We start from the raw sequence: 144,179 nt of genomic DNA on the forward strand, positions 1-144,179 counted from the left end.
GGACATTTAGATTGTTTTTTATTTTCTGCCATTACAGACACTTCTGCAATAAATATCCATGTACGTATCTCCTTGTAGAAGCAACTCTATGAGAGCTTCTCTAGGGCACAGTGGACTGTAGCACTCATGTCCTCACGCTAGTGTAGCACAGTGGTGTCCTTTAAATGGGTACAAGAGTGCCAGAATTTTCATCTCCTCTACTGGTGGGGCAGGTGGGTGGGACCCGAGTCCCCAGGAGCATCTGGGCTCTAGCTTTGAGTGGCCTCTTCCACTTAGCCAGTGTGTGTTATCTACCATTTATACATCTACTGTGGTGTCAAGCGCCATATGTAATGGGGCTTGCTTTACATAAACTAATTTACTCAGTGTTCATGATATCCCCATGAGAAAACAACTATTATTGTCCCCATTTTATACACAAAGAAGAAAGAAGTCAAAGCACAGAAAGCAGTTCAATAACTTGATTCCAGTGAACTATTCATAAGTGGCAGAAGCAGTGAATAATTTCTATGGGCCATTGAGTAAAGACCATGGTGTTTCTCTAGGTAGGTATCAGAGAGTCGGCTTGCTAGGTCTGGGGCTAAGCGTGCCTTCAGCTTTACTAGGTAATGTCACATTGCTCTTCAAAAGGGTTATACCAGCATTGCACAAGAATTTTTGGTGCCAATCTGATGAATGAGGACATGCAATGTCTCTGTTGTTTCCATCTGCTTTCCCCTTGATTTATTGTGAGGTTGAACATCTTTTCATAAGTTTTTTTGCTGTTCATATTTCTTATCCTGTTACTTGACTATTTATATCCTTTGCTCTTTCTCTTATTTTTTTCTTTTCTGATTTCTGGGAGTTCTTTATGTATTCCGGATACTAATCCTCTGTGATATATATTATAAATATATATATATATATATTTGCATATATCACTTCCCAGTCATCAAGAAAAAGTGATAAACTGGACTATAGTTCAAAGAATATATTAGAGACACTTTATTTTAATTTTACTTTTTTTTTAAACAAGAAGGAATACTTTTAAACCATGTTCTAATTCTAAGAAAATCTACACAGGCGTTTTATATTGGCTTAGTAAATTAGAATGACATCAGCATCAGACCTCAGACAAGTTAATGATTCATCTTCTCAAAATGGGTGAATATGACCAATTTTCTATGAAAAACATAAGAAATTGTATCTTGAAGCAAACAGCTTTCTATGGCATCCATGATTTCCTTTAACAAACATTTTTTTGGTCACAGGATTATAAGCTATCTGTCATTGGAACCACTGAAACAAATGTTTTGATATTATAGAAAATCTTTTTGCCTTCTTTAGTAAGAAGACTTAGAAACTTTATGATGACAAGACGCAAAGTAAGTGTAGATTTCATTCTTGTGGTAGTAGTATGTCTATATTCGAGATAACCTCCTCTTCTAGCTTCTAAACAAAAGGTGATTGTAACTCCATTGCTTTGTATTCTCAAAAATACTGACATCTTCTCAAGATTCCTGTTATGGATGACCAGGCTTCTGTGGTTTCAATTTAATTTTAACTTTTTATTTTGAAAATAATTTTAGACTTACCAAAAAGTTGCAAAAATAATGCAGATTATTTCCATAAGCTCTTCGCCCAATTTCCCCTAAGGTTACCGTTTTATATAACCAGAGTATGGTCACCGAAACAAAGAAATGAACATTGGTACAATACTTTTAACTAGATGACTTTATTTGGATTTACAGGTTTTTCCCTTAATGTCTCTTTCTGTTCCGGGATCCCATGCCTCATTGCATTTAGTTGTCCTGTCTCCTTAGCTGCCTCTGGTTTCTGAACTTTCTTGGTCTTCTCTTGTTTTTCATGAACTTCCTATGGAGTACTTGCCAGTTATCCTCTAGAATATCCCCCAATCTGGGTTTGTCTGGTGTTTTCCTCATGGTTATACTGGGGTTATGGATTTTTGGAAAGAACACCCCAGAATGAAGCGCCCAACTCCTCTTATGATATGAGGGGGTACATGATGTCCACATGATATCACTGGTGATATTAACCTTCAGGACTTGGGTAATGTCATGTTTGCCAAATTTCCCCACTGCAAAATTGCTATTTTCCCCTTTCCCCACTCTATTCTTTGGAAGTGGGTAACTAGGTCCAGCCTACCCTTGATGGGGAGGAGGTGGGGATTAAGCTTCACTTCCTGGAGCAAAGGTATCAACATATATTATCGGGAATTCTTGTGTAAGGAAGATTCCTCACTTCTCCCCTGTTTATTTATTCCATTATTTCTTTATGTCAGTATGGACTTATATATTTATTTTATTCTTGGGTCAATATTCCAATATTGCATTATTTTATGGTTCAGATTGTTCTAGCTTTGGCCATTGGGAGCTCTTTTGGGTTGGCTCCTGTGTCCCTTTGGCATGTCCCATCCTTTGGTTTTTTGACCATTTCTTTACTTTCTGGTTCTCCCATCCATCGGTAGATGTTGCCAGCAGCAGTTATTTCTGTAGCGTTCTAAGGGCGATTTTCTATTTCCCACTCAGTTTAATCAAGATAAACTAAAGATATTTAGGGCTTATGATTTTTTCTTTTACACAGGTTTTGATTCTTCTCCCTAATTTCAGAAATTGAATGTATTTCCCCAAGATCGAGGGCTATAAAGGAGACCTGAGCTTGAATTTCAGTTCCAACACTTCAGGCTATTTGATCTTGGGCTTCTCTGAACCTTGATTTCCTTTGTATCACAGGGATATAAATACCTACGTACAAAATTATCAGAAGATCTAAATGAATTATTGCCCCTAAAGTTCCTTGTATCAAGGAAGGCGGATATTATCGTTCTTGCTTCCACCAGCACTCTCATTCCCTCCACAGGCACCCAGCACCTGCTTCTAAAATGCAAATCTGATGATGATGTGGCCTTGCTTAGGCTTGTCCATTGCTGTCATTGGACATTGGCAGCAGTGGTTCCCAAGTGTGGCTTTTGATCAAAATCATATAAGGACCTTAAAAGATATATATTAGCTGAGTCTTACCGACTGAAACTCTGGTGGAATGTTTCAGCCTTTTTCTGTACTCTAGAGAGGTGAGGCCAGGGATCCACCACAGTAGATGTAAGTCTGGGGTTTCCCCGAAGGCTGAAAGCGGGTTCTCACTCAGTGATGACCGACAGTCCCTGCTCCCCACCATAAAATGGCAAGGTAGTGTCACAGCATGAGCTTAGGAGTCAGGCTAAGAGTTTCTAGATGTTCCACTTAGTATCCATGTGATCCTGCCTAGTCAGCTGCCCTTTATATAGGGAGTGTGTTCTTGGAGACCTTTTTCATTTAAAATGTGCACGGATAAAGACTACTTTCCTAGTAGGAATAAATGGATAATGGATAATGAATAATGAATAATTGTTGTATGCATTTTCTTTAATGCTACCTTTTACTCCTTTTCTCCTTTAACTCTAATACTTTGCAGAGTGCTCTGGCTTTTTTAAAATTGATACACATATATTGCAAAATGGTTAACACAAGGTTAGTTAACATCTCCATCACCCACATAATTACCTTTCTTTGTGGTGACATGTCAGATCTACTCTCTTAGCAACTTTCAAGAGTATAATACAGAATTGGGAACTGTAGTCACCATACTGTACATTAGCTCCCCAGAATTTATTTGTCTGTAACTGGAGGTTTGTGCCTTTGACCAACATCTCCTCAATTCCCCACTCTCCAGCCCCTAGCAACCACTATTCTACACTCTGCTTCTACGATTTTGGTTTTTTATATTCTATATATAAGTGAGAACATACAGTATTTGTCTTTCTCCATCTGACTTATTTTGCTTAGCATGATGCCCTCAAAGTCCATCAATGTTGTTGCAAATGGCAGGACTTCCTTTTTTTTATGGCTGAATAATATTCTAATGTATATATATATACACCACATTTTCTTTATCCTTTCATTCATCAACAGACACTGAGCTTGTTTGCATGTCTGACCTATTGTGAATAATGCCGCAGTGAACATGGGGGTGCATGTTCAAGATAGTGATTTCATTTCCTTCAGATACATACCATCAGTGGAATTGCTGGATCATATCGTAGTTCTATTTTTATTTTTTGAAGAAACACCATACCGTTTTGCATAGTGGCTGCACCAATTTATATTCCTACCAACAGTACACAAGGGTTCTGTTTTCTCCACATCCTCACCAACGCTTGTTATTTCTTGTCTTTTGGTAATAGCCATTCTAACAGGTCTGAGGTGATATCTCATTGTGGTTTTGATTGGCATTTCCCTGACCATCAGTGATGTGAAACATATTTTCATGTACCTGCTGGCCATTTGGATGTCTTCTTTGGAAAAATGTCTATTCAGGACCTTTGCCCATTAAAAAATCAAAGTATTTTTTTGCTGTTGAGTTGAGTTCCTTATATATTTTGGATATTAACCCCTTATCAGATAGATAGTTCACGAATATTTCCCCCCATTCGCAGGCTGCCTTTTCCCTTTGTTGATTGTTTCTTTTGCTGTGCAGAAGCTTTTTAGTTTTATGTAGTCCACTTGTTTATTTTTGCTTTTGTTTGCGCTTTTGGTGTCATATCTGAAAAATCATCTCCAAGACTGATGTCAAGAACACCTGTGTGTTCTTAGATTTAAATCTTTAACAGATTTCAAGTTAATTGTTGTGAAAGGTGTAAGATAGGGGTCTTATTTAATTCTTCTGTATGTGAAGATACAGTTTCCCCATCACCGTTAATTGAAGAGACTATCTTTTCCCCATGAGTTTCTTGGCTCCTTTGTCAAATATTAGTTGGCTGTATATGTGTAGGTTTATTTCTGGGTTCTCAATTCATCTGTTTTTATGCCAATACCATACTATTTATAGTATCATACTTTTGAAATCAGGAAGTGTGATGCCTCCAGCTTTGTTCTTCTTTCTCAGAATTGCTTTGGCTATTCAGCATCTCTTATGGTCCCATAAGAATTTTAGAGTTGTTTTTCTATTTCTGTGAAAAATGTCATTGGAATTTTGATAGAACTTGCATTGAATCTATAGACGGCTTTGAGTAGTATGGACATTTTAACAATATTAATTCTTCTGATCTATAAACACAGGATATCATACCATTTATTTGTGTCTTCTTCAATTTCTTTCATCAATGTCTTGTAATTTTCAATGTACAAATCTTTCACCTCTTTAGTTAAATTTATTCCTAAGTATTTTATTTTTGATGCTATTATAAATGGGATTGTTTTCTTTATTTCTTTTTCAAATAAGTCATTGTAGATGTATAGAAATGCAATTGGTTTTGTATATTAATTTTGTCTCCTGTAAATTTACTGAATTCATTTATTAGTTCTAACAGTTTTTTTTAAAACTTTTTTGGGGATTCTTTAGGATTTTCTATACATATAAATATCTGAGATCATATCATCTGCAAAACAGAGAACAATTTTACCTTTCTTTTCTGATTTGGGTGACTTTTATTTCTTTTTCTTGCCTTATTGCTCTGGCTAGGAATTCCAGGACTATGTTGAATAGGACTTGTGAGAGCGGGCACCCTTGTCTTGTTCCTGATCTTAGTGAGAAAGCTTTCTCTCTTTTACCATTGAGTATGACATTAGCTGTGCGTTTGTCGTATGTGGCCTTTATTATGTTAAGGTCATTCACTTCTCTTTTGGCTTTTTAGCTATGCCTCTTTGTATTATTTTTTAGTGGTTACTCTTGGCATTGCAATATACATTCTTATTACAATCTACTTAGAATTAATATTTGATCACTTTAGATTTTATTCTTTACATCTGACTTTTCCCACTTCATAAATGAAACAAATGTCACAGTGGTTTAATTCCATTTAAACATCATACCCCTGTCTTTAAGTTCCTGTTTTTTATACCTTTTAATTCTTTATAACTTATAATGCATAAATCCCATCAGAGTGTTATTATTTTTATTTTAAACAGTTGCTTTTTAAGGACATTAAGAAAAGAAAAATAAAGTCTTTTATGTTTACCCACATATTTACCATTTCTGATACTCATTATTCTCTTCTTGTAGATCTTACTTTCCATCTTGTATTATTTTCCTTCAACTTGAAGGACGTCCTTCAGTATTTCTTGTCGTACAGGTATGTTGGTGACTAATTGTCTCAGCTTTTGTTCATCTGAAAATGTCTTTATTTCATCTTAATTTTAGAAGACCATTTTCTTGGATCTAGAACATATTCTGTAGGATTTCAATCCTTTGAAATATATTAAGAGTCTAGTTCCAAGGCCTGACCAGAGAGAGGGCAGATGGGACACCTGCCATGGTCAGGGATTGGGGCAAGAACTTTGAGGAGCTAAGACTGATGATTTCTACAGAAGGTAAGTGTTGACATGGAGCAATAACGGCCAACATGGGCTGACAAAACTAGGATGTATTAACAGGACCAAGAGGAGCTGATGTTGGCCAACATGGGCTGACTTGGGTCACAACTTCTGAATCTCATTGATTCTATAGCTGGAAAGAACCTTAAAGCTTCTGTCACTTTTTAGAGGAGAAAACTGAAGCGTGGAAAGGAACTTTCTCAGAATCACACAATTGCATAATGCCAGAATCCAGGCTCTGAAATCACATCTTCTTTCTCCAAGCCTAGGAGTCTTTCCTTCTGTCTCACCTGCCTCTCCATGGAGGTAAGGCACCAGAGTGCTGATCGATCTGGGCAGCACATGCCTGAGAGCTCATGCTTGTCCCTAGCGAGGCCTGGAGCAGCTTTCAGGGCAAAGGTTGTTCCAAGTTCTGGAGGAAATTTTTCGTTCTGCATTATCTGGGTTAAACCCCTGGGGGCAATGACCTTATAGCACTGTCAACCCCTGGAGAATGAATGGCAAGGAACACGCTTAACTTTTAGACGCAGATAACCACCCCCAACTGAGGACATCCAGATAACGGACACACAAGATCTTGGACCACAAGAATTTGGACACTTAATATTAACCACATTTTCCAATCTGTGGCCTTTTCTTATTGCCTTTTAGCTTTTATTTCTAACCTTTTCTAAGCCACAAGCTACAAGACCAGGAGTCTGACTATAGGTAATACTGAAATTTCCTTGGTTTGAATTCCATCCCATATGTTTTTTTCTTTCTTCATATGTTAGTATATATATTGAAGATGCTTATTTACAATAATTTATTGACTCAAAACATTAGAGAAACTGTCTAAACATTATCATAAAACAATTCGATCATCATAAAATAATATGGTGCACATCAGCAATGCTCCCACCCAGACACATCACAGCACTAGCAGAGGAGCCTTGGGAATCTCTGGGGATCTGTGGACACTCTAGTTCAGAGGGGGTTAGTTAAGAGCTGCCCTCCTCAGCAGCTGGATAAGGCAGTCAGGGAGCCATATTTGGGGTTGTAGCCCCAGCTAGTGGCAGAGGAAAGTGGATGCCCATTTTATATTCTTCTTTAAAATCTGGAGTCCTTGACCTCTAACCCAGGTGAGCCAGGGGCCACCCCTGAGGCAAATCATGTGGACTTGTACCACTATGCCATCTCCACCGTCCAAAAACTCCAAAACTGCTTGGCGCTGACACAGCACCTCTAGCTGTGTCTGCTGCCTCTGCGGACCCTCGCTACAAGAGGACATTCTCCTTTTAGTTTGTGTGATCACTGCTGGGGCAGCCCATCCGCTTGTCAGCACCTTTTCCCTTTCTTTTCTCTCCTTCCTTCACCCCCCTCCTCCCTTTCCTTCCTTCCTTCCTTTCTTTCTCTCTTTTTCTCTTTCTTTCTTTCTTTCTTCCTTCCTTCCTTCCTTTCTTTCTTCCTTCCCTCATTCCCTTCTTCTTTCTTTCATTCATTTAGAATAACAATAATATTCCACAACTCAAAGAAGTAAGAATAACATTGTGTTTTCAAACTAACAAACTGACAATAAGCTCCTTCTTTTTCTTATTTTTTTAACTGTAGAAAGCATTACTTTTATTGGAAAAATGAAGTCTGAGTCTTGTCTAAGTCAGTTGAAGTGGGAATTTTAATTTGGCTAGGTTTCCTTTTTGGCAGCACAATTTAGAAAGTGACCAGTGATCTCATATAAGGGCTTGACACTAAATACAGCAGAACAGGCGAAGAAGAGAAGGCACAGGCAGAGGGCAGAGGTGAGAGAGGCATTTTAGAACTGATCAAGGTCAGGGTAGCTGGTGTCTGTCTGCCTCTTCAGTCCCTGTAAAGCTTTGCCCTGAGCCTTCAGGTCTCACCAGGATCTAAGCAACGTCATAATGTTATCACGCTTAAGATAGATGGCATTTGTTAGGCACTTGCTAGGAGCCATGCACGTTTTATAAGCCTTTACGTTTAATTTTCTGCCAAATGAGAGACCCACTCAGAGAACCTTGGGAGTCTGGACTTAATGCTCTGTCTCCTCGCACACCTGTGCCTTGCTGCACCAACTCACCTTCTGGCCAGGCTCCGATTCCCTCCTCTGCCTCGTCCTTCTTGTCGTGAAGGCTGCATGGTTATTTCCAGCTCTGCGTTTCCATCTCAAACTCTCGTCCTTCAGCTCTCTATTTCATTGCTGCCCTCTTGGGGCAATGCAGCCTCAGACAAATCTGCCTGTCATGACCCCCTGTTGTCTAACTCTGGAACTTTCTCTGTGGTTCTACAGCTCTACTGAGAACCACGTCCTCCCACAGATGCGTTTGGACACCAGCAACTTGAAAAATAAAACAATAAACGCCAGATATAGAAGCATATAAAAAAAAAGTCCGAGACAGACAAATAACTTGTTTTTAAATGCTATGGCCATGGAAGCATGGCTGAAAAGTTCACAAATATGACCAACTCGTTTTATTGCCCCTTGTTTATATACTGAGTTCAGAGGTTTGCAATACTAAATTGTAAGTGAAAAAGTCAGTAAGAGCGTTTAAATCGGGCAAAGACGTGGGATCATAGCAAATTAAAAGATTGCCTTTTTCCTTGCCTCCTCCCTTTGGTTAGCCCAACTGCGAAGTCAGTGTTGACTTCTGTCATCTTCTAAAATTCCACCTTTCTGTGGGTGCTTGTATTTCTGGAACATTCACTCAAAATAGTAAGGTTGCACTTTGTCCCCTGGTGTTAATTCTGGGTTGTTTGGGAACCCAGCTTCTCCAAAGGAGTCAGGCTCCGGACTTTCTAGTAAAGGGTGAGCATAGATGTTTTTAAAAGGGGGTGCTGTACCTTTAAATTCTGAAAGTGAACTTGGCTCAGCAAGGCCAGCAGTCAAGGTCCAGCCCCTAGAAGAGAGAATAGTTACAGATTCTCCATCCTCAGTCTTTGCAAGGGGACGGCTGTGCCAGCCGGGCTCGGGCAGGCTCCTGGCAGCATGGCAGCGAAGCCTGGGGCCCTCCTGCTGGTCCTCGCGCTCAGCCTGGCACAGCCAGCCTCGGCCCGCCGGAAGCTCCTGGTGTTCCTGCTGGATGGTTTTCGCTCGGACTACATCAGTGATGAGGCCCTGGAGTCCTTGCCTGGTTTCCAAGAGATCGTGAGCAGGGGAGTAAAAGTGGACTACTTGACCCCAGATTTTCCCAGTCTCTCTTATCCCAATTACTACACCCTAATGACTGGTGAGTACCGGTTCCTCTTCTGGGTGGGGAGGGGCGGGCTGGAGTCCAACAGGGAACAGTTAGCTCCTGGAATCGAGTCTCGTTTGGGTTTTCCTAGTCCTTTGGGACACCACAGATAGACAAGAAATCTGTGTTCTTGGCTGAGATTTTTCTTTTCACGGTTGTGTTGGTCTCCAAAAGTTATCCCAAGGACCTGTTTTGGATTCTCAGTGTGGAGAACAGAGAACTACGTGAACAGATGACTTACAAAAATGATGAGTTTTACAAGTAGAAATTCTAGCTAACTCCACGTTTTCTAAGTTCAAGTTTAAAAAGTCAACAGGTCTTCGTGTGTCCGTACCAAATTCCTTCTGTCCCTTTGCTCTGCAGTCATCTGTCCTCCTGGAGGCATTTTGGCTTGTTTATCAACGTGCTAGACTATGAGAGTTACACGTGGGGTTCCTGGATTACTTGGAGCGAGTTTCTAGGCCATATCCTGAAATATTATTACTTAGCAATGCCACTTGCGTCTTCTTTTGCTTTTTTGGGCCAGGTAAAATGACACAGAGAAGAAAAGAGTTGTTGTGTAATTCAGATTCCAATTTTTAACTTCTAGCATCTGTTAAAAAGAAAAAAAAGCCCCAGCTAACCCAGACTGTGCCTGGGTTTGAGAAAGCTGATTTTTCCCTGAAGATGACCTTCCTCTGGGATGGCCCGAACGCTAAATGTGATTCCACAAACTTGATCCTCTGTCTTTGCAATAGAACGTGCTTTCTGCTCACGCAGTTGGATTCCCAGCTTCGTTTGTTTGTCAGTTAACCTTTGTAAGGGCCAGCAAGAGGTTCTCAGAAAGAATTTAGCAAACCGTCCAGGGAGGCTGTTAAGAATGCACTGTTATTGCTGCTTATGCAGGACTTCTCTGTGCTCTCTGAACACAGGGAAAACTGTAAATTATGTTAACAGAAAGGGGATGAGAACTCTTGCATCTCGTTATGGATCTCTATAGATTGGCAAACTGAAGGAGTTTGAAAAGACAAATCGATGTCTCTGATTTCATGCATGGGTTCTGCACGCATGTGTACGTGAAAATTCCATACAATTCAAGGGGAAAGAGACTGGAGAATTAGAAATGAAGGCATGGAGAGAAAAAAATCCAGACTGCATACAAGCCAGGAATTTATTTGCTTATTTTTTTATTTCCCCCAACAGACAAACAGCCAGCGTCTCTAAGATAAAGAGGATGAACAAAAGTCCTCTCGTCCTCACTTGGCACACGTTCCCCCGTGGAGGGAAGCAGTTTGCAGGCTGCTGGGTCACACATAGCTGTTATTGTGTGTCACAGCCCGACTTCAGTTCTGTTCAGGGAGCTTCATACACGCAGACCACCCCCATTCCAGTTGTCTCTCAGCCTTGCTGGGAGACCCAATTCATAAACTGCCACGTGCGGTTTTCTCGATCTCAGTGGAAAATGAACAAAATCCATTTTAGAAAGTCAGACTCCAGTGAGGAAAAAGGGCCCATTACAATCTCCACAGAGAAAGCAAGCCAGTGACATGGTCCTTTGTCTGTCAGACCCACATTCCTGATATTGGCACCAGGAATAATTGGCACAAAGCCTCGGTCATGCAGGGACACACTTTTTCAGGCCATGGGTGTCTTCACTTGTCTTCATGACAGAAGAGCCCCTCCCACAGTGGGACAGTGCAGTTCCCATGAGAGTTTGACAAAGATCTCACCTTCACTTTCAAACTGAGCCTAGCCGAGGAAGCCATAAGTTGTCCATGTGTGTTCTGCGTATATATTTTTAGATGGTAGAATGTATTATCTGATTAGAAAGCCTGCTCAATACTTAAATTGGCTTTTCCAGTTTGGAAAAGCAATATCGTATACAGGATGTGTCTGGCAAGGCTCATGTTCGTGTGCAAATGTCTTTGGGTCTCATTTGTCTTGGACCCACTAAGTGAACGAAAGGGCTTGGCCCAGGCTGATAGGCTGGGAGATGCCAGGCCAAGAGGATGGTATGGTTTCCACCACCCCAGGACTGGCTCAGGGCTAAATTTAGACTGTTTCTCCCAATATCCATGCTTATTTTTCCACCTGATGTTGAAAAACTCCTCTTTTCTCATATCAGGAAGGATCTATCTGTTGGGATTTCTATTTAAACATATGGTTTGAGCATTTGAGCATTTTGTGAACCAACAAAAGAATCGTGCTTGATCCTTTTGGTACTAAAAGATATGCTGTTTTAGGGATCCTCAGAATTTGTAAGAGAGAGTATGGTCTCATTTCATTACGTGAATTATTGCCCATAAGACACAAAGCCCTTAGTGTCATTCTCTTTGCATAATAAGAAATGATGGCTTATTGGAAGGAACCCTGGCTTTGGAGCTGGAGGAACTTGCCTGGAGTCCTCGCAGAGTCAGGATGATGCTGGAAGACTCCAGATAAGCCATTGCACTGCTCTGAGCCTCAGTTTCCTCAGCTTCTGGATCCCACTCAGGCCAGGGTCTCAGGTGTTGCCAGATGCGGACATGAAAATAAGCGATGCATAGGGAATTTGACAAAATTAGGACTGGCATGTCTTGGGAAGCCTCCACATAAGATATTAAGCAAATGACTAAAACTCTCTAGAGAGGAGAACTCCTTGGGAAGCCAATGTGGATGGCGATGGGAAATAAACAATCACAAGATTTTAAGAAAGCTTGGAAATCATGTCGCCCACTGACATGAAGCCATGTGGCTGATTTCTTTTCTCCTTCAAAATATATTTGCATCAGGACAAATGTGAACAAAATCCCAGTAGTGATCAAGAAGATTCGTCAAACAATTGAGTGCTGGCGACACATAGAATCCTAAAACAGGGCCTTTCGCCCAGGGAGCCTCCATCCAGGTTGAGGAGGAGAAGCACATCGGGTACCTATAACATTCTAGAATGAATGACAAGGGCTGAATCGTATCCCTCCAAAATTTGTGTGTTGCAGTCCCAACCCAGAACCTCAGAATGTAGTTGCGTTTGAAGATATGGTCTTTAAAGAGGTGATTAAGTTAAAATGAGGCCCTTAGCCTGGGACCTTAATCCAACGTGACTGATGTCCTTTTATGAAGAAAAAGAGACACTAGGGATAAGCCTGCACTGAGCAAAGGGCACATGAGGGCACACCGAGAAGGCAGGATCCTCAAGGAGAGAAGTCTCACCAGAAACCAAATCTGCCAACATCATGATCTTGGATGTCCATCCTCCAGAACTGTGAGAAATAAATGTCTGCTGTTTGGCTCCCCGGTCTGTGGTACTTTATCATGGCAGCCCTAGCAAACTAAGATACTAAGGACCAATGGGTAGTTTCCTAATATGCTCCAGAAGACCAGAAGAGAGGAGAATTTTCTTCCAGTTGGTGTAGCGTGTGGAAGCATTTTGAAGGAGGTGGGCCCTGAGCTGGAATAAACAGCCACAAGCATGGCATATATTGTTCTGTCTCCCTTTATGCAGAGGCACTCTTTCTGAAGAGCTGTGTGTGAACCAACTTAAATTTTACTTGAAACATAACCAGTGTAACTGCTACTGGCTGCTTTTTGTTTTAATCTCTCTTACTGTGGCTGTTTTTGTAAAGTTATTCTCTCTTTGAGGTAAATTCACATTTGATTGAAGAAAAGTTTAACATAAAATCCGTGGAAGGAAAGCAGTGATCTGTTCAATCCGGATCATAGGTGAGAGAAAATGCCAGGTATATTTTGAGGCAGCCTAACTTAGCATCATTTTGCCGAGGTCAATGGCAGCATTTGTTTGTAATTCTTGAACCCTTCTGATGAAAAATTTGGGGAAAGTGGTCCAGAAACGTCCTGAGTAGCAGGGAAACCAGTCTAGCATTTAATGTTGACTGAACGTAGTCTTCCAAGAGACGAACATCTGCCGAAGTGAGTTTGCTGTGCAGTATGTGATGATCAGTTCCACATTTAGAAACTAGTAAAGTTCAAGGAGTGGTGCTTCACTCCAGGCACTGAAGAAGGTCAGCAGCAGGCTGAGATTGGAGAGGGGGCATCAGAGCCCAGTTCTCACATAGCAATTTGCGGGGCCCTGACCTGAGTCCTGGAACGCCCAGGAGGTTATGCCTGTGACCCCGGACCCAGGGAGAGCGGTCTCCCTAAGACCAGTCCAGTAGGCAGCGAGAGCCTGAATCAAGGTGCTCTATCAATCCTCGACCGGAATCAAAGCAAAACCAAGGATGTCCACCGCTTAGAATTAACAATGGTGCCAACGCAGTTCCTGTTGTCCTCCTAGGAGTCACGTGGGAAGCAGATTCATCCCAGATATCAAGGATCCGACACTCTGGAGCGAGAGATTGCAGGGGGAGGTACGCTTTCCCTGGTTTTTAAGAGAATAGCTGATTTAAATTAAAACCGGCTGTCCCTTGGACCAAAGGAAATCAGTGCAGAAAGCACTTGAGAAATCATGTTTTGAAAAAAACCCCACATGCTCAGTTTTCTGGAGAATTCGGGTTTCACTTGGGGGGCTGCCCAGCAGCCTCTGCACGCCCACAGCACAAGCAGCACGGACGCGGCCTCCAGGGCTCCCTCCCCTCCCCCGAGAGACACTGGCACGAGAGATGCGCCCCAGCCTGTTAGCCTCCTTAGATTCAGACACCTCCTCAGATATGTTATGTTGGATGCCCTCAACTTCTCCCCTCATTCTCTCTGGTACAAAACCCGATCGTGCTTTTGTTCTCCCCAGTAACCTCATAGGGGTCAAGGGTCAGTCCTCAGGCTTTGACTTTGTGCCCAGGAACAGCGTTTGGCACAGCCCATGCTCCTCTGTCCTCACAGCTCACTCGGGTTCCAGGACTCTGGCCTCTCTGGTTTCCTCTTATTTCACTGACTGCTTCTCAGTCCCTTTGGTTGGTTCCTCCTCATCTTTCTCACCTCCCTTTCTCTCACGGCCTGAGTCAGCTGTATTTTCAAGATGGATTGGAAGCTTCCACTTCTCCCACCTCCATCCCTGGCACTCTATTGCTTAGAGCTTCCTAACAGCGCCAGCTCCCTCCACCCTCTCTGGCCTGCAGTCTGTCTCCACGTATGAACCAGAGCAGTCCTTTTAAACACACATCTGATCGTGTCGCTCCTCTGTTCAAACCCTCCAGTAGATTCTGCTTTCACTCTGAGTAACATCTAAAGTTCTTACAGAACTGACCCCACACAGTCACCTAGCCCCATTCTGACCTCATTCCTGACCACTTCTCCCCTTCCTTCCTCACCTGTTCCACGCACGTGGCTCCCTCAGGACACTTGAACTTGCTGCTCCTTCTGGCTGGAATGCTTTTCCCCAGAAAGAACCAAGATTTGCTCTGCTTTTTTCAGATCTCTTCCTCAAAGTCTCTGTGGTGGCCTTCCCTGGCCACCCTAACTAAAAGAGCTTACATCACTCCATCACTCTCTAATCGCTCACTTCCCTTATTTTTCATCAAATTTTCACCAATTTGATTATTTATTCTGTCTTCTCCAAATAAAATTCTTTATAGCAAAAAGCCCTTGTAATAATGATTAAAACATTCAGAGTTTCAGAGAACTTGTTGATTATTATTTTGATGTTGGATATTCCTAAATTAATAAGGAGGAGAAAAAACCGAAATTATGCTTTTCTTTATGAAAGTGGTTAAGGGCCATTTAGGTGAGCTGATTACCACTCATGTCTAGAAGTGTGATATATCTCAAAATATGTCTATGAATTTTGTTTTAAATTTTGATTATAAGGTTGGAGGCATCAAGATGGTTGAAAGGACGGTCACCCAAAGTAGAGGATCCAGGCTTGGGGTGTTGGGAGGAAATTTAACGAGAACACTAGTCTTCAGCATAGCCCAAGAGAGAGCCTGGTTCTAGCCAAGACTGCCGAATCCAAGAAAGCAGAGGCGACAGCAAAGCGTAAACAGGGCAAAGGGCTCAGACCCATGTGAACAACTGTGAGAGGACAGTGAAGGCCAAGTTTTGTGTGGTCCTGGCTGTTGGGCCTAGGGCTGGGTCTGGCAACTTAAAGGGCTCGTGAGGCCATCCTCGCGTTCTCATTCTCCATCCCGGATTGCTTAAGTGGCCGGGCTGTGAACAGAGACATTATGAGAGATTCCTTAGGTATCTGAAGACACAAGATGGTGTTATGAGCTGAATTGTGTTCCCCCCGATTCATAAGTTGAAGTCCTAACCCCCCAATGCCTGAGAATATGACTATATTTGGAGATAGGGTCTTTAAAAAGGTAATTGAGTTAAAATAGAGTCATTAGAGTGGGCCCTGCTCCAACATGACTGGAGTCCTCATAAGAAGAGGAGATTAGAACACAGATGGGCACAGAGGGAAGACCATGTGAGGACATAGGGAAAAGACAGCCAAGGAGAGAGGCTTCCAAAAAGACCAACCCTAATGACACCTAGATTTTGGACTTCTAACCTCCAGAATTGTAAAAGATATATTTCTGTCATTTAAGCCATCTGGTCTGTGGTACTTTGTTATGACAGCTCTTGGAGACTAATACAGACACTGTGGTGACACTAGGCTGCCAATGGAAGAATGAAGGTTTTTTTCCGACAGACCACTTCCATCCCAAAACCTACTTGCTGAGAGTTTCTGCTAGTTTCTGCCCTGGAATTCAGGTAGTCATGGTGTGTTGGTGTTTTTAGGGCTGCTGTAACAAATTACCAAAACTGAGTGGCTTAAAACAGTAGAAATTTATTCCTTCACAGTTCTGCAGGCTAGTGATCTGCAATCAAGGTGTCAGCAGGGCCACGCTCTCTCTGACGCCTCTGGGGAAGGATCTGTTTGATAACTTTCTCTTAGTTTCTTATGTCGCCAGCAATCCTTGGTATTCCTTGGTTTGTAGATGCTTTGACGCATCACTTCAGTCTCTGCCTCCATTGCCACATGGTGTCCTCCCTGTGTGTCTACACATGTCTCTTCTCTTCTTATAAGGACATCCGTCATTTTGGATTAGTCCCATTCTAATGACCTCATCTTAACTTGATTATCTGTAAAGATCTTGTTTCCAAATAAGGTCACACTCACAGGTACTGAGGGATCAAACTTCAACAGATCTTTTTGGGGAGCACAATTCCACCCATAACACACGGTGTGGTGCAAAGAGCTATAGATTTATGCAGAAGATCTCATTTCATCTATTCTGTCCCTTTTTAACTTTCAGAATTTGAACAAGTTCTTTTGAGTTTTAATATTATTTGTCAGTAGAATGGAGAAATTAAAACTGACCCAATAAGCTTGTTGTGAGGACAAAATGAGAAAGTTTCTGTAAAAACCACCATTATAAAAACTGTACATATTACGTACTTTATCAGTAAGATTAGGTTACATTATGTTGCAGCAACAAGCTATGTCACAGGCTTACAACAGTGAAAGGTTATTTCTCCCTCATGTACGTGGACTTTCAGGATTAACTTTGCCCCATTTCCTCTTCGAGACCCAGGCTGAAAAAGCAACTTCTAAATGATATATGCTGCTCACATGGCAAAGGGAAAATGGCAGAACAATGCGATGATGCTTAGACGTTCTCAGAGGTGGCACAAGTCACATCTACTCACATTTCAGTGGCCAAAGCAAATCCTATTGCCAAGCTTGATGCCAATAGGTTAGGGAAGTATAATCCTCCCACAGAGGGGGACAGGAATTATCTGTAACATTAATGTAATGTTTCACAGACACTGAATGGATGTTAGTTGCATTTTACAAGAAATGTATGGGTCTTAATGAAAATGAATGGTATCGGGATAAGTGTCTGCAACTCATGAGAGGGCAGTATTATTGGGAGTTGTAATGGTCTTGAATATTTTCATGGAGAAGGTGGATCTAGAACTAAACATTGAAAGATGAGTGGAAAGATTTTAGTAGGAGATGAATTTTTAGCCAAATCTTAAAAAAAAAAGAACTCTATACAAACTGTGATATATGAGGGACACAGCACAAGCAAAGGCAGAGAAGCATTAACAAGATGGTGGAAGGGTGATAACCCATTCACCAGGTGTAGGCTGGAGGGTTAGAGAAAGAGGAATTTGTGGGGAAGAAAAGGCATGCAATTGATAGAAGGCTTTGAAAGCTAATCCAACAAGTGCCTCCTTTCCTCCTTTTCCACTGCAAACATCTGAGCATCTATCTCTATGATGGGCTGCAAGGGAAGAATTGAGTTTGAGGCAGAACTTACTGATTGGGTAATGAGTGAATATAAAAGAACTAAAAGGATGGAGCCTGAATCAATTCCAAGGCTACACGATACTCAGAAGTCTGGGTCTCCTATGAACAGAGATGGGAAAGTTAGGAGGGCTGTTTATTTGTGGAAGTAAATTTTCATCTGAATAGATTTCAGGTTGGAATGGGATATTCACCTAGAGTTGGATCTTTAGGGGATCAGAGACAATGTCTTAAAGGAGAGTTCTAGAAGCATGTAGAATAACCATGGGAGTAAAGGAGAGAAATTGCTCCTGTGGATCCCAATGGACCCCAGTAAATGCACTTCTTACCTGTCTGCTTGCCACACAGTTGATAGAGGATATTTCTCACAGATGCACAATTAAATCTATCTTTTCATCTGCATGAACTTTTGTCTGAAAATTGTCTCTACTTCCCAGGGACCCCTAACAACATCTTTCCACATTTCCATTTAAAACTACAGTCTGTGTAATGAGTCCTGATTGAGCTGCCTAGAGAGGCAAGCTGGGTGGGTGAGGCATTGGGCAACAGAAGCTGTGAAGAGCACTAACCGGCTCATGCCCTGAGAAAAAAGCGTGTTCCAAGAATTTACACAAGTAATCTTTCCTGGCACATCATTATTTAAGCTCCCATCAACAGACCTCTCTACACTGAAGTGTCACTTTTCAGAGAGTATGTTTCTCTTGGCTTCCATGGTGATGAGAGGCAGTTCTTGTTATATAGCGTTCAGCTGCTTGAAAGTCACTCCCTGAAGAAGGGAATGGTTAGGGTAGTGGGTAAAGCTTAAAAATGTGGTGAAAGCTTTTGATTATAATAACAGCAAACCCTTTTTCAGAAGGTTCACCCGCACAGAGCCAGTGCGGTCTCCAAAGCATGACTGATCTCCCCACCCCCGCCCACCTTGTTGATTGATAGGACCATATGCCTCCTGCCGAGGCTTCTGGGAGTTTGGTTAAACCATGCTGCTCTCAGTACCTGCTTCATCATGAATGCTTTGGCAGAAATGGGTAAAAGGACTTTTAAAATTAATTCAGAGGGAGCCTAAGTCAGCATGTTAACATTTATTTCAGAGACACTTTAAACAACACCTACTCATGTTTCAGAGTCCCCTTCTGTGAATAGGACCATTGTGTCCACAGTCTCCCAGGCGAAGACCTGGGGCAGGTTTGGGGCTCCTCTGGGTCCTTTTTGTAGCATTTGGCTCTGTTGGATATTGTGCTTGATCATAACCTACTCGTATCTTCAGCCCTTTCCATAGCAAGGAGAAAGGGTTCTACAGACAGGTCATGGCACCATGTGTGGGCAGGCTCTTCTGGACAAAGGGCTGCCTAGGCTGAAATCATTAACAGACTTTTGGTCAAGGATACTGCAGATACTTTACCTCCTTGATGACACAACTTCCCCCGGGTGCCAGCCTTTGAGAGCGAGTGCTTCTCAGTTGCCAGGTCTGAGGCAGGACAACAAGTGGGGTGGTTGTGAAAATGCATGTAAAAGTCTGCAGCAGAGCAGTGTGCTGTGGGCCATGAATGAGTTACCGGTGTGCCAGGAGGCCGGGTCCCCTGCCCAGTCACCTTGGCTGTGAGCAGCTTTGTTTTTCACCCCAGGTTGCCCAACCAATATGTCTGATGTGGGTCAGCTGGGCAGCACTGGTGGACCAGGGAGAGCGCAAGAGGGAGCCAGGAGGCCGGGTTTCTTCTCCTGACTCTGCCATGACCCACTGGGACATTGGAAAAGTCACATCCTCTTCCGAGTCCTGAGTTCTCCCTGCTTTAAAATGAGAGACCTGGGCAGATGGAGCCCTGGGTTAGCTGTGCACTTCATGAGTGGCAGATATTTGCTGAGAATGTTCTAGGCGCTCTGTTCTCGGTGCTAGGAATACAGTAGTGAGGTTCCAATAGGTTCTTAGGAGCTACGGTGGGGCGGAGGGAAAGGCTGCGGGAAGTGCTCTCGATGAGATTCTGCATCCATTCCCGTTATTCACAGCAACTACACCTTGACCTCTTCCATACAGCTGAAGAAAGTGGTCTGTAGTTAATCCCATTGGATGCTGATGTCCCTTGACAAGAACTCTGGCCTGAGGGAAGGAAAGGAGGTGGCAGATGGAGGTCCCTGTGTCTTTGGATGTAGTGAGTAAGACTCCCACAGAGTTTGCCTAAGGGCTCTCTGGGCCTTGAGCCTTTCTTCCAGATTCTGCACACAAATCAAATAAATTAGCACACCGGCTCTGTAGTGTGTCAAGCTTTCCCTGAAAAATTATCTGTATGGATAAGGATTTGGCTTTCTCAGGTGGACTTGAGAAAACATTTTGCTTTAATGGTTGAAGGCAAAAATCTTAAATAAACATAGGTGTTTGGGAGAAAATGTCAAATACTGGGCTTCTCAGTCACTCACCAGCAGACCAGAGGCCCACCACCTCCCTCCCCTGTGCCTGCAGCCCAGACTAATGAAAACATATAAAAGGTCTTTGCACCGGGTCCCCCCTCATGGGCCATGTGAATTCCCTCTCTGGGCTTCAGTGTTCTCATTTGTAAAGGATGTGGACCCTCTCTAGGGCACAGCCCTGGCCTGCAAGATGTTGCACCAAGAGTCTGCCAAAGAAGGAAGACGTGAGGCTAGGCCATGTGAGGGCAGGGAGACACTTCAGAGAAGTCACCGGGGTCTAGAGTCTTGGCTCCAGCAGCCCCTAGAAAATGCCACGGAGTCCTTTGCACTGAGATGTTCCCAGCAGGCAGGCCAGGTACTGTATATAAGTGACCAGTTATTTTATAAACTTTTCACACGTTCCCTTTGTCTCTGGTCACAAATGCTCCATGGTGGGGAGGCAGCCTCTCTTCCACCCTTTGTCCAGCCAGGCTCCACCAGGAGGCTGGAGGCAGTGAGCCTCCCATTCAGGGTCCTCAGGGCCCAGCCAAGGATTTCTGCCAATTGGAGGGAAAAGATACCTTTAAAGATACGTAAGAAACTAGGAACTGTGGTGACCTATTGGAGTAGCATGTGGACAGATAAGAGACAAAGATGGGAGAGAGATGTCTGGTTGCCTATCTTTCTGAACAATACAATTTATCTATTCAAAATATTAAATTAAAAAATATATCCATATCCAGTGGAACTTGCTCGTCTCGAGTCGAATGAGCAGAGATTTTAATTTAACGTTGATTAAGCACCCTGTTTTGGTTCAGGCTGCTGCAACAAAGTGCTACAGGCTGGGTGGCTTATTAACAGCAGAAATTGATGTCTCACGGTTCTGGAGGCTGGATGTCTGTGATCAAGTTGACAGCATGCTTGGGTTCTGGTGAGGTCTGTCTTCCAGGTTACAAATGACTGTCTTCTCCTCATATCCTCACTTGGCGGAAAGAGGATCAGAGAGCTCTCCAGGGTCCCTTTTATCAGGGCACTAATCTCATCATGAGGGTTCCCCATCATGACTTAATCACCCCCCCAAAAGCCCCGCCTCCTAACACCATCACACTGGGGATTAGATTTCAGCATGGGAATTTTGAGAGGATGCACACATTCAGTCCATTGCGCCTCCTTTGTGATTTAGGGAAATGTATTCACATTAAAAGAGTTTTTTAAAAAATGTTTCCCAGCCTCGTGTACATAAAGCAACATTTTACGGTTCGGTTCAGTTTTCTCAGTCTGTATTGTGGACTTGCAAACAACAACCAGCCAGGGCTCAGGAGCCCCATGGATAAGGCCTCTATCACCATCCTGTTTTGAACGCGACCACCTCATGGGAGCTATCACTGCCCCTCCAAGGAGCAGAACTAAAGGCAATCTATCAGTCCCCACATTGTGTCCAGCCTCTGAAGGGCCTCCATTCCCCAGGTAAGTCCCTCAAGCTTCCCCTGTAGGCCAAGCCAGTGCACACAGCAATCTACCCTGCTCTTGCTCTACGCTCAGGGGTGGTGGAATATAGACAATTTCTGCATCTGGGCCCAGTCCTTACTGAGAAGAGACACTCGATTCATGTTCGTTGGGCTTCCCTGGTTCGGTGCCAGTACCTGGACTTCTGTCCGACCTCAGGGTGGAAGCCTTCTGTTATCGATCTTTCTTCCAGGCTCGAGAGTTTTGTTGATGAACCTCACCTGCTGAGGTTCCGCTATTTTTCTCAGAAACCACTGGTGCATTCATATACCTGTTTTGATCTCACTGGATTCTCGATTCCATCCAGTCATACTCCACAGACCTCTAAGTTCCCTCCTTCATCTTCATGCTGGATGTGCTTCTCCTCACTGGGGCCCAAAGCAACACCATGGCCACAGTCAGCCTGTCATCCCAGCACTCGGGGCTGTCTCCGGTTTTGCTGGGCTCTGTGGGTGGATCTAATTCCAGGTTCCTCTTGCTCCAAGTCTGGCCCATTCCCCTGCAGCTTAGCCAGCTGGCCTCATCCCAAACCATGACGCCCCTCCCTGTATATTTCTGTGTGTGACTTTTATGGTTCATTTTAGCACGCATTTGTCCGAGTAAAAAATAACACTAAAACCATGTGAATGAGCTTGGGAATACGTAACAAAACCCACTAGATCCCAATCCAAAATTCCCCCCAAAGGCATTCAGAATTACAAAATGTAAAACGCAGAAGATGCCTTAGAAATGCTAGTGCATGTATTCGTCTCATCGTGCAGAACAGGAGACCAAGGCCTCGGGTTCAGATCCAGCAGTTAGTTAAGGGCAGAGCCTCACCAGGCACAGGCCTCCGAGTCCGGCCTGGGGTCTGGCCTCCCCAGATGAACAGGGATGGAAGCCCAGGCATCCTTTCCAACTCTTCCTACCTGTCAGCCACTTTGCCTGAGCTCTCATCTTTGCTCCGAGCATTCCACTCTTCCCTGCTTCCAAGCTTCTTTTCTCACCCTCATTAACATCCCCAGGGATGTGTAAGCTGAAGTGGAGATGAGATTCAAAGAAGCTTTTGGTGTAGATTTCATCAAAGATCTGGGCAGGGAGGAGATGGAACCACCTAGAAGCTTGGGAGTGGTGTTTGGATTCAGCTCAGCCATCATCCCTGCTTCCCGGTGCCATGGATGGTAAACGTGGGCTGCTATTCTTTAAACAACTTAAGTGATCTCACCAAGTTCTGATGGGACAGATAAGAAAACTATGTTCCACAGAATTCACTCTCTGACTGTGTCAACATGAATTTCAACATCTAGCTAAACATTAAAATAATCAAATGAAAACAAAAGTGACTTTATTTACCCAATTCCAAACCACCTGTTTGTTCTTGTGAACTGATTAGCCAGCTGGTTGGATGTCTTGAAAATTCACCTCAGGAGGCTCCCTCAGTGGACATCAGACTAATTTCTACCCTTCAAACAAGGGCATCCTCAGGGTTCTCCTGGCCAGTGGTGAAACCCCTGTTGTAATGGAATTTTGAAGAATGATCTCTTCACCTCTCCCTTGTCCACTCTCTGTTTTTGTTGGAGGCCTCTCTGGGAACTCTCAGTCCTTCCTTTTGCTCAGACAACTTACTACCTCTGAGAAGGCTCTACTCCCATCCTTCTGGGACCCTCCAAGGCTCTGATCCAGCCCAGGCCCCAGCTTCCCTCCACTCATCTTCTCTTTCAAGCCAAAGCACGATGTCCCTCCTCTCAAAGGTCTTGACCCACAGACAGTAACATTTCAGAGCTGGATGGTGCTTTGAGATCTTATCTTCAGGCCATTTGCTAACTCGTTGACTACTTACTGCCTAAACCGTAGAATTTGGTAATTACAACAACATATAACATTGAAGTTTATTCGTACAGGACATTCATATATGGACATTCTTCATGCAAGGGTATATCGAAGGGTTACTATGTGAGAGGTGCTGTTCTAAAGATGACTGGGACACGGCTTCTGTCTCGGATGAGCTTGCAATTAAGCTGGAGCCACTAAATATGTGTTGAAATAAATATAATCAGAGGACAGGACAGAATAGACACAGGGGATGCAGAGACCATTTCTGAGAGTACGGGTGAAGAGGGAAGGTTCCCGGAGGTGATGGTATTTGAGTAAAGCCTGAAGGATTTGGATGGGTTGAAAGCTGGAGGAAGGGCATTGAGGGCAGATGGCATCTCACAAGTCAAGGGGCAGAGGTGGGGATGATGAGGAGCGTTTGGAGACCAGAACAGGGCTTTGAGATGGTTACTCTGACATTCCTGAGCCGTGTGGGTTTGAGGGAGGCCATTCAAGTCTAAGGAGAATGAAGGATCCTGGGCGTCAGAGAGAAAAAATCTCAGGATCAGACAGGAATTCAAGCTAGTCTTAGAGTAAGATTAATGAATTAATCTGAGTGTAAAGTAGATTCAAGTTCACGAACTTGACTGTATCAGGAAGAGTGCGTTTCTTTATTTTCTTAAAAAAAATCCAAATCTATGGGTGAACCTAGAAAACATTCTAAGTCAAATAAGCCATACACAAAAGGACAACTATTGCACTATTCTACTTAGATGAGGTACCTAGAGGAGTCAAATTCAGAGACAGGAAGTAGAATGGTGGGTACTAGGGGCTGGTGGTAGTGGGGAGTTAGTGTTTAATGGGGCAGAGTCTCAGTTTGGGATAATAAGAAGTTTTGGGGATGGATGGTGGTGATGGTTGCACAACAATGTGAACGTACTTAATGCCACTGAACTGTACACTTAAAAATGGTTAAAAAGGTAAGTTTTATATTATGTATATTTGATCACAGTAAAAAAAAAAATAAACCTAAATCTGACTCTGAATTCCATCTCACTGGGCTCAGTGGAAATTCCATCTCAGTTGCTACGGGGTGGGTAGTGGGGTGACTTCTCTCCTTCCTCTAGGGTTGTGCAAAGGTCCTGGGTCATTTACAGTCCCAAAGCATTGGGGCAGCATCCCTGGTCATTGGTTCATCCTGGCTCCCACCAAACGCCCACGTGCTGATCCCTGTGGCCCCAGAGACCAGGTTCTGCTGCTTTGAACTGTAAAATTTTGCACTTTGATGCCAGCCCCACCTGTTTTATCTCTCAATGTCAGCGCTCCCCATGGAGTTCTGCCACCAAACAGTGCATCTTCTGCTCTCCCTGGACCAACTGACTTCTTCTCTCTCCTTGGTCTGGGGGAAAACTTTCCACTAGGACCAGCTTCATGGGCGTGTGACCTATGCGGTCACACCAGGCCCCTTGCTTATAAGGATCTTGTGTTTTCTTTCATGCTCTGCTGTTACCCTTGTGAAATTCTTAATACGTTATGGGCAAAGGATGCCACATTTTAATTTTTTACTAGGTTCTGGAAATTCTGTAGCCCATCCTGCCTTCCTCTCTTCCTTGCTTCTCTCAAAACCATATATGCCTTCCTTCCTCCCTCCCCTCCCCTTCAGAGACACGTTCACAATGTGTTCAAATGAGCTCAGCCTGAGATGATAAAAAGTCCCAAAGGGAGAATGTGTCCAGCAGGCAATATCAGCTGTTGTTTCAGAAACACAGACCTCTCCAAAGACAAAAGGGGCTGGGTATCTGCTGGAAACGTGACGGAGGGGAAGATACAGGAAGAGCACAGGCTAATTCATATTTCAACAAAATATCTCACTACAGTCTTTAAATCACTCGTTCATATTCTCATACTGGGGGCACTTGCAAGACCTCCAGGTGGTGATTTCTTTACCAGTCATGAAGGCCTGGAGGTACAGATTTCGGAATTGCCCTCATAGAGGTGGGATATTATGTGAGTAGATGAAGCCCCTGGGAGGATTATGGCAAGAGAAGAGAAAGAGGTCAAGATGAAACTTTGGGGGCACTTACTTATATTTAGGGAGCACGATATAGAAGAAGAGACACCAACGGAAACAAGGAACAAGTAAAGGCCGTTCATAGACCATTCTAGCAAAGACCTAAAATGAAAATCAGGAGTCAAACAGGGTCAAAGTAATCAAGGAAAGACAAAGTTTCCAATAGGAGATGGTCAGTATTATCAAACAGAAAAATTAAAGAAAAGAAGAAACAAAAAAGTCCTTAGGTTAGAGGATTTGCACAGAGCAGCAGGGTGTGGAGACCAGTAGGAAGATGAAAAGGAGAGGCCATGTTTTATAGGTAAATTCTGTATTTACTTACAATGGGGGGCTAGTATTTCCCTGTGTAGCTGGGAATCTGGAATCTAACTTAGTCTGGATGTGCTAATTAGGTCCTATATATGGATCTATATAGTTGTGATCTCAATTGATCTTCTAAAATTATTATTAACAGCTTTATTGATGTATAATTTACATGCCATAAAATGCATCCATTTTAAGCGTACAATTGAATGATTTTCAGAATATTTACAGAGGCATGCAACTATCACCAGTATAATTTTGGAATGTTTCCGTCACCCCAGAAAGAAACCTTATGCCCTGTAGTTGCTCCCCATTCCCACCTCCTGCTCCAGTTCATCCGTGTTGTCCAGTACCTCATTCCTTTTTATTGGCAAGAAGTATTCTATTGTACAGATAGACCACATTTTGTTTATCCATTCACTAGCTGATGAAAATCTGGGTTGTTTCTACTTTTCAGCTATTGTGAATAACGCTGCTGTGAACATCCAAGTACAAGTCTTTGTGGGGACAATTGTTGTCACTTGTCCTGGGTAGACACCTAGGACTGGAATTACAGTATCATACGGTAATTCTATACTTAACATTTTGAGAAACTGCCAGACTCTCTTTCAAAACGGCTGCACCGTTCTGCATTCCCCTGAGCAATGTATGAGGGTTCCCATTTCTCTACATCCTTGATAACACTTGTTATTGTCTTTTCTTATTACAGCCATTCTAGTCAGTGTGAAGTGGTATTTCATTGTGGTTTTGATTTGCATTTCCCTAATGACTAACGATGCTTAACATAATGTGCTTATTGGCCAGTTGATAATTCTTTGGAGAAACATCTAGTCAAATTCTATTATCCATTTTTAAAAATTGAGCTTTTTGTCTTTTTGTTATTAGCTGTAGAAGTTTTAAAAGATATTTTGGATATATGATTGGCAAATGTTTTCCTCCCAGGTGGTGGGTTGTCTCTTCTCTTTCTTGATGGAGTGTCTTGAAGTGCAAAAGTATTTAATGTTGATGAAGTCCTATTTGTTGATTTTTTCCTTTATCACTTGTACTTTTTGTGTCATATATAAGAAATAATTGCTGAACCCAACATCACGAAAATTTACTCCTGTGTTTTCTCCTAAGTGTTTTATACTTTCAGCTCTTAGATTTCAGTTTGTGATCCATTTTGAGTTAATTTTTGTGTATAGTATGAGGTTATTGCCCCAGCACAATTGGTTGAAAAGACTATTCCTTTCTCACTGAATTTTCTTGACACTTTCGTTGAAAATCAACTGACCATAAATGTTGGAGTTTATTTCTGGGCTCTCAGTTTTATTCTGTATGCTCATCCTTATGCCAGGACCACACTGTCAGGATGTCTTAGCTTTGTATTAAGTTTTGAAATTGGGATGTGTAATTCTTCCCGCTTTGTACCTCTTTTTGAAAATTGTTTTGGCTATTTTGAGTCACTTGTATTTCTGGATGAGTTTTAGGATGAGCTTGCCAACGTCTGAAAAAAAAAAAAATCCAGTTAAGATTTTGACAAGAATTGTGTTAACTTTATAGAACAATTAATTTAGGAAGCATTGCCATCTTACCAATATTAAGTTCCTGCTCCATAAACATGGGATATCTTTCCATTTATTCAGGTTCCAAATTCTTTCAGCAATGCTTTATAGTTTTCAGTGCACATGTCTTGCATTTCTTTTGTTAAATATTTCCAAGCATTTTATTCTTTTTGGTGTTGTTGTGAATGGAATTATTTTCTTAATTTCATTTTTGCAGTGTTTGAAAATACAATTGATGTTTGGATGTTGGTCTTATATCCAGCTATCTTGCCGAATTCGTTTATTAGCTCTAATAGTATTTTGTGGATTCCTCAGGATTCTCTGCATACAGAATATACAAGATCATGTTTCCTGCAAAAATACAGACGGGCACTTCTTCCTTTCTAATCTTGATACCTTCAATGGATTTTTACAACCACCTTGGGAGCTACATAAGGGCATTTTTGGCAGAAGAGAGAACTCAAGTCTAGAGAGGGTGAGCAGCTTGTCTGAGGTCACCTAGGTGGGGAGTAAATCAGGACCAGAACAGAGGACTTCTGCCTCCCCCCCCCCCCCCCCCCCCCCCGCCCATCCATCACTCAGCATTTTCACCACACCGCCTCTGGTTGGTTGAGACACAATCCAGGAAGACAATGGATGGCCTGTATCTCCGCAGCACTCCCATTGTCTTCCTTTGTTCTAAGCAGTCAGATTCAGTCAAGCAGGGAACAGAATGTACATTTCCCAGATGTCTACAGTATTTATATGTCCATCTATCTACAAGTGCTCAGTGCTAGGCACTTTCAAATGCTATCTCAATCAATCCTCATAAAACCCTGTAAGGTAGGCATAGTGATCCCCATTTTACTGATGAGGAAACCAAGGCCGTGAGATATTAAATTACCCGTTCAAGATCACAGACCCCAGGTTCTGATGGCAGAACCATCAGTACCAAATCCTGTGCTCTTCCCGCAACCTCCTGCTGCCTCTCCTTTCCTGCTTTCAGGGAAGTGGCTCCCAGGGCAGCACTGTCCTGTGTAACCATCTAAGCATCTATCCCTCAGACAGTGATCTGTGGTTGCGTTATGCACGTGGCATATACCCACACACACAGACACCTGTAGTGCATGGGTCACTGCTTTTCCAGGCTTCCTCCAGACTGGACAACCTCATGGGCGACTATGTTTTTAAACCCTCCTTTGTGAAGCTCAATGGACAATGCAAACAATAAGCGCTTCTGGGGGTGGGTGTAAAAGAGAGGATTCAACTCAAACACTCAGCTACTTTTCTCAAATGGCCGAGCCTGAACAGTTGTGGGGAATGGTTTAAACAAGCATCTTTTGATAAGCCACAGCTGGGATACTGACCCAGACCACCAAGATGCAGCTCTGGACTTGTCGCTTCTAATTACACTTGGTTCTGGGGGTCTGCGAGGGCATGGTGGTCCCAAGGAGGGTGGAGTCTGAGTTGCTCCACATCCCACTCAAGTGTTTCATGCTCCCTGACACTTAGTAGGAACTCAATAAATGCCTCTTTGTATTTGTTTTGAAGTTACCTGGAAACCGCTTTATCCTAAATACTCAGCCAGCTCCCTTTTAAGCTGTTCTCTTCCCCATCCCCCCAACGCCTCACAGTAAAGGAGTTGCTGTGGCCAGTCCATCAAGGGGGACATTTTCAGTCTTACAGCAGGTGGAAAAGTCCTACGGAAGTGGCAAGGATCATACATAGCTCTCCGATTCCCTTTGCCCTCTTCTCTCCACTGCCAGTCCACACCCAACCCAGGATAGATTCTAGGAACACAAAGCAGAAATGGGTATAATGAAGTATTTTGCAAACTCTGTCAAGTATTTTAAGAGGCAAGTTGACACCCAACTTAAAGCTCTTATGGTTTACCTTTTTGCTAAATTCCAAACTGGTGAGTAATCCAGAGCTCTGGTGGCTTAAAACAACTTCTTTTATATTCCCAAGAGCTTTCAGGTTTGGGAGTGCAAGCCATTTATAACTGAGAGTCTGGAAAAGTTCTCAGAAACAATAGTTCCCTCGGGCGACATGGTGTGAGGTAGAAGGTATCCTGTTTTAGCCGAGCTTCCACTTCCAGGTGGTTCCGTGGTCAGCGAGAGAGTATGAGTTTCTTAATAACATGAAATCAAAAGGCAATGCTTCTGCCAAAACAAGATTACCTTGCATTTTACTTAGCCGTATTTTATATTTTTTTCAGTTCATCGCTAAATCCAGCCACATCTCCCCTCACGTGAGTGCCCTTCCTCTCCAGGTTCATACTCTCATCCTGGGCTCTGGCCCGGTCACTCCTTCTCCGTCTCTTGAAGACATCTGTCGTGAGGAGAGCAATGGGCTAGAAGAAGACGACGTAGGTTCTAGCCCGGGCTGTGGCAGTATCTAAACTTTGTGGCCTCACAGTCTTTCTGGGTTCAAGTTTCTTTCCTGAAAAACTGCGGGGTTGAGGGCTCCAAGAGTTCATTCAAACACGATGGCAAGGTCCTCTTTCTTATCTACTGTCACGATCACCTCTGTCTGCTTCCCCCTAAACTTCCTGACCTTGGCTCACGTCAAGGGAAAGACAAGGATGTTATCTGATCTTGTGTCCCCTCTTCACTGCCATTGCTACCCAACCCAACTGGACCCGCAGCTTTGGTTAACGTTTGAAGGCACACACCCACACATTTGCTTTTCAAAGCCTGCGTTCAGTTTTCACACACATCCCTCACCCTGTTAAGACTCAGCATTATCATTTTAAAAACAGGGAAATGGCCTGACTTGAGGGAGGATTTTGGGGATTAGAAACCGAGGCCAGAAATTTCTATTTAAAATCACATCCTTCACTACCAATTTCTCTGAGGAGCAAAGTTTAATTCTTTGGGGGAAGTATCTAATGGGCTCCATCCCCCTCTGGTTTTGCTGGAGTAACCCCCACGTAGAGTCGTGGCAGTGACAGGAGTGCTGCTGAGGGATGAAATCCCTGGTGGAGCCATGAGGAACTATTTATTATATCAGCTCCAATCCACTTTCCCAGCGCAGGCCCGCTGGCCTGCTCAGCACGCAGAGCTGCTCGGTTCCAAGTCTTAACCCTTGAAACAGCCTGACAGGCTGAGTGGCCACCCAGGTGGGTCACAAATGGAAAATCCAGGAAATTAAGTTTTAAAAGAATGGCAAATCTGTTTTCTTGCTTCATCACCCTCTCTGTCATTTTGATTCTTCTCAATCTTTCTAGATCTATTTGGGTTCAAGCCCAAGTGTTAATAAGGCCAGAGGTTGACTTCTACAGGGGAATCAGTACATCTTCCATCACAGAAGGAAACAAATGGAATGTACAAATGGCCTTATCAACGGACCCAGGGGATTAACAATGAATCTCACAATTGTGGTTTGACGTCTTTATTTTCAAATGTCTTCGCCATTGAATTGGCAATACATTTTCCAGAATCTTTTCTCATCAAAATTGCTTCTCCTTAAAGCTAAATTGTTCTTAAATTTTCAGACCTCTGGAGCTACTTGGCATCAGTTTTCACATGTGGCTTCTTTTGAACTCTTTTTACATCTTACATGAGATACCCATCTGTGGTCCCATGCAGGGGATTCCTAGGGACCACCAGTAAACACAGACAGGCGAGGCCAAGATGCAGCTTCACGATGGATGCCTCTCGTCATGTGCCTATCGATGACACAGATAGAGCATGAGTTCCCAGATCTTCAGACAATACTGGGAGGAGTGCAAATGGCAGTTGGTGAAGAAACAGCCTTCTTTAGTTTGAAGCCATAATCTCGGGCAGCGCTTGATTTTGTTAAATAGACTTGGGTTGGTATTTTAGAAAATATTTGCTTTGGAAGTCTTGGAATTTACCCCACAGAAGCCAAGCTCTGTTAACGTTTTCATAAGGAGAGACCACTGGGAAAGCTTCGGGCACAATATAAACCAAGGCCTGACTTCTAGAATTGAAACATAAACACCAGAATGAAAACAAAGCCCGCTGGGCTTGTTCAACCCATGGGCCGTGTTACATTCTTTTCTGAGATAGACTTCTGCAAGGGCACTCTCCTTTAACATTAACTTAAGGGGACTTATGACAAGGTACTTCTGCTTCTAGAAATGATCTATTAGACTCTAGCATCCAGTTATCAATCTTTTATTTTTATTAAAGAATGTATACTCCATGACAGCGGGGACTTGTGTCCCTGGCTCCTGGAACAGTGCCTGACATTCCTTCTTTAGTAAATATTCTCAGAGCACCTGCTATGTGGTCATAATGGGTGTGTATCATTCATTTATTATTTATTTGAAAAGTATCCAGTGCCTTCCATAAGCCCACAGATGCATTCTTCTAGGCACTGGAGACACACATGAGTAAAACAGGACAAAGTTTCTACCCCCATGAACTTACATTCCTGTGAAATTCCACAGACAAACAAATACGTATAAATAATGTCAGGTGATAATAAATTCTATGGAAAAAGTTAAAGAAGGTTAAGGGCACCCATGAAACCGTGGGTTTTGCTATGTTTGTCTTTATGCGGGGGATTTGGGCAAACTCTACCCATGACCCAATAATTCTACTCCCAGGTCTAGACTCTGAGGAAATGGATGTTCTGCCTTCTCGCTACAGTTTGTTTTGGTATGAATTTTGGTATTACAATTCAACCTACTTTTTTAAATGCTGTAATTGCTTATCGAAGGATTCATGTATTTCTTCAGTTTGGAAAATTATCAGCCATTATCTCTTTTTTCTTTTTTTTTGAGGAAGATTAGCCCTGAGCTAACATCTGCTGCCAATCCTCCTCTTTTTGCTGAGGAAGACTGGCCCTGAGCTAACATCCATACCCATCTTCCTCTACTTTCTATGTGGGACGCCTACCACAGCATGGCTTGCCAAGCAGTGCCATGTCCACACCAAGGATCTGAACCCGCAAACCCCGGGCTCCCAAAGTGGAATGTGAGAGCTTAACCATTGTGCCACTGGGCTGGCCCCAGCCATTATCTCTTATAATATTGCCCTTCCTCCAGTCTCACTATTCTTCCTCCTGAGTCCATTACTAGATGGAACATAGAATCTCTCAGTCTGTTCTTCTTATCTCCTAGCCTTTGTGTTAGATTTCCAGGGCTGCTCTAACAAATTACCAAAAACAAGGTGGCTTAAAAGAGTAGAAATTTCTTCTCTCACAGTTCTCAAGGCCAGAAGTCCAAAATCAAGCTGTTGGCAGGGTCGGTTCCTTCTCGAGGCCTGAGGGAGAGTCTGCTCTGGGTCTCTCTCTTAGCTGCCGGTGCTGCTGGAATTCATTGCTGTTCTTTGCCTTGTAGATTCCTCACGCTGATCTCTGCCTCCATCCTCACACGGCCTTCTCCTTTTTGTGTGTCCGTGTCTTCTTCTCTTTTTATAAGAACCCTTGGATAATCTAGGATGATATCTCGAGACCCTTAACTTAATTACACCTGTAAAGACTCTTTTTCCAATAAGGTCACATCCCCGTGTTCTGGGTAGACATATCTTTTGAAGAGCCACCGTTCAACCCACTACAGTCTTTCTTTCGTATTTTAGTCTCTTTCCCTGATACGTTGACGTCTGGGTCTTTCCATTATGTCTTCCAGCTCACCAGCTTTTCAGCTGTGTTTATGCAACTATCTAGCTTACCACCACAATTTTAACTTAAACAATTATATTTTTAATGTCCAAAATTCTGCTCCATTCTTTCTTAATCCTGCCCGGTTATTTCCGACCATCGCTGGCTGGGTAGTTGCTTCCTAGCGACAACTATTCACTATGGAAGGAAGGCAAGAGGCGTTGGTTGGGAACTACCTGCCTGTTCCACATCATTTATTTCTCTATGTGTTTAGCCAATTTTTTTTTTTTTAGCTCAAATTTGACTGAACTTAGTCTGTGGGAATCTGAGGACTTAAAACTGGAACTTTCCTTGAGGGAAGATATTCATTTTTTTCTCCAGGAAAGAAGGGACACTACTGACCCGGGACCACTTGTGAGCTTAGCAATACTTTAAAGCTTTGTGTGTGTGTGTGTGTGTGTGTGTGTGTGTGTGTGTGTATTTTATCCAGGGTCTAGTTCTCTTGTAAACTGTAGTTATATTGTGGAGAGAGTCTTCAGAGCATCCCATCTGCCACCTTCACATCCGTGTTCCTCCCATGCTGTCGACAGTGGAAAGTGTCTACGCTCAGAATATTCAAGTTTAATCTATTTCATTGGCTTTGCACCAGCTGGCAATCTACAATTAAAAGCTATTCACTTATTTCCACATACTCAATATCTGCCTAATAGACTCAGATATTCTGGTTATGTTCCTTTAGTCTGCCTATCTGATTTGTACCACTGGGAAACAGCAATTCCTCAGGGCAGTAATCTACATGAGCATGACCTGTGCATAATGCACTCGAACACTGCACTGTTTCTGTAGCACTTTTCTTCCGAAGAATTCTCAAACATTTTCATATTTATTAACTCACGTATTTTTAGGATTGCTTCATCTGGTGCAAAGAGGTGGGATTCTTTCAGTCCCATTTTAGAGATGAGAAAACTGAGCCTCAGAAGGCTGTAGCTGAAGACCACATCTCTCAGGGCCAAGGCCCACATTCTTTCCTCTTGCCCACGTTTCCCTGCAGCCACGATCTTCAGGGCCTGGGTAGCCAAGATGATGTACGGATAGCCATTGCTTCTGCTTTGATGTTTCCACAGTCCTGCAATCATTCTCACGATGAAGTTTGCTCACTGAGTCCCTTTGAAAAAGGTTAAGCAAACTCTAACAGGTTTTTCTTTAGACCCCACCAACCTGAGAGTACCCAAGGTAACAGCATCCATCACTCATAGCCCATGCGCCTGTCAGTGGGCACCCAGAGCTCTGATCCTTAGCAAAGTCTTTCCCTTTCTGCAGTTCAGTTCACAGGGAGGTGAGTTCCCTCTGGCCCCACAGGTAGGCAGTGTGGCACACTGCTCAAGAGCCATACCCCAAGTCAGATGGCCTGTGCCATCTCCCTCCCCTAATCGCCTTGAGCAGGCTACTTAACTTCTCTGGGCTACCACTTACTCCCTACATAAAAAGAAGATAATGATAGTATCTACTTCACAGGGTTGATGCAAGGATTAAAAAAGCAATGCTGTTGACGCAACTTGCATCCTATTTGGCATAAACTTAGCATTTGGTACCTTTTAGCTATGATGGTGAAGATGATGCTTGGAGAGGCGTTGGTCTGTTGGCTAAGGATGCTGGCTCTGGAGTCAGACTGTTGGAGTCGGATTCGTAGCTCTATACCACTTACCAGCTACACGACCTTGGGATATTGACTCAACTTCTCCAAGTCTCTATTCAGTGGAGGTCACGACGGCCCATGGCTTTTAGGAGTGTTTTGTACTGGCTTTTTTTGCCCAACACCTGCCTCCTCCTCCATCCCACATACCCACCTGCCACTTTTGTGGACATCTGACCTGGTGCCCCTGGGGGGACAAAGACACTAGTGTGGAGTGATGGTTTGCGGCAGATGGGGCCCAGGTCTTCTAATTGTCGGGCTCTTTTCTCATATACTGCATGGCCCCTTTCCACCTTTCGGGCTGGGGAACGCAGGCCAGACTTGATATAAGTGGGGTTCCTATTTCCCAGTATTCCAGAAGAAGAACACAGCTCCAACTTTCCAGTTGTTGTCGGAGTTTCCATTTAGAGAGAGTGCCCAGTTTTTAGCCCACATGTTGACAAGTTATAGTTTCCCATGCTAGTGCTTTTTGCTTTTCCCAATGATATGATAAAATGCCCTCTTCTGCAATGGGAGCGCCAAACAAAGGGTTTTTCTGCCATTCACTTTTGGCATCAACTCAGTAGTGGTACAGAAAGGGAGAGGGCAGGACTGTTATGGAAATCACAGCTGCCTTTAATTCAGTGATGATTATGTGATCCATTGACATGAATTCTCTCTCTCTCTCATCCCTGTTGGAGGAAGAAGGTGGCATGTGATTGACAGTCCTCCACTGACAGTGAAGGGAGTGGATCCTGGTTTGCCGGAGCAGGGAGACAGGTGTGGGTTTGCAGATTTGGAAACTGGGACTGGGCACGAGCTGAAGGCATCTGTCAAAGACAAAAGAGAGAGAATGAGAGGCCTGGGGGACAAGGGGACAGATCTGAGTAGGGAGGAGTCAGGAGCCAAAACTGAGCACTGTGGGTACAGGGCGAGAGAGAGGGGGTCCTGGGTGCCGTGAGGCCGAGAAGAGAGACTTGAGAACTGCATCTCACGGGAGTTTGGAGGAAGCGCTGTGCACAGTGCACTGTCAGGAAATCTTCAGTAAAGCGCACGTTGCTCATTAGTGCTTTCGTGGGAGTGGATTGTTTCCCGTGAGTGCATAGAAGTGATGATTTCTGCTTCAAAGTTGCTGTGGGGTAAAAACAAGAGACAGCAAGCAGAGTCAGCAGATGCATGGATTACATTTCCTTCATTTTACAGATGAAGAAACTGGGAGGCCTCCAAGGTGACCGGCCAGGTAATTGGTGGAACTGAGGCTCAGTGTGGGCCGCCATGGACTTCAAGGCCTGTGTGGGTGCCCACTGGGCTAAATGTCTAAGTCCACTGTGCACTGCCACTTTTCCCCTTTCCTGTCCGCTGGGAAATTGCCATTGTATCTCAGAACACGAGCAGTAAGCTCAAGTGAATATACTTCATTTAAAAAATAATATTTTAAGATACTGTTGGGTGCAAATTAAATATAGATTAGTTGCAATCCTGGCAGGGGAAACTTCAATAACTTACTTCACCTACCTGAGCCTCAGTCGTCTTATCTGTAAAATATCTGCTACATGAGGCTAATGGGAAGATACAATGAGGTAATTCTGGAAACCTCTCAGCACAGTGCTTGGCACATAGTAAAAGCATCTGTTCTCCTTGGTTATAATTAGGGATGCTGCAGGCACGTAGTATCTTGTTTATTTCATTAGCTTGGCATAGGAGTAAAGCATTAAGAGCTCTTCTATTCTTTTATAATTGATTGGTTGATTGATTGATATCCTATCTTATTTCAGAAAAAGTACTTAGGGCCTCTTTGAAGAGCTTCCTCTTTCACTATCCAGTAGAGCTGCTTTCTCAGCTCTTGCCCCTTCCTGCCTAATTCATTCTTATCTCTAAGAGTTAAAATTTCAGTAGAGTCTGGGCCTCTGTCGTTCTTCTCTCTTCAGAGTTACACGATTTATAAGCTGCCATGTCCCTTAGACTTGACCAACTAACTGCGTCCCCAGGTGGGTCTCCATTGCAGGTCCCCCCTCCCTCTTCAGACCCTACTGTGCTTCTGGCATTTTTCACAGCAGTCTTGGGTGACATTTTTCATACTTGTCTTATGGCCAATATTATACCGTAAGGCCCTTAAGGACTGGGATCACGTTCCTTTAATCTTGTGCTTTTCACAGTGCCTAATATTGTGCCTTAAACCAGAATGTCTCAAAGACATTCTATGCTGTCCCCTCTTTTTGAACCTAGATGGACCTCTGTGCAGCTTTGGCCAATAGAGTACAGTGGAAGTGATGCTATGTGACCTGTGAGTCTGGTCATAAAAATGCCAAGTACTTTCTCCTCGTTCTCTTGGGTTGCTTACCCTTGGAACAGACCCACCATGTTTTGAGGAAGCTCAGCAGCCACGTGGAGAGGCCCTGTGAGTGGAGCAGCTGACAAGTCCAGGTCAGGTCCCAGTGAGCAGCCAGCATGAATGACCTTCAGATAATTCCAGCCCCCAGGTGTCAGTCACTCCCAGCCTTTGATGCCACACAGAGCAGAGAAGAGCTTTCCCTTCCAAGCTTTGCCTAAATTGCAGATTTGTGAGCTGAATGTTGTTGCTTGAAGCCACTTAAGGTTTGAGGCCGTCCATTACACAGCAGCAGAAAACTCATCACCTGCCTGCTTCGATGTAAGGGATTTATAGGCCAAACAGAAATTCTAAAAAGAGGAGTGTTTCCAGAAAACAGTTTCTCTTGGGAAGGGAGCAATTTTGCAACCCTTATAAAAGGAGTGGATATAGGTGATGGTCATAAATGGTTGCTAAAATCATTAGAAGAAAGCTGATGGGAAATTTTATAGAAATGGGTTAGACTGACAGCACTGGAACCCACAGATCAGTCTTAATGAAAAGTGAGATAACCAGATGTTATGAGCACGTGATGAGATGGATGCAAGGGGAGGTACACGGCACCACCGATGATGCATTCTCGTCTAAAAAAAAATCAAATGTAAATTTAATCAGACCTCTAGATTAAACTAGTAGTTTTCAAGAAATACAAGAGATAAAGGAATATGTTAATAACAGTGGAGGATATAATGAGCCGAATCCAGAATATGAGACATTTTCAGGACAAATGACCCAATTTCCTCAATAAATACATGGAGAATAAATAATAACCAAAATAGAGAACCATTATAGATTAAAGGAGACTAAACAATATACAATGTGTGGGTTTCCTTTGAACCATGATTCAGAGAAACCAACTGCACGGAGGGATTTCTGAGATAATCAGGGAAAATTGAACATGGACTGGGTACTAGATGATACAGAAGAATTATTGTTCATTTCATTGGGTGTGAGATAATAGTGGCATTTTTTGAAAAGTTCTTCAGTATGAGAGAGGCATAGAAGGATTTAAGATTTAAGATATGTTGTCTGGGTTTTGCTTTAGAAATATTCCAGTGCGGGGAGGGAAACATATGAAACTGGGGCAGAATGTTCTTTGCTGTTGTTTATCACACTATTTTTGTACTTTTGAAAATTTCTGTAATAGAGAACTTTTAAATTGTGTCTAAGCTTTTCAGAAAGGTAAACCTAGACTCAGATCATAAGCACTTTTTTTCTTCTTCTTTTTTTTTTTGGTGAGGAAGATTAGCCCTGAGCTAACATCCACTATCAATCTTCGTCTTTTTGCTGAGGAAGACTGGCGCTGGGCTAACATCTGTGCCCATCCTCCTCTATTTTACATGTGGGACACCTGCACAGCATGGCTTGATGAGCTGTGCATAGGTCCAGGCCGGGATACGAACTGGCAAACCCCAGGCTGCTGAAGTGGAGAACGTGAACTTAACCACTACACCACTGGGCAGGTCCCAGACGATAAGCACTGTTGAAGCAAGGGTGTGTGAGATTTGCCGCGGGTGAGAAGGGCGTGGAGGAACAAGCAAGGCAAGGCAGCCGCGCACCCCCGAGGTCCAGGGCCTGGGTCTAAAGTGGTTGTGAGGCGGCCCCTTCAGTAGCCAGGGCCTGGGCCAGGCTCACTGAGCTCAGGGGGAGGAGGGTAAGCGTCCAGAAACGCCCAGAGTGACTGGGTGACGGTGATGGCTGCAGGGAGATGAGCCTCAGACGAGAAAAAGGACGCAAGTGGCGGAGATCCAAGCTTGCTGCTCTCGGTACAGAGAAGGTTCTGACGCTCCTGCACCAGAGGCACAGGGTGCAGCTGGGAACCCCACTAAGGACACAGTTCTGCCAGGACTCCCCTCGCCGCACTCTTGCCACTCCCGTCCTGAGGCCCACATTCTCCTCTACCGCAGCCCGGGCTTCTCCTGCCAGCGAGCAGGTCCTTACACCGGGCGCATTTCTTCCCAGCTTGGCCACCCAAAGGAACCTATGTTTCTCCCAACATGAGGAACCCGGGGGCAGGGCTCTGACCCGCCCAGCCTGGATCCTGGAGCAACTGTCGCTGTGGCCATGGTGTCACTATGCCCGAGAGACGCCCCACCCTCTTCCCACTCACAGTAGCCAGAGAGGAGGGCCTGTAAGCTCCTGATTGGACCACCCAGTGGGGAGGGGAGGAGGAATTTCCCAGAGGTCGGGGGTAGCTGTTCCTAGAAGGACAAAGGGGTGCTAGAGAAGTTAAATGCCCACTGCAGTGACCATTACAAATATGATCTCAAGCATAAGTAGAAGATAAAAACAACGACAAAAAAAACACATAGCATTGGAGATTGGATTGGTGGTTACCATAGGGAAGGGGTGGGGGGAGGGCAAAAGGGGTGATTAGGTTCACATGTGAGGGGATGGACTATAATTAGTTTTCAGGTGGTGAACAAGATGTAATGTACACAGAATTCGAAATATGATGTACATCCGAAAATAAATAAGTTAATTAAAAAAACAAATTGGGGTTAAAAATAAAACACTCACCTTAACTGAAAGAGAAAAGGAGAGGAGGGAGATAAAGGGCTGGGGTCAAGGATAATAAAATACCAAATAAAAAGCAACAGTTCTAAAACGGAAAGTGAGACAAACAAGGATTAGGATGGGGCGAAAGGATGAGGACGTGGAAACACAACAGAAGACAAATGCCTAGAAAGGCGATCGCCTCCGGTTCCGCAGGCTGCGTAGTTCACATCCGCTGCTGGCCTCGCCCCCTGTCTCGGCCTGCCTTCTTAGCACGTTTAGGATCTTCACAAGCCTCTTTAAGCATCCTGGGGTGCCTTCGAAGCGCGAGAGGCGGAGACAGAATCCGAGGCTGGTCCTGGGTGAGGCTGCGGGCGGCGGAGATTACTGTGACCGCCAGTAGAGGGCAGTGTCGGGCCAGGCATTTCCCAGGCGCGGGGAAGGCGCTGTCTGAGTCATCGTGAGCCCCGTGGTCAACTTCTGAATTCAGGATTCATCCTTTGCACACCTTCCTGAGCAAGACACGTGTGTGGTGATGCTTCTTTTCTTTTCCTTCAAGGGCATTTGAGAGTCTGCTTCAGAATACGGTGTGTAAATACGAGGTAAAAAATAGGCAGCCCAGCCTCATCCTTCTAGAAGCCATGGACCCCTGCGTACTATTTGATAGAGTTGCCCTTTAAAAGGGGATTTAGGAGGTCGTGTGCATTTACCAACTGCCTATGTGCCAGACACTGTGCTAAAGTTTTACCTAGCCCCAATTATTTAATCCTGCAAGAAGATATGATTATGTCCGTTTTTCACATTAGGAAACTGAGGCTCGCTAAAGTTAAGCGACTTGTGTGCGGTCCCACGGCACGTGTAAGACTCACACTGTCTGTTGGTTTCCAAAATGCTTTTCCCACGTGCTCTTGTAGGTGCTCAGCTCCTGCCAGTTCTCCTCCTGTCTGATGCTTCTGTTTTTACTCAAAAAGCTCTGTTTCAATGGTGTCTGCTGCTTGGACTGGCAAACTGTCAATACATCAAAAAGATGCTTCTCACACCCAGCCGAGTGATGAATTGCTCATTTGAGTTACTCTTTCATCCCTAAGGCAAATTATCTTTCAACACATTTCATATATGCTAAGAGCACCCAAGGAGAATTATATACACAAATCATTAGATGAAGCTCGGTGTCAACTCAGACAGTGTCTGTTTATGTGCCCATCACTAGTGCTCGTTGATCACAGCAGAGAAGATGTGGCCACAGCTGAGACCCAAACTGTTTTTTTCCTGTCATGACTTGGGAGGCGGGTCTCACTTCCCCATAGCCACACCTGGCAGTGAACTTGGACAGGCCAGCAGCACATCTCACACATTCTAGCGGTGACAAACTAAACTAACCCCTCTGAAAATAATGTTTTCTTCCATTTGTTTTTTACCCAAAAAAAGGAGATTACAATGGTTTTTTGCATTTTTTGCATTTTTTTTTAGATTGGTTGGTTCACACTAGATAGAGCCATTGATGTTGCTAATTGCCTTGCACTCTTGAAGAGCTGAATTGGATCATGCTTTATCAGTTGCTGGCATTCCTGGTTGACCCAATATTATTTTGGTGTCTGGTCCCTGCTTTTGGAGCTCATCCATCAGCCATTCCAGGTTCCACACCAATTGAAAAGCTGGATTGGGGAATGTGGCTTGGATCCAAGACCTAAATGTGCCTCTTTTTTTACTGAATTGAACTCCTCATCCTTACCCCACACCTTGCCCCAGTCACAGGTGGGGCAACAGGAGAATGAGAGTAACTCCCTGCCCTAACGGGAGGAGAACTCCTGTCCCGGGTGAGTTTATGGAGAGAGAATGCAAAAGTGGGCCGCCCGTCACCTGCAGGCAGACAGGAGGGAGAGGGCTGGCGCCTGTTTTATGCCAAAGTAACCACCCCGGGGAACATGAGGAATGTGGGCAACCTGATGTCACTGGCGGAGAGGAGAGCAGCTGAGTGGGCGGGGGGAAGATGGATGCCCTATCGCCAGGGAGAGGGTAGGGGAACTTCCGGATAGAGATATTGGCTGAATTTCTCTCGTACGGAAGAATAAAGACCAGGAACAAGAAATTTCTGCCTCCAAACACCCACCATCCTTACAAGACCCTAGAAGGACTCAGTAAAACAGGGATGTGTCTCTAAAGAGAATCCGTCTTAAATGCACTAATTAATTCAAGCTCTTTTCCAACTTTGCACAGAGGTGAGGATAGATTAAATTGTCTGGAAGTTTCTTTAAGCTTTGATAAAAATTAGCTTTCCCAAAGTAAAAAGTGTTTAAAATAAAAACTCCAAGACACATATTTTCGTCCTCACGCGGGAAAATAATTTTTGTTTCTTTTCCTGTATTCTAGTTGATAAATAATTGCACCAAGCTAGTGCACTCCAGAAAAAATAAAACAATGCATTCTTTTGGGTCCAGTGACCTCAAAACTATGAGCGTGAATGTCTCTAATCAGAAATATCTCCCTTTTAACATTTCAGGGTTATTTTTGGTGCCGTCCCTCCACTTCACACTATAATCAAAGCCTGTTATCTCGGTCTTGCAATATTTGTGACTCAGATTCCAGCCAGGGCTGCGTCTGGCACATACATCAGTGGTCGCAGTTAAAGATGCTCAAATTGTAAGCTTTTCTTTCAACTTGATCTTGCATATTTCATTTGAAACCACTTCTTATGCCAAATTCTGCCTTTGAACAAAATAAGAAAATAAGATGTATTTCCTAACAGGGGTGACCTGTAAAGCAAGTTTCAATTTGTCAGGTAGGTGCTTGAGCGAGGCATTGTTAATTCTTTCAGGTCTCTTGGATGTCAAGTAGTTATTTGAAAGCCCGCTAATCGAAACAGAGTCTAAACTAATCTTAAGACACTCCAAATGCTCAAGGAAAAATGCTGAGAGCAGTCCAGTGGTGGGAAAGCCTGACTTATATAACATTCTCAGACTGCACGGCTTAGAATCGGGTGTATAGTTACTTCTTGGAGCCATGTCAATTTGAGGTGATATATATATGTTCCGTCTCCAAAATGCACCCATTAACTTGAGACCCCCAGATTTCAGACCTTTGAGAGCCTCTCTTTCCACAGTTGGACTCTTTCCAGAGGGAGAGGGAACATAAGAACCCTGTCTGCTTTGTTAGCATTCCTTGTCTGGCAGCATTCCCTCCTTTAGAGATATTTACGGTACTGTTTGTGCATAACAGTCAACTGCAAGACAGAGGAGTGTCTGGCTCTCTGGGCATGTGTGCACCTCCACGTGGTTACCTTGGTGAGAGTCTCAGAAGCAGACCTGGATAATGAGGCAATTTCTATTAAAATGACCAAGCCCTAGTGGGCTGGTGATCAGCCCAGTGGCTGGAGGGGAATGGGTGCAGGGAAGGATGCAGGCTGAGTCAATGAGATCTGGCCTGGTACTGGGGCTCTGCCCTCTCACCAGCGGCATGGCCCTGTCATTCAGCCGCTTGGAGCTTTAGTTCACCCCCCTGCACCATGAGGATAATACTGTCTATCAGAGTTATGTGGAGACTAAATAAGATGGAAGCGTGAAGCACCTAGTTCCGGATACATGGAAGGTGGCCAAGAGCTGGGACCTAGTCTTATTACTAAGCTGATCAGCAAACACCTGTCAGGTTGGTCCAGGCCTTTGGCGTTCAGGTTGTGACCTCTCCTGAGGCTCACTTGGCCTCTAGCCCATCCATGCATTCTCCCAGGGAGAGTGCTTCCTGAGTAGGCTGGTCCCAGGAACCCTGAGCCTGGACTGACCCGGTCCCCCAAAGTCATCCTGTCCTTGGGGGCGGAAGATTTACAGATTGCCTAACAGCAAGCACAAGAGCAACAGCTCCCGTTCTTGTGGGTTTATTAAGCTCTGCCGCTGTGTTGTGTGCCAGTTCACACACTGGTGAACTAGTGTTGGAACATCACGGTGGTTAGGAGCAAGAGCTCTGCATCCAGGCTCACTCAGCTGAATCCTGGCTCCACTCTACCCACTGGTGCGAGACTCCAGGCAAGTTACCTCTCTGGGCCTCGGTTACCTTACCTGTGAGGTGGGGCTAACAGTGGTCCTTATTCCGTAGAGTTATTGTGATGGTTAAATGCTGTGTTGATTCCCTAAGGCTGCTTTCACAAAGTACCACAAATTGGGGGCCTCAGAACAACACAAGCTTATCGTTTGACAGTTCTGGAGGCCAGAGGTCAGAAATCAAGGTGTCAGCAGGGCCATGCTCCCTCTGAAGGCCCTAGGGGAGGGCCCTTCCCTGCCTTCTGGCTTCTGGTAGCCCCAGGGCTCCTTGGCTTGTACATGGCCATCTTCTCCCTGAGTCTTCATATCTTCTTCCCTCTGTGTGTCTGTCTCTGTGTCCAAATTTTCGCTTTTTATAAAGACATCAGTTATACTGGATTAGAGTCCACTCTATTGACCTCATTTTAACTTGGTGACCTCTGTAAAGACCCAGGTTCCAAATAAGGTCACATTCTGAGACACTAGGGGTAGGACTGGACCATAGCATTTTTTGGGAGGACACGATTCAACCCATAACAGGTGAACTGAGAACAATCCTTGGAACATAGTAATCATTACAAAATCCAGCCAGGGAAGTATTATTATTATTCCCATTTTAGAGATGGAGAAATAAGACTCTGAGAAGTTAAGGATTAGCCCCAATTCCAACCACTAAAAAGGGGGAAGACCCCTTAACCCAAACTCTGGTCTGTCTGACCATGTACCTGTCATCTCCCCACTGAGCCCATCATCTCCCAGGGGTGGACAGATTGCCCACAGCCTGGTTCTGGATACCCATCACCCATGGTTGTAACCAAGACTTCCAGTGGGTGACCCCAGAGGCCTGCCTGCAACTCTCGACTCACAGCTCACCTGAGAGCTGCCTCTGGGTGAAAATGTCTGTGTTCGACAAGAACAATTTCCAAGATCCTTATTAATATTTCATAACCTGTATTTATATTCCCATGTTTTGACCAAATTGATGTGCCTAAAATATAACTTCATTTTTCCCTTTTCAACCAGCTGTTTTGATATCTAGTAGATCCAGACACATTCATCTAACGGAAACACACATGGGCCTCTGAAAAACACAATGAATGGCTTTAGAAATTAAATATTAATGTTATTTTGTATAGGTGATACATGCCATGGTTAAGAAAGCTTTTATATAATAGAGAAATTCCTCATTGGCTGTGGAACCTGAGTGTTTAGTGATATAACCCACTATGTAGTTGGTTTTCTGCATATACATTTAGAGGTGTAAATAAATGGTTAAAAAAAAGCCAAGAAGTCTCGTCTTGAAATCAGCATATGTTTTCTGTTCCGGGATACAAATATAACCACTAACTCTACTGCAGCCATGAAAAGTGAAGTGCAAAAACGTTATATTGATAGATAGGCGATCAGCGTTCAAGTTGCTGTTCTCTTTGCCCCTCCACCCCACGCATCATTTATTAGCACTGTGACCTTGAGCAAATATTCAACCTTTTACACCTAATATATATAAAAAGCAGAGAGTTATTCCTTACCTTGGAATTTACAGGTGGAGGATTAGACCAGGGAGCCAGTTGAAGTTCCTTCCATTTCTGAGATGTGTGTGGGACCGTAGACACTGACAAGGCCCTGTGCTGGTGACATCAAGCAGCTCAGGTGGTCCTCAATATTTGGTTAAGGACCCTACCCAAGTGGTCAACATGATTTTCTTGGAAGATTCATCTTATGCTTCTCTTTGGCTGCCATGCTGGGTATTCTCTACTTGTCTCGGCCCTGCTTCCCCTCCTCTAGTCTGCCTGGAGACCCGGAGGCTGGTCTTGATGGATCGCTTCAGCTGGACAGACGGAGGAGAGTGAGGTTGGGGGACTGACTCTTGGGTTCCATGCTGGCCACACCTCCTCCCCTTGCTCTTCGAGCCTGGAGTGGGGGCAAGGTGGGTGGTAATGGCTCCCCGCTACCGCTAATTTTGCATTGCTTCACCATCTCTTATTGGTTCCTCATAACCCTGGCCACCCCTTTGTAAATAGCCCCTTTAATGAAACTCTGTTCCATCTGTCAATTGTGCCAGCAACTTGACTGAGTCAATCGATGACTCTCTTGAATTATGCTGGCCCAGCATGTCATTACGAGCATTTCACCTTTCAAGGAAAGTGAACACTGAGAGATGGAAAGAGAAATTCTTCATTTCACCTGAATGAGAGGTATCCACCCCCTCACCCCGTCATCATTTTGCACATGCCATCACCTCTGTCTGCAGTGCTCTTGGTGCCTGGAAAACTTCTCCTTGGCTTTCATGTTCCAGCCGCTCTAGAAGCTTTCCCTGACTCCTCCAGGCAGACTTGGCTGCTTCTCATTGTACATTCCCGCTGGTCTCCTCGCATACCTCCTCATTCCGCTTCTCAAGCTTTCCTATTATTGTGAAATAGGAACAAACAAAAGATGCTTTTCACGGCAACAATTACAGCTGCCAGATAAAATACAAGATACCCATTAAATTTGAATTTTAGATAAACAACAAATAACTTTTTAGCAGACACATGTTTCATGGAATATTTGGGACATACTTATAGTGAAAACAAAATCATTGTTTATTTGAAATTCAAATTTAACTGGGAATCTTACAGCTTTTTCTTTTCTTTTATCTTTTTTTTTTTTTTTTTTTTGGCTAAAATAAACCTGGCAACTCTAACTAAATGGCCTTCTAAAGTGGGTGGTTCCTGTTGGAAAAAACACTTTCTTTTTTTTCCCTTCTTTTCCTTTTTCCTTTCCTTGCTTTCTTCCCTCCTTCCTTTCTTCCTTTTTTTTTCAGCATTCTATGAGCTAAGGAGCTCTGCAAAGTTAGGAGTTGAGCAGGAACTCTGGAGGACTGAGTTGCTTTTGGGAAAACTTTGAAGTGTGGAGAGAAATTTTGGAGGGAGGTGCCGTGGAGCAGAGCATGGAGCAGAGATGAATCAGCAAGATATACGAGGCTGGGACCTTTAGAGTGGGGGCCCAATGAGGAAGCCCTGGTCGGGGTAGCTGAAAGGACTTTGAAGAACTTGGATGTCTAATATTCAGCTTAAAATCCTTTGTGCTGTTCTCAGTCTTCCCCTCCACATCCCACAGAATCCTCGGTAAAGTTCCCCCCACTCTTGAATATTTTGGAAATTATATGTGTACATGTACACAAAGATGCTCCTCAATTTGCACAATTTGAATAAGCACAAAATCCAATTACCACAGTTTAGGTAAATAATACCAGTTCCCCAACAGCCTGATTCAAATTTTAGTTACCACAGTATATTAACTGAAGTAAATCTGGCAACCTTCATTGTAGCGATTGTGGCATAAAAAGTATAAACTTCACTGCCAACTCTTCATCCACAAATCACTATGTAAATAACAAATGTACATCATAATCAGTGACCAATCACATCCCTTCTTGCAAAGTCTGTTGGTGATTGGTTGCTGCACATTTGTTACTTAGTTCATGCACAGACAGCAAAATGTAATTGTGTTGCCTCCTTGTCTCCCAGGGATAAACCCACAGAATTTAACTTTTAATGCACTACAGCTGTTGGATAATGCTTCAGGTCGCCCTCATTCTCTTGGACGCTTGAATGACGATGTGAAAATTTGCTTTCCAATACAAAACCAATTTTAGTAATCCAGCAAATAGCCAAGAAGTTATTTCACCTTTTAAAGCCTATTTTCTTAGATGAACTTCTGGACAGGCTATTGATGCTCCAGTGGGAGATCATGAAATTTCTTTAGCTGAGTTTTGGAAGAAATATGACATAAAACATGCAACTGAAAATATTCAGGCATCATGGCAGAAAGTAACAGCAGAGAATATGCGTGCAGGATGACGAGAATTTTACTGCACAGTCCAAATAACTTTGCAAGATTTGAATAAGAAATAAACACAATCACAAAGGAAATAATTGATCCCAGGAATGTTGACACCAGCACCACTGGAGACACAATATGCAGCCAGAGGAACTCGGTGAAGGCGAACTTATTGACATAAATGGCGAAAATAGTTGTGATGAAGAGGAGATGTCCTAGAGGAAGTGACACCAGCAAGAACTTCGCGTTCAAAGAACTCTCAGAGATGTTTCAAGACAGTGAAAGCACAAAGGATAAAATGTTTGAAGATGATCCAAACTTGGAAAGAATTTGACCGTTTGCCTAGGTGTAGAGAAGATGCTCGCTCTCTTGTATCGTTTTATATCTCAAGAAGGCGGCGGCAAAGCGCTGTTCAAACCATTCTTGATATGTTTTTTACAGAGAAATAAAACCCTTTAACTCTCAATATTTCTGTTTTAAATGACGATATACTAATAAATATTAATTTTATTATTTTTTTCATTTCTCTATGCATTTATAACTTATAGTAGGGGAATTTTAAAATATTTTGACAAACAGGGGGCAGCCCGGTGGTGCAGCGGTTAAGTGTGCATGTTCTGCTTTGGCGACCCGGGGTTCGCTGGTTCGGATCCCGGGTGCGGACATGGCACTGCTTGGCACGCCATGCTGTGGTAGACATCCCACGTATAAAGTAGAGGAAGATGGGCATGGGTGTTAGCTCAGGGCCAGTCTTCCTTATCGAAAAGAGGAGGATTGGCAGCAGTTAGCTCAGGGCTCATCTTCCTCAAAAAAAAATTTTTTTTGACAAACATTTTTAAAGGTCGTGGAAAAATTGTAATTTTTCCCACTGATTATTAAGATAACTTTGCATGGTTTCAGCTCACATGGTCATTTCCACGGTCCCACACTGCCGTACAAAGGGAGCACTGTGTATCTGTATATCTCGTGATGTGATAACTATCACCATGCCCATTACTCAGATGAGGAAATTGAGGAGTCAGAGAGTCTGAGCTACTTGTCCGAGGTCATGCAGATAGTAAATAGGAGAGCTTGGATTTGCACCTGTGCAGTCTGACTCCCAGACCTGGCCCTTTAACCGCTATACCACCCTGTTGCTTCTATCAAGCTGTGAGCACTTCAGAGACAAGAACCATATCTTTTGATCCTTATATGCGGTCATGTAGACATTACTTGGTAAATACATATTGAGCAAATGAAAAAAACAATAAAGGAAGTAAGGAGCTGTAAAAATAATTAACATTTACTGTTTGAAAATAATAAGAAAAAAATTAAGACTGATTGAAGACTAAGCAGCAGCAACCCTGTGGATGCCCGTCCATTTTAGGTAAAATGGACAGATCCTCAATCGACTCATTTGATGTGAAGACCAGTCATTTCTGAGATGTTCGGAAACATGTAACATGGGGCAGAGGATGATGGGTTCTTGCTAAGAAACTTCTGGTGATGGTCATTACATCAGAACACACTCGACTGAGACATTGGGGAATAAAAAATGAAGGTCTCATATCCTGCTCCTTTCATACAGCAGTTCTTGGCGTGGAGACTATTCCACAAGATTCTCTGAGAAAGGCAAACAGTAGCTGCTGCCCTGGCTGCTGGCCCAAGTAGCCACTAGCCACTCCCCGTTGGTACAGCAGCTCTTACACTGAGGTGGAGTCTACGGGTGGGCTTCAAGAGTCCACGACTCCTTCAAGTATCAGCTTGATTGCCACATTTTGTGTTAATAAGTTTATAAACCTTGGGTCTTAAGGATAAGGGAAAAAAAGAGAGAAAAACATTCAACCGTGTTTGGAAATTTTCATACCAGAAGCTGGCCCTATTTTCACAGGGAGTTCTGCGCCTCCTGGCACAAATTTTAAAGCCCCACAGAGCTGTCATTTGGAGGAGGAGGAGCAGAAGTAGACCTTGCTTGCGCCCTACCTGAAAACCACCTGGGATTTGTGATTTGTGACAGTGTCAGGAAAGTTTCTACCGAAGCCTTGGGCAAAGAGTCCAAATAGTCAAATGACAGCAAAGCTCCATTTGGAAAGCCCAAACCAGAGAAGAATCAAGGAGAGTTGCAGATGTATAAAAATAGATATGGGTCAGGTGGAAATATGGAGATGAGAGCTTGTGGGCTGCAGAAGCCAGTACATTGTGTTCTGTTCTGTTCTGTTCTGTTCTTCCAGCCACCACTTTTACTGAGGCAATAAAAATGAAAGAGCAAGAGAGAGACATCGTAGGGAGGGAAACCAGCTTGAGGAACAGTAGGCTCAGACTGTTGAGAGTATGGACTGTCAGCCCTAATGTATACGCATGGGAAGGAAAGTCAGCTCAGCTGGGAAAGAAGATTTGAGCAGACGATGAGATGGAGGCATCCATCCTCCTGCTGGCTTCCGTGAAAGATATCACTTCCCAGAACAAAGGGATGCCCCTGGGGACTAGCACAGCATCTGTGATTAAACCTTTGAAGAATACAGCCTCTCATTTCAACTCAAGGCCCAATCCACCAAATGAATAAAACCTACTTCCTAAGTAGGGATCTCAGATGATCTTCTTGGTGAACGAGTTCCACTCTACACTCGCAAATCTTTTAACTCATATAAAGGAAACTACTGGTTCCAGGATCTTCTTCAGGTACCATTCACTCACAGGAAGTGAGCAGGAGCCTCCATTCTAGCACATCACTTCCAGCCTTTGGAGAAATGTCGAGTCTTGGGAGAGAGGAATGAATCACTTACCTCCATAGGTCCAAGTTCCCCTTAGAATGAATGAGCCACTCTGGACCAACCTAGACCGACCAGTACGCTGGATGGAAGCAGGAACTAAAGCCATCTTTGGAATCCTTGGCTCAAAGATGTTTCCTTAAAGAAGGCTGTAATCAAAGTCTTTGAAGCTCACATGAGTCAACAGCACCACCAATTCAATTGGTGGGTATAGGGTGTGCTAAGGCTACTGCTCCATCCCACATAATGGTCAGGAGAGTAGACCCATTATGAAAAAAGCTAGGGGACTCCGATAACCACAGGAAACAAGATTTCATCATTTGAAATTTTGAAATCGTCTAGAACTGTGTGTTAACTGCACACATAGATGCTATTTCTCCTCAGTGAGGCCCTATGGATGTTTCCAAAAAACGTATGTGTAAGAGGTGGAGAATTGAGTTTAGCAGATGTTCTCTGGGAGAATGTTCTCTCCCTGTCTTTGTCTGTCTGTCTCTCTCTCACACACACACACACATCACACCGTCTAGTCATACAACAGCTCCCCAACCATGGCAGGCTCCTTATAATTTTTTACCCAGAGAACAAAGGAGGGTGAGAGAGTTTGCACCCTTTGGGGTCTGGAGTGTTGAAAAGAAGAAAGAAATTTTTATCAAATGATATTGTGGGATTTCTGAGATATACAAGTAAAGGTTATAAGCACTTTACAAATTATTTTTGGTTGCTTCATGCTTCTTTGAATGCAGCACCTTGTGAAAACTGAAGCCCATGAAGCTCCTGCTTACGTTTGGCTTGCAGGCATCTCCTAAAACAGTCGAAACAGTCCAAATCAAAGGCAGAGATGCCTGCGCCCCTCCCTCTTGGCATCTCTCCCTATTATTCCCGTATCTGATAACCCCAGACCTTCTAGCCCTTTCCTGTGATCCATTTAGAGGCTCTTCTTGGTTCACTGACTTCAGTAACACTTCCCACACCCCCTTCCGATTTGCACCCTTGCTCAGAGTCTGTGCACACCAGCTCCGGGTGAAATACCCTCGCTGCCTTTGGGAGGGCACTAGAGAACATCCACAGAGAAAGACTGTGGAGAAGACATTTCCCAACACATATTATCAGGATTATCTTGCCTTGTGAAAGGGGTGAGTGAGGATCACTAAGATGATAAAAAAAACTTTTAGAAACTGCATGCAGAATTTTGAGTAAAGGAAACAGAGAAGGACTTTTACTCATGAGAGGGGTTTCCTTGATATTATTAAACTCTGATACACTAAACAGGTAACACGGTTCAAGAAATAAAAAGTTTGCCCTGACTTTTAACGAGTTAGAACATACTAGGAGTTATCCTCAGCAACAGAGTGGGTGAGAATCCTCGTGATTCTGAGTTAGGGCTGCACCCTGGTCCCCTTCTTACCCTGGCCCCGGGAGGCCTGTCCCTGTGTGGAGGACCTCCATTGAATATTACACTACAAGGCACTTGAGGATGGACTACATTTATTCACATTTAAATCTCTATACCTGTCACAGTATATAGTCCATAGGAGCATTTTTTTTAAATTGAGGTAGCATTGGTTTATGACATTATATAAATCTCAGAAGTACATCGTTGTATTTCAGTTTCTGTGTAGACTACATCTCATTCACCACCCAAAGACGAATTGCCATCCATCACCGCACACAGGTGCCTAGTTACCCCTTTTGCCCTCCTCCCTCCCCTCTTCCCCCTTGGTAACCACCAACCTAATCTCTGTATCTATGTGTTTATTTGTTGTTGTTGTTGTTTTTATCTCCTATTTATGAGTGAGATCATATGGTATTTGACTTTCTCCTTCTGGCTTATTGCACTTAGCCTAATACTCTCAAGGTCCATTCATGTTGTTGCAAATGGCAAGATTTCATCTTTTTTATGGCCAAGTAGTATTCCATTGTGTGTCATAGGAGCATTTAATACATGTTAGTGGAAGGAATAAATAAAAGAAATAAGTTGCTTAACCATTGGAGAAATTCCTCAAAGTTTTTATTTTAGTTTTTAGTTTTGTCAGTCCATATGTGAAAACTTTGGTCAGGCTTAAAAAACTAACTCTCCAGTTTTGGGTGACAACCCTTCTGACTGAATCTCCAGGCTTTAAATTCAAAGCATGGTTTGTGGAATGCCTGGGTTTCTGTGATGAAATAAAAGGTTTTTTTCTTTATGATATTTTGGATCTCTAAATTTTCAAAGTTGTATTTTATGGTTTCTCCTTGTTTTTGTTTAAAAATAAAATGTGTGTGTGTTGGTAGGGGGATGCTCAAGAACAGTGGCAAACAAACCAACCAACCAGCCACCTGGATGAAGCTCAGTCAGTGAGTCGGCGAAGCGTGTGTCATCCTGGTGCCAAATGACGCTCAGGAAAATTGCAGCAATTTTTGATGCACTTGCCAATGTTTGTGTTATTTTTGCTTTAAAGATGTAACAGATTGCTGCAAAATAAATAATTTAAGCCTAATGTTTCAAAAGAGTCCAAGGGCTTGCGTCTTTCACTTCCGGCTCCTCTTCTGGGACTAAGCTGCCAGCAGAAGCAACCCTCATTTCTACATGACACTCCATTTGGAGGGTTGTTTTCTTGCTTTGTTTTTCAAAGTTGAAGCTATTTTTTACCATTCTGCTCCAAATGTCATAGATTCTATCATTGTTCAGCGCTGAAGAGATCGCTCCTCTTATCCAGGAAAAAAGGGAACGAACTCCACAGTGTGTAGATCCGTGATCCTAGGGGAGGAGGGTTTGGAAAAGTCGAAAAGAGAGCTCTAGGGTGGGCTAAGCCGTGTCCCACGGGCATCCACAATTTCCATACTGACTCGTATTTAGACTTCAAGCCGTGAACAATGGGTCCAATTTTGCATATGATGTCTTTAGTTTAGCTTAAAATAGCTTCAGACTTGACAAATTAACTTCACTCAAAATGGCCCATTCTCGATCAATTATCAGACTTCTTATTGGGTCATTTGCCTTTATGATACAATCTAAGAGAGAAGAAAGATCTATGATAAAAAAATAAAAAAGAAAGCAAATCTTTATGCTGTCCTGTACTTCCTAAACGTGCATGGATGGCTTTTATAATCAGAAAGCAAAGGTAAAATATAAAAATGATCAAAACAAGAAACTGACAGCTTTGTGTTCTCGTTAATGTAGGCCGCCATTGTGAGGTCCATCAGATGATTGGGAACTATATGTGGGATCCCGTCACCAACAAGTCATTTGACATCGGTGTCAACAGAGACAGCCTGATGCCTCTCTGGTGGAATGGATCAGAGCCTCTGTGGGTCACTCTGACCAAAGCCAAAAGGAAAGTCTACATGTACTACTGGCCAGGTGAGTGTATTGACATCCAGGCCCCTCCAACCTTCCAAAGTTCAAAACACCATCGCGTCTCTGGGGACGAAGGATGTAGACATGTTTGAAGAGTAAGCCAGGGGTTGGAAAATGGGATCTCTGTTCAAGAAATGTATTTTATGGGCATGTTTTTAAAAATTTTGTTTTGAACTCTCTAACATCAGACCAGACACAATGCCATTTCCTGATTCCCTTGGTTCAGCAATATTGCTGCAGTATATCCTGATTTTTCCTGTGCAAAATTTTGGATGCACAGGAGGGATAAATTATAGGATCCTTTTTGCTTTACAAAAAAATTTGGCATACCAGCTCTATAGATTTTGAGCTCCCTTACCATATTGGAAAGAGGACTCAAAGCATTTGCAATCTTTTGGTAGTGCATTAAACGACGTTCTTTTGTATTAATATTCCTCCTGAACCTCCTAGATCAATGAGAAACGAAATTACTTTACTTACTGCAATGAGACTGTGAGAAGTCCTCAGGATACTCTCATCTTGGCCGCCGAAAATCTTTTATTAAGGATGAGAAGGTTCAGAGATAACAAACTCATCAACTTATTGTGGTCTTCCCATTGGAGAGAGTGGTTCTTTAGGAAAGTGGGCAATTTGACTTTTCCATGCACATGGCTGTAGATACTTTTTTCCTAAGTAATGGTGTGATTCTGATGATTGCATTATGGAGGAAGCTCTCTGGGGAGGCCTAGAAGAAATGAAAGGATAAATGGGAAGAAGTGGCTGAGTGGATTGCATGGGCCTGGGTTGGACGGCAGCAGCAACCTGATGGAATTGTGAAAGCACGTGGGTTGTGGGGGACGGTGGCAGGCCTGGACGGGGGGAGTGGGGAAAGAAGCATGAGTAAGCCAAGAGTGAATCACAGATGGCCCACACTGAGGGCGTGGGCCTTCTGCAGGAGCTAGGAGGGTGCTGGTTGGAGGTGGTCACATGGAAAGATGCTCAGGGCAATTAAGGCTGATCCAGCTCTCAGAGGAACACAGAACACAGACAGATGGAGGCCAGGGGAGGCAGACACACAGCCGTGCTGTGGTAAGGGCCCGGAAAGCTGCCACAGGGTGAAGACTGACATCCATAGGGGAGCCCATGAAGGCCAGAGCAGAGCAGCCTGCATTAATTCAAAATGGGCCAGAAGAACAAACAGACACAGGCTGGCTTTGCTGGCAGATATAGTTTCAGGGGGAATGCTTGAGTTCTTTAGAAGACACCTGGGATTCTGTACATAGCAGCTACCTTGGCGGACGTGAGAAGCCTGCAAGCAAGGGAAGTGTTTAAGAGGACTCCATCACCTTAAACGGAGACTCAACTAGTCACAGATTTGGACGTGAGATTAAGGAAACAAGTTAGTGCATCAGCCAAGCTAATTAGTCTCACTAGAGGAGCCAAGTTCTTGGTTCAGTCCAATAGGATGAGGTCTACAGTCAAAAGATGTTGCCGCACTTTGAGGTCCTTTTCGGAAATCATTATCAACAAATACAAGGGCCTACATGCATAGGCATAGGAGAGGGAACAGACTGGGCATGCTGTCTTAACGGCCACCTGAAAATAAATCGAAGAACCACCAAGATGAATACTGCCTGCTGCCATCAGGGCCATCTTCCGTGGTATCTGGTTAACTTAACTTTCAAAGTCTCAGAATTTGAGTTCTTCATGCTCTGAGGAGCACCTCGTCCATAATCTCTCCTGGGTTCCCCACGTGCCTCCTCCACGCATGACATGTATGATCTCCTGTTGACAGCCTCTTGGATGACCATGGGTGCCAGTGCTGATGGCGAGGCAGAGGGATGTCCTAAAGGGAGGCAGTTGCCATATCTCAGACTGCTGTCTGCAGGATTACAGAGCGTTATTCTTTATCTTATCCTGGAGAATCTGTTTCCTTAATGATAATAAATAACTTGAATTTATATCGCACTGCGAATCCAAAAAAAATCTCAAAGCTAATTTGCGTCTAAAATATCTTGTTGCTCCTCCAAAACAGCTCCTTAAGGACAAGAAAGGGCCAGTCACTTCCTTCGATTCACAGCCCCACAGCTAATGTGCCGTGACAGGATGCCTGAAGATCAGTTTGTGGTGTTAAGTATCAGGAGGAAAAAAGCTAAAAAGATAGCCTTCTAGAATCTCCTCAGTGACTAAATGAAGATTAGCTAATGATCTGGCCATGTTAAAGTCTTGGTAGAAATTGGATGACAGGTCTCTTGTTTCATAGACACTGTCCAGTCCTTCTAAACTGAATACACAAATAAAGGCTCTCTGAGAGATAGTGTCCGTGCTGCCTGGCCCAGTCAGGAGTGTTCTGGCACCTTCCATTCTTACTGGTTGACAGCAGAGGGATTAGTGGTCACTGCTATCCTTTCTCTCTCCACCTTGGTCCCCTCCAGCCACAGCTAATAGCTCACCGAGTGTTCATTTGTCTCTGCAAGATTAAGTGAAGTGCAGTGGCATTTCTTCTAAACATGACTTGATTTTATTTTTCTTCTCAAATCCTCCTCTTCCTTCTCCGCTCCCCACAGGACATTGTACAGATCTCTTGATGCGGTCTGGAAAATCTTCATTGCTCCAGTGAGCTGTGTTATGACACTTTGAGTGTCGCCATTAAGTCAGCATTTAGAAGTGCAATTTAGAAATGGCAGTAGTTCAAGTCTTCCTGTCAGGTAGATAAAGCAGCAGACTGAAAAATTGATCAGTGGCGAAGAGTCCAAAATAACCCCCCTCAAGTCTTGAGAAATTTAATATGGTGTACAGCCCCTTTATTACCACACCCAGTGGTGCCGTTGAGCTATGCAGGCAGAAATGTGCCTCAGGAAATGATCCCAGGGCCTAAATCAAATATTTTCTTTGGGGAGGCCCAAAGAAATGAGCCAGGAACTGCATAACTAGGACCTGGTAGTGTTCTGCAAAAGGGTAAGAGTTGAGTGTGCGTCACTTGGTAATTTTACTCCCCTACCCCATCCCTGTGGTTTGAGGTCAAGGGAATTTTATTGAGGAGGAAAAAGAAGAGACTCCAATATTCCCTTCATATTGAGAGCAACCCAAAGCAAAGAAGGAGGCCTTGAGGAAGGAGGAAGAATCGGGGAATATAGGAGGGTAGGTGAGATATCGTATAGAAATAGAGTTTGAGCAACTTGGACAACAAGTGCCACCTTATACAGTGGCAGTGGTTCTTAAGTTTATTCTTACAGCTATCATGAAATACAAAAAACGAACAAAAAATAGCAAACTTTTAGGAGTCGGTGGTTAAAACTTTTTTGGAGTGAGCATTTGAAGACTCCAACTTCTCCATCTTTCATCACGCATCTTTCAGTGCTCATTCCCTACAGCCAAGTGGTCAGGAGGACTTGGGGGCAACCAATCGTGTGGCCCTTGGATGGTGTTGGGCGTGGGTCTGGCCTCTTCTATTGGCCTCTTCCTATCCTGTGCAGGTGTTCAGACAAATAAGACTCCTTCTATGTGGGAAAAGACACATTGCCACCTGGCTTCCCTCCCCAACTTTCCAGAGATGGGCTGGATGGGGAGTTAATGCGCAGGTATCTGACTAAACTCTTATCAAGTTTTGGTTGTTACGTTCAAGGTGATTTCATCCGGATGAGTAAGGAAGCAGGTACTGGCTATTGATCAAGAATTGTGGATTATTCACAGCATCTTCCTCTTTCCTGTCGTGGTGGGTCCCTAACAGCTTCAGCTGGGCTGAACTCGGATGCATACCCTTAGGCCCAGGGAAAATTAAAAGCCCAGCACCAATCATGCAAATGTGTGAATTAACATGGCCAAGTTTTTTGAGTCTATGTATGTGACTCCAAACATCTGGATAAAAGCTGGAATTTTTTTCAGACAAATATTTGACATTACAAATACAAGGGATCCAGATTTTTGCTAAATGTCCCAAGAATTTAGCCTTAGACTTTAAGATGTACATACTTTAGAACCAGAAGAGGTCTTAGTCAGTGTGTAGTTTGCTGGTTCCCACACTTGTAAATGAAGACCTCTTTAGGAAACTGATCAAAACTGTGGATTCCCTTTCCAGAAAAACACATCTGTACATAACACACTCACAATTTCGTGCTATGTGATACAAGAGACTGCAATGATGAGGATTGCCAAGTGGTCTTGACATGCAGCACATGTATATCTATAATATCTATTTGATTTGATTTTTTTAATGTGATGGAAACGTATTAAAAACTCACCAAAGTATCAAATGAAACTCAAGCTCCTGTAATTAATGTCGTCTGGCAAGAGCAGGCTTCGGTCAAAATTCTGTAAGACTCTTTGGGTTGGATTCACCCTGAGTCATTTCCTTTCTTTGTCGGCAACTTTGGTGAGGTCTGCATCACTGACTTTGTATGTCTGTGTCAGCAAGAAAAAGATGCCGATTTGCATTTCAAGTTTGAGGTTGTCTCAACGAAGAGATCTTCACATGCATTCTGCAGGGTTTCTAGGTGTCAACCATTTCTGCTGCAGGGAAGTCGAGCAGGTGTTGGCTCTGCGGACTCCTGCCTGCCGAAGCAATTCCTCCAGCGTTTGAAGGTTTTCTTAGCTGTCCAACCACATCCAGTCTCCTTTTGCAGATGGTATTTTGGCCAAAAGAGCTCATAGTTTCTCAGTAGCATCCACTATGGTAATTAGAAAGCCTTAAAGAGAAATCCAGAGACGAACTTCCATTCTTCACAAATCATGGCAAAGGTCTTTCTTCATAAAATGTCTTTAAAAAGGTGTGACTCAAGGCCCTGGAACAGGCTCTCGGGAGACAACTAAGAGCAAAGCCAGACACAGGCTCTCCTTGCCCCACCCCCACTTCCTGGAGAATTTACCATTCAGGCAAAGGGACAGATGAGAGTCTACTACTTGCCCAAATAAATGTAAAAATACACTTGCTAAAAGCATAGTAATGAAAAGTATATTGCATTATCACATCATCTAATAAGAGATCTGGTTTCATCTGAAAGGGTGACATGAATTAACACCTGAGAGGAGGGGTAGGGTCGGGGGAAGGGAGCAGGGAGTTGGTGAGAAGGAGCACCCAGACTGAGGGAACAGCATGCGTCAAGGTCCTGGAAGGGATGGGAGAAGCACAGAAGGTTCAAGAAACTGAAAGAGGGGAGGATAGACGTGGAGTGGATGAGGTGGAGAGACGCTGAGGCCAGGCCAGTCTCCGTGGACCAAGCTGAAGAATTTATTCTCATCCTGAGAGGAATAAGAGTCATCGGAAGGTTTTAAGGAGGAAGGTAACACTATTGTATTTGCGTTTTGACAACACTGCTCTGCTGCTACATGGAGAAGAGGAATGTAGACATCCAAAGTGCGTGAATGGGGGTAACCAGCCAGTCTGGAAGTTGTTGCACAGACCAAGGAAAGAGGTGAGGATAGCGTGGACTAGCATAACAGAAATGGTGAGAAGTGGATGGACTGGCGGCATGTTTAGGAGTTAAAATTGCCGGGACATGGTGGTGACTGGATCTGGGATTAAGGGATGGAGCAGTGACAGGCATGACAGTTGGTCTCTGGCTTACAGAGCTGTACGGATGGTGAGTCTTTGCTTAAAAGGGAGAAACTGAAAGAGGAGCAGTTTGGAGGCAGCGGAACATGGACTCTGAGCTGACTCTGAGACATGTCCAGTGGGCGGGTCTGGAGCTCAGAGAAGGGAGCTGGAGACACAAAGATGTGGTTCATGACAGTGTCAGGGGCCAATGAAGCTGTGGGTGTGAAGTTCACCCAGGGAGAGAGCAGACATGAAGACAGAAGAGGTCCCAGACACAGCGTTGAGGAAATGAATTTTTAATGATCTGGTGGAGGCGAGTAACCCTGCGAAGGAAACAAAGGAGTGGATTGAGAAGCAGGAGAAAGGCAGAAGAGTTGTGAAGAGCATAGTAAAGGGAAGTGATATCATGGAAAGGATCATGTTCTAAGGCTCAGATGACTTGATCTCATCTGAGAGGGCAGGGACAAATCTTGCTGAGAGAACGACACCAGTTGAAATCTGTTGGCACACACTTGTTACAGAGACCGAAGGAATAAAATGGCTTCAAGAGGGGAGTGGCCATCATGAGTGCTCACTGTTGAGGGACATTATAGGAACTGCAAAGAGAGCATCTAGATAAATTATCTGGGACATCACTGGCAAGCTCTGAACTTTGTAGTCGTTTAATTTCCTTCTCATTTTCCAATATAGATCAATATTATTATTAATAATAACCCCATAGTATCCTTTAATTTCTATTTATTGCAAGAGAGTCTTGACTTTAACAGTGACAATGATAATCATACCTCATTTAATATTGGTTTCAAAGAAAACAAAATATACAAATAATGAAATTTGCCACGATTTTTTCCACAAAGACAATTTTCAATTAAACAGGAAAAATATTATGAAAAAAAACAAACCAACCCCTTTTGTGGTTCTGGTTAGTGAATCCTCTGAGTCCCATTAGGAGTTTGTATGTTCTAGTGACAAACGCAACACACTTCCTTGGGGACAGAGGCAGACAAGAAGTCGGCAGTCACCGTCCACTACGGATGACACTGTGATGATGACAGACACAGGGTATTGGTGAGCATGTAGGATGGATTCCTAGCAGTATTTGAGGCAGAGGAAAGGATCGTGTTCTAAGGTTCGAAGACGGAGCAAGCACGGGCATTTCACATTTGTGGGACTGCAAAGAGGAAAGAAGGCTGCAGCTGACTGAGTAAGGCAGGAAGGAAGAGACGTCAACCAGCAACGGCCAGGTCTTTAAGTACCTTATACACCATGTCAAGGGATGTGAGTTCGGGGGACAGGGTATAAAGTAATGTTAACTGCAGAAACAGATAAGCCCCAAGGTCCCAGTGGCTTAACCCAAAAGTTTATTTTTTGCCCACAGAAAGTCCAGAATGGGTGTTCCTGATCAGCAGGTGACTCTCCAAATAATGATACAGACACTGCTAGGGAGTGACATGTATCCCCCAGAATTTTGCATCTGGGAACCCTAACTCCAATGTGACAGTATTTGGAGGTGGGGTTTTTGCGGGGTAATTAGGTTTAGATGAGGTTGTGAGGATGGGGGCTCCATGACGGGACTAGTGCCTTTATAAGAAGAGACCAGAGCCCGTGGTCTCTCAGCCACGGTGAGAAGGCGCCATCTGCAAACCAGGAGGAGGGTCCCCACCAGATGCTGAATCTGCCAGCACCATGATCTTGGACTTCCCAGCTTCTGGAACTGTGAGAAGTAAATGTTTGTTGTTTAAGCCACCCAGTCTGTGGTGTTTTCTTATAGCAGCCCAAACGGACTAAGATGAAGGGAAGGAGGGAAGGTGAAAAACAAGATAAGGAGGAAAGGAAGTGTGAGCGACAGAGAGAGCCCCAACATTCGTTCGGGCGAGAGAGTAGGCAGACACACCAGAAGCAAGGCTCTGGGTTGCTGCCAGTCAGAACTGGATTTCCAGGGCTCCCGGGCCTGCCATCGGTAGGACTTGTGAGGGGCTGCCCATTGATCCCAGAGTGCTTACTCTCCTCCTAGGTGCTCCGGGCTCACTGCCATTCGCACCTGCTCTGGCCTCCTAAGGGGCCCACAGCCTCAAAGTCTTCTCTGACTCACCCTTTGTAGACCTGTCTTCCATTCTCTCAGAGTCCCCTTCCCCAGCTGATCCTATCAAGAGATTTCAACTGAGGCTAATGATGTGGTACCTGGGGACAGACAACGTGTCATTCTAACTGGCCCCAACATCCCACTAATTTAAAGGAACGACTAATATAGGATTTGTAGCCTTTGGCATAGGACTCAGCGCAGAAGAAATTTTTGTTTCGCAAGGTCAATGGGCTGATTTTGGCATCCTGCCTGCTGGAGAGCTTGTCTGAGGTCAAGGTTAATTCCCACCGAGAGCTCCATGTGGCCCAGAGCAGCCGCAGGTGTGGAAGGCTCAGGAGCTCTGCAGGCCCACCGCCTCCACGTTCTTTCTTCATTAGTGCAGGTCCCAGACTCTGACCTCAGGATCCTGGGCAGGCTTGGCTGCTACAGGGAGGACCCCTCTTCCTGCAGGGGTCTCGCCAGAGGACTCCAGGGAAAGGCTGTTGCCCACCCCTCCTGTTCAAGGCCACATCTGAGTCCAGGGTTCTTCCCTGTGGTCACCAGGCTGCAAATCAGAATTCTATATGAAGCAGGATGCCCACCCTTCGAGCTCCCAGGAGTGGCCTCTAATGATGCTCTTTCCTCCCTACCGGCTCCTCCATTCTTGCCCTTTAAGAGGCAAACTTACTTTTTCAGTCTCTGTCCCTGTTTCTTCCTCCTTAGGAGTGATTCTCCACCCTGGACACAGAGAAGAATCACCTGAGGCTGTCATAAATTACCAGTGCCCAGACCGTACCCTCAGAGTTCCCAACTTAATTGGTTTGGGGTCAGGGCCCCTGTAGCAGTGTTCTTAAAAGTTCCCTGTTGAGCCAGCCCTGATGGCCTAGCGGTTAAAGTTCAGCCTTCTGTGCTTTGGTGGCCAAGGTTCACTTCTCGGGCGCAGAACCACACCAGTCATCTGTCAGTAGCCATGCTGTGGCAGCTCACACAGAAGAATGAGAAGGACTTACGACTGGAATATACAACCATATACTGGGGTTTTAGGGAGGGAAAAAAAAAGAGAGAGAGAGGAAGATTGGTAACAGATGTTAGCTCAGGGTGAATCTTTCCCAGTAAAAAAACAAAAAAAGTTCCCCCAGGCCTGGCCCTGTGGCCTAGTGGTTAAGTTCAGCCCTCTCCGCGTAGGCGGCCTGGGTTTGCACGCAGGTTCAGATCCTGGGTGCAGACCTACTACACTCATCAGCCATGCTATGGCGGCGACCCACATATAAATTGGAGGACGATTGGCACAGATGTTTGCTCCAGACAAATCTTCCTCAGCCAAAATAAAAAAAAAAAATCTCATTGATTCAAATGTATGGCAAGGCTGAGAACCATGGCTAAAGACGTTGCAGCTTTTCTGGCACGGTCCACCTGATGTGCCCGTCTCTGACTCCTCTCCCCGTCCCAGGGCAGGGTCTCCTCCAGCCCAACACTCCTTTCTCTGCTGGTTCAACTGTCCTGGGAATCCTCTTTCCCTCACTCTCTCTCCCCCGCCCCAGTCATGGTTAGAAAATCCCCCAGCGTCACCCTGCGTTGGTGCTGGCGTATTTGAATCCAAGACATTGTAGCCATCTCTGACCTGTCAGAGAGAAGATAAGAAATGGGTAGTTTGAGCATCTAACTAAAGTGAGCCCAGCACCTCACGTACATAATCCTACATAATCCCCAGAATGGTCTGAAGAAATTACTATTATCCCCACTTTTCAAATGAGGAAGTGGAAGTTCAGAGAACAGGCAGCCAGGAAATAAGGGAGCTGGGCTGCCACCCTTGGCTTTCTGACTCCAGGGCCTGCATGAGGTCTCCTGCATGCACCACCTGGGAAGGGCGCCCACCACCTTCCCAGGTTTGCCTGCCCAACTCTCCAGAGCCCAGGAGTGACGGATTCAGAGGGAAGGGTCCAGATAAGGTGAAGAAAGGGGCCCAAAGTTGGCCCTTCCTGTTTTGGATCAGTCCTCAGCAAAGGATGCTGGAGTTTGAGATTTCGTGGCTGAGGGCAGTCTGAATCCATGCTCCAAGGCCTGCGCCACAGTCTTCATTGGGGCCAAACACCTCCTGGTGGTCCTGGGCAGGTGGGCTCAGCCACCTCTGCTGTGCGTTTCCCAACTGGGCCGGTGGGCCGCCGGCTGCCTGACCCAGCATTTGTCACAGGGATTGCACAGTGTCGGGACAGAGAGGGACACTTTCCCCCCCAGAGCCCTTTGTGTGCAGAGAGCTCTGTCCCCTCCTGCTCTCCTTGCTGTGTTTCCAGCACTTCGCTGGAGCGCTTGAGAACCTCAGGGAAATTTAAAGAAAAGAGCCGGCACGTAGCTTCTAGACCAATTCAGCCACCTCCCTGCTGATACCTGGGGACAGTCACCTAACCTGTCTGTGCTCCAGTTTCACGTTCTGTCCAACAAGAATGACGCTCAGGCTTGTTGGGCATGTGAAATGAGATGCACTGTGTAGAGTATCTGGCCAGAGAATAAGTTGACTAGCTGTAATCGTCCCCCCCTCCCCCAGATTCTAACACAGGAGCTTCAACCTGTGCCCATGCAGTCTAGTGGGTCATACAGGGGCAGTGCTCTGGCCCAGGTCACTCAGAGCCCAGGAGAAAGCTGCAAGGTTAAGAATTTAAATACATACTTGCAGCAAAGACCGCGGAGTGAAACACAAGCCCTGTTTAGAATCACCAAGAGGATTCTGGGACAGGCCCTCAGGACCAGTAAGGGACAGGAAGGAGGGGTTCTCAGGAAAAGGGTGGACACAGGGAGATGGCTACAGGCTCATCAGACAAGGGAGGGAGGACAGGGCCCGGCTTTTTGATGTCTCAGGGCAGGAGCAAAGAAACTATGGATGGAGTGAACCATACACATGTCATCTCACAGAGGTGGAGCTTAACGCCAGGCAGTGTGGCCCCTGGACTAGCCCGCAGGCTGTTTGCCCAAGGACGGTAGCAAAGTGTCTTTGTAGGGCCCACATGCACAGCGCTCACTCCTGGTCCCAGCTGGTCCTAGGAGTGGCTCAGAACCACCTGAGCGGTTGGGGAGACCAAGGTCCCACAAGACACACTGTGGGGGAAAAGGGCTGTTTGTAAGGCTTGGAGCTCCTAGACTCGAATTTGAGGGGTTGGGAGATGAGGAGCCCTGGCTAGGCCCTTGTTTCGCAAGGTCAATGGGCTGATTTTGGCATCCTGCCTGCTGGAGAGCTTGTCTGGGGTCAAGGTTAATTCCCACCAAGAGCTCCATGTGGCCCATAGAACTCCATATAGAGTTCTAGCAAAATGACTGGCAGGGCTGAGCTCTGTAGTCAAGGCTCCTTGGCATCTTGTATCCTGAGCAGGTCCAGTCTGTGGGGATCCAAACACAGGAAACCCCCAGCTTGCAGACGTCTTCCATCTCCAAGTCAAGATGGAAGTCAAGATGGCTTCCACCGGGGCAGCATGGTGTCGCTGTGATCCTGTAATGATTCACAAGATTCAGATGATCTTGAAGCATGTGCCTCAGACTGGAAGATGACAGCTTACACAAGGGGGCAGCCAGGGCCATCATCCAGTATCAGGCATTCGGTCCTGCCCTGCTCCCACTTGGGAGGAGTGCAGTCCCTGACCTTGGGCCAGAAACTTGTCCCCATCTGAAGCTAACTAGCAGATGCCAAGATGAAAAACCCACCTTTGGCCTCTTTCTGCCTCCCTGTAGTTTCACCACCGCCTTCGTAAAGTGGAGACCCAGCTGGGTTAGGCACACGTTCCTTCTCACCTTGCTTTCCTATTACTCACTTTCTACGCCCAGTGAGTCATCTTCAGTCGTGTTTTAGGAACCCGCTCCAATGATGAGTTGCTTCTCATCTCCTTTGTCTTCCGGGCTTGCTTGCAGCCCCTGCACACAAGGCCAGGCTGCAGCCCGTGCTCGGGCCAGCCCACTGCCCTCTCCCTACATCAGAAGAGAGCCAACATCAGAGGTCTCCCGGCCCCGGGGGCCACGCCGACCCTGGGGAAAGGGGCTCTGAGATCAAAGGCCACACTTTCCCCAAGGACTTGTTCCCACAAGCTCCTATGCTTCAGATGTGTTTTCCTGGAAAAGGTTACTTGTTTCTAAGAGAGTTAATTGGCTTAGCTGTTTTAATAAGCTCTCTTGAGACATGCATCCCACAGTTGTACACCTGCCTCGTATCACATAAAAGGCGGCTCATGGGGCTTATTGTTACAAGATGTGTCAAAGTTGGCAAGCGGGGCTGCACTTGGAAGGCAAAACCTGTGCTCTGGGAAGTTTAGAGAAACGTGATTTTTATGGGCTCAACTTGGTGGTCCTTGGAGAGAGTTGCCAGGAAACAAGGGCCATTTAGGAAAGCAGTGTGCGTGGTGAAAAGTCCCAGGGCCATGAATACTGATCGCTGCGTGACAGGGAGAACTTGAGACATTCACTTCTCCTGTCTGAGGACTTTGTCTTCTTAGCTGTAAAAGAAAAGGGTTTGATGTAGGGCTGCCATGAAGGGCTGTGAATCGCAAGGATGCCATATCCATGGGGGCATCGTTCACATTGTAGATGTGACTATTTTGACAATTTTCTTGGCCCGTGGCAGTCAAGTGTTATCGTGACAAAATAGGTACAGGCATACCTTGCTTATTGCACTTCGAAGATATTGAGGTTTTTACAAATCGAAGGCAAGACCCTCTAACAGCAAAAGGATTCTGACTCACTGAAGGCTCAGATGATGGTTAGCATTTTTTAGCAATAAAGTATTTTTTAAATAGGGTATGCAGATTGTTTCTTCTAGACAGAATGCTATTTCACACTTTATAGACTACAGTATAGTGTAAATATAACTTTTATATGCACTGGGAAACCAAAACTTTCATGTGACTTGCTTTATTGTGGTGGTCTGGAACCAAACACTCAGTATCTCCAAGGTGTGCCTGTATATTAAAATGATTTTTTGATAGATGGAAGTTAAGTGTTTTGAAGAAGAAATGCCTTTAAAAAAATTTGGATTTTTTTGTGCACAAGGTGCCTGGGCTTGGTGACAGCCTATGTGGATGTCCCGTAAGTTCCCTCTCACTCTGTGCTTCTACTCAGGATCTAGTTATTAGAAGAGGCTATTCACCCAGCCTGGTGAGAATATCCAGCAGCAGGGTGGACTCTAGACAGAGATAAGACAACGTCCTAAAAAAAATGAACCCTAATGAAGAGCAATTCCCTCAAATTTCCATGGGAATGATGAGGAAACAAGATAGAGTAAAGCCAAACTGTGCCCTCCAAGAGTTTGTGAAACCAAAATCTTACTCCGAAGTTCCCGCTTGGTCTTTGAAACTTGGAAACGAGATCCCAGCATTGCCTTTGTTTCCCTACAGATCCTGTGCGGAGATTCAGAAACCTCTGCTTTCTCCAGCCACAGGGCAGGGGTCGGGGGTGGGGAGATGGGTGACCTGCAGTGACCTCAGTGGACTAGAGTCTGTGCTCCCTATGAAGTCATGAACATGGCCTGCAGGCAGCAGCCCAAGAGATTGAGCAACACGCCCACAGTCACAGATTGAGCCTGTGGTGGATCCAGAAAGGGGCCCGCAGACTGCAGATCAGAGAACTACCTCGTGGGATCCACACAACACACCCCCCTCCAGTCTGCTGATTTTCCATCAGATAAAGACTAAAGAAAACAAAACAAGGCACCCACACTAATTCACCTAGGAATAATTAGCCTTGCTCTTTCTGAAACTACCAGTTTCTCTAATTCCCATGTTCCATGGCGTTGTGGTTGTCATTTCTTGCTGGCTGTTTCCTTCGCCAGTCATTCATGCATTCTGGGTTTTAAGATTAGAGGTAAGGTGAATGTTTTTGCCTTTGAGATTTCACCAAGGAGAGACCGTTCTGGACAGAGAGAGCAGAAGGATGCACTTGCCGCAGGTTCTGTCCAGTTGGGTGCTAGTCTAATCCCTTCTCAGGGCTACACAGAGGTTTGTAGCTTCTGTCCAAACTAACCGTGTCTGCAGGACTCGCATTCAAGGCATCTCTGATGGGTTGAGACGCGATCTTCTCAGCCCATCATCTGGCTCTCTGATTATCTAAAGAGACAGTAAATGATAGTACCCCATTTGCTCTGCTGTGAAGGTTTTTCCTCTCTGCTTTGCTTACAGAGCTCAGCGCTGGGACAGCCCTGAGGACAATAAATTATATAACTATCAGCCATATCTTAGCTCCAACTCCATACACTGCCTCATGCCCGGCTGTGTTCTGCACATCACGGTTCTCTTAGAGTAGAGTTCTACTGTCTTGTTTTCTAGTTCAGGGGTCTTCAAACTGGGTTCCCAAGGGTTTCTAAGAGCAGGATTAATTTTTTTGTTTAAAGATTGGCACCTGAGCTAACGTCTGTTGCCAATCTTGTTTTTTTTTCTTCTTCTCCCCAAAACCTCTGGTACATAGTTGTAAATTCTAGCTGTGAGTGCCTCTGGTTGTGCTATGTGGGATGCTACCTCAGCATGGCCTGATGAGTGGTGCCATGTCCGCGCCCAGGATCCGAACCTGCAAAACCCTGGCCCACTGAAGTGGAGCGCGTGATCTTAACCGCTTGGCCACGGGGCCAGCTCCCAAGATTAATTTTAAGGGAATCAACTTTCATATATATTGCAAAAATTGTCCTCACTAAAAACACAACCTTATCCTACTTTACGTAAGCAAGGAATACCCCTCAGCCATCAAGAACCTTACTAAGCGCCTTGCCCCAATATGTAAAATACACCAAAATACCAGTGTAGGTGTTGAGAAAGTGAATGTGTCTAGTGACAAAATGACAAAACTTTGTAAAAAATCAAGTAGTTTCCAATGCTGGCTTTTAAATTATTTAAGAAAAACTTAATTGAGTTGTCAGCTGAAACATTAGTTAAAAATTTGTGATGATAGATCACTTTGTGAATGTTGGCACTCAAACAAGCAGTTCAAAGAATTAAATGACATTGGTACAACAAGCTACTTCTATTTCCATCTGCTTATTTATGTGAACAACTTTCTTAGCACTTAGATGTAACAAATAGGAATAGAGTGGATTCTGAACTTGCCTCATTCTAGAGATCAGTCCTATTCATCTATGGATATATGAACTGATTTTTTAAAATACTCCTATTCCTTTTATTATGAGATACATTTCCAATAAAATGTAACTATGTATGTTTAAAAATTATTTATTGAACTTTGGGGTTCCACTTGGTACAATGGCAGGCTAAGTTGTTTTGAAATAACTCTTCTCTTCAGCACCAACTAGAAAAGCTGCTGGACAGTGTGTATGTGTGCACGTGTGTGAAGGATCAGACACACGCCAAGACCTAGAGAAAGAAGTGTGTCTGGCAACTGAATCCCCTTCATCCAAATACTCATCTCAAAAGCAGTAGTTGAGAGGCTAAGAAACTGAACTGAGCTTTTGACAAAAATCACAGGATGGGGGAAATGACAAAAATTGGAGTTCATGACCCACCAAGGGGAAGAGATCCAGTAAACATCCCAGATCTTCATTTGGGACAATAAAGGCTAACACCCTGGGAATTAGAATGAGCTAGAAATAGATAAGGGGTGAAAACTTCTTGAGGACTGAAGCCTTCATAAAGACAGAGCTGAGCTTTAAATCATCTCAATCCTTGACTAAATCTCCTCTGGATTAAGATGGTCTGCCCATAGCCTAGATGCCCATCATAAGCAAAAGCACATGCTTTTTAGAAAAAGATAACATATGCAGTGTTAAATGATAGCTACTATTTTCCATATGCAATATGCAGCATTCAATTATAAAATATAACCAGAATATAGGAAAACAAGCCTGAAAAATCAGGAGAAAGACACAGACAAGTCTTGACTGAAAAATCACAAGGAAAAAAGAAAACAGACTCAAACCCACTGGTGATCCAGATATCAGATGTGGACTTTAAGAGAGCTATGATGAAAGAACTGAATGACAAAATGGAGACTTGCATTAATAAACTAGAATCCTTTTAAAAAGTGAATTCTAGAACTGAAGATAGCTATCCAGCTTAAATGTAAAGAGGCAAAAGGATGAATAATGCGGAAAATGAGGTAAGAGACATATGGGACCTGGTGAAAAGACCACAGACAGGTTGGAGAGAAAGAATGACACAAGCAATATGTGAGACATAATGATGGAGAACTTCACAAAACACACAAGAGATGTGAAATCATAGATTCAAAGCATGCCAAGAAACTTATGGAAGAACATCATTAATTTCAGAACTGCTCAAAACCACAGACAATGAGAAAATCATAAAAGCAGCCAGAGAAAATTGTTCAAAGCAGTAACAAGACTGACAGCTGACTTTCCAACAGAAGTATCAGAATCCAGAAAAAGAATGGAATGATAGCCTCAAAATGATAAAAAGATAATTATCAACCCCAAATTCTATACTGAGTGAAAATATCCTTCAAAAATGAAGGCAAAATAATAACTTCTTCTAGAGACAGAAAACTGAGAGAATTTATTGCCAGCAGGTTTAGAGGAAAGGAAATACTAAATTCTTCAGGCAGAACAAATATGATCACAGACGGAAGCACAGAGATGGGGGAAGAAATGAAGAGACACAGAAAACGTAAATATGTAGGTAAAAGTAGTGAATAATAATAATAGTGATAATAATTTTATTAAATAAATATGTCTATTGTTTTAATTAATTTATAATTATTATATTAATATAAATTAATAATAATATATTAATATACATTATATTATATTAATATACATTATATTATATTAATATAAAAATAATAAATAATTATTTCATTAAAATAATTTTATCCAAAAAGCAAATCATCTCAAAGCAAATTAAATTCCACCAAAATAGAAAAAAGGAAACAATAAAAATAAAAGCAGAAATGAATGAAATAGAAACCAAACATACAATGGAGAAAATTGACAAAGCCACATTTGTTCTTAGAAAAAACTAATAAAATGAATGAAAACTTGACAAGGCTTATCAAGAAATAGAGAAGACACAAATAACCAGTATTAAAATGGAAAAGAGGGCATCAACCTAGAAACTACAGATATTAAAAAGCCAATAAAATAATATAGTGAAAAATGTTATGCCAATGCATTTGAAAATATAGATAAAATAAACAAATTTCTGGGGGAAAATTACCAATACTGACAAAGAGAAAAGAAAATTGGAATATGTCTATATCTATTTTTAAATTAAATCTCCAAAAACCTTCCCTAACAGAATTCCTCAGTATTAGATGCCTCCCTTAGTGAAATTCCCAAACATTTAAGGAGAAACTAACACCAATCTTACGTTCTTTCAGAGAATGTTTAAAGAAAAATCACTTCCATAATGATGTCAGCATAAGCTTGATACTAAAATGGGGCAAGGACATCAAAGGAAAGTCAAATTATAGAACAATCTTTTTCATGAGTATAGATATAAAAATTCTAAATAAAATATTTGCAACTGAATCTATCAATACATAAATAGAATAATATACGCCAACCAAACTGCGTTTATTACAGGAATAAAAGATAGGTTTAATATTTAAAAATCAATCAGTATAATTCACAACAGCAACAGAATAAAGGTAAAAAACCATTTGATCATCTCAGTAGATATATAAAAAGTATTTGATAACATGCAACAACATTCATAATAAAAACTAGTAAACTAGAATTGATTAGAAAAAACTTTACTAACTAATAAACTGCATCCTTAATCTGATCAAGAATATCTACCAAAAAACCTCCAGCAAACATCACAGTTGATGGTGAATGTGTTCACAAATGAGATAAGGGTGCTCCTACCATGGCTTCTAGTCAGTCTTGTACTGGAGGTCCTATCCAGAGGGGATGTGGCAGGGAGGGCGGGAATAAAAATAAGACAATTAGGGGCCAGCCCGGTGGCGTAGTGGTTAAGTTTGTGAACTCCACTTCAGCGGCCCAGGGTTCGTGGGTTCAGATCCCAGGCACAGACCTACACTCCGCTCATCAAGCCATGCTGTGGCAGTGTCCCATATACAAAGCAGAGGAAGATTGGCACAGGTGTTAGCTCAGGGCCAATCTTCCTCACCAAAAAAAATTAAGAATTAAAAAATTAAAAAGAAAAAAATGTCATTATTCATACATGATTCTTTCTGCAAAAACCCAAATGAATTCACTTTTAGACTTAATAAGGTAAGTCTTTTGATATAAGGTCAATATCAAAAAATTATTGTATTTATATGTACTAGGAACAAAAAATTAGAAAATAAAATTTAAAAACCAATACCATTTACAATAGAATCAAAAACATAAAAGATGTAGGAATAAATCTATGAAAAATGGTTCAAGAACTTTACACAGAAAATTATCTAGAGAAACGTAAAAAGACCTTAAAAAGTGGAGGAACATATTATGCTTATGAATTAGAAGCCTTAATATTACATCAGTTTTCTCAAATTTGACCTATAGATTCAATGTAATCCCAATCACAATCCCAACAGTTTGTGCATGTGTGTGTGTGTGTGTGAATTGACAGGTTGATTCTAAAATTTATACAGAAATGCAGAGTTAAGAAGAGCAAAGACAATCTTGGTCGGATGAACAAAACAGGAAGATTTACTCCATTAGATATAAAGACTTATTTTAAAGTTACTCAAATGAACACAAAATGGTATTTATGCATGAGTAGACAAATGGGCCAAGGGTAAAGATTAGGGTTCTTGAAACAGATCCACAAATATATGGTCAATACCTGATTTATGACCAGGATGACTTTAGAGCAGTAATGAAAGATGGCCTTTTAAAAAAATTATGCTAGAACAATATATATATATTCAGATATATATATCAATATATATATCTCCTGAATCCTATCTAACACCATACATAAAAATTAATTCTAGATAATTCCAGGTGGATGGTAGACTAAATGGAAAAATGGAAAACACAAAGCTTCTCTGAGAACACATAGGTGAATAACCTCATGACCTTGGCTGAGACAAATATTTAAAACAGGAAAAAATAGCATTAATAATACAGAAAAATGGCTGAGGGAGTAGTCATTAAGATTACAAACTTCTTGAAAAGACATCATTAAGAAGGGCAAAAAATAATCAGAAAGTGAAAGGAGATATAACAAACTAGTTCATATCTGGAATATATGAAGAACTACCAAAAAAAGTCAACTCAGTAGAAAAATCTAGAAGAGTTTTGAGCTGACACTTTACATAATTGAGCAACCAAATAGTCAATAAATATATGTGAAGATACTCAACATCATTGATTATTAGAAAATGCAAAACAAAACTACAATGAGGTAACTCTACACACCCACCAAAATGGAAAATGGTTAATTTGAAAACTGACAAATCCAAGTGATGACAAGGATGGAGCAACTATAAGTCCCATAAAGTGCTTAGGGGAGCAAATTAATATAACAGCTTTGAAAAACTCTTTGGCATTAACTAATAAAGTTGAACATATGTATACCCCCAATCTAGTAATTCTACTCCTACATATATTCCAACAGAACTGCATACTAAATGCATCAAATAACATGCACAAGAATGTTTATGTCAGCATTATTTATAATTCTTAAAAACTAGATGTTGATACAATAAACTTTTGTGTCCTAATCAGTATATTAGAAGGAAGTTGCAAGTCATCACTAAAAACATGTTTAGTTTCTTATTACAAAGATAACGTGTTACTTACTTTAGTAAAGTTAATTCAACTCGATAAGCAATGTTATGAATATAAAAGTCAACTATGATCCCTCTGTATCAATTAGGGACTGTCTGCTGTGAGCAATAGAAAACTTAGCTAAGAGTGCATAGTGGGTAAACACATGGAAATTTGTTTGTATCATGTTACAAGAAGTTCGTTGTGTGGTTCAGCTGCTTAACAGTGTCATTTAAAAAACCTAGGCTCATTATATCCTTCTGCTACATTTTAGCATATTTACTTTCTATCTTCATGCTTGTTGCCTCTGGTTTCAAGACGGCTGCTGCAGATCCAGCAATCATGTCCTCACAACCTGCATTCTAAACTGGAAAACAGGGGAAGATGCAGTACCAGTGATGCACCCTTATCTTTCATATGGAAGCAAAGCTTCCCACTCGAAGCTCCTCAGCAGATCTCAACGCTAGTTCTGGGTCACATGACCATATCCTAGCCACAGGGGACTGTGGGGAGCTGAGGAAGCTTTCCTCTTTCTGTAGTGAGAGATAGAAAGGGAGAAGGGAGTTCCGAATGACTTCTGTTTAGCCAAAAAAATTCTACCAAACCAGCCACCCAAATTTTGCTCTTTTTAATATTTTGTTATATGCTATAAACATTTACAAAAATGAAATCATCCTTTACGTACTATTTACCAGTCTTCTTTCACCTAAAATATTGTGCCAGTAAATACAAATGACGTAATGATTTCAATGCCTGTATGGATTTCATGATATGGATGCACCATAGTTTAACCATACCTCTATCACCAAATGTTTCAATTGCTTCTTAATTTTATATTATAAATAACATTGCAATGAAGATGCTTGTGTATACAACTTTATTTTCTTGGAATGTGTTCCCAGAAGTGGTTTGCTAGGCAAAGTATGCATTCAAAAAGTTTGTATGAATATTGTCTAACAACCTTACTCTCAATGGATGAGTGCGCCTCAGGAATCCACACCCAGGTCTATGCCTTACGTTGATGTTTCTCAAATGCAGGTCTTGATCCTTGGTGCACAGTGAGATCAGTGTATGGATTGCTAATCAGCATTTAAAAAAAAAAAAGGCCACATAGAATAGAACGGAATGGAATAGAATAGAACAGAATGGAATGGAATGGAATGGAATAGAGCGGAATGGAATAGAGCAGAATGGAATAGAACAGAACAAGAAAGTGTTAGCGTGCATCGCTCATAGTTTGGTGAAACTTTGGTTTCCACTGTGAGAGTGTGTGTGTGTGTTTGTGTACTGTGTCATGAAGCAATATGAGTATTTTGCCACAGGTTACAGACAAAAAGTTTTAAAAACGTCCCCATAGAGGAACTGTCATGCATACGTCCTGATTTCCAGCACTCATTTTTTATTTCTATTTCTTATTAATTGCCTTGATAAGAAGCTCTATGACAGTAATAAATTACAGTGGTGATGGCAACACACCTGATTTGCTTCTGATCTGAGAGAAAAAAATGCATCCCACGAAGTTTTGAAATGTAGAATTTTCACTCTTTTAATAACCAGGCTGTCTGTGAAGTTTTCATTTCCTTTTTACATCAAGTTACATAAAGGTTTCCTTGTTTAAGGAGTTGGATTTATTTTTGGTTAACTGTTATGATTAATTCCTAATTTTATTACCTGTGGTCAGAAAATATGTGTTGTGGCCTATAAAATCTCTGCTTTTTGGAAGCTATTGAGATTTTCTCTGTGAACCAGAATATGATGCGTTTTTCCAGCTGTTATGTTTGAAAATAATGAACATTCTATAATCACACAAAAATTTTCAATATCTATTAAATCCAGCTTATTGATACGATCATTCAAATCCTCTAATCCCTTTACATATAAATGTATGTGTATATATATATAGTTGTATTATATTATATTGTATATATTTATATATAATTTTTTTGGTGAGGAAGATTAGCCAATGTTAGCTCTGAGCTAACATCTGTTGCCAATATTCCTCTTTTTCTTGCTTGAGGAAAATTAGCCCTCAGCTAACATCTGTGCCAATCTTCCTCTACTTTATATGTGGGTTGCCACCATAGCATGGCTGACAAGCGGTGCCCGTCCGCACTCGGGATCCAACCCCACAAACCTGGGCCACTGAAGCAGAACACACTGAACTTAACCACTATGTCACACGGCCAGCCCCTAGATTTAGAGTGTTTATTCTTTATATCTTGAACTGTTGTTGAAATCTTCCACCAAGATTGCAATTTTTCACCTTATATTTTCAAGGCTTTGTGTGTGCGTTGTGTATATTTATAATATATAAGTAATCATACATATTCTTAACCGTTAATGTGGATTTGTAGCTGTTTCAAACTTTTGAGACCATAATCTACTTTAACACTATTGACATACTTGATTTTTCCCTTTACCTTTGGGGAGGGGAGTTGGTTCATCCTTTTATATTGAACTTTTCTGTGTCATTTTAGTTGGTTTTCTCTTTTATTATGTTTTCAGTATTACTGTTTCCTGGATATTTCCTTTATTCCCCATTTTTCATGTATGTTGATATTTGATTAATTTTTTAAGCTTCTTTTAGTCATTTGGAAGTTATGCATGCAACTTTTCTTCGGTATCTTCAATCTTTTAAATCAATGTCTAGAATGAAACATTATGTATCAATGATCATTTCCCTCCAGCAACAATGAAAGTGCTTTCGTTTCCTTCCCTGGCATTACCTCCCAATGCATTTGCAAAGTTGCATGCATCTGTGTAACTGCCACCCAAATCAAGATGCAGCACTTTTCCACAGTCCTTCCCCCTTCCAGGCAAGCACTCCCCATCCCCAGAGGGAAAAGCTTTCTGATTTGTGTTGTCGCAGATTGGTTTTACATTCCCAGGGTTCATATAAATGGAATCACACCACATATACTCTTGTGTCTGCCTTCCTTTGTTCAATATAATGTTTTTGAGATACACTCCTCATCTGGCATTATCAGTGGTTTATTCTTTTTCATTGTTGAGTAGTATTTCATAGCATAAATATTTAAAAAATTGTTTTCCACTCTCCTATTTATGGATACCTGGGTTATTTCCAGTTTGGAGCTATTATAACTAAGGGTACTATGAACATGCTTGTACAAGTCTTTTTGTAGACATACGTTTTCATTTCTTTTGTGTATATGCCCGGGGTAAAATTGCTGGTTCATTTGTATACTTGACTTTGTAGGAAACTGTTGAACAATTTTACAAAGTAGCCATGTCATTCTACTGTCCCGCCAGAAAATTACAAACAGTTCCAGTTTCTCATCTTCACTATCATTTGACATTTTATAGAAATCTACTTTGACATATAAACATATCAACTTGCTTCCACTTGTTGTTACATGATATAACTTTTTTCCACCCCTTTCTTTCTTTTTTTTTTTTTTAAAGATTTTATTTTTTCCTTTTTCTCCCCAAAGCCCCCGGTACATAGTTGTATATTCTTCGTTGTGGGTTCTTCTAGTTGTGGTACGTGGGACGCTGCCTCAGCGTGGTTTGATGAGCAGTGCCATGTCCGCGCCCAGGATTCGAACCAACGAAACACTGGGCCGCCTGCAGCGGAGCGCATGAACTTAACCACTCGGCCACGGGGCCAGCCCCTCCACCCCTTTCTTTTTAACTGGTGTATTTTTTAAAAATTTCTCTTATAGATAGCATATATTTGGGTCTAATTTTTATCCAGTCTGACTATCTTCGCCTTTTAAATAAAGTGTTTAGCTCATTTACGTTTGACGTAATTGTTAATATGCTTGGGTTAAAGCCTGCCATGTTGGTACTTTTTTAATTTGTCTTAACTGTTTTTATTCCTCTGTTGCCCCTTCCCTGTCTTCTTTTCCATTAATTGAGTACTTTCAGAATTTTATTATATCTTCCCTATTGATTTCAGATTTTATTCTCTTTTTTTCTGATAGTTATTCTGGACATACCAACATGCATCCTTAACTTATCCATGTCCTATCTTAAAGTAATATTACATTACTTCAAAAATGAAGTTAGTGTTTTTAATTTGTCCACGTGTATACTCTTTATATTCTTATTGTCATCTATTTTAGTTATACATGTGTTATAAACCCCATAATATATTGTTATTAGTTTTGCTTTAAATAGTCAATAATTTGTTTTTCCCTCCCCAAAGCCCCAGTACATGGTTGTATATCCTAGTTATGAGTCCTTCTAGTTCTTCCATGTGAGCAGCTGCCACAACATGGCTACTGACAGATGAGTGGTGTGGTTCCGTGACTGGGAAGTGAACCCAGGATGCTGAAGCAGTGAGAGCACCCAACTTTAACCATGAGGCCCGCAGGGCTGGCTCTGGGCTTTCTTTGAAGCTTTATTAGATTCACTTTGCCACGAGCTTCAAAGATCGTGGGGGAAGGTAAGAACTATCCCTTTGGCAGATGTTGGAATTTGTCCAGTGGAGCACTCTCTATTCTTTTCATAGAGAGCTTATGCTGCCAACATTCAGGATCACTGAGTTCTTTTTCTCTCCAGTATTGTCTCCAACTTTCTGCAACTTGGAAGATCTCTCTCCGTGCTGAGCTTCTGTCCCTAGCCTTTGATGAGCTCTTGCTTTGCACTTAGTGAAGGATTTATGTACTTTGGGAGAATTTCTCTCAGTTCTCCTGTCCTACCCACAGCCTTTGGTAGGATGCTGCCGTGGTTCTTGATTAAGTTAAAATTCACTGTGATTTTTTAAAGTAAAAAATTACGCAACAGTGTAACAGCAGATGTACATTGCCAGATATTGTCTCGACCTTCACTATAGAATTTTACATGTAATTAATCAATAAAAAGTCATTTATATCCTACTTTAACCTGAGACAAGACAAATTTCTCAGGTAAACTATATTACTACACCAGTGTTAAGTACAGATTCATTTTAATCCAATAAAAGTTTTAAGACAACATATGATTGGTAATATTAACAAACATTATTGTTTACTATACAAAACAACACATGGTTTGATATTAATGTGCAAACACAAAAAAAGTGTGCAGTTTCTTGTATCTACAAAACCATGGTCACAATTCCAATATTTGCAAACTCACATACCCATGTGTCAGATGTGCTAGAAGCAGACACCTGGCCACATTATATAAGACTGTTAAAAGTTTGGAAGGGTAGGTGACGTCTTATTTGCTTTGGGGTTGCTGACACTGAACACAGAGTGGATACAAAGCATGCCCTTCATATATTATTGAATAAACAGCTTGGATAGAACAATAAAGCTTCGCAAATAACCTTCAACAATAAAACACAGGTATCTAAAGTATTATAACCAGTCAGAATCCCACTGGCATTTCTTATGATAATAGATATTTTCCAAGAACCCATGGGCAGGATTTTCTCTTGGGTCATCTAGCCTATTCATCTCACTCAATAAACAAGACTTGGAAAGGCAGCTGCCCACATTTAGGTCTCTCTCAGTTGTCCTAGACAGACCTTGCTCTCCTTGAACCCAAGACACCAGGCAGAGAGTCCTAAGACTTTGCTATGATATGCCAGTGGAAGGAGTTCTTCCTGGAGGCTGCCCCACCTTCTTGTAAATCAGCTGTAACCAACTGGCAGATGTAGCCAGGAGTGTGTTTCCCTTCTCCTCACACTCCCAACTTGTCCCAGTTTTACTCAGTTCCACCTTGGAAATCATTGTCCCTGGGCTCCAGGAAAGCCCACATCTGGTCTCCTGACACTCCTCATCTGACAGTTCTACACACGCCTTATTGCTTCTCACCTCTGAACTTTTGCTTCTGCTGCTCTCTTTGCTCGGGACATCCCTTTCTTCCCCACCTCCATCCCCTGACTCATCGGCTAAATGCAGTCTATCAGACTGAGCCCAACCTGGGGATTTGAAGAAGGCTTCCAGGAGGAGATAATATCTGAATTAAATGCCCTTCATCTGAGCTCCCACACCACCCGGTGAATGTGCACGTCACTTTAGACTTCACATATCACACTGTTTTCATGTAAGACTCCTCCCACTAGGCTCCACTCTGGGATGCTCCAGGCAGGAGACCTTGGCTGACAAATTTTTGTTTCCAGTATGTCTGAACATAGCAACTAGTTTACAGTAGTTGCCCAGTAAATATACTCAACTAACCTAAACTGAGATTGGCTCATCCCTCTCTGGCCCTGTGTTTTGATGATAAGGTTGTATGTCTTCCTCAGGGCAACTGCTTCTACTTGTCCAGAGGTCTGGGGCAGAAAAGCTCCTGATATCTGAAGGCCTGTCATCATTTTACTTCATTTTGGGAGAGTCAAGGTCATGGCTCAGAACCCTTGCTTTAACTCAATGATTTTTAGGCTTGCTAATCAGTGCAGTACCTCGAAGACCAGTTAGATTAATGAAATATTTATTTTATTATTCCAGGGTTGATCAAGTACTGCCTAATACTTGATTCTAGAATAGGCAAAGATACACTAGAAGAGTTAGTAGTTGTAAAAAAATTTATGGGAAAAAATTTTTTTATTTTGTTTATTTATTTTTTTTGGTGAGGAAGATTGGCCCTGAGCTAACATCTGTTGCCAATCTTCCTATTTTTGCTTCAGGAAGATTTGTGCTGAGCTAACATTTGTGCCAATCTTCCTCTGTTTTGTATATGGAACTCCACCACAACATGGCTTGATGAGCAGTGTGTATGTCCGTGCCTGGGATCTGAACTTGCAAACCCTGGGCCGCCAAAGTGGAGCATGCAAACTTACCAACTAGGCCACTGGGCCAGCCCAGGAAAAAAAGTTGTAATTGAGACGTTTCTGTGTACTGATTAACTTTTTTGTTGTTGTTACAAATTGGGAAAGACTACCATTAACCGTTTTTTGTCAGTCCCTGTCATGGGACACCAATATCACACAGGAACAATGTTTGAGAAGTTCTGCTCCAATTAAGCAAAATTACAGTTACATACATCACCTATAAGCAAACAATAAGTTCTTTATTTCACGAAAAGGAACAAAAATTTTATTTTGACTAATGGTGCTTGCTTCCTGGAATAGGCTCATAGCCCTACCTTGGTTATCGAAGAAAGTAACAATTTATCATCTTTTTCCTTCTTAGGCTGTGAGGTTGAGATTCTTGGTGTCAGACCTACTTACTGCCTAGAATATAAAAATGTCCCAACGGATATCAATTTTGCCAATGCAGTCAGCGATGCTCTTGACTCCTTCAAGTAAGTGTCCAAAATTCTTAGCCGTACCATTCTTCTTCCTTGTTTCCAGGACCAATACACAGGACCAGGACACAATGCTAAAGTGGACTAAGAAGGCTTATAGGTGGAATAATGTCCCAGAGAGGTGGTGAGCCCCTCGCGTGGTGATTGTTAACTGCTATGAGAGAATAATTGTGAGCAAATAATTTCAGGCAGCGGCACTCTCTGGAAATGTGGAATTGAGAGCAAGAAAGTCCCCAGGGGTTTGAGACTTTCTTCTTTATGTTGATTGACAGTGGAGAAGCAATATGAATGTCAGCATTTCTCTAATCATGACATAGTGAATGCTTGTGTCTCAGAATATATTAAGTATTCGGCAAAAAGGGAAGTTCTGTGGTGGAATAAGTTTGAAAAAATTGTCTACTCTACCCTCTTCTTGGAAATATATAAAGCACATTAGCATATTAGAACATAGAACCTTTTTTATTTCTTTCACATGGAACTATGATACACCATTTGAAAAATGCAGAAATCAGTACTGCTGTCCTGAATAGCACACAGGAGTGTGTCAGGGAAATTGATCAACACGACAGGTCAGGAGAAAGCCTCAAGTCAGTCTCAGAAATCAACGGAATTGGAAGTCAAGATGGGAGACCAGCTAGGGGTCTGCAGTAGAAATCAGCAATCAAAAGGCTAAGGATGTTGGGGGCTCTCACATTTCCAGGGCTGGACATGGGGTCACCTTGGCTGCTGAGTGGGTCTCATGAGTGGAGTCAAGGCAGGAGACCCACAGTAAGCAGTGTGGAGACCAGGGGAGGACCTTCATCCTCCGAAGAGAAACAGCCTGGTTTCAAGCTGGGCAGACCTCGAGAGCCAGAATACCATAGGCACGGTGTACAGATCACTAGCACTAGCTACGTGATGTGGTTGACTCGTAACTAAGATCATCTGAGATGGAGAGTTGACCAATTATGAATCCCATTCTTACCACCTTCACCCCAACCAACACGGAGAGCTGCAATCACCCTCCACACTCCTGTTTTCACTGCTTCTGAGAATGATTCCACTTCTGTGAAAACCCATCAAGAGGGTCCTTTAGGGCACACAAAGGTTCAGACTCTGATTGACAGGTTGGAGACAATATAGGTTTAAAATACTTAAAAATTGAGAAGTAACATATTTAAAAGTTTAGGTGTTTGGTGGGGAGTTGGAGAGGCAAGGGGCAGGGTCTGGAGGAAGCAACCTTTAAATAAATATTCTCCAACACATGGTTTGTAAGTAGTGTGTGTTATGTGATCCTATCTCCCACCTACTCTTTCTTTTTCTTGCCCACAAGTGCTGCAAAATCACACATGTGGTGAACTGGAATATTCTGTTGCAGTCTAGTTTGTGCAAGCAAAGCAGAATAGCCCAGCATGCACAACAGATGAGCAAAGCTGGAACTTTGGAATAGCTCATGTCTATACAATGCTGTTTCCAAGATATCCAAAATGCTAGCCATCCCTCCCACCTATTGCCATGCCAAATTTGGAACATAGTTGTCATACAAATACCTCCCAAAAATCCAACACTCTGTATGGCAGTATAATCTTTTTTCCTTTTTTCTTTTTTTGCTGGGGAAGATTCACCTTGAGCTAACATTCATGCCAATTTCCTCTGTTTTTTAGTATGTGAGCTGCCAGCACAGCATGTCCACTAACAGAGTGGTATAGGAAAAGAACCCTGGGCCGTGGAAGCAGAGCGCACTGAAATTAACCAGTAGGCCACTGCGGCTGGCCTGGCAGTGTAATCTTTTTTGCATTCATCTTGCCTTGACAGCTGTATGGTCTCTCCCTGTATTCATCCCAGTGATTCACAGACAGAGTAGCACAGAGCACACAGCCATGAGAATCCCGGGTCCCTGCTGGCCTGCAAGCTGGCCAATCCCAGCAGACTTCCTTGTCCTGAGGCATATGAGAATGCTGGAGGAATAAGTTCTGGGCTCTGTTTCCTAGAGAAGTTTCCATTTCTGTTTCTCTGTTTCTAGAGAAGTTTTTCTTTTTTCCTTTTTAAGCAACATGGCAAAGCTATGGAACGCAGGGGAATCCCATCTTTGCCTTGGAGCACAGCATTTAAGAAGGGGGAGGATGGTGGTGGTAGTGATCATGTGTGTGTGTGTATGTGTTCAACAAAAGCATTGAGTTCCCTTAGAGAGAAAAGGCTACAAAGAACTGGAAGCCTAGAAAAGTGGCCCCAGACTAGGCCTCCACATGGTATCTCCTGGTGCTACCCCACTGCCCAGCTCGGCACCATTCACGTTGTAGTCTATGTAAATGGTCTGGAGCTCCAGCGGATGGCATTTGCATGGTCAACACATGAATGATGCCTCCGGAGCTGGCCTGTGAAGGCCTGGTCAGGGTGGAACCAGGCCAGGGCCATTGTCTTGTGGGGTCTTCATCCTGCCAACGCTAGCCAGAAACAGCCCCTTTGAAGAGTGAGTGGAAAGATGGAGACTCACCATCTCTAAATGAGTGCTTGAAATGAGAGAGGGAAAAAAAGGCAAAATAATTAGCCAGATGATACTGCCCGCGGAAAGCAGTAGGATGATTTAGGCTCTTCTCCAACAAAAAAGGAGACCCTGTTTCAATCAGCCTACGTAGTATCTATTATTAGAACATGTCTTGTGACTTTCTTGCAAAGCAGAATAAAGGATTGACCTTTGTGGGCCAACTTTTTCTTGTTCTAGAACAGTCTGGAACAATCAAGACCATTTTACATGTAGCGGCTTGTTCATGCAAGAATGTGACTCCAAGGAATCATGAATTTTCTTGATGTGTGTGTTCAGGCAGAGAAGAATCATTATTTATCTTCCCATTCAGAGAGCCCTGGATGGAGGAGCATGTTTAGAACTCCACAGCTCACCTCTTGGTTTCTGTTCAGCTCTGTCTCAAATTCCTAGCTGTAATCTGAAGAGCACTTAGAGTCCTCACACACGAGTGTGCAAACACACACACACATTTCTCCCAGCCAGGATTGCTTATAGAGGGTCTTTGTCCACTCTGCTATTAGTTTGAGAAGCAGAGAGAATGGATGCAGGACAGATGGGCTTTGACAGAAGGCAGGAGGGGCAGTCAAGATCTTGCATGTGGGGTCCTACCCAGGGACAGCATTTCAGCAGAGGCCAGCTCAGCCCAGAAGCTGCACTTGTCTATGTAAGAAGGGCTGATCCAAGCTCTGTGTGAGATGAGCCCCGGAAGCATCACCTCCCGGGCTCATAGAGATTTGCCAACCTGAGTCATACCTTTACACCTAGACACCTTCTAGCACAGAGGAAAGGAGAGGGAGAAAGAGAAGGGAGTGGGTGTTTTCAACGCCCATCAGCTAGCATCGTGTCAAAGGCTTTTGTGTCTAACCACTTTGCAGCCCTGGCTGCCTGGAGGAGGCGGGGCAGCTGCCTCCAGGTTGGTCCCTGCAGACTGACCAATGCAGCCTCTCAAAATGGTTGGTCCAATACCAACTGGGCCACTGGAGCAGTGAACACAGCTACTGTCCTTTGTCACGGTCCGCTGGAATTCCCCCAGGATCCCAGAACCTCAGTTGATGCCCGTGCTAATAAAGGAGTCGATGGATGACAAGAGGGTTCTTTCCACAGGCCATGAGGCAGCTGGCTCAAATGTCCGCACTTTTGTCCCTCCTCTCTGTGCCTCTGAGGAAGAAGGGGCAAGAAGGCAGGCTTGGCAGAGACTTGGGTCTCCTCCTTGCTTGGCTCACAGGGAAGAGCCATCTAGAGGCATCTGGAAGAAAAACAGAAATGGGAGGCGTTTCTTTCCCTTCACCTCCCTTTTACTGTGTGTCAAGCCCTTTACACACATCAGCTCATTTAATACCCAGTGCAGCCCTTTGAGGAGGATTTTCAGGCGGGGAAATTGAGGTTTAGAGAGATCTTTGCCGTTCATCTGAGACCTCCAGGTTAACAAGAAGAGAAGCCAGAATTTGGAACCAGATTTGTCTAGTTCCAAAGCCCTGTCAAAGTATAATTTTCCAAATTAAAACTTTGTCAAGTGCTCAGTCCATACATATAAGAGAATTATGTCAAAGTTCGAATTAGTTTATTACTGAGGGAATCAGGAGATGACAAGGCTGGTTAAAAGGAGAATATGAGAAACACACACATGAAGAACAAGAGTTATGGAGAATGATGGGGTACAATTATTAGTAGGTGCAAAGATGCTTCATAACTTAGAGGATAATCAAACCATAATCTTTGGCAATGCTTTCTCTATCAGACAGAAATATTTTCATCCTGTCAGTTTCCTACGGGTTAACAGCTAAGTTTACAGAATCTGGGCTCTAACCCGTCGTTAAGTCACCAGACTTAAGCAGGTTTATTAGCTGCTGCTCCACTATGACACTGAAGGGACAGGCAGTTATTTTTTTGGCTGTGTTTCTAAGTTTTGGATCACTTTTCTTAATAGTCAATAGCTTCAACCATTCCTTTAAATTGCCTCCATTTCTCTCTCCTTACTTCTTCCCTCTTTCCAACCCACTTCAGTAAGGAAAATGGATACGACGCTATGAACTTTTTACATTGAAAAGAAATCTGGACAGAATCCTAAGGTGATGGGAGACCAGGGTGTCCCTGAAAACTCAGTGCTAGGGGCCCCTTGTAGCTCTCAGGTAACAGGGCTGATGGCCACATGGCCTTCTGGCATGGTTCCTGGACCTGAAAGCGGTAAATGGCCAATAACAGATCTGCAGGCATTTCCACCCACCACTCCTCACCCAACCGCTCCATTATAAATGAGCTGACCTGTGACGGAGACCAGATCCATGTGGAAAACAGCTGGCGACCAAGAGTTTGTCAGCTAAACTTCCAAACAGGCGAGAACTCTCAGCCCTTGAGGACTTAGGTCCCTAATGAATCAATGAAACTCCAGCATAGAAGTCTTACAAAAGGTGTGTGTTTAAACCCCTGAATCTCAAGCCTCCCAGATCCAGTGTTCCAGGCATCTGGGGTTGACAGCTTCGTGACACAAAGCCATCAGGGAGATCTGTGAGATTTACTGGGCTTCTGATCACACGGAGATTTGTGAATATAGTAAATAGCCTTAGAGAAACCAGCCCAGTGGCTGCTGTGTGAAGGGGAGATATCGAAAATGTAGGGACCTAAAAGCATTTCATTGAACTTTAATGCAACAGTAAATCTTATTTGAGAAATCTCTCCACATCCAAGCCCCACCCTGCAAGTGTGCGCACCTAAACACGGGATAACTCAGCACATCTGGATGCTACAGACGCAAGAGCACAAAGCGGCTAACTGCTGAGCTTATGGGAGGGAACGGTTTTCTGGAAGGTTCCATCATGTTCAACATAGTGGTGGAGGAAGTGCACCATCAGTGTAATGAACATGGGCTCCAAAAAAGTTCAGGGATGTGTATGAAAACACCATTACCCAGTAAGGACTTTTACACCACCTACACACTTGCAGGACCTAAAGTGACATTTTGTTCTCTGCTGTCTGTAGATGCAGAGGGAGTTGGGATGAGTCATCCACACATTAGTGAGTATGAATAATAATATCATTGGTGAGGAAGATTAGCAGATGTTTGGTCCTGTCCAAAATGTTCATAACACATTTGGTCCATAACACGTTTGGTCCACACCAAAAGGTCCTGGGCATTTGGTCCTGTCCAAAATGTCCATGAGCACATTTGGTCCATGTCAAATGATTTTGGACAGGACCAAATATCCAGGACCTTTTGGCATGGACCCAATGTCTCCATGGACATTTTGGACAGGACCAAATATGACCAAATATGACCAAATTTCAAGGACCTTTTGGTGTGGATCAAATGTCTCCATGAATATTTTGGACAGGACCAAATGTCCTGCAAGGATGAGAAATATCTAAATCATAACCTAACCAATCCCCACTGTGGAGGAGGGTGGTAATGGTATTTGTTAAAGAAGGGCCAGTTTGTGTTGTTCTACAAAGAGAAAAGAACATTTGACTAGCAATTTCGCTTAACTTGAAACCAATGTATCCTCAAAATCGTTAATGAAGCACACCCCAAGGCATGCAGTAGAACGTCACAGCATTGTGAAAGGATGTGCCCTCTTGGCAAGGATGTGCCCTCTTTTCAAAGAAGACACCAGGCAGATCGTTCTCTGGAACTTGCTCCCCAGTAATGAATGGAGCAGATGTGGACATTCAAAAGCCCAGGGTGGTAGAGTCAAGTATCCTGATCTTGGAGGTGGAAGATTCACATTTCCAGTCCTAGGCATGCCTCAGAGATCTGTGAGACTTTGAGTAACTCCTGGAATCCTCTTTGGCCTATTTCCTTATCTGCAAATGCTTTTCTTTTTTTTTTTTTTTTTTAAAAACTTTGTTGTTTTTTTTTTAAAGATTTTTATTTTTTCCTTTTTCTCCCCAAAGCCCCCCGGTACATAGTTGTGTATTCTTCGTTGTGGGTTCCTCTAGTTGTGGCATGTGGGACGCTGCCTCAGCGTGGTCTGACGAGCAGTGCCATGTCCGCGCCCAGGATTCGAACCGACGAAACACTGGGCCGCCTGCAGCGGAGCGCGCAAACTTAACCACTCAGCCACGGGGCCAGCCCCTGCAAATGCTTTTCTATAGGAATGATTTTCACCATAGTTCCAGAATTTGGAGGCGCATCCAAATCACAGACAGAGAGCCCTGTGCATCGAGAACCAGAAGTGACTCAGTTTCCCTGTGCTTCCTTTGCCTTGTCTCATACCCAGCTTTCTTGAGGTTGCTGGGATTCTTATAAGAGAATAAGAACCATTGCCAGGGACTGGCCCCACGGCCGAGTGGTTAAGTTCACACGCTCCACTTCAGCGGCCCAGAGTTTCGCCGGTCGGAACTTGGGTGGGGACCCAGCACCACTCATAAGGCCGTGTTGAGGTGGTGTCCCACACAGCAGAACCAGAAGGACCTACAATTAGAATATACAACTATGGGGCCGGCCTGGTGGCACAGTGGTTAAGTTTGCATGTTCCGCTACGGCAGCCCAGGGTTCTCTGGTTTGGATCCCGGATGTCGCACTGCTTGTCAAGCCATGCTGTGGTAGGCATCCCGCATATAAAGTAGAGGAAGATGGGCATGGACGTTAGCTCAGGGCCGGTCTTCCTCAGCAAAAAGAGGAGGATTGGCAGCAGATCTTAGCTCAGGGCTAATCTTCCTCAAAAAAAAAAAAAAGAATATACAATTATGTACTGGGGGCCTTTGGGGAGGAAGAGAAGGAAAAGGAGAAGAAGAAAAAGATTGGTTAGGTCAAGCAGAACATTTTCCCATTGGTGGGGCCTGTTAGGTTCAGTGGTTGTGTCTACGGTGTTGGAGTCAGCTGGACCTGGCTTGAGTCCTGGAACCATCTCTCACTAGCTGGGTGATGCAGTCAGGTGTATTGAACTCTCTGCTCAATATATTCCTGCCTTAGAGGGTTGCTGTGAGGATTAAATAAGATAATGTATGAAAAGCCCCCAACCTAGTGCCTGACTCAGAAAAACTATCATTTATTGAGCTCTTACTATTATTATACATTCAGCTGACAGTTATAGAGCTCCTACTGTATGCCAAATCTTAGGCTGAGCGGAGACACAATGGAGAATGGGTCACCAGCCCTTGGGTGAAAGGACCTCACAATTTAGAGAGAGAAGGACACAGAAGTGGGCAATTACAGCACAGTGTGAAAAATCATAACCTGGAGATGAACTTAGAGAACTATGGGAGCACCTGGGGGCCACCCCACTGGGTTGGTTCCTGGAAGAGGCAACACCTCCCCTGAGACTTGAAGGATGGGCAGGAGCTGATCAACTCTGGTCATGCAAGCCACACCCTCTGGACCACTGTGAGGCCATTTTTCCTCTCCCGTGGATCATAAGACCTAAGGCATAGAGGCTCTGAGGACGCATATTCTTTCCTTCCTCATGTACCAAATGTGGGGAGGCCACATCAGGCAAGACCATGCCGCCTCACTGGTGTGTGTATGTGTTTGTGTGTGGGTTTAAAATGCAGATTTTCAAGAGAAATAAGCCAATCCACCAAGAGTATTATTAACCCTTATAAAGTCCAATCAAGGGCATTAGCTTTCGTTTCTTTTCTATTGCTCCAAATTCTGTCACTTACCATTACTGCTACCATATCATCATCATCATCATGATCTTATTCTGTTCAGATGCTTTGGGGGAAGGCTGTGGGCAAAGCCAGAGTTGGGGAGGGGAGTCTCGGTGGAAAGCACTGGGTCAAAGAGGGAGGGTACGTTACATAGTATCTTTCTCTCCTGCCTGACTCCAGAAGCCTCCTCTTCCTCCTCTTCCAATTTATGTCATAGTTCCCGTCATTCTCAGCCCACCTTCGAGGGTTAAATAGCTTAGATTTTTACCATGAGTAATCTAGGCAAGAAGGGGAGTTTTGCCGGAATGGGGGTCTTCCTGGGCCCACTGCTAGAATTCACTCTGTATCCACATTGGACCTGGCGCTTCAGGTGTCCCCATAGAATAAGGGTCCTGGGGGTGTCTGCTCTTGTCAGGCCCTGAGCACTAACCTCTTTGTCTCCCATCAGGTTGCCATGGTAAAGCTTGTTCTTATTCTTGCCAGTCCATTAAACCCACAGTCCAATGTTTTATCTGTAGATTTCCCAAAGCTCAGCAATAATCCAACATTCGTTATTTAAAGGATTGCTTCTAGTTTTTCTGGTCTTCCGATGACAGCAGGTGGTGAGGGTAGAGCTATCAGAAGTGTTCTCTGCCTGTTACCACATCTTCCAGCTCTGGGGACATGATGAGCAGTGCCACATCAGCCAAGAGGGGAGGTGATCCATAAACCTGCTCTCTAACTTTTGTCACCAAGGTGCTCAGGACTGGCCCATCTTAGTGCAGTATTTCTGTTTCTCCCTTAGAGATCCCACTTTGTTCATTTTAAGGTATCAGCTTCCCATGGCCCACAAGGCAGGGTTGGGGTGGTGTCAACGCCTTCACAGAGGACTGTGGGTGAGAAGGGACAAAGTTGGCGGGGCCTCCCTCAGCGGTGCCTCTCTCACCCTGCTCCCTCCAGGAGTGGCCGGGCTGACCTGGCAGCCATATACCACGAGCGCATCGACGTGGAAGGCCATCATTACGGCCCCTCATCACCCCAGAGAAAAGACGCCCTCAAGGCTGTAGACACCGTCCTGAAGTACATGACCAAGTGGATCCAGGTGACCGAAAACAAGGACCACTGGGCTAACCTTCCCTCTTGTCACTCTCTTTCTGTCTCCTTGACTGTCACACTCCTCAACGTCTTCCTTCTTACTGTTGACAGCTGACTAGGCCAGCACAAGGCTTTGGGTGGTCTCTTTTCTTCACACAACACCTCTTCAGGTACCAAGGGACCCCTCGTGTTATAGCCAGGCCAGTGGATGGAAATGACACAGGTCTGCATTGTTACCTGGCTTAGCTGGTGAGATAGCCCAGCTCTTTACCAAACCAGGTAAGTCTGGTGACCACCTTGGCGTGGGCATAGGAACCAGACCTGACTTCTGTCCCTGATTCTGCCACACGCTTGCTGAATGATTTTAAGCAAGGTATTACTTTTTTAAAACTTCCCTGGGCTTTACTTTTCACATCTGTAAAATGGACGAGTGACAATGCTCATACTACCACACAAGTTTGTAGAAAGAACCAAAGAAGATGGAAACAGAGAAGATACCTTACAGGGCTAAAGCTCCATATGTATTATTTTTAGCCCTAATAGAGTGGGGCCTGGGCGCTCACATACCCCTCCCCACAGTGCTTCTGAGGCGATTTTGAATTGTGTCCCCTCAGGGCAGAAGAGTAGACGATTAAATTCAGAATTGAGAAAGTATCCTTTCGCCTATCACTTGCAGTTTAAAACACTTCTTTACAGACTCCAGAGTGTGAGAGCATCTGTCTCTGTCATGACCACCTTTGTCGCCCACAGGAGCGGGAGCTGCAGGACGACCTCAATGTCATCATCTTCTCAGACCACGGGATGACGGACATTTTCTGGATGGACAAAGTGATTGAGCTGAATAAGTACATCAGCCTGAGTGACCTGCAGCAAGTGAAGGACCGAGGGCCTGTTGTGAGCCTCTGGCCAGCCCCTGGGAAACACTCTGAGGCAAGACGGCCATGATGTGGGGAGAAGGGCCGTAGGAGGGGTGAGGGGAAGGGAGCGAACATGCCCTCATTTGCTGTCGCTTGGCACTTGATCTTGTCTGTAGCTTTCATGCTGAAATACAGAGCCGTGTCAGGAGCTGGGGCTCTGGGCGCAGGTGACCCCCTTTGCCACTTACTCGCTGAGTGACCTCTGTCAAGCTGTTCATCCTCCTATGTCTCTGTCTTTTCTTCTCTGAAATGGGCATAAAGGTCCCTATCGCACTGAATGGTCGTGGGAATGAAATGAGATGAAGGATGTGCAGTCCTTCTCATGTTAAGAGCTTAGCCCTTAGCCAGCCGATTTTATTATTTGGCTAAAATGCAGCCCTTCTTAGGCAAATCTGGGGAATATTGGATGCATGCGTAGAATCTTCTTTCTCTGGAAGAAAGCTGCCAGTCTGATCTATTTTCGTCAGGGATCTGGACATGAGAAGGTGTTGAATGGAGGGAAGCTGAGGCCGCATGCCCTTGGTCAGTTCCTTATCTCAGGAGCCACACTGCTTGGGTTCAGATCCCCGCTCTGTCATCAACTGGTAACCGGGCAGCTCCCAAACCCGGTCACTCGGCTGCTTCTCTGTCCTTGCGTGTGATGATGTCTTCGTAGCCACCCGCTGAACAGCTATAAAGCACATAGAAGCATGCTGGGCCCACTGCAAGGATGATGTATGTGTCACTTATTATGATTATCGCCATCGAAGGGGGACGCGCCCAAGAGGGTAGGATGGAGTTCCCCACAATGTGCAGATGTGGGACAAAGCTCTGCTCCCCACGGTCACCGCCCTCCGCGAACTCAGCACCTGAGATGACCAGGCCTCTACTTGCCCTTGTCCTCGATCAACAATTCAATCTGGCACTTCTTGGTAAATCACGCCGAGAAAACGAGGAGGAGCAAGTGGCACCTTTTTCTGAATGTTTTGCCCCCATGTTGCCTAACCGCCTCCCAGTACAGGCTCTGGAGCTTCTGCCCACTCCCAGAGAAAACTGGTCTGGACCAGGAAGTGAGTCTCTTCCTCAGGGGAGGCCCAGACTGCTGCCAGTGGAGGTGCCAACCACAGGGTGCCAGGAACTGGCCTTGGGTGGTCCTGGTGCCTCCACCCATCGTCACGGCAGTGATGAATTTGGCAGTGGATGGCTGTTGGGATTGATGGAGCACTAGGGTAGGCCAGGTCTCTCTTTGGCCCAGAGAGAGACCCTCCTCCCAACCCTCCCCATTCCCGTATAGGAGTCTGAGATCTGTCTCCTTGGGGTTGAGGAACATGGTTGTCAACAATGCCACTCTTCCCCAGCCTTGTCCCAGTCCCCATTCCCCATGGTCAAGAAGTGGACGTATTGAATATGTTTACGCAGGGTCCCCATGAACTCCCTAAACAGGAAACTGGGAAGAATATTTACACATTGGCAGGTCCCACAGTAAACGGCTTCCTGCAGAGAAGTTCTGTTTTCCTGGCAAGGGAACATCATCTGTATCTCCAATTTGTCACTTAAGAACGTGCATCTCCAGAATGCTTGAGCATCAACAGCTTGTGAGCTGGGAAGAGCTGCTTCCAACACGGTGTTTAAATCAGGCAGTTGGTAGATTATTCAAAAGCAGGGGCTCTGTTTGGGTGACAGTTTGTCACGTGATGGACACAACAGTTTGTGAGACCTGTTATGTGTCATCAGATTTTTCATTTATCCAAAATCTTTCTGCAAATGCACCCTACTTTCCTGAAGAACTATGGGTTTTCTTAAGTAGGAAATCGTAACTCACGGGGCCATAGAAACGCTCTACTACACAGCCTGAAGACTAATTATTTTCCAGACTTGAATTAATAATTCAATTTTATATTCAGTTCTACCCAGGATTATACTCCTGATTTGCCTAAGGGCCAACAAGTCAACATCAGCCAACTGATTTAAATTTTAGCCGTAAACATTTAAGCTGCTACTAAATATTGGCAATACGGACAGAGTTTACATCTTCATCATGAAATTAGATGTGTAATTAATGGCAATTACTAGTACTTTTAAGATTCAAGTGTAGGCAGGGCCTGCTCCAGGTCAAGTCAAAGAACAAATCTTCCTTGATCTTGGTAGTATTTAACATCAGGCAGACTGATTTCTCATTTGCCTTTTGATTTTACTGCAGCATTTTTGACGTAAGTAAGTTTTTGTAATTTGTCCATTAATTATTGCGTAGTTACCAAAAATTTATTATAAAATGTGTGTAAAATATAGAGGATAATGTTACAACAAGCACCTTCTAGTCACTAAACATTTAAGAAAGAGGACATTACCGTTACCAGTGATGTCTCCTGTGTCCTCTTCTCAGACCCCATCACCTTTTCTGCCCCCACAGAGGAAACCACTGTCCTAAATTATGAGTTATCATTTCCATAATTCTCTTTAGCTTTACCATATATATTCTTTAGTTTTATAGTTATTTGAATTTGATATAATAGGATTAATCCTGTCTGTATTCTTCTGCAACTTGCTTTTTTTTCTTTTCTCAAACTGGGATCCACAAGATTCTTCTGGGTGTTCTATGTAGCTGTAATCCATTCATCTTCATTGCTATATAGTATTCCACTGCAGAAACACACCACCATTCATTTATCCCTTCCACTGTTGCTGGCCATTTGAGATCTTCCCATTTGCAGTCTATATCCCTCTACACGTCTACAGGTGCACATGTGTGAGGGCTGTCACTGTATCCACAGGGATTAACTTGTTAGGCCATGGGGTATGTGGATCTCTAACCTTGCTAGATAAAGCTATCTTGTTTTCTGAGACAGACTAAAGTTTCCCATTTTTATGTAGTCAAATCTATCAGGTGTTTTGGTAATTCCTTTCTTTGGTCTTATAAAGTCCTGTTTCTCCCCCAAGTCCAATACTATTCACATATATTTAAGAAAGAGAATGCAAACCTGGTCATTCTTGGTTGTCTTTGCAGATATACAACAAATTGAGGACAGTGGAACACATGACTGTCTACGAGAAAGAAGCCATACCAAGCAGGTTCTATTACAAGAAAGGGAAGTTTGTCTCTCCTTTGACCTTAGTGGCCGATGAAGGATGGTTCATAACTGAGGTAATTATAAAACATATGACAATTTATTCATTTATTCAAATTCTATCAAATAGCCAAAGATAAATAATCATTCAGCTTTTATACCTAAAAGATTTCGTTTTCACTTAAGTGTCATTCATTGCATTATTCCCTTCTCTAGAGAATCAAAAGCCTCGGTCAGGTGACTGAAGACACAGACTGCAGGAGCCAGAGTCACGGTTTAGGCTGTGTGGCTCCAGACTCGCTGTATTTTAACAAACGGGCCTTAACTCAATTACCCAGGCATACAATGTAACTTATTCAGTCTAAAGTGGAATAATTACTGTGAACCAAAGCAACTGCGTTAGGCCAATGAAAAGCAACACAGGCTCAGCTTTGCCTCCACCTTAAAGAGAAATGTTTGGCAAATAAAACTCCAGAGATCCAGGTCCCCAGCTTGCCAACTTGATTTTACAGAGATTATCTTGCATTTTGGGTCCAAACCCTAATTGCTTCATGTCTGAATGACTTCAGCAGCCTCCTCCCAGCCTGCCTTGATCCAAGCTCCCCCGGCTTTTGGATCGGTTTCTGATGTTGGGCCAGCGTGGGAAGGCCCCGCCCTTCAGGGAAACCGCAGGTCACATCCTGTTTAGAATCAGTTTCTGAAGAGGGCATGGCTTATTGTAGACAGGAGTTTGAAGATGGTTGCAAATAGATCAGACTACAGGGGGAAAGGGAGTGGCAGATGTTGACTCATGAGAGTCGTTGGTCAAGGCCAACAAAGAATGAGACCTGAGACTAGTATTTAATCTGCCAGAGAGAGGGAAGGGGTGATCAGCAGAAATATCCATCAGCCAAATGAGTGGAATTCTAAGGACCTTGGTGTAGAAAAATGGGGGTTCCCTGACCTGAAGTCCCATCACTCAGGAGGACTGAGTTGTTGCTGTGTGCTCGCAGACAAAGATAGGCACCTGGTCACTGAGGAAACAAAGCAGACAGGTCAGAAGTGTCAGCTGCATAGCCCCGAGGCCAAGCTGAGCCCTTCTCATCTGCAGACTTTGGTTTCTTATGCCGTGTGATTTACAAGTCTCCAAAGGGTCCCCCTGCGCCCTAATGCTCTCTCCTCTAAGAACCAATATGCTGCTCTTCACTTGATCACACTGCAGTTCACCTGAGGGAGATGGGTCTGGCCTCCCAGCATTTCCACTGAGTGTGGTTTTCCCAGGGTTTTGCATTGAACACACATGCAGTCAAGCGGTCATCTGGATGGGTGCCCATCCAACTGTATTCCATAAACCCAACTTTCCAAGTCCTACAAAAGGGCTTACATTTTGAAATGTTTTCAATTTAGAAAATGCTAGTGGAATGGCTTTGAGTTTTTAAAAGCAAAAAGACGATGATGGCTAATCCACAGTTAGCTGTCACTCATTTCTTAGCATGACTACATGCATCGTATTTAGCTGAAATCACCGCACGGGGAGGCTGGTCATGGTAGGGAGGGAGAGTGTAAGAATGCAGAGGTGATTTGGGGCAATTTATGGGAAAACAGGCTTAAGGAGGGAGAGTGGCAAAGCCAGAGGGCACCATGAAGACCCTGGACAACTAATTGGTGCCATCTCAATTCCAACACAAGAGGCTCTGGACCCCTCCAGGAGGGTGGGACAGGCACTGGTGAAGCTGCTCTAGCCATACGTGCTGTCGGAGAAAGTTCTTTCTGGAAGGTGCACACAGTATCTCAGCAGGAGCACATCCTGCAAGAAGATGCAGGTTTTTCTAGTGAGTGACTAAAACACAGTGATGAGGGACCTGGGGTATCAGTTAGGATGCTCTTGGTTACAAGTCACAGACCACTTGAATAAACGTGCCTTAAATAATAAAGATTTATTATCTCACATAACTAGAAGTCTGGAGACAGGCAGTTCCATATTTGGCTCATCCAGCAACTCGATGATATCAAGGCCCTGAGTCAGCTCTTCTGCAGTTCTTTTGGCTTTCCCTTTGGAGTCACAAGATGGCTGCTGCAGCTCCAGGCATTACATCCCCTTCAGATCATCCTGAAGCAGGAAAGAAGGGGTGTGGCTTCTTGTATATCTCCTACTTTTATTAGGGAGCAAAATATATATCCCAGAATCAGAGGCAGATACAGGTTTGGTGGGACTCTGAGAGTTATAAGGGAGGAGGTCTCTCTCTAAGAAAATAATGCACAATTATGAATATAAAATTAGGTACAGGGACTTGGAACAAAACTATGTAAGTGAGAAACCCAGAGGCTTCTTTAACTGCACTGTAAATCTGCTTCTGCCCAGAACCCACCAGCAAATTTCCCCTTAGGTCTCATCAATCAGCTCATTAGTGTGGCTAGAAAATCCCTGGGTCCCCTTAGGTCCAAAGCTCTGGAACTGTGCTGAAATGCAGTCCAGGGGGACACAATCACAAGGTGAAAGTGAGACAGAGGCTTGGAATTAGGCAGACAAGTTTCCTGAACCTGCATCAGCAAAAAGAGGAGTGAGAGGAGAGCAAGGATGAAGGGCACCGTCTCCACGCTCCTGACAGTGATGGCCCACTCCGAAAGCCCAGTGACGACTCTGAGGATGCCTCCTCCTGCCCCTGGCTGCTTCCGTCACACCCTCTCGCTACCTCCCAACATTCTCCCCACTCTGCTCAGGGTCCAAGTACCTGCCCCCCTGCAGGAAACTGGCAAATTGCAGTGTCTTCTGAGAGTGAAGCCATATGATAATTGCACATTATATATTATATTACGGTTATGTGCTGCATAATGACCTTTCTGTCAACGATGGTGGTCCCACAAGATTAGTACTATAGAGCCAAAGTGTGTAGGAGGCTATGCAATCTAGGTTTGCATAAGTACACTCTGTGATGTTCACACAACGATGAAATCACTTTAATCACACATTTCTTAGAATACGTTGCCATCGTTAAGCAACACATGATTTTATATTGTATTATATAATATTACTTTTGTCTGGATCACACAAATACATACATTTGTTTGTGTATATCAGAACTAACAGTCAAGCAGTTAGCAAGGGCTACCCAACATTTCACTGTGTGGCTTAAGAAGTGGGGAGAAGCCACAAGCGCTGAAAAGAAAAATGCCTAACTTTTGGCAATAAGTTGAGCAGCATAAAATATATATAATTATTTCAAAAAAGAGATTTAACGCAATTATTAAAATACTTAAAGCAGAAAGTCTTTTCTGGAAAAGAAAGAAATGAGAAGGAAGATAAATAGGATGTAAAAAAGATGTGAAAGAGTAGTGTTGACTCACTGAACACGGAGACCATCAGTGTTATCTCACACAGCTTTAATTAGTAATAATGGGTACTATAAAACAGATCTTTGTTTATCACGCCTGGCTCATTAGAAACTTTAGGACTTCTCCCTCAGAGTTTCAATGACATGAACATAAAGTTATTTTACCTTTTGCAGAAATAAATCTGTCAAGAAAAATCCCTTCTTAAAATTCTGGTCAGTTACGACAATAATAATAGCTATCTTGAATTAAGCACCTCGTGGTTACTATTCTAATCTTTGAATGACCCTACATTGTGGATATTGTTAGCCCTGAAAATAACATACCACAACATAAAATGCAACACAAATGTGGTTCTGAGCCTCCTGGCAGCCAACTCAAAGAGGAAAAGTACAATCAATTAATGTAACTTATGTGTCAGTAATGTACAAACACAAATCTTTCTCAACAAAATCATGGTTGTCCCTGAGTCTTGAGAGAATTTTAGATATCTTTTGGTCACTCCTTTTCGTACCTTAGTTTCCTAGACTGAATATGTTAATCATTTTACTCCTATCCTTGAATGTATGGATTTTTATTTTTAAGACTCACATGTAAAAATTATAATTTCCAATTCTACTTTCATATAACATTGGAGTTTTATCTCTTTGTCTTCTGAAAAATCCTAAAAATAAGCGTCCATTCTTTCCTCGTTGTCTTGGCCTTTTTTCTCTTCCATCTTTCTGTTGTTTATTATACTCACTAGACTACAGAGAATTGGAAACTCTCTTCCATATCCTTGCTCCTGCTCTGTGCCAGGGCTATTAATCTCCCTCATTCCTATTTGTGAAATCTCTCCCCACGCGGTGAAAGGCCGGTGTGTCTGCTCTGTAACCTGCACACCAATGCACAGCGCATGTGACGGTGTTCTGGGCCGGCCTGCACTTCACATCTGCAGCAGGCCGGAATCCTCAGCCCTGAGAGCAGTCTCTCTGGGTCTGGATTTGGAGAGCAGAGGAATCAGGTTTTTTTCCTGGTTTAGACATGGCTAGGAAAACAGCTGAGTCAGGACAAAGTGATGCTGGTTGGGGCTAATAAAATAGAATCCCATCTCCCCTTCCTTTCTCCCTACAGCTGTCATCCTTAAAATGTATAAGATTTGGTTTTCTTGGCAAAAATGCCCATTCCCACATAAACACCAACTTATTGCCACCAATGTAAATTTTGCAGACTCTAAGTCAGCTGCTCTAACGGGAAGACCTAACTGAGTTCATTTTTGTGTGTGGTCACTTAAAGAGCTGTCACTGAAAAAAGATAAAGACAGGCAAACAGATTTCATTTGTCACCTGGGATTGCACAGTTAGGTAGTGTGACTGCTGACGTTGCCATATAAAAGCCAACTCCCCACCCAGTGGCTGCCCGGAGTATGCTTCCGCTCCTACGCTCTTTAATACACAGACTGGATTTCCAAATGCTGCCAGTCCTTTCTCTGGCCTCCCCTCCTACAAGGGCAGAAATCTGAAGGTGTTCATATTCCCAGAGGACTAAACAAGAAGAGGCAAAAAACTGGCCACCTGCTTAGGTTAAGCCCCAGCCTGTCACACCTGCCAAGCTCCTTTCCTCAAGGATGGAAATAGGGCTTCCTAACTGATGCCCTGCCTCCTCTGTCTCCCTAAGATCTGGCCACTGTCCTCTGGAGACCTTCTCTTTCCTTGTCTTTGCCAGAGGATAAGGTTCATACTCTTCACTGGAACATTCGAGCCATGCACAAGGTGGCCCACTCTCCCAGCCCAGGGAGTTTCACTCACCTGTGCTCTACACCCATCCCTCCCCCAGGGGACGCCTGGAAAGGGGCTGGGGTAGACTGAGTTGTCACAACATTTAGAGTGGTCCAGGGCCCCCGGGAGGCAGGTCCAGTGGTGCTAAGTTGGCATATGAGAGATGCCAACAGCATATGGGATAGTCAGCAAGAACACAGCAAAACGCAAAGTGGGGAAATACTGGGCACGGTTTCTACCAAACTCAGGTACCCTCTTCCATCCTCCACTGAGAAATCCACACACCGAAAAAATCACTCACCTACAAATTCAACAAACATTTGATGAATGCCTCTTCCATGTAATGATCAAAGTCCTAATTCCAATTAGAGCAAGGAGCCGCTGGGAGCTCCTGCCCTCACGGAGCCTAGAGCCCAGGGAAGGAGCCGAATATTAAATAAACACGCATGCCATACAAACAAACAAATGTGCAATTACAAATCACACTAGGTGATATCGTGGAAAAAGAGTACTATGAACGATACTGTCTAGGAGGCGATGGAACCCAGTTTAGAGGAGGGCGCAGAAGGTCTCTCTGAGGAAGCGACCTCGAGGCTGAGACCCGAAGGATAAGCAGTCATCGTTCCGGCAGAGAGCGGGGTTTGCTTTCCAGCCCGAAGTTGTGGGATGCTCGAAGAATCTGAGGCAGCAAAGAGCTTGGAGAATTGGAGGGACTGAAAGAATGGGCCGCTTGGCCGAGCGTAGGGAGTGAGGAGAGGAAACGTCACGTGGATGAGGCCGCCCACGTAAGCAGGGGACGGATCAGGCCAGACCGTGGGAAAGACTTGGTATTTTATCTTAAGTGCAATGGAAAACCACAGGGAATTTGAATGAGGGAGCATCATCATCCATAATCCTCAGGATAGTTTAATTCATGACTCATAAGAAAAACAGAGTTGAGGAACTGAGACTGTGAGCAGTTCCCCCCAAATTCTGCTATTTCTTATGGATGCACTAACTATCGAGACTACCAATAACATTATTTCATAAACCCTTACTTAGTAATAATGAGTACTGTGAAAGTCATCTTCATTTATCATGGATGATTAGAAACTTTAGAATGAGCCTTCCCCCACCACCATCCCCAAAATGTTTCATTGACGTGTGCATCAAGTTATTTTACATTTTGCAGATAATAAATATATCAAGAAAAATTTCTTTTTAAAATTTGGGTCAACAACAACCACAGCAATAATAGCTATCTTGAATTAGATGTCTCCTCGTTACTGTCTCTGCACCGTGGACACTGTTGTCTCAGTTTTACTGAGTTAACCAAGACTCCGAGTTGTAAGGGTCTTGCCTAAGGTTACAAAGCTAGGAGTGACAAAGCCAGGATTGGAACCCCAATACAGCCATTAAACACTCATCCCATCGTTTTCCAAAGATCCTCAAAATCTTCCATCAAAATGCTCAACGTATTTCTAATTTCATGTTCTGGAATTACGGACTCACCCTTCTGGTTCTCAGCCGAATCTAGAGATAGGTCAGCTCCTTCAGGAAAGTTCTAACATCGTTGTTTATTTTTTTCTTGCTCACGTCACAATGCAAAAACCTCTACACTTTCCCTGCTGCCCACTTCGCCTCTTCTTCTCTTCCTAACCTCCAGCCCTCTCCTTTCCTACCACCAACATGGGCGATTCGCACATACTTGAACCAAAATTTTTATGTTTGGGAAAATGAGTTTTCCAGTGCAAGACTGAAGTGTTGGGAATTAATGGTTAGGGTCCCTAGGTGCTCCATGCTCTCCCGCCCCCACACCTGTACTCAGTGGGTTCCAGTAACATCAATCAGTCCAATAAATAGTCAGTCGAATCCCCAGAATGGCCTCTCCTTCCCGACTCCCATCTGTCCTTTAAGCCCAACTCAAAACCATCTCTTCCAGGAGACACCCAACTCTTCCCTAACTTCCTCCATCTTGGAATTCTCTAGAACCCTGAATCACTCTCCTGGGTGCCATATTTGTTTGTTTGCTTTTGTACCCTTCCTCCCTGGATGGAAGCTCCTTGAGGGCAGGTCTGTGGCATCTTGATCTTCGTTTTCCTCCATGGAATCTAGTACATGGCAGAGGCCCAGTGCATGCTTGTGGAATCTGAATTAATAAATATCGAGACAGTCGGTTCATGGTTATGTATTGACAGTTTGTTCACTTTGTAGGTCTGTAAACCGGTAACCAAGTAAACAGAGAGGAAGCTAAGTCAGGCCTTTAAGTTTGGCTAATTATTAGTAGCCCTAGAAGAGAGTTCAACAGAGAAGAGGTGTTGAAACCACTGATGGCAATTCTCCTAGCTTGAGTGAGTCCACAGATGGAGGCCACAGGCTGGACACATCAGCTCTTCCCAGTCCCCACTCAGCTTTAAGGGCTAGTTCCTGTGTCCTCTCGTGAACAGTGCCCACCGCATGCCACCGTGCTCAAGAAGGTGGCCAGATGTGGCCAGACCTGGTGAAAGATTTGAAACAGGGTGCTTCATTGTTCATCTTCTGATCCACTGGACTCTTGTCCGAGTGGAGAGAAACACCGCAAATTCAGGCCCAAGCTTCTAGGGGAGGCCGATATTTGCCTCCGGAAGAAAGAGTTATTTTGAAAATTGGCGAAGGGTATAAAACGCCAGGTTCAATTCTGAGGCCTGTGGTCAAGTGGCAGCTAGGCCTGGACCCAAAATATTTGGGGAAATCAAGAGCACCTGCAAAACGTGGCTTCTAAGTTTTAGTGGCAGATGGAGTGGGATTGTCCAGGCCCCACTAACTCAGCTTCAGGAAGCCGGGTGTTGAGTGCCAGAAGCTGCTGGCTTTCTGGTGGCCATTAGGGTCATCCGTGTGAGCTGTCTGAGAGCACATGGGTACCCTCCTCACCCTTGGCAAGCTTCAATAAACACGAGCCTGGAAAAAAGGAAAAAGAAACCCCATCCACTCAGCGCTCTCCAACACTTCACTCTACTCCAAGGAATTCTGCTTCTCTTGATCCCTGCTGACTTCGCTGTCGCCATTTTCCCATTCACACATGAAGCTGTGTGTAGCAACCGGCTTTCCAGGGTAGGAACAGGGTCTGAGGACTGAGCAATTCAACTCTGCTTTAGAAAGAGGCAGCCTTCTAAAATGGAGAAAGAGCAACTGGCAGGGGGACATCTCCTTGCAGTTGTGTGTGGCCCACCCACGTCTTAAGGTTCACAACCACACTGCCACGGGCTCCAAGGAGTCATGCCAATGGGAAGCCACTCAGGGGGACAGGTTAGAATAGCAATGCCACAAAATCTGAGAAACAGTGGTTTGTAATAGAAACCGTCCCTTGACCTTAACTCCAGCAGAAAAACCACCAGAGCCAGCCAAACGGTCCTCACTTCCACAAGAGTTTTAATCGAAGTCACTCCTGACTTGGGCATTTTTTGGGTGCCTTTTTCAACCTGAGATGATGTCAGAAGTTTATTGTATCTTCGGTGGTGTGGGAGCTTCCTCTTATAACCGTGTCCTAGGAGAATAAAGTAGATTTAATCTTTATTAGGCCCCTCACACAGCTTCGATAGGTGTTCACATTTTACTTATTTTCATCTGGCCAGATTTCAGTTGTGTTCCTGGCGCCCTAGAGGGCTTGTAAGATGCCTCCTCAAGGAAGGATGGGAAAACTTAGGTCCCTGACCTCACTGCCCTGGAAGAATTATACGCTTAGTGGTTGCAAGCAGGGGTGATGGTCATAATGTTGAACAAGGAGAATGCCAAGGGCACTGGCCGGTGAGACTGGATGCCGGCTGGAAACATCCAGGAGGGCCACGCCGGGTCCTCTCTGGAAAGCAGCCTTGTGTGAGCCGTTCTGTGACTGATTCTGCGCCCCGGAGGCCCTGTGTTCTCTCTGGGAGGCAGGTCCTATGCTGCTGTGATGAGGCCACACAAAGGGGCCTAAGACACGGACTCTGACCTCAGGCTGGCCATCCAAGATAAACACGAAGTGTCCTCAGAAAGGACGAACAGTCATTTAGCACAGCACAGGATAGATGCCAGGTCCAGGGCTGACTATGCATCCTGATTATTTGAGGGGAGACTATTAAACAGATGGGTGCCCCGCCTCACCCTGACCTACTGAATGCAAATCCCCCAAACTGGGGCCGAGGATAAGCTCAGGGCCCTCTTTGCACAGCCAGGCTTGGGATCCAGCAGTGTAGACAGTGAGTGCTCAAGTTGCAAGGTGGGGGTGCCCACCGAGGCCTCCAGTGGGGAAGACTGGAGAGGAAGTCACCCAGACAGGGCAGGAGGAACCAGACAAAGCCCAGCAGCTCCTCTGCTCAGGGAAGGAATCCACAAAGGACGGATTTTCACACCCTCGGCCACCCCACGAGGAGTCATTCCGGGGTGCAGGGCAAGAGCTGGAGTCCAGATGTTGTCCCAGCACCCGGTGGCCCTCCTGCCTCCTCAGGAGGACGCTTCTCTGTGGCTTAGCAACCATTTCCTGATCTACACTGAGGGGAAATCGGAAGGAACCGGTGAGAAATATACATGCTAATGTATTCCAAAATTGCAACAACAAAAAACAAGTAAATGCCCCAAGAGGTTGCCAAAGCAAGTACCTTGGCCATGTGCACGCAGAAAATAATGAACACAGACTGTTCAGGCCCTTCCTGCTTCTTCCTCTCCTTCCATTCCTCCTTCCACCTTTACCCTCAACCCCAGTCCTACCCCCATTTCACTTAAAAAAAATTTTTTTTTAGAGATTAGCACCTAAGCTAACATGTGTTGCCAATCTTTTTCTTTTTCTTCTCCCCAAAGCGCTCCTGTACATAGTCATATATTCTACTTGCAGATCCTTCTAGTTGTGCTATGTGGGATGATGCTTCAATATGGCTTGATGAGTGGCGCTAGGTCTGCGCCCAGGATCCGAACCAGCAAAACCTTGGGCCACCAAAGCAATGTGCGAACTTAACCACTCGGCCATAGGCCTGCCCCCACCCCATTTCTGACTGTGCCCCCTAGTCCTGAAGGCTCACCACCAGGAAGGAATCCTTAAATGGAGAATTCAAAATGAGGCATCCAGGGGCAGGCCTGGCGGTGCAGTGGCTAAGTTTGCACACTCCACTTCGGTGGCCCGGGGTTCGCCGGTTTGGATCCCGGGTACGGACATGGCACTGCTTGTCAAGCCGTGCTGTGGTAGGCGTCCCATGTATAAAGTAGAGGAAGATGGGCATGAATGTTAGCTCAGGGCCAGTCTTCCTCAGCAAAAAGAGGAGGATTGGCAGCAGATATTAGCTCAGGGCTAATCCTCCTCAAAAAAAAAACCCAAAAAGATGCATCCAGGCAAGTCTTAAACTTCCTTAACTGTTTTTCTGATTTGGGGATAAACAGTGAAATGTGACTTCTTTTTTTAACATAAAGGATGACTGAGAAAAACACCTAGTCTAGAAACTGTAACTTTCATGTCATAAATATTCCCCCGGCTGTCCATATTCAAGCAAGCTACGGTAGGCATTTTCATGGTGAGCTTGTAGTGGGGAGCAGGCATCAAAATATAGTGCAGGCGCCGAAATAGAACACAAGTCTATAAACACAATAACAGCCATTGCTCACAGTGTTTCCTTGCATGAAGCTTTTGCTGGTTCCTTCCCGTTAGAAACAATTAACGAGTGTAGTGGCTCATCAGGAGGATCCTGGCACTTCTATCCACCCATGATACATGGAGGGCTCCCGGAAGGCTCTGGAATGTGCTGAACAAATTATACTCGGTAAGGATTTTATTTAAACTTCCAAGAGAGTACTCAACTGGAGAGACCCACTTGTCCCAGTTTGCATGGGGCTGTCTGGTTTCAAAACCGGAAGTCTTGTATCCCTGGAACTTCCTCCATCCTGGGCAAACTGGGACAGCTGGTCACCTTGTTTGATTGGCACTCCCTCAGGTAGGCGCTGAGAGTAGAGAATTCTCAATTCCTCTCACCTCCTCACTCCTTCCGACGGTCTCACTCTGAGGGCAGCTTTCTTCTGATGCTCTTCCCATGTGAAGTTACACAAGGCCCCCTTGCCTCTCGGGGCCTTCTCTGTGTCACACCTTCCCCTCCATCAGAGCTCCCAAGGGTCCTGTTACTGGGGGACCTCGGTACCTGCCCACCTTCTTTGTTAGAGACTCCTGTGCGACTCCCTCATAGTGGCTCCCCACTGCAACACACATCCATCCACATCCACACACACACACACTCACACAGCCCCGTCCACTGACAGTGATTCTCACCATATGGCTCCTCCTGCTTCCTCTCAGGTCAAAGGCCACCCCAGTGCTCCACCCCACCTCACCTCAGGCTCAGGGCAACCGCTCCTGGTCCTGCTTGCTCAGGGATCAATACACAGAAGCTGTAACCCCTCTTCTTTCCTCACTAAAGATGACCTCTGTTAAGAACAGACTGTGCTCCCCAGCTGTACCTCCACCCAAAAGCCTAGCAGAGTGCCTGGCCGGTTCAGAGCTCAGTGCGTGTTTGTTGAATTGAATAAATAGCCTTTTACATCATTGCCTTCTCCCTGTGCTGGCAGGGAGGGCCCCACCCTCGCCTGGGGCTCCTCTCGCCAAGGACACCCTACTCCTTCACTGCCTTCTCCGAGTGGGTCCCCTCCCTCACCTGTTTATTAGTGGGGAACCAGCCCCTTGCAGCAGGGCCCTCATCCGGCCCTTCTGCCACATGCTGCTGAAGGACCAGGTGTTTTCTGCAACCCCTGGGAATTGGCTGCCTGCCCTACAATGTGCTGGCTTTCTTAGTGACCCAAACTTAGCGCTGCCCTTCCTCCTTTACTCACACACACACACGCACGCACACACACTCCTCTACCCTCTCTCTCACCTTTGGCAAAATCAAAATCTGGAGGATCTGGGCACCTCCCCAGGATGTCACTAGGTGGCACTATGTGGCAGTCCCTGGGCCTGGTAGAGTCAGGATGGGGTCATGCTCCTTAAGGAGTAGCTTGACGATCAGCAGCCAGGGGATTCCTGCTCCGGAGGCTGAGAGGTCTGTGGCCCCCGCCTCCTCTGCATGGCCTCCTGTGTATGCGCTCGGGAATATAACTTGGGTACAGAACGCAGACACAGGAAGGCAAAGGAGGAACTGTCCACGCGCTCTTCGGAAGTTACGGCGGTGGATGTAACGCGATCCACTCAATCCCTTAGACCAAACGGTTAGCTCCCCAGAACCAGCCAGTTTGTTATTACTTCTTAAAATCGGTACAAACAGTTGTTTCTCTGGAGCAACTTGTCACTTTAATGAAACGAATGGATTTCCCAACGATCAGACAGATCTCCGATTGCCTTCCGGGCTGAGATGTTCCCAGATGCGTGTGTGTTTGTGGAATTCAGAGTAGAATTTTTAATTAGGTAATCAGTCTTCGTCTCCCCTTCACCTGTCCCTTTGTCACGGGGTACATGTGTGTTCCGTGGGGTTCGGAATTAGCGAAGTCGTTAGTAACAAAATGTTCTACCTGGTGCTTCAGGAATCACGGCCGTGTAGACCATGAGAGGGGAAGCAACACGCTCAATTAGCCGACGAAGCTAAGCTGGGATGTGTTGTGATCGTCACCACAGACAGATAAAGAACAAAAACCAGCACAACAAGCTCGAAATGCAATCTGTTCATGCAAACATTCCCGTAGAAAAATACAAGCTAAAGCGGGAGAAGGAGGAACAAGGGATGAAGGAAACGCAGGCACCCTGCGATGTGGGGAGCAAAAGGCCGGGGAGCAATTTATGGGGCGAGGCTGGATGGGTGTGCAATGCGATACGACAGCTACATAAGCAACGACGAGTTCACCCCTCACCCCTCGATGGCTCACACCACCGCTGCATGTGCTCAGAGCGCCTCGCCCCATGGCCAGGCATCTGGTGACCGTCCCACAGCCCTTCCTTGAACACCTATCGTGTGGCGGGCACTGAGCACACAGTCCTGTTGTTCCTCCAAAAACTCTGCAAGACAGGGATTATCATCATCCAGCCTGGAAATCGAAGCTCAGAGAAGTTATATAACTCGCCTAGGATCACAGAGCTAGAGAGTGGTGACCTGGAATTTAACTCCAGGCCAATGCAGTCCCGAAATCTCTTCTCTGTACTCTATAACTGACCACAGGCAATGAGTGGAGAGCCAAGGGACAGGCGGACACCTCACTGTCCAGTTCCCGCAGGAGCACTGCAGTGACCTCTTGTTGTGGGGTAGTGGAAGATGAACAAGGGCCAGGAGACACATGACCTGGGTTCCAATCCCAGCCCTGCCTCTCTACAGCTGTGTGACTTTAAGAGTGTCACTTAACCTCTCTGTGCCCTAGTTCCTTCAGCTACAAAGTGGGGAGAATAATATCGTCCACACTGGGATGTGGCAAGCATTAAGTGGATGTCAGGGTAGGCTCTTGGTGAACCATGTGGCACATGAAATACATGATACTCTTACAGGTCTTGTGAGCCAACCTGTAAATTGCTGGTATTTTAGTTGTTTTGATTTCACTCATTTATCATGACCTCCTGCATTTGAAATATCTGTAATATTAAACCCCACTCAGCAAGAAGATGATTGGAATATTAGGAATGAGTGGTTGATCTACAATGAAGGGTCAACTGGCTACAGCCTCTTCAGGATTCACAAAACCTTCTTTAAGCCTTTTGTCTCACAAGCAAGCTTCTGCAGTCTAAGAAAACTCAGTTCTGAAGGAAAGAAGGGTGACAGGACTGATGGTTCTGGAAGCCATTCTGAATGAGGAATGGTTGAAGGAAATGAAGATATTCAAGGCCTAGATAAGAGGAACATGAGTGCCATCTTCAAATGTTTGGCTACATGGAGAGGAGGGGACTAATTTATTGAGTCACTCGAGGGTGGAGCTAGAAGAGAGGAAGGATGGGGTGGTACGGGTGGTGGAAAGGGCACTGGCATGGTAGTGAGTGGACCACCTGTAGGCTTCAATGGCTTTGCTAGAAGATGGAAGTCATTAGATTAGATGCTGTGTTTTCCAACAAGAATTCTCCGACAGCAACTGGGTGCCCTATAATTCACTTCACTTCTGACACTAACTATCAGGAGTTAGGGAGCTCTCACACGTTAAGGAGCTCAATCCCACAAGACTATCCCCTCCTCAGACACCAGCCACAAGTCCTGGGTCCCCAGGCCACCCACACTCGTGTCCAACTTGGCTACAAATTTGAGTGTTCTCACAACCCCCCTTCAGTTCCAATAATTCACTGGAATGAATCATAGAACTCAGAAAGGAGCTATTACGATTACAGTTTTATTATAAAGGATACAACTCAGGAACAGCCAACTGGAAGAGATGCATGCACAGGAAAAGGTATAGAGAGTGAGGGGTATCAGGGCAGAGCATCCGTGCTCTCTTTGGGCACACCACCCTCCCAGCACACCAGCATGTCCATTCATCCAGAACTCCCTGAACACTGTTGTCCCAGGGTTTTCATCTGGGGTTGCGTTCTGTAGGCATGGGTGATTAAATCATTGGCCACCTGATTGAACTCAGTCTTAGGGATCAGAGAACGGGGCTGAAAGCTAACCTTCTCATCATATGGTTGGTTCCTCTGGTGATCAGCCCCCATCCTGAAGCTATCTAAGCCCCCCACCCCTATGAGTTGTCTCATTAGCATAAACTCAGGTACGAATCACAAAAACCACTCCTATCACTCAGGAAATTCTAAGGGTCTCAGGAGCTCTGGGCCAGGAACCCAAGACAAAGGCCAAATATATTTTTATTATACCACAGATACACCTCGACATCCATCTGTCTCTAACATGCTATATTTAGTGCCTCTAAAACTGATTACATTCAGCCCAGTGTAAGAAAATACCTTCATAACTAGAGCTCTTTGGCAACTTTATGGGCTGCCTCCAAAGGTCTGAGCTACCTGGAGTAGGAAGTGATCCAGCTGAGGTTGGACAACCCCAGTCAAGAGTGCTGAGAAGGAAATCCCCACGTTGGGTGGCAGTTTGGACCAGATGCTCACTCATCACGATTGTAAGGACACAATGGAATGTAATTGCCTTGCTTGCTTTCAGAATCGAGAGATGCTTCCATTTTGGATGAACAGCACTGGCAAGAGGGAAGGCTGGCAGCATGGATGGCATGGATATGACAACGAACTCATGGACATGAGGGGTGTCTTCCTGGCCTTTGGACCTGGTAGGCAAGAAATGACCAAATTCTCTTAGTCATTCGTTCCCAAGGAAGTATCTCCAGTAGGGGCTAACGGCACTGGCAGATGTTAGAGTGATTTCTTTATGGACCCTCTTTATGAGCAAAGCTGAGCGAACCCAGCTGGTCTCCATGACACATCTTCTGCTGGCTTGCTTTCAAATGCTTCTTGGATTTGGCAAATGTGGCCAAATACTTTTGCTTATAAATTTTAAATCTTGAGTGCAGTGAAGAAAATGCATTCCACATGTTTGTGATTCATTTTTTTACTTAATTCATCAAAATGCTATTTCACAGCTATCTGAGGTCCAGGAAAGCTTATCAGACACCAGGTTGCTGACAGCTGTGAGTCTCAAAGTTGACGTGATGGCTTCACGGGGTCTGACTCTTCCACAGTGGAGCCCCTGTGGGGGTCGTTCGGGTTAGTGCCCAACCAGAAGCTAGGATGTGCTCAAGGGCAGGCTAGGAAATGACCTTGAGACTGACTTTGAGAATGAGCCAGAACGACTAGGGAAGTCTTGGCTGAAAGCAAATTTACTGTGACCTCCTCGACTAGCTAAATTCCTGGGGCTGGAAGCGAGAATGGAGGGAGAAGGTCTATTGGTCATTTTCTGTAATTTGTAGAGCACCGTAAATTCACATTTTGGAAAACTTCATCAAACCCTCTGAAGATCATACTACTACCTAAACATCCCATTCTTTCAAAAAAAAAAAAAATAGGGTGAAAGCATTCAACAGCCAGCAACTGTCAGTGGACTGGCTCATGAACTACACTTCTTTCTTACTACTGTCCACTCTCCTTATTAAATATGCTAAGTTTACCCTGATAGCCATATTCCGAATGCTGTTTTCTGGATGCTGATCAAAATGTTTCAGCCCATAAAGTCCACACTTTCTGTTCAAATGATAGGTTAGAGATCACGCCTAGAAGCCCTGCTGTTCTCCTCGATGTGACAAGACAAAGATATATGTCAACTCACCTCATTCCATCTGCTCTCAGTCACTCTACTTACCACAAAATAGCTGCTGAGAACTACGAGGTGTCAGTTTCTGCACCTTCCGTGGGTGCCTCCAGGAGCCTGAGCTTAGGGAACGCATGGGTCCAAATCCTTGTCCGCATGGGATCTGAGTTTCCAAGTCCTGAAGTACGCATCAGAACTGGTAGCAGCAGACACAGAGCAATAACTGAGTGCACAGCATTGGCCTAAGACAGGTCAGAGGATGCCAGAACATGTTGCCACCAACCACTAATAGTTATCAGGTGCTCCCTGTTAGCCAAGCCCTGGGTTAGATCTGCAGGGCTCAAAAAGGAAATGAACTAGGGATGGAGCCCTGAGGTCTTTGCTGAGGTCAACTGCTAGATTAGGCTGGAGACTCTCCAGGGCCGTGGCCTTTATAGGCCTTAGAGAACCTTAGACAGCAGGGCTTTCATTCAAAAGCATTGCCTCCTCCTTCCCCAGAAGAGAGCAATAAGACCATGAATGCAAAACAGTTGTCAGCTGAAGGAGTAAAGTTCATGGGCAAGAGTCTCAGGCATATTTTCAAGCAGAAGCAAATCTATCCTCAAACCAACATTTTTAAACAAAGTACGCAAAGCTGCATTAGCTTAGAGTGAAATTCTGTGAGGAGATTTTGTCCATTAACAAAGGCATCCATTGCATGCTCCTTTAAAACTAAAAGCCTGAGTCTTTTATAGACAGAAAGACGACCCCTGATGAAAATGGCCTGGGCTAATTGCAAAAATGTTTCCAGGCAGATACAGCCTCAGGAGTCTCCCAAAAGCCATCACGTTTCTGGCTCCAACTCTCATGAAAGATTGAACAGCTTTACATGCTGACTGTTTACTCAGAAGAAAATTTAAGAGTGAGGCCTTTAATAGCTATCTAGCTGCACTTTGAGATAAAGGTGCATCCTGCCTGATTAATTGTATGTACTCCTCGCTTCGGGAGGAAGCTGGCCATCGTTGCAGCCGTTCAGATACAGCTTGAGAAGTCAGTAGGTCTGGTCCAGCTAAGAGAAAGGGAAATAATTCTGGAAGATAGCCTCTCTTTGGTTAATCCCAGTTTCTAATTTGAACAACCTAATCGTGCCCTGGAGAACTCGACATTCAAGATAAGACAGCAGGAATGCGATTCAGTGAGCTGCCTGCGAGCTAGCAAGCCTCACTCAGAAAGCAGCCCAAGGTGGCCAGGCTCCGCGGGGGCCTGCAGACCCTTCTCTCTTTAGGAGAAATGGTTTTAATATCCAGAAGATGTAAACCCAAGGGAATAACTTGGATTCCCAATCCAGGTTCAAAATGCCATCAGGAGCTGGCAGAGCTTGGCTGGGTCCTCCCAAATTGGATCAGGTATTGTTTTGCTATTCAGGAATTTTCTAGGAGCTCTCATTCCAGCCTGGGTCATCTCTGCTTTGGGCCCAGAGTCCCAGCCCTGCAGAATAGGAAGCCATCAACCAGATGGAATGTGAAAGAAAACCCGATTCTCCTTTCTGTTTACATGCACAGGATTGGATTTTGTACTTTCAATGTAAAAAGATCATCTTCTCTAACATTTTTATCAGTAGAGCTTCATTTCGATTTTTCCTGCCAAGTGTTAAAGAATAGATATTTGAAAGGCTGGGGAAAGATATCTTGGATTTACTATTGTCTGCCAGCCCACGCATCCTCCCTCCCTTCCACACACGTGACAAGGACATGGCCACCATGTGATGGGCCAGGATGATTCTCACATCCAGGTCCATGGCACATCACAAGGAGGGAGAGACGTTGCCTCCATACCACTGGGGCAACCTTTCCATTGACTTCTCAGGCTGCAGCTGACTCTCCAGGGGAGTATAACCAGCATCCTCATCTAGTTGTAAAATTTGCCTTAATATAAAGAAAGGCTAGCATTCTGGGGCAGACCCTGCCTTCTCTCCAGGGAGGTTCTGGATTTTTTTAAGCTAGTTTTTACCCTAAGGTGATGCTGACCCTTATCCTCCCTGCCCCAAAAGTAGAGTAAACCCTACATCTAATTTATAGGGTGAATATTTGCAATCCATAGTTTTCCCTTGCTGGGCATTTATCCTACGTATTTTTAACGATAACAGCTACCATTTATTGAGTGTGCCTGGAACTCTGACTTAGGTACCGTCTCCATGCCCATTTCCTGAGGTTACCCAGCTAGTCAGTGGCTGCAGGCTGGTTGTCGAGCCCATGAGCCTCTTAGACTGAATTCAACTTTAATTTTCCAACGGGAGCAAAACCCATCCCTTGGGGAGTTGCCCCAGATCTAGCTCACTCCCCGAGTGGAGGAGTTTTCTGTATATAACTTCATCTCGTATTTGTAATTTTAGGGTTAATACAAGAGCAGAATTTGGCGTTGGCACTTCTGGACTATGTTGCTGGACTATGTTGCCGGTTTGTTTGCTTTTTAGATAAAGTATGTGTGATCATTTTAACAAAGCAATTATAAAGATTATTTTCTGAGAGAGAAAACTTGGCTTTACAGCCCCCAAACCACCCATTTCCTTTGAGAGTCTTAGATGGACTAACAGCACGTGCTCAGGCCTTTATTGATGGATAATGGCTCCTTCCTCAATTAAACCTCAAGGCAGCTTTGAATATCGTGTTGGAAGCTCTGCTTTGGGGCCTGAAAGTAAAGCTGGTTATGTATGTTACTAAACTCTTACATTAACTCTTGAAATGGACAAGCGCTTTGCATTAGGCATCTTCTTTGTCTCCATAGAGGAGAAGGCGCATCTGGATTGAAATCCCTCCCTCAGCGCCCTTACTTCCTGTGCTGTGAGTGGCCAGCCCACCCTTTACATCCTGTGTGACCGCTGGAGTCTGGTGCAGCCTCGAGGAGAAGAACAATACTCTTCTCCCTTAGACATCTCAGAGCCTTCACTCGGCTCTCTAACTCCAATACCAGTTCACATATTTTCCGCACAGCTAAGTTATTTTATCTGCCAGTGAAAGGCTCCCAAGGAATGTTCAATCGATCTTCCAAATGTATTTAGGAAACCATTGCTCTTAACTGCCAAATTAGCCAGCAGCAAAGAAACCATGCAGTTTCACATTCCATCAAGTCCTGGGCCTTCAATGTAGCAGGAAAATGGAGAAACAGTCTTGAGTTGTGAGGTACCCTGGCTAACCAGTCCCTGTTAGAGAGGTGTTCTGGAAGATAAGCATGCTATTTAATAGGGTTTGGGGGAGCCCAGCAAGACAGTCAAACTGACCACACTTGCTCTCTGCAGTGCCCTGCAGAAATGAGCAGCTTCAGGTGGCCCTTCTGCCCCTCCAGGAAAGCTCTGGTGTCACAAACGGGGCACAGTTATGCACAAAGAGAGTCTGTTTGCTTTCAAAGAAATTTATCTCCATAAGCCACAGAAAGCTACTTCCCCTTCAAAACCTGCAGCCCTCCAGATACTCTTCCACGTTCACAACCAATTGGCCACACCCCGCTGACAGCTGATTTTCCAATCGCAAGGCTGCCTAGAGCCTGAGAATAATTCGTCCGTATGGGAACTCAGCCGTCTCTCCCAGGGGAGTGACTGTGACAGCTTGTTGGCTTGTCTTTGTCTTTCAGATTTCAAATCCAACTTCAGAGCTGCTCCGATCAGATCCGTGGATGTCTACAATGTCATGTGCCACGTGACAGGCATCGCCCCCCTGCCCAACAACGGGTCCTGGTCCAGGGTGGTGTGTATGCTGAAGGACCAGGCCAGCTCGGCTCCGTCTGTCCTGCCAGGCAGCTGTGCAGTGGCCTTGATCCTCCTGTTCCTGTTTGCATAGCTGCTCCTGTTGTTGTCCCAGAACACTCAGCCATGTGTGCCTCCATGGTGGGCTGGTTTCCATTTTCTGTTTGAATAATAGCTTCATTAACACAATCAAGACCATATAAATTGTAAATATATTATCCTTGGATGATTCTATACATAAAAGTCCTATTTCTTAAAAAAAAAAAAATCAAAACTCAAAATGTGTTTTTTCTGGAGGTAAGGAAAATCCTAGCTTCTCATTTGTTTGACTATATGTCATTTTCCTCTTTCTTTTCACGTCGTTACTCAGATGAACCGTCTGAGTAGGGGCCTGCCCCTGCAGCAAACAGACTTTGAGTAGCTGTTGCACAGCAGCCCTGGGGCCCTCTCTGTCCTGTCTTGCACAAAGCAGGCCCTTGTCTGTGCCCTGTCTAAACCTGGGAGCCATCCTTGGGGTCTATGGCCACAATCCTGTACTGTTCCTTCCATCCCAGAAAAAGGAGGTCCACATGAAAGCAATAGCTGCCATCTTTTTCTAACCTAGCTCATGGAGTTTTTTCATCACCTACAAAGTCCCAGAAAAAGTGTATCTTAGCTGGGGTCACCAGTCAGTCAAAACCACCAAAGATCAGAGAACTCATAGGATAAGGTGAAAAAAATATAAAAGGAAGATAGGAAATATAAAAGAAAGAAAGATAAGGGAAAGAAAGTTCCCTCCCAAAGTCTTGAGTGCATAAAAATTTCTCCCTTGCCTTGAGGAGCAGAAAAGCTTACAACAGATATGGGCTTCTGTGAGACTTATCACATGTATCACAGTAGGAAGCCTTGCACGTAGTAGGTCCTGCATATTGTGGATGGATGGGTGGCTTGCCTGCCTGCCCATCTGCTGTGTGGAGGCTCGCTCAGAGACCTCCACTCTTTGGTCCCCATGCAGAGCAATACTGGACCTATCATTACAGGCTGGGAAAGGGATGTCTTACTAAGGAGAGTGTGGACTTACTTGCAGAAATCTCAGCTCGTTGCCTGGAATAGTGATGCATTAAGCCTACGTTTTATGCACCAGTGTCCTGGAGCAATGCTTGTTTAACAGCAACAGCCATGTGAATCCTTGAATGACCCAGAATTCCAGGGAAAAATGGTAGCGGGAAGGGGGACAGGGAATGGAGAGAAAATGATGGAGCCGAATCCCAGTCACTAACCAACTCGTCTTCCGATTAGGACACAGTGTGGTCAGAGTGTCACCTCAGAGACTTAAGTTCTTGAGAATCCCTGAGAAGAGCCGTTGAGCCCGAGTTGAAATGTTTTTAGTTTAGTCATCTTAGTTTGCTGTAGGACATCTTGTCGTAAAACAACGGATAACTGAATTTTAAATGATGACATGTGTGGATACGGTACTTATATATCTATTCCATATCACTGCGTTGCATTAAAGATGAGTTCGCGCTCCGTGAGGCACATCTGCAAATGAGACTTTTGTCAGGAAAAGACAGCACATCGGGTCTCCTCAGGACCATGAAGCCTTGATGCGGTGTTTACCTTGAAAATGGGTACCGGCTCTGACTCAAGAAAGCGGGGAGCAGTCTCTGTGCCTTGCATCATGAGAGCAAAGGATTGCTGCTTAAAAACATTGCATTTCTCTTCACAAAAGATTTCTCTGGATTTATATAATATGTTTTAAAAGTGCCAGCAAACCATTGAATCAATTGGGAAGAAGGCAATCCAGCCTTTGTTATCTGGTTGAAAGCAAATGAGCGCCTTCAGAACACTGGTGGGGTTGCTGAAACAGACATCGATTGTTAAAGGCTCCTTTCTCCTTAAATGACGTGTTCTAATGAGTTCAGTGGAGCCCACCTTCCTGCCTTGTGAAGAAGGATCCCTAAAAGATATGCAAGGGATTCAATTAAAGTGGGTCATCAAAATCAAGCAGGGTACACACATGTACACAGCCCTGCATTTGTCTTTCTTGCTCTGTTCCACCATTTCCCCTTCACTCCTCCTTAAAAATCTTCAAGTTACATAAGAAAATTTCAGATATTTGTCTGACAAAGTGTAGATACTCAATAAAGAATCTCAAATAGATTAACAAGAATAAGACACTTTTGCAATCAAGAACATTAGTAAATAACAAAGAAAATGCAAACACTGAATGGTGAAAAAAGTTTTTGCCTAAAATAATGCACACATTTTAGTGGCTTAATTATCGGGCTGAAATATTTTTCTTTGGTTTTTGTTTTAAAGTTACATTCTTTTCCCCAGAAGAATTCTCCTTCCTCTAGATGTGTTTTGTTCCATCGGAGTAAAATCTGCTAGGAATATATATAGATACCTTTTCTCCTGGATTATTTTACTACTCCACTGCTAATTCCAGAAAGAACATAATGGGACTGACCTGCAAATACTGAAGGTAAATGAAAGGAATGATCCTTAAATTGGAGATGAGGTGAATGGCTACCTTCCCTGCCTGTATGCCCGATCTCCAGAACTCAAATCAATTCAGTTCTGAAGACTCAAGCTTAAGTTGGAAGAGGCCCAGGGAATGCTTTCTAGTCTCCAAAAGGCCTGAATTATAAAGTCCTAACTCTTTACTTTTAAAGAGATCTTGGAAATCCACATCAGATCTGAGTTCCGTCATAGGCAGGACAGTAGTCCCCACCTTATCCATGGGTTCACTTTCCGTGGTTTCAGTTGTCCACAGTCAAACAAGGTCCAATAATATTAAATGGAAAATTCCAGAAATAACAATGCATAAGTTTTAAATTGTGTGCCATTCTGAGTAGTGTGATGAAATCTCCAGCCATCCCACTCCATCGTGCTCGGGATATGAGTCATCCCTTTGTCCAGCGGATCCACATTGTATCTGTGTATAGTCACTGAGTAGCCGTCTCAGTTATCAGATCGCTATGCGAGTATTGCAGTGCTTGTGTTCAAGTAATCCTTATTTTCCTTAATAATGGCCCCAAAGCGCAGGAGCAGTGATGCTGGCAATCTGGATATGCCAAAGAGAAGCCGTAAAGTGATTCCTTTAAGTGAAAAGCTGAACATTCTTGACTTAAGATGGAAAGAAAAAAAATCCTGTGCTGAGGTTGCTAAGATCTACGGTAACTTTTATTAGAGTATATTGTTATAATTGTTCTATTTTATTATTAGTTATTGTTGTTAATCTTCACTGTGCCCAATTTATAAATTAAACTTTACCATAAGTATGTGTATAGGAAAAAACATAGTATATATAGGGTTTGGTACTCTCTACAGTTTCAGGCGTCCCCTGGAGGTCCTGGAATGTACCCCCCATGGATAAGGGGGGCTACTGTAGTTTGCAAGTTTCTAAGATTGTCAACATCATTTGGCCCACTTCCAGAGGTACAAGTTCAGAGGATCTGGGATGGGGCCTCAGACAACACTTTTAAGTCACACGGCCAAAGGTTCAGGTTTGCTCTGAGGAGAGATGGGTTCCGATTTGACCTTGGAAGACCTGAGCCTCCCGATAGCAATTTCATAATCTGCCAGTTTCTCCAGGGACCCTTAGGCTAGCCTCGGCCACGGCCACCGAGCGCAGCTGGGTCAAGCGCCCAGCCCTCCTTAAACCAGAGCAGATGTGTAAGCCCACTGATGGAGAGAGGAACCCAAACGGGCCAGCCTGGCTTCTCCACACCCCAGTCCTTGTGGGTCCGAGATTCCCAACAGTGATATCAGACAAACGCTTTGGTCAAGACACCCAGCTCTTTTATGAATTTTCCAACAAAGTGTTTTGCATTTCCATAAATATCAAGAGATTTCCAAATGTGAATGTGTGTTTAATTTTTTCAAGCAATTTGTGATAGACCAAAGTCAGCTCTTGTAAACTACTTGCTACAAGGAAGGGAGGGGCTAGCCTTGGCAGACTGGTTATAAGACATTTGAAACGTGGTCTCAGGTAGATGCTATGAAAAATATACTCAGATGTTGCTTTGAGATCATAAAATAGCACCTAGTTCTGTGCCTCAAATGTTTAATAAATGCCCCATAAATATGGGTTGAATGAAAAAAAGAATAAATGTCACTAAGGAGACATGCTTACACCTGAGACATTCTCTCTCTTTATCTGCAGTTCCTCAAATTAAACAAACTTTTCACTTTTGGCTGCTATCCTTTTTTATCACCCCACTAATGGTATAATTATACTTGATTTAATGGAATAAACATATTCTATCCGATGCTTTTAACTTTGACAGATGGACAGAAGGAAGGAAGGAGATTAGATTTTAAATATACTAAGCATATTTACTTTTAAAAAATATAACAGCTTTATCAAGATTTAATGCACATACCATACAATTCATCAATTTAAAGTGTACATACAGTTCAGTGGCTTTAGTCTATTCACAGAGTTGTGCAACCATCACCACAATCCATTTTAGACATTTTATCACCCCAAAAAGAAACCCCATACCCATTAGTACATTAGCAGTCACTGCCATTTCGTCCCTCCACTACCCCAGGCAACCGCTGAACTGCATCCTGTCTCTACAGATCTGCCTATTCAGGGTATTTCATACAAGTGGAATAACATAGTATGTTGTCTTTGTGGCTGGCCTCTTCCACTCAGCATAATATTTTCAAGGTTTTAGCATGAATCAGTACTTCATTCTTTTTATTTCCAAATAACATTCCCTTGTATGGATATACTGCATTTTATTTATCCGTTCATTAGTTGATGGACATTTGTTTCCTCCCACTTTTTGAATATTATGACTAATGCTGCTTTGAACACTTATGTGTGAGTTTTGGTGGACATGTGTTTTCATTTCTCTTGGAAACATACGTGGAGTGGAATTGCTGGGTCATATGGTAACTCTCTGTTAAACTTTTGAGGAACTATCAGGCTGTTTTCCAAAGTGGCTGCACCATTTTGCATTCCCACCAGCAGTGTATGAGGGTTCCAATTTCTCCACATCCTCACCAACACTTGTTATTATCTGTCCTTTTTTATTGTAGCCATCCTAGGGGGTGTGTTGTGGTATCTCATTGGTTTTGATGTGGTTTTGATTTGCATTTCACTAATGATGAACAATGTTGAGCATCTTTTCATGTGCCCCTTGACCCCCTATCTATCTTTGTTGGAGACATGTCTATTCAAATCCTTTGCCTATTTTTTAAATTGGATTTTTGTCTTTTTATTATTGAGTTGTAAGAATTCTTTATATATTCTAGATAAAAATCCCTTATCAGATATATGATTGGCAGATACCTTTTTTCCCCCATTCTTGGGTTTTCTTTTCACCTTTTTGATGGTCTCCTTTGTGCAACAAAAGTTTTCAATTTTGATGAAGTCCAATTTAGTTTTTCTTTTGTCAATTGTGCTTTTTTTGTGTTATATCTAAGAAGGCTTTGCCTAATCCGAGATCATGAAGATTTACTCTTCTAATTTCTTCTAAGAGTGTTACAGTGTTAACTCTTACATTTAGGCCTATGTTCCATTTTGAATTAATTTTTTGTGTATGGTGTGAGGAAGTGATACAACTTCATTCTTTTGCTTGTGGATATCCAGTTGTCCCAGAATTGTTGTTGCAAAGCATATTTACTTTTTAGAGAAATGTTAAAATGATCTGTTGAACATAAACACTTCCTTTTTTTAAAAAAAGGTAATAATCACTCTAGAAATTTGAATTTTTGTACTTCTGGTTACACAACACTGGAAATGCAATACTTCAATAAGTAGCCCATAAATTCAAGGAGAAATATCTTCTATAGAAGATGAATACAGATGTTTTTCCTGAAAACAGCTCACGTCCACTGGAAGCGTCCTCAGTGTACCCTACCTCTGGAGACTATGCCATCTTCTAGGGGTGCCCCATTTCAACCGTGATCCCTGTGATGGCCTGAGTCCAGTTTCTATCCAACTTTACCACTCAAATTTTCCCAGTCTCTCCAAGAGCATCCTTATAGCTTTGCCCCAGAAACCAGTAACAGCCCCACATGCCCCTTCTCACCAGTCTCCCAACCAGAGGGTCCATTGTATCATTATGCAATGGCTTCCCAACAGGTTTCCTTGAGATCCCTAAGGCTGGTTCCAACTGTTCTCCTCTCTTCCACTCGAGGGACTTTCTAAAACACAAGTCGGACCAGGCACTCCCTGCTCTAAAGCCTGCAGCGACTTTCTGATGTCTTAATTTAACACTTTTAGCATGATTTGCTGGGCCTGGCAAGATCTGCCTGCCCTTCTGTCAACTTGACCTCGTGTCACTCTCCTTTTCATACTTTAAGCTCTTCTTGCCTTCGGGCATGTCAATCACATCACTTTCTCCTCCTTGATTAGCTCCCCATCCTCACCACAGTAGTGTACCCTTCCTTTAGGCCTCAGGGTAAATGTTGCTTCCTTACACTCCCCTTGACCAGGTTAGGCCCCCTGGATATACACTTTCCCTCTATACACTAGCTGCATGCAAACGCCCTGTGGTTCTCTGTCATACACTGGTCCATATTCTAATCGTTTAATAATTTAAGTCATCATTTAATATTGTCTATTTTGCTCACTGAAAGTTCTATTGAGACAGGTAGTGACAGTGTCTTAGCCATCTAGCAAAATGCCTGGCATTCAATAGGTATTCAAGTGGTATTTACTGAACGCATGAATGACGTTGCATTTTATTGCATTTTCTTCCCATTTTTATACCCCCTACACACACTTCTTAAAGCTCCTGCTTCACCATTTTAATCTCACCTCTGGTCTTCTTATCTAACCCTATTTTTCCTTATTAATTACTTCACTTTGGTTTCCCTTTAGCACTGAGAAATGTACCTCACAATTATCTTTATTTCTGTTTCCTAGAATTCTTACATATTCTATTTAGCATGAGTTTGTTTTGCATGCTAAATATGGAAACAATTACATTTTTTATCTCTGTCTCATTAGATTATAGTTTCCTTGAAAGCAGAGAGCTTTCTTGCCTGCCTGCCTGTCTTCTCATCTTCCTTCTTTCTCCTTCTTCCCTCCTTCCTTCCTTCCTTTCATCTTTCCTTCCTTCGTTCCTTCCTTCCTTCCTCCCTCCCTCCCTCCCTCTCTCCTTCTCTCCTTCCTTCCTTCTTTTCTTTTCCTTTTTTTCCTTCCTGGAATGTCAGGATTTGAGGAACTCTAATAATTGACATCCCTGCCCCCTGACTAATTTTGTAACTAACTGAGGTAGATCCAGGGTTTGCTAGATGGAGAGTAAAACATCACCTTTATCACATTAAAGCTGATAGATATTGGAAAAAGTGGCTTATAATGCCACACCTCTGAATTACACAAATATGCCCACCAAGTGTGTAAGACTCAGAGTGAGGTGGAGCAGAGAGGACCGTGGGCTTCGTGTGCACAGGTAGTCACAGAGAGAAGGACAGAGGAAGGGGTTCTTTTTCCCAAATTCACCAATCAGGCAAATCTCCTCCTGTGGGGAGACACAAGTGTAGAGACAGGCCAGAGCTGGTGCCACAGCAAAGGGAAGGACGCACCAGGAGTGGGAGCACATGTTCCCCCATCACATGCAGCATCTTCAGCCCTGGGCATATGACTTCGATACATATTCCTGAATGAGAGGACTAGACGGTACAAGATCCAGAAGCAACTTCTGTCACTGTGAGACATGCTGTTAAAAGATTAGCGGGGCAAGGTCTTGACCGGGCTAGACAGCAAAGAAAGCTGACGGATACGGAAAATGATAACAGTCCACGGCTCGCTCTGGAGAAGAGCAATGCAGCCACAATGCTATCATGCCGTAACACCATATAGGCTTTATAAGGACAAGGGTTTCCACTGGGTGTACAGGAGAGCTGGGGTTTGGATTCGATTTATTAAATTCAGTATTTTATTTATGCATTCACTGCACATCTTTGCTTTTCATACCAAAGTAATTCAAAGTAAATAGGGCAAAACTTTTTATAGGGGGCTTCCAGACACTTCACACACATCTTGATTCTCCTGGAGCCTTTTGGCAGAAAGTTCATGTTGGCCACTCACAGTACATTGCCACGAGTCCTGAACTTGAATGCACTGGCCATGGATTTGTTTAATTACTTCATTTCTAAGTCTTAGAATTAAGGATTTAAAAAATGGCATACAAATGAATGTAAATATAAAATTAATACAAAATAATATGAAATCACATCTCTTTTGAAAGCTTGGGGGAAAATATAGCTATTTTTTCATAGATGCTTGATGTCCAGAACCCCAGCCCAGGAATTACAAAAGGGGGGCAGTCTGTTGGTGCATGAGTAGTAAGCGCCAGCCTGCAGTAGACTGGGCTGTAGCCAGAGATGAAAGGTGTTCTTTTTATTGAAAACTAAGCTTCACCTGCAGGTTACAATGTCTCAAAATCCTAACACATATAATGGGGTGACAGTTGAGAAACTGGATAGGATTTTTGATCGTAACCATCACGTTAGGGTTGGTGCTTATAATTTGTGTCCAGAAATCATGATCTTCAAGAATCTCTCCTTAGTTCCTTAGACTTCAAGTAAAAAGCTGTAGAGGGATGTAGCATTGCTCTGTTATTTGGGGGCTATACCAGGCAACTACATTTATGTCCATATACTTCATTTTGCGGCTTAAGATTTGTCTTTCATTGCTAGGGCATACTTGAGGTTTCCTGGGCCAGGACACAGCTTCCTTGCTTGCTGTCATTATCTGGGGCCCTATCGGCTTAGTCTGGCTGGAGAAGCTGCCTATAGGCCTATTCATAAGTGTCAGCCATGGTAAGGCCGTTTATTATACACTCTCAATATTGCCAAAGAGAAGAAGAGTTATTCAGAATCCAAGGATTGAAATCAAAGGCAGGAGGCAGGAAGGGAAGTGAATGGTGAGTCAAGCCGGAAGGTGCAAAGACTGACCCCCTGGCAGTTCTGGAGTTAATTCCCTGAATGCTGGATGCCTGCTGGGGCATTTCTTTTCTGTGCCACCCAGCACACTCACTGGGCCTGGATGAGCTCTTAAGGAGCATCACTGTGGCGGTTCCAGTGTCACCAAGGTGATTCAGGAGGACTCAGCATGGCCTGATCCACGGTGAGGCCATGCAGAACTGCCGGTAATCTGGTCCTTGGAAAGGCGCTCCACGCAGCTCACAGCACTGGCCCCTCCTTCAGATCCCCCAGCCTCCCTGTTGTGCTCAGATCCAGGGCACTCCAAACTGGGTTTCACATTTTTGCCAGAAGCCCTTGTAGATAAGGCATAATTCTATGAAATAATGTTCTCCCAATTGTGAGTCTTGGTTTAACTCTTGGCAAAAGAATGATTAGTTTTCTTTCCTCTTAAAACTTTTTAGCTATGTCATTGCCAATAGAGTTTGTTATACTCTTGGGAGGTTTAAAACACAGCCAAATAGTTTTATTTGATCAGGGCAGAGACCAGGTCTGGTTTATTCACCTCTGCATATACAGATCCTGAAAGAGTTAGGCACACAGTAGGCCCTCAAAGAATTGAAGACTAGATGGGTCTAATTTTTTTTTAAGAAGAGCATGCTGACTAGGTAACACAATTGTTTGAAGTCCGAGAGCTGCCCTGCGGACAACATGCCCCATGAGGCATGAGTCCCTCCAGAGAAGGCTCAGACTGGGAGAGACAGAAGAATAGCACACACCACAGTCTTCGTTGTGGGTTGAATTGTGCCCCCTAAAAAGATATTTTCAAGTCCTAACCCTTGGCACCCATGAATATGACCTTATTTGGAAACAGAGTTTTTGCAGATGTAATCAAGTCAAGATGAGGTCATGCTCGATTGGGGTGGGCCCTACTCCAGTAACTGGTGTTCTTATAAGAGGAGGGTAATTTAGACCCAGGGAAGAAGGTCAGGTGGTGACGAGGGCAGAGACTGGAGTGATGCATTGATAAGCCAAGAAACACCAAAGATTGCTGGCAACCACCAGTTACTGGCAGAGGCAAGGAAAGACCCTCCCCGAGAGCCTTCAGAGGGAGCATGGCCTTGCCAACACCTTGACTTCAGACTTCTACCTTCCAGAACTGTGAGAAAACACACTCCTGTTGTTTTAAGTCACCCAGTTTGTGACAATTTGTTACAGCAGTCACAGTCCAATTGCTTTCGGAGTCAGTCCAGCTCATGAAAGATTTCTTGAGCTCCTTCTTCATACCAGGTACTTTGCCTTGTTGGGGGAATACATAGAAGAGAATACATACCATTACTGTCCTCACTGAATTTACACAGTAGTCATTTCTTTTTTTCCATTTTTTAGCAGAGTTGAATTCTCATTGCTGTGGAACAAAACATTCTGGTTGCTACTGGCAATGCATGGAGAGAATTTCAGAGAAAACAGGAGTAACACAGTGAAAGAAGGCATCAGTTCTAGAGCAGAGGAGTTGGAGGCAGGAAGTTCACCTGCTTGTGCTCCTAATGGCACCTCGTCCATTGCCTCCTTTGGGACCGGGCTCTTGGCCTTTGGATGTCCGGCCTCCAGTCTGCTCTTTGTCTTGCTTGTATAATTGTCTCTCAGCAGAAGCAAGAATGATCATGTTCTTTACCTGGTTAAAAACCACTCTTGTCTCTCCCGTTTCTATGGATTATATTGCAAATTCTGCTTCCAATCCAGTTCTGTGGTTTGACTCCCCGCTACATCTGTTGATGTTCCTATAGAATTTCTCATCTGAGCCCCCTGAATGTGCCATTCTCAACTCTCTTACCTTGGCCCTATGTTGAGATGCCCCTTCCCACTCTGTCTAGCAGACATTTATTAGTTCTTCATAACCTAGATTCTCTGGGAATCCTTCATGCTCTCATTTTCTTTTGTTGTTTTGTTTATTGCAAAGCAAGTCCCATTGCATTGTAATAATTTGCTTTCAAGCATTCTCTCCAACGAGGCTGTAAGCTAAGCAGAATGCTGGGATTGTGTCTTTTCATTTTTGGCGTCTCCAAACAAAGTCTGGAGCACCAACAAAGTCTGCCACAAAATAGCTGACAGTCTAGTGAACAAATGAACAAATTATTGAATGAATGAATGAGGTGAAAAGGTTCGGGCCCTCTGGTCAGAAGATCACCTGAGTCTGGTTGGAGCTGCTCATAGCAGCGATGGGTTGGAAGAGCCAAAAGCAGGAACCATTTTGTAGGAACTAGCAGGATTTGACAAATGACTAGCTGTGTGACACAGAATCCGGGGGCAGGAGTTTCTCTTTCAGCATTTCAGCAGGCCCCCTCTTGAGCCATGGACAAGAGGAAGTGAAACAGATGGGAAGAAAGGAAGAAAAGATAAATTAGCTCTGTCTTCACCGTGTTTAATTCGACTTTTCAACAAGACTCCAACACAAGTTTGTACTGTCAGTTCCCTATGGCTTGGAAAAGACAACAGAAGGGAGTTCAAGCCTTGAAGGCCCAGGACCCAGCCTATGGAGGAGGAGGAAGAGCCCCAGTCACTGTCTCCTCCCTTCCCACGCCATCCAGGTCCAATTTGCCTTTGCTTCCGAGAAATGGGGAGTCAGTGGCAGGGGGAGGTGGCAAAGAGCTGACAGAGGAGAAGGGTGTTTAAGAAATACCCTCCTGGGATAGCCTTGTTCACACCTCTCCCCTGCCCTTCTGCTGCTCAGGAAAGTCTGGCCACAGGGTGGTGTCAGCGGGGCAAGCAGGAGCTGAACTGCCACCATACCCCAGAACAAGGTGGTGCTCAGAAGCACCCCCTCTACTCCCACAGTAGGTGACAAGAGCCTGAGGGACAGGGCTGGGGGCAGGGGGCAGGGTAAAGGAGACAAGGAAGCCATCCCGCACCTGCTCTTAAACTAAAGGAGCAGAAGGAATTCTGGAAGCTCATCACAGTCCAGACCATAGTCCATTTCAGCAAAGGAAGAGGGATTTGGTGTCAAAGCCCCAACGAGTCATAAACATTATTTCCCTGGATGGTCTCTGGAAAGCTGCATGAAGTGGGCCATGACTTATGGAGGAAATCCTAAAACTAGCACCTACCTGGTGCCTGGTACGATGAAATGCATTTTACACACAGTGCCTCTTGTTTATCACAGACAACCGAGGGGCCTAGAGATTAAATGACTTGCCCAAGGTCACATAGCTAGGAAAGAGAGATCCAGGTGGGTATGACTCCGAGTGTGAAGAGAAGCACCCCAGAGCTGGCTTAACTTGCTCCAGGCCCCCCAGTCTCCATCAGCACACCCTCAGGACCCCACCCCCAAAACATGCAAGCACAGCCAAAGCAGGGCACTTGCTTTGTAAATGGCTTCAGACATTCTCTGAGGACCCCCTCCCCAAGCTGTCACCCCATGATCCTCCTCGCTATTTCTGGAGCTGCCACTGATGACCCTGAAACCCCATCTAATGGACTCTACAAGCTCCTCAGGAGGGCTCTCTGTTTATCTATGTGGACTGAGTACTAACCTTAATGAAGTAAAGTTTTTAATTTGGGGACTGGTTCTCAAACCTGGATTCAGAATTATCTGAAGAAATTATTTAAAAGTACTAATGTCCAGGTCCCAACTCTGGAGGTTCAAATGGTCTGGAGGGGGCCCAGGTGTTGGTATGTCTAAAAAATCTCCCCAGGTGGTTCTAATGTTCAACCGGGAATGAAAAACACCCAAGAGGAAGAAAAAAGTTTTTTTAAAGAAGAAAAACATTATTAGAAATTAGGCTCTTCTAAGAATCCTAAGGGGGCATGGATGGTTTGCATAATTTTAATGTTAGAATATGTCTAGATTAGGAAGTTCATTGTATTCTGTCATGTTACAAAAAATATATCTCTGTGTGCTGGAAGTTCTTTAGTACTTTATAAGAAATTCCAAAGTAATAAAAATCAGGTAGAAAATGGCTTCTGTTTGGAAACAGACCACGCTGAAGATGAACACTCTCCCTATAGTGAATGATGAGAGTGATTGAGAGCCCTCCTATGGACTGTTTGCAACTAACCCTCGTCAGAAATACCTACACGCCAAACAGGAAGCAGCTCTGTCGGTGTAGCCAGAACAAAATATTTGGGAGAGTACAGCCAGCAAAGCAACAGGCCTTGTTCCGTGCCACAAGATATAAAATTTTGTGGAGGATGAAATTTAATTCATCTTTGGGGGAAATCATCTCACCTGGTTTACTTGTCAGTTGGAACTAAGAAAATCAAATCTAGCAATTAAATTAACGCTCACTGTAGTAAGTCCAGCGGGGACCCAACAATTCACATCGGGAGAGCTATTTAGAGTCAATAAAATTTACTGTGCAAATATTCAGCGAAGGGATTTGTATCTTGAAAGGTCAGACCCATCACTTTCCAGGGAGAGGCCATCCTGTGGGCGGCTGTCTGGCACCGGCTCAGCACCAATCAGGTGTAGGAAGGAGAGCAGGTGTGTCAGCGTGAAGGAGATTCTTCTCTGAGTCGTTTTCAGAGGCTTTGCAAGTCTCTACGTAACCTGTGTGCCCACTGTGGCAGAACAGAAGCATCGTCTGTCTTGCCCTGTAAATATGGAATGTCCGTAACCCAGCAGAAGGCTGCTGCCCCAAACAAGGGTCATAATGAAATGTTGGTCATCAAATCTTTGGGCTCCGGTGTGGGTGGTGGGAGGGAGAAGATGAGCTTTTTAAATTCAATTAAATTTTTTAATGCATTAACATTGGTTTATAAGATGATATAAATTTCAGGTGTACATCATTACATTTCAATTTCTACGTAGATTACATCATGTTCACCACTCAAGGACTAGTCACCATCCGTCGAGACACACATGCACGAATCACTCCTTTCGTCCTCCTCCCTTCCCCCTTCCCCTCCAGTAACCACCAAACCAATGTCTTTCTCTATGTGACTGTTTGTTGTTGTTTTTATCTTCTATTAATGAGGGAGATCGTACTGTATTTGGCTTTCTCCCTCTGACTTATTTCACTTAGCGTAATACCCTCAAGGTCCATCAATGCTGTCACAAATGACAAGATTTCATAGAAGATGAACTTTTAAAGCTTAAAAGCAATGACATCCACCAAAAGGAAGCATAAAATTTTTAAACTTCTGTGTGTCAAAAAGTAAAATTCAGTTAAACTGATTCTCAAACAAACAAAAGAACACACTGAAAAGACTTATAGTAAATAGGATAAGTGATGAATATCCTCAATCTTTAAAAAACCTATACGCATCGATAAGAAAATCATTAAGACTCCAGTAAATAAATAAAGGACATAGATTACCATATACAAATGTGTAATAAACAGATGAAATAATACTGTAACTTCACAAATAATCAAAATTGTAAATAAATAATATGCTGGTTTTGCCTATCAAATCAGCAAAAGTTTTTTCAGTAGTTGTAGTGGGGAGTATCGGGAGCATTGTCTATCCACATGACAGGACCCATCGGGAGGGGATACCTGACCCCAACACCATTAAATCAGTGTGTCCTTCTGAGGACAATTTGGCACTCTATATAAGAATGCTGAAAAATAGACCTAACCTTAAACTCAGCATGGTCTTTAAAATGTTTTCTCAAATTATTAACAAAGTAACAGCACGTGCACATATTTAAAAAATCAAATAGTGCCAAAGGGATTATAGTGAAAAGCAGCAATCCCACACTCTGTTCTTTTCAGTCCTCTGGGCTTGATTCCAGGCTTTCAATCCTAGGCTTGATCTTTGAGCAGTTGTTTTTTTCCCTCTGATATTTATCTCTATATTCTGTTCACAGCCAATATGCTTATGACACTATTTCTTACATTTTTAGGCAATAACTATTGAATTTTTATGCCCACTGCACCAGTCTTTTCCTCTCCCTGTGATTCTTTCACAAGTCTTAGAGTGAAAATCAGTGTTTAGAATGTTATTGCATCTATGTTGTTCACTTTGCTATGTTCTCTCCCCTCTCAATAGCCATGCGTTTTTCCTGAGTTAACATTTGTCTTGTTTTTTTCACCCACACAGTTTTCTATATATTGATTCTCGATTATTTTCCAAGGCTCTTTTGCATGTGTCATACATGAACATGAGCACCATTTCTGTGATAGCATGGTCTATGTTTTACCAAAACTCTTCCCATCCTGTAAAGCTGTGCACTAAATGTCTTAGGGCTTGTGGAAAAAACAAGGTTGAAGCCAATCTCTCAAAACCTGTGCAACTTTATAATCAGAGCAGTAATGACGCAAGGATTGGCACCTGAAGTCATCACCTGGACAACCCAGGTGGGTCGCTCAGTGTGGGTGCAGGCTGCTTCAGGGATATGAAAAGGCAATGGTGGCTTATGGATGGGCACTGAGACAACACAGGTAGAAGTGGAGTTCTGAGCATGGGAGGACATGCAACCTGCCGTAAACCAGGAGCCGTGCAAGGCTGGGGTTGTGGGTGGTAGGCAGGGGGTCCCAGGTTCAAATGCTCATTTTAAATTTTTCCTAAAATAAAATTGAAAAGGATTCTGGGCAGGTGATGATGACAGCAGAGACAGATGGTTGTTTTTTTTTTTAATCTCCCTGAATCCTCACGTTAACAACAGGCGGAACAATCGAACAGCAAAATCAGCAACTCAAGGCAACATTTATGATAGAATTAGATCACAAAGGATCTCTAAGAATCCCAGGATGCAAGCGGGTGGGGACAAACTACCAATATCTATCAGGCCTGTATTGTGTCAGCATCTGCAAGAGAAGAAGCAGACAGAAGAAAGGGGGCATCTGATGGACCTAAGAACAAGGGAATCTCAAAATCATCATTGTGTGCTCACTAAAAAGAGGAAGGGTTGGGGCCAGCACGGTGGTGCAGTGGTTAAGTGCGCATGTTCCGCTTCGGTGGCCTGGGGTTTGCCAGTTTGGATCCCAGATGCAGACATGGCACCGCTCATCAAGCCATGCTGTGGTAGCCGTCCCACATATAAAGTAGAGGAAGGTGGGCACCAATGTTAGCTCAGGGCCAGTCTTCCTCAGCAAAAAGAGAAGGATTGGTGGCAGATGTTAGCTCAGGGCTGATCTTCCTCAAAAAAAAAAAAAAAAGAGGAAGGGTCAATTTGAAGTGAACAGCTGAAATTGAGTGGGATTTGGCCAATCCAACAAATGGTGAGTGGGGTGAAGGTAAATGAGGAGAGAATGTGCAAAAAAAAAAAAAAATTAACTGCATTCAGGGCTGGCCTGGTGGCATAGTGGTTCAATTCATGCACTCCACTTCAGTGGCCCAGAGTTTGAAGGTTTGGATCCTGGGTACGGACCTATACACTGCTTATCAAGCCATGTTGTGGCAGCATCCCACATACAAAATAGAGGAAGATGGGCACAAATGTTAGCTCAGGGCCAATCTTCCTCATCAAAAAAAAAAAATTGCTGTCAGTAATCATATTGGTGGTGAGAATATTCATATTGTTATTCCGAGATGATTATGTAAGTAATGTAGAATAAATCATATGAGTTGATATGAGATACTCTAGTTACATCATCCCCATGTCATTGAGAACCAGGATTCTCAGTGCAGAAGAAAGGAGATGAAGATGTAACCAGAAGAGATTAAATAAAACCTCTATGTCATGAATTTGAATTAGAAATATCCGTAAAAACTCTGAGAAATTTTATCTTTAAATATATCTTTTCCAGTTCTGCCCCCTAAGAAGACTTCGAGACAACTACATACCCAGTAGCATTCCTAGTGTCTAGGTTGTGACTTTATAAATACAAACCCCCACCAAATGAAACCAGGGCTTCTTGAAGAAAAAGTTGATTTCATGTCATCTCAAATATGTTAAAAAAAAAAAAAAAAAGCAAGGAAAAACCAAAAGAAAATACAGCAAAATATTAGCAGTTATTTCTGGGGATTGTAGGTGATTTTAATGTTCTTCTTTATGCTTTCTGTATTTTATAGATTTTCTATAATGAACCTATAATTGAAAAAGTTGACCTTTAAAATAGAAAGGCAGCAAACAAAATCATGCTATGAAAACACATATAAAAATAAGCACAGTCACGCTGTGTAACAACATTTCGGTCAACTACAGACCGCATACACGTCAGAGGTCCCATAAGACTCGTACCATATAGCCTAGGTGTGCAGTAGGCTATATCATCCAGGTTTGTGTAAGTGTGTACACACATCTGTCTCTCTTGGCAGAAAGATTCCTCAAGTCTTTAGGCAGAAATGGCTTTGGGATCATGTTAAGCAAAGTGCAACCCAGAGATGCCTGTGTGAGACTCGAGGCTCTCCCGGAGCCTGCTGCAGCCCTCAATGATTAATATTCTGTCTGCTCTGTTGGGGAGCAAGAGAATGCAGACAGGGCAGGACATCAGCTTTCATTTCAAAAGCTTATCGCTTTGTTCCTGGGGACTGGGATGTGTAGATCATTTCTTTCCAGAAGACACGGTATTCCAAAGAAATCTGAGAGGGAAGAACATACTCCCACCTGGGGAAGTCTCCCAACAGAGACGTAAGATAATCCTGTCTCTTCAAGTGGGGCAAGAAGTTGGCACACACAGCATCTTCGGTAAAACGTTTTTAGCAGAAGTATTTCCAAGTGGGTTTCAACGACCACAGCAGATTTCAGTGGTGGAGGTGAAGGCACCAGGATGGCTGCCAAAAGGAGACGTTATTTAACCACTTACTTTAGACCCAAACCTTCTTCACAAATCAACTACCAGATGCCTCGATTTCCCTCCTGCAAAATGAAGGCAAGCTCACTTGGTGTTCGTTTTACAGGGGTGCGGTGACAGTTAATGAGAATAGGGTTTATAAATACCCGAAAGGTCCCTGGGGAAAGTGGTTGTATAAGCAGAAGGTGTTGCACACGGAGAGCTATCTTGGCAGACACAAAAATAGAGGGAAGAAGTTCAAATGGAGAGTTCGAGTCTTAACATTACACCCAAGAGCAGTTTCTCAGCCGTTGCGGGTGTTAGCATTATGTAGGTCTCCGAAGGCAAGTGGCTGAGAGCGACGCCATTCTAAAATGCAGGATCGAGATGGATCAGCAGCCCTCTGAGAGGGCGCCGCACGCCTTGGACGTCTGTGAACCTGAGTTGTTGCACAAAGTCGACAAAGGCCTAAACGAGTAAAAACCGGAAGTTCCGAGAGAAACCGTCATAAGTTGGTTGAGGGTCTGTGGTCGTGTTCTCACACTTCAGGGTGCATTAGAATCATCTGGAGATTTTGATAAAAGGCAGATTTCCAGGCCCTACCTCCAGAAGTTATCATCCACGGATCTGGAGATCTGCCCATGAATCTGCACTATAATAAGCCGATTCTTATGTGTCCCGGACTTTGCGAACAAGTGGTTTATAGTGACATGTACACCATTCTCTGAAGACAGAGATGTGATGGGGTGATCTGAATTCTGACCCTGGGTGTAAATTTGGTGCTAGAATGGAGAGTAGAGGAGACAGGGAAAGCAGAATTTTCTGGGGCAGAGTCCACACCATTATTAAATACAGTCACTCGTATACCCAGAGCAGCCGATGGTACCTGAGGTTATGTAGTCATTTGGAGTAGATAAATATTCTAGATTCATGCTAATACAGTCTCCACCAGCCACATGTGGCTTAAAATGTGGCTAGTCAAAATTGAGATTTAATGTAAGTGTAAATTACACATCAGGTTTCAAAGATTTAGTGCAAGAAAAAACACAAAATTTTTCATTAATATTTTCATATTGATTACATGTTGAAAAGATAATGTTTTGGATATATTGTTTTAAAATATATTCTTAAAATTAATTTCACTTGCCCTTTTTGCCCTTTTTCCTTTTCTAAATGAGGTTACTAGAAAATTTTAAATGATTTATTTGACTCACATATTTCTACTGGACAGTATTGTTCTAGATTGAGATACTGTCTGAGTCTTAATTTATAGAATTCCTTGATCTTAATTCTAGAGCAAGGTCTACAATGACCTTGATTTGCATAATACTGATGGACCCAAAGCCCCTTCTTCATCGCTATCTTAGTGGGGTGACTAAATTGTCATGGTCCCTCAAGAGAGAAAAGAGGAGACAGGTCTGACCCAGCCCATTCATTTGTCCAAAGAGCCTGCCAAACAGAAATACTCCTACAATATAGAGAGTCAAAGGGTATAAATTAATTAATAACTGAAAAGATAATAAAAGCAATGTCCAAAGCTGGTGACCATTTGTGTGCTAGAGAGCAGCTGTGTCTCCTAGTGTCCTGTTGATACCTATTCCCAGGGGAAGGGAAGAATGAGAGGGATGCAGAGATGGAGTGAGGGAATTGGTACCCAGCTCAGCAGAAGGCAAGAGCGAATATGGGCCATCTTACTTTCTCCTGGAGCACACCTTGTACATGATACAAGCCTATGCAATTCTCTCTGGAGTGACTTGACAACACATTTTTGAAAGGTATTTCTTTCATTTAAAGTAAAGTCAGTACATTACTGTTCAGGTTCTTTTATCACTGGCCCAGATACTGATAAAGATATGATTAAAACACTAGCAAAATTCTTTTCAAATTACAGAACAAGCAGAGACAAATTTGTAGGTTATTTGGGAGCACGACAAATTTTACGCCTAGAAAAAAGTGTAAGAAGAAGGATTCTCACCTTGGTAACTAAACTAGAACTGAAAATAAAGATTCAGATGTGTTCTCACTTCCTGGCTGCTTTGAGTGCTATGGCGTCCTAAAATTCTAAAAGGGTTCGCACACTCTCACCAGCCTCCATCTTTCTGGAGAGCCCATTTGAGCTCCTCTTACTTGTGCCTTTGATCCTGGAGGTTTGGGAGACACCTGCCACAGCCCTGACAAGCTCTCTGCTTGAATCCCAAGATGGTGGGGGGCCTCCATCCTTAAGTCTTGAGTCAGTGGCCATGGCAACTTTGCTGAGTGACCTAAATTGTAGTTTCTTTATAGACAAGAGCTGAGATTCATGGGGAAAAAAATAAACTTTTCAAAATGCAAAGTTCACAACATCTTGTCAGGCCTTTGCTTCAGGAATGAGCTCATTCACTCAGCAGAAGGAACTGGGCCAGACCAGAAATTATATGAAGTCATGGAGAAGGAAATTGTACTTTCCCTCACTCAAAGCAGCTACCTCATGGGGTAGCATTCAGAGGATACATGACATCTTAGTCTACTTGCACTGAGTTATACTAGATTGAAGGTGGCAATCTAGTTTAAGCAGCAGCATACAAGAGAAGTCACAGACGTGCTTTATAGTCGCATACTCCTTGAGGCAATGAGTTATTCTTCAGCCGTACAGGTCAAAGGCCAAAGAGTCTACTAATTCCGCCATTTTTGTTTTACTTATTGTGGATTTTCTGACAGGAAATGGGAATTTGGTTGATAATTACCAGGCGTACAGATAAGGTTTCCTCATTAAAGTCTCATAAAACCATGAAAATAAATCATTGCAAGTGGAGAGAGAAAGAAAATCTTCTGTTTAGACTTTTCCATGACCATGTAGGCCAATTATTTTTCCTTTTCCAGCTATCATAGGGCCTGATAATCAGAGGAAAGAATTTAGAGACCTCACAGAACTTTTCTGATTTCAAGTTAATGGCTTGGTATGTCAAGGACAGGCTAAGCCTGGCAGAATAAATTATGAAAGTGCAGCTGACGAAACACACGAGAGGAAACCCACATAATACATGTCTGCAGATATGATAGAAACACAAATAAATACTGTAATTTCAAGAAAATTGAAGGGGTCCATTTGGCCTGTCCCAGAGATCTAAGCTGTTAGGAGTCCCGGGGCAGTGACAGTCCCAAAGGAGATGCCACTAGAAATGGGAACAGATCACCCTTCCCCACTCTCCCTCCAAGGGTGTTCCTTCTTCTCTGAGCTTCAGTGTCAGACATCAGGGGCCCTTACACAGTTTCTCCCAAGAACTCCTCTTCAGCAATTCCCAAGTCAGCCACAAGCTCAGGAGCTTTCCAATTTCTCTACTGTAATTTCCCTGGTCCCAAGTCCCAGCCCTTCCAGCATTTTGCTTTCTCCAGAGTTGGTCTGACCAACCAATCAGAACAATGAGGTTACTGGATCCACATATGTTAGCAATGGCCTTCAAGGTTTCACCCAGGGCTCCCGAAAAACACCTGCCCCTTGAATGTTACGACCTTTCCCGGTGGAGCCGGTGCCCGCAGCCCATATCCTCATTAGAACGCCCACGAGAGCAGGGAAAGAAACCCACTCTAAAGTCAGTTAAGCATTTCAGATTAATCCAGATCATCCATGAACCAAGCTATTAAAATGAAGACATCCAGGGCAGATTACTGAGTGTCAGGGTAACCAACCGTGCAGGTTTGCCAGGGACTGAGGTGGACTTTCAGTGCTAAAATCAGACAAACCTGAACTAGTTGGTCACCCTACTGGACGGACCAGAGACATTAAGTGAAACACAGCGCTCCTTTCACCCCTTCCTAAGAGACTGAAACTTTTCTTAGGCAGTGACTACAAAGTACCCAAATATGAGAAGGTTTTGAAGTCTGTGAGTGTATTTCCTCACCGTTGTGACAAGTACAACACAGGCACGAAGCTCTCACTGAAAGGTTCCATCTGCCTCCAGTTGTCTCTGTGACTAGAGGTTATTGTCTTAGTCGGCTCCAGCTGCCATAACAAAACACCAGGCTAGGTGCTTAGACCACAGACATGTATTTTCTCACAGTTCTGGAGACTAGAAGTTCAGTAGATTCGGTTCTGGTGAGATCTCTCCTCCTGGCTTGCAGATGACAACCTTCTCGCTGTGTCCTCACACGGCCTTTCCTCAGTGGGTGTGCACCAGGACAGCGAGAGAAAGCATGCTCTCTGGTGTCTCTTCTTATAAGGACACTAATCCTATGGGATCAGGACCTCACCCTTATGACCTCATTTAACTGTAATTACTTCCTAAGAGATTACATCTCCAAATACAGCCACACTAGGGGTTAGCGCTTCAACATATGAATTTTGGGGAGACTCAAATATTTAGTCCATAGCAGTTACATCACTCAGTCAAAGGAAGTGACCAATTTTAAATCCCCATTCTTGAAGAGCCATCGAGAAAATGACTATGACGGCCCTTGGTAGACCAGAACGCCCTGTACAATTGATCATACTGTGATGATCAGGGGGGTTATGTTCCGCCATCCCAGTGGTGTTTTCCATCTCCTACTGAAAACACCCATTTCCTCTTCTCCACTTTTCTAAGTGTGTTAACTATTCAATGGCTTTTGTCTACTGCTTGTCACCTGTCACTTGTGCCTTCAAATGAGCATTAGAACAGCTTCCATCAGACTCAAACTACCCAGCCCAGCTCTGGACATCCTCTTCCTCCACACGCTCTGCCCTCCCTTCCCTCTCTGCCTTCATGTTCTCATGCTATAGCTGCAAGGGTGGGCCAGTGGAGAGAGACAAGGCAGCTCTCTGGAGTCCAAAGTCACATCCACGCCTCCCTTTTGCTACCTGGCAATGCTTCCAGATGCTCCGTCCCGCACATTCCAAGCTCCCAGCCCAGAAAGTTATTTTCCATATGATTGTGTGCAGTCTCCGTTTACCCAGCTAACTTTATTCAATTCCTTCTCAGTCTTATTTGTGCCTATTTTCCTCTCTTTTCAGAAGCTTTTTTTTTTTTAAAAGATTTTATTTTTTCCTTTTTCTCCCCAAAGCCCCCGGTACATAGTTGTATATTCTTCGTTGTGGGTTCTTCTAGTTGTGGTATGTGGGACGCTGCCTCAGCGTGGTTTGATGAGCAGTGCCATGTCCGCGCCCAGGATTCGAACCAACGAAACACTGGGCCACCTGCAGCGGAGCGCGCGAACTTAACCACTCGGCCACGGGGCCAGCCCCTCTTTTCAGAAGTTTTTATTAGTGACAGGTAGTATGTTCAAGGAGTTTTTCACTGAAGAACTCTAGAAGTATTACAAAGTAGAGGGAAGAGGGCCTTGGGTGTCATCTCTCCATCATCTGAATCTATCTTGTTACCTTTATCTCTAATTGAAAACATCCAGGCAAGAATTTATTCCTAAATCTAAGTGTCAAGAGCCCAGAGGTAGTCCCTCATTTACCTGAATTTTTATGGACGCAACAGTGAGACTATTTTCATAGGTTTTGCAGCCATACCTTCTGGGCTCTCATTATCTGCCATGTATTAAATAGATTCCCTCCCTCTGTTGAGGGTTGTCTGCAGCACTGCAGAGGAACAACCCCTGTTCATCACAGGAAGCCTAATTGTCCAGATCAAGTTCCCTTGCAGACTGTTGGGGCCCACTGTAGGGAATGTTTGTTGAATGACTACATGAAGATTTGATTCTCCTAACTGCCCTCTCATTCATGCTCTGTGATTTCATGACTGATAAAACTGGGAAGAGTTTTAAATAAGAATTCAAGCAGAGAATTGTTGGCTGTTCGTGGAAAAGTGTCTGGGATTCCAGCAGAAACTTTGGTTCTCCTGTCACCGCGGGTCACCCTCTGTGTACGTCACCACAGCTGCGGCAGTATTTGAGGACACACGGCTCTGAGTATGTTTGCCTGTATTTGGACCGCTGTGCTGCTGAACAGACGGCAAGGCCATTCAAACCTTCGAGGCTGGCTGTGTCCACACAAAGCGTCTGCCTGGTTACATAAGCAGCGCAATTTGCTCACGGAAACAAGATTTTTCCAAATTCAAAAAAGTCAGGAAGGGGGACAAAAAGAGTAGCTTTACAGTGAAGAAACCTGACACACACTGCTTCAGCCAGGTGACCAAGGTCAAGATCAACAGTCATAAATTATGTTGAAATGTCCCCTTAATATGATGTGATGAAAATGGCACTTTACATCTGTGACCTTCCTTTCAAAAACCCATAACCGCGGTCTAATCTTGAGAAAAACATCAGACAAATTCCGATACTGGGGCATCCTACATTAAATCTGACCAGTGCTCCTCAAAACGGTCACAGTCATAAAGAACAAGGATAGCCTGAGAAACTCACAGCCAAGGGGAGCGTAGGAGACAAGACGTCTAAATGCAGTGGGGCCTTGGCTGGGATCCTAGAGCAGCAAAAGGACATCAGGTAAAAACGAAGGAAATCTGAACAAACCGTGGACTTTGGTTAATAATAACGTATCAAATTTGGTTCAGTAATTGTGATAAGGGTACCACACTAATATAAGATGTTAATAACAAGGGAAGATGTGTGACGGTCATGAGGGGAGTACTGTCCTATATAATCTCTATACGAACTCTCTGTACGGTCTGCTTAATTTTCCTGTAAATCTAAAACTGTCCTAAAAATAAAGTCTGTTAATAACAATAACAATAAGGCAATACAAGGTAGTGGTACTAGTATGCCAAAGTAGAGAGATGCATCAAGAATAAATAAAATATATATATTGTTTTATTTATTGGACATCAGTGGACCTAGATGGCGTTATGCTGAGAGAAGTAAGTCAGACAGAGAAAGACAAATACTGTATGACCGCACTTACCTGTGGAATCTAAAACAAACCTGAACTCATAGACCAGATTGGTGGTTGCCAGAGGTGGAGGGTTGGGGGCTAGAGAAATGGGTGAAGGGGGTCAAATGGTACAAAATTCTGGGTATAAGACAAATAAGTCCTGGGGATGTAACGTACAGCATCGTTAAAAAAAAAGAAGAAGAAGAAGAAATAAATACCACCACACCCTTGAACATGTTAAGGGTGGAGAGAAGTAAGGAGTGAACACAATGATCTTACTAAGTCTAATGTTTTTCACTGTATCTACTTCTTAATGTATAAAACAGTGCTTTAAAATAATTAGTGAAGAAGTCAGACAGACACAAAGGCCACATCTTGTATGATTCCATTCCTATGAAATGTCGCAAATAGGTAAATCCATAGAGACAGAAAGTGGATTAGAGGTTGCCATGGGCCGAGGGGAGGGAGGGATGCTGAGTGCCTACTATCAGGTTCCCTTTCACCCTTCCTTTTGGGATGATGAATATGTTTTGGAACTAGACAGAGGTGATGGGCACACAACATTATGAATGCACTAAACACCACTGAATGGTTCACGTTAAAATGGTTAATTTTTTTTTTTTGAGGAAGATTAGCCCTGAGCTAGCTACTGCAAATCCTCCTCTTTTTGCTGAGGAAGACTGGCCCTGAGCTAGCATCCATGCCCATCTTCCTCTACTTTATATGTGGGACTCCTGCCACAGCATGGCTTGTTGCCAAGTGGTGCGTGACCACACGCGGGATCCGAACTGGTGAACCCCAGGCCGCCAAGAAGTGGAACGTGCGAACTTAACCGCTGCACCACCAGGCTGGCCCCTAAAATGGTTAATTTTCTGTTAAGCGAATTTTACCTCAATCAAAAATAATTAACGATAATAAAATAATAATTTAAAAATAAAATAATTTGATAATGGTAACAGTGATAAAAATAATTAGTAATATACATGTGATGCTTTTGGTTTGCTATTTTTGGTCAGAATTCTGAGTGTTAATTTAGCAGCATTGTAAAACAATAAATGACAAATAAAATAAAAGTCATTTTCATTTGGAAAAAAGAAGTCAGGAAGCAGTTATAAGTCAAAAGAGGTCTGACCACAGGACAACATTTTTGTGGGTGGACGTCTGTCAGCGTGGTGGGGAGAGGATGGAACCAGAATTCCCAGCAATGTGGGGCCTTCAGCAATAACTTGAACTTTGAGGGTCTCGTTGTCTTTGTGAACTGAGCGGAGAGGGCCAGGATGAATATCAAAACCCCTGCCAGGGAGAAAAACTCAAGGGTTCTCAAGTAAAATTTTAGGCCATTGGGGTGTGAGTGTTAGCGGGGATGAGAGAGAGAGAAGAATGGGCCTTGTGCCCACGTTGACTGCCTTGACTCAGCCGACCGGTTGCTTCGGTCTCATGTAAACCCAGCAGGGGAGCATGCAATGCACGAGTGAGGTTTCACGTGCAACACAGCTCCGTCTCATCAGTTCTTGAGGCACTGAGGCCATGACAACAGGGCCTGGGATGGGGCAGTTTTCAAAAGGGCAAGCTGGGAGTCAGTTTAACCTCGTGCCTGGTTTCCAGGGCCCTCCTTGCCTTTCCAGCAGCCTGTCCAGACTGCGGGCAGGAGATGAAGGGTGGGCTCCGCTGTGGGGGCCCAGCTCTGGCCTGGCCCACTCTGCCCTGCCCCTCAGCACAACTTAAGACCTACAGCGAGTAAAAGATCTAGGGTGGAGGTAGTGGGTGCCCAAGAGCTTGCTAGCTCACCTCTCTCTGCTCCTCAGTGCCCTTTTCTGGATGGGGGATGCTGAGTGACGATGGATCATCCACCACCGGCAAGGGTAACCTAATGCCTGAATGGTCTGATGCTAGAACGCTCGCAGGAGGGAGCTCTGAGGCAGGCAGGGGAGGCCTTTTTTACCACACAGGTGCCTGCCTCCTCCTCACACAGGATCATTCAAGGTCGAGGTGCTAAATACTGATACTTACTCCCTCCCTGATCCTTTTCCATTCTGAAGAGTTACTAAACCATCTCTCGCGAAGGTTTAAAGCAAGGCAGAGCTTGCCGAAAAAACGGCCCACGATTGCCTGACTCAGAGCTCCCTCTTCTGTCATCCCACCTAAGTACCAGAATTGGAATTGGGGAGAGAAAGCCATCATTTTCAGGTTCAGGTCAAGAAGTTGAAATTTAAAATCTTTCGTGCCTTCAGCAACAATGAAAGATAACACGAAGCATGGCAGAAACTGAGTCTGGCACCTACTTACGAAACCGAGCAAGAGGTATTTATAAATCACCTTCTGAAATGTGTCATCAGCAGGCTCCCAAAACAGGCACAGAGCAAGAGCTGCCAGATACTGTTTTAGACTTAAGGTGGCAATAAGTTATAGTCAGAAATAATGGAAATTAGAAATTTTCAACCCTTTAAAGTGACTGTGGTGAAAAAAATCTCAAATACTTGGCATACCTTTCTTCTAATGCAAGATAGCAAAATAACAGGGTGGCACCTTTTCAATGTGGCTATTCAGACATTTGTTCATGCATTTCTTCAACAAACATGTCAAAGGTTTAGGATGTGTGGATTACGGAGCTGATGGGGACATAGAGATGAGTCTCCCCGTTGTCCCAGGGCGACTCAATCAGGAACACAGGAAGTAGATAATTACAGCCGACTAGGAGGTTCCCTACGACGACACATGGTCAGGATGCTATGAGAGCACACGGGAGAAGGCTCTAGTCCTCACGTGGGCATTAGGGAACTTTTCCAGGAGAAGAGACTCCACAGCTGAGCCTGGAAGGACCTAACCAGGCAGAAGGAGTCCAGGCACAAGGGGGTAGGCGGAGGCAGCATCCAGGACCTCGGAATAGGCGAGACAGGCTCCAAATGAGGACCCCAGCAGCGCCAGTTCCAGAACCTCGGGTAGCTCTGTTTGGTTACCCTGCAGATTTGAGTCTTCAGTGTCTCGAGCAGTGTGGCACTCGGTGGAGTTAGACCCAGGTTCAAGTCCCATCCCTGCCACTTACTAGCTGTGTGAACAGCCTGCCCCGCCCCCATACACTCTCAACCCCCTATAGGCACACACATTTTGGTGTAACTGCTCAGCAGTTTTCCCACCTCTTAACTTAGAATCAGGAGGTCTCAACAGTCTTCAAAGGTCCCAAAGACCAGCAGTCAGCAAACAAAGACAGCTTCCTAGGAGCTGGTTAACATCAGAGGAAAAGTTGACCCACCTCCCTCCAAGTGTCTTCAAGTTTCACCTAGGGAACTGAGTCTTCTGTACTTTTCAAACTCTGGTCCTTGGGTCAGTACCCTTCCATGACAACGTGCTTACTGGGAAATACCGAAGTGAGAAAAATAAGGACGACGTAGAGCGTTCCATTTTTTTATGAAGCTAAATATATTCAATTTAAAAATTTGCCCTTAATTTGGATAGTATATGCTCCCCTTTCTGGGAGGAGATATGCAGTGTTACATGTCTCTTATTTCATGAAATGATTCTAATAGTATTCGACAGGGGTTTTTTTTTAATGCTTTTTCTTGGTTAAGCTATGATTTGGTAACTTCTGTCAAGCTTTCACGTTTTATTTTGAACTGTTATTAGTTTGAGAAATCTCAAAGTCTGGGGATCATTGCAGTGGTTACCTGGAACAAAGCTTCCCAGTTTTCTCTCCCTCCTTGGTCAGAAGTAAACTAGGCCTCTGACTAAATGCTAAGGCACTTGAGATGTGTTCACATGGGTGTTTGCCCGGATAGCATAGGCTATAGTAAGAAACTAAGCCCTAAATCTCAAAGGGTTAACACAAAAACAAACTTATTTCTTACTCATATTACAAGCCCAACATAGGTCAACAGGGGGTTCTGCTCCACACAGTTTCTCAGGGACCAGGCTGATGGAGGCTCCGCCATTTTGTAACTTCACCTTCTGAAACATGTGGTCTCTGAAGACACCATGAAACAGGAAGAGAAGACTGGAGAGCCACACAGGGACTGGTATGGCCAGGCCTAGAAGTGACTATCCTTATTTCTACCCATGTCTGTTTAGTCAGAACTCAGCCACTGAGGCTCAGTCAAACAGTAAGAGAGGCCCGGAAATGCAGGGGAGCACATGGATTTTCAGTATACACTGAATGTTTCTGCCATACCTGGACTGTGAGGGAAAGATAAGTTGATCAGGTAAGTAAGGGCAAGATTGCAAAGCATTTTGATTTCTGGGTTAAAGGGTTAGTGCACTACCCCGGAGACATCAGAGAGGCATGAGGGGAAGGCCAACGTTAAAAGTGTCGCTTTAGAAAATGTAAACTAAACTCAGTATGAAGGATGGATTAAAAAGAGAAGGCACCAGAGAGAGGGAGACCAGCTAAGAGGATGTTGTAACAGTCTCGGCATTTGGTAATAAGAGCTGAATTAGTGTGATAGAGAGTAAGAAGTAGAGATGAACACTAACTTTTCTGTAGACGATTAATTGCATGGAATGTCAGGATTGGAAATCCAGATTTTGGAGTCAAGAGGTGATATTTGAAACTGTGAGAGCCTGCCAAGGGAGAGAGGAGTGAGGTCCACCCACAGCTTTGCTGTCCCTTGGCAAGCAGGCATGGAGGACAGCGAGAAGTCAGCTCCCTCCAGGGAGGCGAGTGTTAAGAAGGCAAGATTTAGATTTGGGCATTCAGTCTTTCTGGAAATTTTTTATGTGCTCTCAGGAAGAAATATAAAGGGACTGAGAGTGAAAGGCGAGATTTTTACTTTTGCATAAGTCTGGGGTTTTCTGTATTTCCCAATTTCTCTAAAAATGAAGCTATGTTACCTTTGTAATGAGATTATAAAGCAATGTTTTTAGTTTAAAAAAGAAGAAAAGAAAAATGTCAAATTAAAAGCAAGTTTCCGTCCTCATCAACTGTACAACCAATAATTCCTGCCTGAAAGTCACACAGTTTCTCCTCTGACTCCCATCCTGACACACATTTCCTGGGAACCCAACCCCCTTTGGGAACTGGACATGATAGTTTTGTATGGGTAACGTAACACACACAGACAGACAGACATAAGCACACACAGCATTGTTATGGACAACTCAATGATTCTGTGAGTCTTTATCAAATCATTCTCTGAGCCATAAATTGATGGATTAGACTTACTCTTTGGAAGAGAAAATATCACATTCACTGATGGCATGAGAAATTTTCCTTTTCTAATCTTTCCAAACTCTCCCTTTAGTCCACCCACCTCTGATCTTTATTTCATGAAGCTACTCTTTGAACGACAAGTATTGCAAAATGTGAGCTGGCGGTGTAACCCATTCAGAATATAGGTGAATGTGCAAAGCTCTCCTCCTGCTCTTTAAAAAGAAAAAAAGCCCAATGTGTGTGCTGTACTGTCCGAGTTAAGAGCCTTGTCTTCATATACAAAGGATGACACCCTATAAAAACACACAGGGTTGTACCTCAATGTTTGACATTCTCAGTCCATGGGCGACGTTAGTAGTCTCCTATAGCAACACCTGTGATAAACGTAAGTGACCAAAAAGATCGCACAGTAGCTCAGCCCAGTGATTAGAAACACTGGCTTTGGATTTCGTCAGATTAGGATGCAGACGCTGGCTCTGTCATTCACTCCTGAGTGACGTCAGGCAAGTAACCGAGTTCTCTGTGCCTGTTTCCTCACCTGTGAAGTGCCCACAACAACCCCTACGGCGTAGGGCTGCTGCAATTATTGAAAGAGATAAGCATGTAAGGTTCTCTGCCCTGTGCCTCACACACAGTGACCTCGCTACAGAGGAGAAGCCGTCCTTAAAAACCTGCCTTATGATGTGGAAGTGAAGCCCAGAAGTTTCGATGACAGGACAGGGCTCAGCACAGACAAAGCCACCCTCTTATGGCCCTGCTCTCCTGAAGCTCTTGATGCTTGCTGGTAAGTAAGCTCTTTCATGCTGTGAGCAGCAAAGCAGACCCGGGTTCCCTCCGTCTCAGACATTCGGGGTGGGGACGCGCAGGGAGACCAGGGCACCATCAGTAGCAGCGTGGCCAGACTTCATCCGGCCAAAGAGCAGCCCAGTTCTAGAGATGTCGTCCTCAGCCCCCTTGGTGGGATTGCCCACTGCTCCCTATACTAGGGTTCCATCATTCCAGGGACCCAGTCATTCCAAGGGCATGGCTGAATAACCAGCTCTTCCTCCTGCCCCACTTATCCGAGGCTTCCACTGCTTAGAGGCTCTGCTCACTGCCTTTGCTCTGCAACTGTGAACTCCCCAGAAGGGGCTACAGACGTGCGTCTACAGACATGCATCAAAGGCATCTTACACGCATCTAAAGCACAATCATTATCCAAAAATTGCAATAATATGTCTCTTCTTTCAGTGGTAGTGGTGGTACAGGGGCACAACTAAAATGCTTCTGGAGCTATTGCCCTCCAATGAAAGTCTGAAATATCCAGATCCATACCACAGAAACACAAAGGATCATAAGAGGCTACCATGAACACATATGCCAACAAATTGGACAACCTAGAAAAAAACAGACAAATTCCTAGAAACATACAACCTACCAAGACTGAATAACGAAGAAATAGAAAATCTGAATAGACCAATTAGTAGTAGGGAGATTGAATCAGTAATCAAAAACCACCCAACACACAAAAGCGCAGGCCCACATGGCTTCACTGGTGAATTCTACCAAACGTTTAAAGAAGATTTAATACCAATCCTTCTCAAACTCTTCCAAAATATGGAAGAGGAGGGAACACTTCCAAATTCATTTTATAAGTCATTACCCTGATACAAAAACAAGATAAGGACACTACGAAAAAAAAGGAAATTACAGGCCGGTGTCCGTGATGAACACAGATGCAAAACTCCTCAACAAAATATTTGCAGATTGAATTCAACAATACATTAAAAGGACCATACACTATGATCAAGTGGGATTTATTTCAGGGAAGCCAGGATGTTGTAACATCCACAGATCAATCAATGTGATACATCCCATTGACGAAATGAAGGATAAAAATCATAAGATCATTTCAATAGATGCAGAAAAAGTGTTTGACAAAATTCAACATCT

General features: G+C 43.9%; 1 protein-coding gene across 1 annotated transcript; it reads left to right on the top strand.

Annotated features, from left to right (window-relative positions):
* The first annotated feature begins 9,272 nt into the window (after positions 1-9,272).
* On the top strand, positions 9,273-115,850 carry ENPP6 (ectonucleotide pyrophosphatase/phosphodiesterase 6). The gene is made up of 8 exons (XM_046648379.1): positions 9,273-9,568; positions 53,140-53,319; positions 79,635-79,746; positions 88,778-88,919; positions 89,663-89,842; positions 92,813-92,950; positions 107,977-108,100; positions 112,681-115,850. Exons 1-8 carry the CDS (start codon positions 9,328-9,330, stop codon positions 112,884-112,886), a joined length of 1,323 nt encoding a protein of 440 aa, XP_046504335.1. The 5' UTR covers positions 9,273-9,327; the 3' UTR covers positions 112,887-115,850.
* Positions 115,851-144,179: the final 28,329 nt, after the last annotated feature.

Source organism: Equus quagga, chromosome 22 (genome assembly GCF_021613505.1).
Source record: "Equus quagga isolate Etosha38 chromosome 22, UCLA_HA_Equagga_1.0, whole genome shotgun sequence".
Classification (NCBI taxonomy): domain Eukaryota; kingdom Metazoa; phylum Chordata; class Mammalia; order Perissodactyla; family Equidae; genus Equus; species Equus quagga.

What these genes read in the sequence shown, in the direction of transcription:
- ENPP6 (XM_046648379.1), top strand. Translation starts at nt 9,328, where the DNA reads ATGGCAGCGAAGCCTGGGGCCCTCCTGCTGGTCCTCGCGCTCAGCCTG. An exon ending in CTACATGTACTACTGGCCAG is followed by an intron (nt 53,320 to 79,634) that starts GTGAGTGTATTG and finishes TTTCCTTCTTAG; the next exon opens with GCTGTGAGGTTGAGATTCTT. An exon ending in CCCCTGGGAAACACTCTGAG is followed by an intron (nt 89,843 to 92,812) that starts GCAAGACGGCCA and finishes TTGTCTTTGCAG; the next exon opens with ATATACAACAAATTGAGGAC.